General features: G+C 39.0%; 16 protein-coding genes, 2 long non-coding RNA genes and 4 pseudogenes across 20 annotated transcripts; 9 read left to right on the forward strand and 13 right to left on the reverse strand.

Annotated features, from left to right (window-relative positions):
* Positions 1-2,584: 2,584 nt before the first annotated feature.
* Positions 2,585-17,985, reverse strand: LOC111342971 (DNA excision repair protein ERCC-5). Of its 2 annotated transcripts, XM_088726793.1 has the most exons (15): positions 17,674-17,985; positions 15,612-15,787; positions 14,842-14,957; positions 13,889-13,981; positions 12,585-12,648; positions 12,351-12,485; positions 9,592-11,007; positions 9,121-9,240; positions 8,272-8,485; positions 7,746-7,814; positions 6,926-7,001; positions 6,411-6,477; positions 5,347-5,471; positions 4,628-4,712; positions 2,585-3,540 (listed from the first exon to the last, which is right to left on the reverse strand). In XM_088726793.1, exons 1-15 carry the CDS (start codon positions 17,759-17,761, stop codon positions 2,767-2,769), a joined length of 3,618 nt encoding a protein of 1,205 aa, XP_088582919.1. In that variant the 5' UTR covers positions 17,762-17,985; the 3' UTR covers positions 2,585-2,766. The 2 variants fall into 2 exon arrangements, with proteins under 2 accessions (XP_088582919.1, XP_088582920.1); XM_088726794.1 differs by lacking the exon at positions 17,674-17,985 and having other exon boundaries at positions 15,607-15,731.
* A 1,131-nt stretch (positions 17,986-19,116) lies between these two features.
* On the forward strand, positions 19,117-20,548 carry LOC111342973 (uncharacterized). The gene is made up of 2 exons (XR_002696010.2): positions 19,117-19,555; positions 20,065-20,548. It is a non-coding gene; the product is annotated as an uncharacterized LOC111342973 (long non-coding RNA).
* On the reverse strand, positions 20,367-21,838 carry LOC148726187 (uncharacterized). The gene is made up of 2 exons (XR_015989302.1): positions 21,761-21,838; positions 20,367-21,664 (listed from the first exon to the last, which is right to left on the reverse strand). It is a non-coding gene; the product is annotated as an uncharacterized LOC148726187 (long non-coding RNA).
* A 2,479-nt stretch (positions 21,839-24,317) lies between these two features.
* Positions 24,318-27,140, reverse strand: LOC148726188 (52 kDa repressor of the inhibitor of the protein kinase-like; annotated as a pseudogene).
* A 4,434-nt stretch (positions 27,141-31,574) lies between these two features.
* On the forward strand, positions 31,575-34,526 carry LOC148726189 (uncharacterized; the record flags this gene model as incomplete). The annotated part of the gene is made up of 1 exon (XM_088726795.1): positions 31,575-34,526. A coding segment is annotated over one exon (978 nt), but the record flags the coding sequence as incomplete, so codon positions are not given.
* LOC111342978 (TWiK family of potassium channels protein 7) lies at positions 33,188-42,953 on the reverse strand. The gene is made up of 6 exons (XM_022950106.2): positions 42,832-42,953; positions 39,437-40,309; positions 37,016-37,214; positions 36,673-36,865; positions 35,768-35,960; positions 33,188-34,479 (listed from the first exon to the last, which is right to left on the reverse strand). Exons 2-6 carry the CDS (start codon positions 39,731-39,733, stop codon positions 34,183-34,185), a joined length of 1,179 nt encoding a protein of 392 aa, XP_022805841.2. The 5' UTR covers positions 39,734-40,309; positions 42,832-42,953; the 3' UTR covers positions 33,188-34,182.
* A 2,671-nt stretch (positions 42,954-45,624) lies between these two features.
* LOC111342979 (uncharacterized) lies at positions 45,625-55,605 on the forward strand. Of its 2 annotated transcripts, none has more exons than XM_088726989.1 (9): positions 45,625-45,917; positions 47,273-47,394; positions 49,109-49,222; positions 49,451-49,516; positions 50,595-50,666; positions 51,282-51,432; positions 52,155-52,487; positions 53,206-53,259; positions 53,856-55,605. In XM_088726989.1, the coding sequence occupies exons 1-9, from the start codon at positions 45,782-45,784 to the stop codon at positions 54,176-54,178; spliced, it is 1,371 nt and encodes a 456-aa protein (XP_088583115.1). In that variant the 5' UTR covers positions 45,625-45,781; the 3' UTR covers positions 54,179-55,605. The 2 variants fall into 2 exon arrangements, with proteins under 2 accessions (XP_088583115.1, XP_088583116.1); XM_088726990.1 differs by having other exon boundaries at positions 45,628-45,917; positions 50,598-50,666.
* A 97-nt stretch (positions 55,606-55,702) lies between these two features.
* On the reverse strand, positions 55,703-62,809 carry LOC111342969 (uncharacterized). Its single transcript, XM_022950098.2, has 6 exons — positions 61,414-62,809; positions 60,207-60,302; positions 59,323-59,427; positions 58,678-58,905; positions 57,609-57,692; positions 55,703-57,488 (listed from the first exon to the last, which is right to left on the reverse strand). The coding sequence occupies exons 1-6, from the start codon at positions 62,547-62,549 to the stop codon at positions 57,224-57,226; spliced, it is 1,914 nt and encodes a 637-aa protein (XP_022805833.2). The 5' UTR covers positions 62,550-62,809; the 3' UTR covers positions 55,703-57,223.
* Positions 62,810-62,841: 32 nt separating this feature from the next.
* On the forward strand, positions 62,842-64,693 carry LOC111342970 (MORN repeat-containing protein 4-like). The gene has a single exon (XM_022950099.2). The coding sequence runs from the start codon at positions 63,076-63,078 to the stop codon at positions 63,535-63,537; it is 462 nt and encodes a 153-aa protein (XP_022805834.1). The 5' UTR covers positions 62,842-63,075; the 3' UTR covers positions 63,538-64,693.
* On the reverse strand, positions 63,558-69,494 carry LOC111342968 (uncharacterized). The gene is made up of 3 exons (XM_022950097.2): positions 67,745-69,494; positions 66,773-66,948; positions 63,558-66,380 (listed from the first exon to the last, which is right to left on the reverse strand). Exons 1-3 carry the CDS (start codon positions 69,402-69,404, stop codon positions 65,769-65,771), a joined length of 2,448 nt encoding a protein of 815 aa, XP_022805832.2. The 5' UTR covers positions 69,405-69,494; the 3' UTR covers positions 63,558-65,768.
* A 928-nt stretch (positions 69,495-70,422) lies between these two features.
* Positions 70,423-73,405, reverse strand: LOC111342975 (PI-PLC X domain-containing protein 3). Its single transcript, XM_022950102.2, has one exon. It carries the CDS (start codon positions 73,155-73,157, stop codon positions 72,177-72,179), a length of 981 nt encoding a protein of 326 aa, XP_022805837.2. The 5' UTR covers positions 73,158-73,405; the 3' UTR covers positions 70,423-72,176.
* An 894-nt stretch (positions 73,406-74,299) lies between these two features.
* LOC148726190 (uncharacterized) lies at positions 74,300-81,129 on the forward strand. Its single transcript, XM_088726991.1, has 5 exons — positions 74,300-74,718; positions 75,135-75,246; positions 76,555-76,594; positions 78,797-78,926; positions 79,239-81,129. Exons 1-5 carry the CDS (start codon positions 74,389-74,391, stop codon positions 79,758-79,760), a joined length of 1,134 nt encoding a protein of 377 aa, XP_088583117.1. The 5' UTR covers positions 74,300-74,388; the 3' UTR covers positions 79,761-81,129.
* A 2,600-nt stretch (positions 81,130-83,729) lies between these two features.
* On the reverse strand, positions 83,730-86,714 carry LOC148726191 (snaclec coagulation factor X-activating enzyme light chain 1-like; annotated as a pseudogene).
* Positions 86,715-89,274: 2,560 nt separating this feature from the next.
* Positions 89,275-93,359, reverse strand: LOC148726192 (C-type lectin domain family 4 member D-like). The gene is made up of 2 exons (XM_088728988.1): positions 91,706-93,359; positions 89,275-90,816 (listed from the first exon to the last, which is right to left on the reverse strand). Exons 1-2 carry the CDS (start codon positions 92,033-92,035, stop codon positions 90,400-90,402), a joined length of 747 nt encoding a protein of 248 aa, XP_088585114.1. The 5' UTR covers positions 92,036-93,359; the 3' UTR covers positions 89,275-90,399.
* A 5,171-nt stretch (positions 93,360-98,530) lies between these two features.
* On the forward strand, positions 98,531-103,100 carry LOC148726193 (uncharacterized). The gene is made up of 4 exons (XM_088729023.1): positions 98,531-99,034; positions 99,449-99,560; positions 101,336-101,466; positions 101,733-103,100. Exons 1-3 carry the CDS (start codon positions 98,705-98,707, stop codon positions 101,344-101,346), a joined length of 453 nt encoding a protein of 150 aa, XP_088585149.1. The 5' UTR covers positions 98,531-98,704; the 3' UTR covers positions 101,347-101,466; positions 101,733-103,100.
* Positions 103,101-105,641: 2,541 nt separating this feature from the next.
* Positions 105,642-113,486, reverse strand: LOC148726194 (CD209 antigen-like protein 2; annotated as a pseudogene).
* Positions 112,721-116,013, reverse strand: LOC148726195 (C-type lectin domain family 4 member D-like). Its single transcript, XM_088728711.1, has 2 exons — positions 114,909-116,013; positions 112,721-114,024 (listed from the first exon to the last, which is right to left on the reverse strand). Exons 1-2 carry the CDS (start codon positions 115,236-115,238, stop codon positions 113,608-113,610), a joined length of 747 nt encoding a protein of 248 aa, XP_088584837.1. The 5' UTR covers positions 115,239-116,013; the 3' UTR covers positions 112,721-113,607.
* A 68-nt stretch (positions 116,014-116,081) lies between these two features.
* Positions 116,082-119,727, forward strand: LOC148726196 (uncharacterized). The gene has a single exon (XM_088728589.1). The coding sequence runs from the start codon at positions 116,225-116,227 to the stop codon at positions 118,949-118,951; it is 2,727 nt and encodes a 908-aa protein (XP_088584715.1). The 5' UTR covers positions 116,082-116,224; the 3' UTR covers positions 118,952-119,727.
* LOC148726197 (uncharacterized) lies at positions 119,469-122,209 on the reverse strand. Its single transcript, XM_088728590.1, has one exon. The coding sequence runs from the start codon at positions 122,167-122,169 to the stop codon at positions 120,631-120,633; it is 1,539 nt and encodes a 512-aa protein (XP_088584716.1). The 5' UTR covers positions 122,170-122,209; the 3' UTR covers positions 119,469-120,630.
* Positions 122,210-122,798: 589 nt separating this feature from the next.
* On the forward strand, positions 122,799-123,666 carry LOC148726198 (uncharacterized). The gene is made up of 2 exons (XM_088728507.1): positions 122,799-123,028; positions 123,222-123,666. The coding sequence occupies exons 1-2, from the start codon at positions 122,799-122,801 to the stop codon at positions 123,394-123,396; spliced, it is 405 nt and encodes a 134-aa protein (XP_088584633.1). The 3' UTR covers positions 123,397-123,666.
* Positions 123,667-127,099: 3,433 nt separating this feature from the next.
* LOC111342976 (uncharacterized) lies at positions 127,100-135,567 on the forward strand. Its single transcript, XM_088728504.1, has 5 exons — positions 127,100-127,549; positions 127,975-128,086; positions 132,056-132,095; positions 133,671-133,800; positions 134,116-135,567. Exons 1-5 carry the CDS (start codon positions 127,220-127,222, stop codon positions 134,635-134,637), a joined length of 1,134 nt encoding a protein of 377 aa, XP_088584630.1. The 5' UTR covers positions 127,100-127,219; the 3' UTR covers positions 134,638-135,567.
* An 842-nt stretch (positions 135,568-136,409) lies between these two features.
* LOC148726199 (C-type lectin domain family 4 member D-like) overlaps positions 136,410-140,319 on the reverse strand; it is an 8,554-nt pseudogene continuing 4,644 nt past the window's right edge.

Below are 140,319 nucleotides of genomic sequence, written 5' to 3' on the forward strand. Positions count from 1 at the left end.
TGAAATAGAAATCTTGCTGTTATTGCATTCTTGATACGATCAATTTCACTCACTGTGAGGCTTAAGGTCTGAAAATTCAGTTTCATCTCACCTTGAACAATCTATCTTTCACAAAGTGCGATTTCAACAACCTTTACAGCCATATATACATACTAGAAGGGTAATTTCTCGCTATGACATAATAAGCTTTACCGGACCGCAATATATCTAAGAGTAATACGAGTAAAGAAAATATGTCATGCTTCCTCCACGCGGATCTGGCAAACTTCCCATCATAAGCCATTTGAGAATTTTCCTCAAAGTACACTGTCTTCATTTCAGGCTTTTTTTTTTTACGGAAACGACGATATATCACTCTAGGAAATGTCCGTAAGAGAAAAAAAATGATTGAAGTTAGAGCGAACCTTTGGCTGTTCCCTCAGATGGAGCCAGATTGTTAACTTCCACAGTTTTTGCATCGCTCAATTTTTCTTGCTTTTCGTTGAACTTCGTCCTCCTTGTTTGCAAAGGATGTTTTGCTCCAGCTTCGGGCAAAGAATGCTGCTTCTTTACGTTGGAATGAAAATGAAAACCTTCACTTTTTGGTCCGTTTTCAGACGAAGAAGGCGAAGTCGGAGACTCCGGTTCGGCGGCGCACGATCCACGGTCGGCAGAATTTGCCCGTTCATACATCCTCCTTCTTTGCGCACGGCGGATGTAGGACAACATCGTTGCTTAACGCTTCAGCAACGGAAAGACTAGACGATCTTGCTTTTGTAGCTCTGTGAAAATTGATATAATATCGTATTGCGAATAATCACAAGTTATGTTTTGGGTAGAAAGTTTGACTTTATGAATAATAATGAAGGAAAAAAGAATAAAATCCTTATATGGTCATTCTTGAGGTTATTAGTATTCAAAACACGGTCACTTGCAAGTGAAATAAATTTGCACGGACGACCTTGAATGCTTCTCTTTCTCAAAAGAGAAAAAAGCAGTTGAACGGTCACGAGAAACTTTGAATCAATACCATACGAAAGCCATAGAAACGTGACGACCACAGCGTAGAGAGAATTAAGAAACAAAGTAAAAACAAATTTAAAAATTTAAAAGTTCTCGTTCTGACACAAGTTTGCGTATTAGGGACATGTTTGCGTTCAAAAGCGATATCAAGCCACTTTTTTTTCCCCAAGGTTTTTTTTTCTCAATTCGGATAGCTCTTGGCTAGCGGCGGATGATTATAATTAATTTGAGAGCGTATAACCCATCGCTTTGAAAGCAAATGGGCTGGATAATAGTTTCCACCTGTTTTGTTCTATCAAACACGCACAAAACTTCATTTTGCAAATCGATCCACAGGGTTTTTCGATAAAAAAGTAATCGCCTAAGAAAATTTCATGTCCTGAGAATTCAAATATCTATATTTTCTTGATATGCTATGCACTTTCGTGTTTCTTCAACTGATCAAGATGCATCGCGTTTTCACGAGTGCCAACTCATCAAACCAACAAACCTTTCAAGTACTTAAAGAAAAATTTATTTTAAAGAGTTATTTAGGGTTGGAGGGTATTCGGTTTCCTTAAAACTCCATTTAGCATGAAGATTCTTCCTCATTTATCAGCTGAAAAGAGGCAGATTGCTTTATCCGTGCCACTGTAATCAATACTTTTACTTCATGTGTTTTATCAAATGAAATTTTTATCTTAGTCTGTAACTTCCAAGTTGCCAATACGAGTTGGAATTTCTTTAAAAAAGAAAACAAAGAGAACAAAAAAAAGGATAGACTGAAAATCTAAAAAATGTCGTTTAAGAACAAGTTTTCGCAAGGACATGTCTGCGAAACAAGCGAGAGCTACTTATAAGTGTGCAACAGGAAACAAGATTGAAACGATTGCTGTCTTGTCGAATTGAAAATTTGTACACGACGATGTTATTGAAGATGGGACAGTCCTTAAAATCACACACCATCGTACGTCATTTCTATGATAAAGAAAATTGCTCCCATCAAGATACAAGGAAAAATCAGTTATATTGGGCTATGACCGAAATAAAATAAAGGCAGATAGTCTATGAGAATCGATATCTAAATGTTGAGAATTAAAGCGCGTGAAAACGTAAGTTAAATTTGAATAACTTGTTATGCGACGGGGTGTGAAAGCTTTACAAAAACTGAATCGAATGTGCTCTTTTTTTAATACATTAACGCGGTTCAGTTGTCACAAGAGACATCACACAACACTGTCCGTATAAACGTTGTTGTTTTTAAGCTGGTTTCATTAAATATTGGAAGTCCGGTGTTATATATCATCTAAAAAAATGTACGATATTAGTACGCAGGCTAAAAAGCCAATGGCATTCTCTGCTGAGAATCCTACCACAGAAGAACACCTCCCGAAGAAATAACTTTTTCGCGTGTTTTCCTTTTCTTGTCACGAGTTTGTCTTAGTGAAAATTGCATAAACTACTCGACATTTTGAATTTCTCGTGCGGGACACTTGCGGAGTACATACACCACATTTTGAATTTGTTCTCTGGGTATCATGAGTCTGCTGCGGTAAAACATCGCAGTAACTAATCTGGAATTTTTTTTTTTTTGATTAATTATTTGTTTGTTTGTTTGTTTTTATTTTTGGTTAAGCAATAAATAAATTATGAAATAAATAATGCATCTCTATTTTCCTATAGCTTAATGTTTTAATAAATATATCGTTCGTGAGAGGTACATATTAAAGGTATCGGACTGTTTGTAGATTAAACATCTGCTGAAAACGAAATTGACTGCAGGGGTCATTTTCCTCGTCTAGATACCCGCCCCCTAGGCCTGACACTTGCCCTCCCCCTCCCCCGGGCAAATACGGACACGGGGTTGGGTCCGGCATAAAAGTTCTCATCAAAATCCTCGCTGTCTGTTGTGTCCGACGTAGAATCATCATCCTCGGCACTGCATCTTGCGTCGTTTTTCTTCCTGTTAGCTGCAGGACTTTGCTGTTTTCTTCTCTTTTTGTCATTTTCAGGAACTTGATCAACAAGTGTTTCTTTTTCAGTGTCAGCTGATGTCGAAGATCGACTGCGGGTTTTCCGGGGCCTTACCTTGTTCTCCTGAGAGAGTTGTTTCCTCGTTACCTGATTGGACGACTGTGCAGCAACTGACAACTTTAAATCATCATTCGCCTTCTCCCTTTCCCGCGTTTTCCCTCGACCGCGCCCACGACCTCTTTTTCTTCCCGAAGAGCGGGTTACCGCGAAGGCGCATGCGCTATCTCCATCGACATCCTTTTTCGCACGCTTGGCGTCGGCTTCGATATCATGTTTACTTGCGCTCTTCTTTGTCGAGAGGGTTCTTTTTTTATCATTTAGCTCCGGATTATGATTTGTCTTTTTACTTGAAATTTCACCCGTATGTTGTTTTTGCTTCTTGTTATTTTCCACTCTGTCCTCACCGTCGCTGCTGCCACTTGGTGGATTAAATTTCCGATTCAACACTCGTTTGATTCGTTTGCTTTTGATTGTTCTTGTTTCTTGAAACTTTACCTCGAAATAATCGCTTATTTTCATCTGGGTCTACCCAAAAAGAATCACAAATATTAATGTTACCGTGTGACGAAAAAAAGTGTATAAACAACGGTTTCTTCTATGATCTTAACCTCCAGTAAAAACAAAAACAATAACAAAAACCAAAAAGAGATAAACCAACATCAAAGAAATATCAGCTTTAACGCCATGGCTTTCAAAAAACAGTGGCCGGTTGTTCGAGAGGCTAGCGTTTATCAATGGCTAAAAGTTTCCCTTTGTGTATTTTTTTTTGCCTTCTAAAAAATAATACTTAGAGTAGGGGATTTAGCGGGGAGGAGGGGGATATTAACCCCGAGTCAACTAAACCCTCTTGTGTGTAGTACGTGACTTAACATGGAAAACGTAACGCAACGTTAATAAAAAACGTTATAAAAAAATACTTAGAGTAGGGGATTTAGCGGGGAGGAGGGGGATATTAACCCCGAGTCAACTAAACCCTCTTGTGTGTAGTACGTGACACCGCCTCCCGGTTAGCTTTACACCGCCTCCCGGTTAGCTCAATGGATAGACCGCTGGACTGTTGTGCGGGAGGTCGAGGGTTCGAGCCCCGGCCGGACCAACACTCAGGGTCTTAAAATAATTGAGAAGAATTTGCTACCTTTCTATAACATCAAGAAATGGTTAGATATTCTAGTCTTCTCGGATAGGGACGAATAAATGGAGGTCCCGTCTCCTGCAGGGTTGGGGTAGGAGACGTTAATTTCCCACACACGAGATTACTGTGTGATGGATGTCCTCCCCTGGGGTGGGATGGGTGGGATATAGGGCGCACTTAATTTGGAGCCTCGCTCTGTTGTGCGACCCTCACCACACTCTGGTGAAAGTGATTAAATGACTTAACATGGAAAACGTAACGCAACGTTAGCTAAATGTAAGAGGTAATCGCACATTCGTTACAAATCTTCATATCGACTGTCGGCAAACCTCTTGTTACTCTTCGTGACCATATTAGCACTATACCAATGTCTGCACAGCATAGCGAACCTGACAGCCACAGTTTGGAATTTTTTTTCAATTACTGGACCACAATTGATGACACATAACGATACGACTTTGAAGCTTGAGACAAACCCACCTCATTTTTGTTGATTTGTTTCAACACGGGCAGGAGAAGTTCATCTGTTCTGGCCGAAGACCAACCAAACTTGTCCGAAGCGAACGTAAGCGTGTTAAGGAATAATAAACATCTGTCGCACTCCTTTTATAGAAGGGCATTTTCGTAAGAGACTTGCTTGTGTGAACCCGTTTTACACGGCAAGTAACACTGACGCGAAATAAAATCCGTAAATGGAAAAAGCCTGATTATATATGAAAAATTTCTAATTCTACAGGCCAATGATGTTTAAATGCTTGATTGCGGGACAGTTTGAAAGTCTTAAATGTTTATAGATTGGTAGCTTAAAGGGTAAATTTTGCCATTCTGCAATTTTCTTCCGGGGTTTTGTCAAGTTTCTCTAACAGTTTACCAGTATCCATCTACACTGCGAGACGTTACCCACTCCCTCTCGGCTCTTCTCATGGGGTTTTGTCAAGTTTCTCTAACAGTTTACCAGTATCCATCTACACTGTGAGAGTAATAACTGGCTTAGCATCCCAAACCAAACTAACCCACCCTGAGAGAAAACCTAGAGACTAGCGCACTTCTGTATCTCCCATGATGACGACCTCTCCGGCCCCCCTTCCCCTCCCCTAAAAAAAAACAAAAACAAAAACAAAAAAAAAAATGAAAAAAAAAAAATGAAAAAACGGCAAAAGCTAGCTTCAAGAAAATTGCTGGTCAAAAATGGAGGATATAATCTAAGTGAATGCAGGTCTGGCTTCCCCCATTCAAATTGCTCCGTTGACTCGTCAACGACAGGATGTAAATAAGCTTCGTACACCTCCTCGGCTGGAAAATCACTCGGTAATTCCACAGATCTCTACCAGAAAAAAAAGGTAGGAAGGGGGTAAATGCAAAAAATTTTTTTGAGAAAAAGTAGCTTTGAAAGATTAGGAACAAAAACTGGAACGAAAAGAGAAGAGGAAAGAGAAGAAAAATTAAAAGAAAGAAAAAGGCAAGGAAAAGAGAAAATGTAAAGAGAAGAGAAGAAAACAAAAAGAAGAATCAAGGCATCATCCTTTCATTTCTTGCCGGATGAAATACGCTCAACGGCAATTCTTAAGGAATTTAAGTCGACAATGCCGTAAGAGAGCTACAATTGTAATGTACAGTCCATTAAGACCTTCTAACCGTTATAATTTTAAGAGTTAGTATCGTTTACTTAATTAAAGTAGTTGGAAAGTTAGTAATAAGTCGTTCTATAACACTTTCATCGGCATATAAGCATTTTCTGCTTGGGGCCTAATCAGCTTCATCAACCCGAGTTGAAATAAAGGCTGATAGTTTCGAAAGAAACTGTTTGGGGCTGCGTCAGTGGGGGTAACGAAATAATTTGGATATATCAACAAGGTTGAAATGGTAAATTGGCCACCGTAACGATTACAAAAGCTGACGTTTCGAGCGTTAGCCCTTCGTCGGAGCGTTTCGAGTTGAAATGAAGTGACTTACTTACAGTCAACTTACCCATGTCAAGGGGTAACAACGAAACACGAATGTGTTTGAAGCGTTCTGCTCAGATATTACATCCGACGGATGGAATATGGATGTATTAGCTATAAATGGCAGACAAATTTCGTGCAGGAGAACATATGAGGGCGACGTCAATTTGAAGGGAAAGGAAGATGTGAACACGACTCAGCTCCAACGATAACATGAAGGAGCCAACAGCACTGTAAGGTGTGTATCACCCTTAACGCGTGTTATTCCTTCAGATTTACCCCCAAGACTAATCTCGCTCTAGTCCGATTTAATCTCTTACCATTTTCCTCTTGACTTTGGTTTCTTGAGGATGTTTGGTGCGCTTTTTTACCTCTTCGTGCCACAATCTGCAAAAGATTCGTTCGTCCTTTCAAGAAATCTTTCTTTCACACTGGCGACATGTCACCCAATTTAACATCTCCTGAAAGTGTTTCGGAAGACTCAAGAACGTGTTTTTTTTTTTTTTTTCTCTACTTGTATTAAAATTAGGGGCACCAGCTAACCAAAGATAAATGCGTTATTGACCAAGCGTGAGGTAAAGATGTTTGGATATTGGCGGAGCTCCTTTTTGCGTTTTTTATGAACCGAGATGAAGTCGAGCTTTTAACGATCCCATCGCCGATACTGTCCAACCCTTATTAACCTCTTTGTAAGTTTGCTCCAAGCAATTTTCTTTCTTGAGCAAGACCGAAGCGGGTCATCCCGAGCGGGTGAGATGGGTAGCCAATCAGAACACAGGATTCGCTTCATATTGCCCGCGAGCACTGCCAGCGATATAATAATAGATCCACTTACTTGAACTTCTTCAGTCCCTCAAGGCCTTCGCCTGAAAATTCGTGAAGAAGTTCTATCGCTCCAACTGTTCCAACACCTGATTGAAATATACATTAAAAAATAGCTAAAATACAAATTAAACGGGGCTGTAATTCTCTATCAGTAAACCTAGAGGAAATTTCAAAAGCCAAGTAAGGATTATCACTTTAACTTCTAGATTTCATGTTACCGTGCCGTTTGTTCTACGATACAATTTCAGTACCTGCATTGATGGCAGTTTTTTTTTTCTAAAACTGATGCAGCAATCCTATATAAATATGTTTGAATTATTATTAATTATTATTATTAATAGAGAGATCAAGCGATGCGTTTACGTGAAACGGCAAACGTCAGCTTGCTCTTTCACGTTTCAATTAAAAAAAACGTGAACCTTGCAGTTTAGCTTCGCGTGAGCCCATGTCATGGTGTATTTGAAGGCGCCTTGTTTGACTTACAAGGAATAGTTTTGGCGCCCTTTTCCGGCAATTAACTTCTACTTTATGAGAGCAAACGCAAAACAGGTTACTTTCACGCAGAAACGACAGACCGCTGATGGCAAACGTGAAAAATTGGCGGGAAAAACAAGGTCACGTGGTCACCCTTGCCGTTCACGTTTCACGTGAACGCTGTGCTAAATCTCTCTAATAGATCACAGATGACGTCAAAATAGGCGCATGGGCAAGTCACGAGGTAGAGAAGGGTCGCATTTTTGCCTGTAATGCGGTGAGAACAGTAAAAATATAGGAATAAATAAATAAATAAATAAATAAATAAACATGACGTAAAATAAAGTTGAAGTTACCTGGTACCCCTTCAGTATAGTCACTTCCAGTAATGAAAGCAATGCAGATAAGACTTGAACGGTCCAGAGCTAGAACATAGGAACGGCACAAAATTAATTTCAGCACAGCACAATCAGAGGGGGATGTCCAGAAAACACAATGCAATAGACCACTTTCATAAATGGCTGCCGAATTAATATTCTTTTGTTTAAATTTAAATTTGCCATTCTGGCCTCGTTCTCCAGTACAAAATTCAAAAGATTACCTTATCTCAGGCATCGTCCACACTATGCCGGATAAATTTGAAAACGCAACTTTAGGTGCAAAAAAGGAACAAAAGTTTTCCGTCCACATATGAAAACGGATAATATGTTCTGCGTCCACACTACAGCGTTTTATCGGAGGCAAACGAGGCCAGAGGGGCTAATTTAAATTTAAACAAAAGAATATTAATCCGGCAGCCATTTATGAAAGTGGTCTATCACGAATTATGTTTGACATTCAAAGAAAATAACGCTCCATGGAAGGGAAAATGTCAATACCAACCAAGATTTCTGAGCACTGAATCACTTCCGTACATCTCGACATGCTTGTTCTGGTTAAAGATGTTCTTGTAAACCCGTCTTCCACCAAACAGAAAAATGTCGCTGTCATCTGTGATGGAACCTTCTGTTAAACCCAGTCTATCCAATGCCGCACACTGTGCCTCGGCCTCCATTGGGCTGACAAGATACGGGACACCAAACAACTGAAGAAGTTCCTGGGGGAGGGGAGGGGAGGGGAGGGGAGGGAAGACGACAAACAGTCAATGTTATATCTACTGAGGGAGTAGCGGGTAAACAAAATTTTTAACATCGGTGGCTGGTTAGTAATAAACCCTTTTCAATAAAAGCCACCACATCCAACAAAAAGCAATATGAGTAAATATGCGCCTAAGACATCCATTAGGGTATTGCTTCTCTCCCTGGATGAGGTGCTAGCCCTCCACATTTTAATTCCCTCCCTCCATCCCTGGGTCAGCATTTCTTCAGATTTTCCTGGCACACACGCTGTAATGGTTGCGTTTCTAACTCAAGAACAAAACTTAATGACCCGGCCTGGACTCGAACCCAGATCTCTCCATCCAAAGTGCACCCGTCACAAGGTTACCGGGAACTCTCGCTTAATCCAGTACTACCCAGGCTTAGACGATCAAAATATTTTCGTATAAAAACTTGATGGAAGAGCATTTTTGACTGTTCAGCGCCTCTCTCCACATTGCAGGTAAAAGGCTTCCCACGTTCGATCTAAATCAATCATTTCATCCAATACTTTGCGAAAAATAGGATGTTAAACAAACATGTTTGATCGTCAAGCCATGGTTGTAGATACCAGCATGAATGAGTCAATCCTTACTTGACATTCTGCGAACATTTCGTTGGACACGGAGGCCGCGATGCGGTTCTGTCGAGCTTGTTCCGATGCTAAAGATTTCTGTTCTGCTTCGATATCCAACCGAATGTCTTCCAGCTCTTCCTGGAAACCAAAATTAAGAGGAATATAGTAGGAGAGATGGTACAAATTGAACTCGGTCTTTGATTAAAAGTAGACAAAACATAAACATTCCCTTGAGAATACCTCAAAATTTGATCGTCTCAGGGGACCGGTCATTCTTTATGGTGTGGGAGGGGAGGGAAGGGAGGGTTGAAGGATTTTGGTTGCGTCACAATAAAAGTTACATGTGACCCCCACCACCCCTCATCATTGGCAGTTAACTGGCCGTCAATTTTCCATAGTCCTTCCTTTATTTATACTTTGTTGGCGACAACCGATCCCCCACTACTTCCCCCCTGAAAACCAGGTCTAGCATAATTTTCCTTTTCTTACCACAGTGGCACCTTGCCATTCCACAGGTAGACCAGATGGCCCTGCCACAGGTTCACCAACATCCATTTGAACTTCATTCTTCTCGACAGAATCTTGTTTTTCTTCAACTTGAGCGTCTCTGTTATTAGGATCTTGTTTCGCCACAGGGGCAGTATCTTGAACTTCGTGCTGAACATCTGGAGAAGTGGGACTTTTTCCGTCCTCGACCACTTGAGAAGTGGCATCGCCATTAAGGAAGGGTGTACTTTGAATTTCTGTTCTCTTTTCTTCCTCAGCAATATTAAAAGTAGAATCTGTAATCTTAGTTTCTTGTACGGTATCAGAAGAAGATATAGTTAAATTCTCTAGAGAACCTTCTTCGGGTTTTACGACCCTCACCTCTTCTACTGAATTTGTTTCCGATTCCGATCCACCATCAGAAACAAGCAAATTATCGACAACTTTTCTTTTGCTCTCTGTTTGGTCATCAATGATTAAAGTCGAAGGAGTGTTTGCTGTCTCTTCAAAAACGGAACACTCTGGCTGTCTTTCTGAGATGTTAAAAACTTCGACAGATTCTGGAGAGCGTTGAGCCAGTTCTTTCTCATTTATTTCAGCTACATTAAGGTCATCGCTCGAGGAGGCAATTACATCAGCAGCCGCTTTCTGACGTTTTGAGGCTTTCCATTTGCTCAATAAATCTTCCAGCTCTTTTTTCTTGTCTTTAATCTGAGTAAGTAGCTTGTTATCTTCGTCCGAATCCTCTTCAGAGATCACCAATTTAGCTTCGTGATCGCTTAAGTCATGGAGATTGTCTATTTTAGAACTTTTATAGACGCTTTTTGCGTCTCCACTTCCTGGTAAGAGATTGTCGAATGTCTGGCTTTTTTGTATTAGAGCTTCAATTTTCTTCGTGACATTTTCACCCAGGTTTGCCTCATCGTTCTCAATTCTACCTTTGATTTTTATTAAGGAGAAACTAAAAGCACCACTCTGCGCTTGACAGTTTGAGGGCGAAAGATCCGCTTCTGGAACATCCAGAAATGGCGACAAAATCTCAGAATCGCTGGAACAAAGATCAGCAATTTCAAAGCTTGGAATTTTTCGAGGGGAGACTGGGTTCGGGCGAGGGTCAGTCCAGCTCACTATTTCACCTTCCTGGTCTTCCCGAAAGAAACCACCCTCATCTGAGAAATCTGTCGTTTGCTTTTGCTCTTGTTCATTTCGCTTTATCAGAATGTAGTGTGCCGCGTCTTCTGATAAAATCTTTTGTGATTTAACGGCGCTCTCCTCCCCAACAGTTTCATCAGATACCATCCCCGCAAGTTCCCCTGAGTTTCTTTGGTTCATTTCTTTACGGAGGTCCTCTAGTCGCTGATTCATTTTACCTCGTTTTAAGACTCTTTCCAGTTGAAAACTTGAAAAGTCTGTTGCTTGCTGCAACTCAGAAATTTTCGTTTACAAATTAGCCTAGATAAGCTAAAAAAATTCAACACAAGTACAGTTTGAACGCTATATATTGAAAGGTAAAATGCAGTCCTGTCTTGGCTGAATTTTCGTGTCAAACAAGTAATTGTATGAACCCTTTCATCTGCAGAAGTGATTAACTTGTAACTTCTCCTAACACTTCTAACATTTTATCTTGCAAACAGGTAAGGGGAATAGAAAAGCCTATCAGCGTTCGTGGGGGAGGAAGATTGCGTGACGAGCCCAAAGAACGTCTGCGTAGGAGGCTAATCAGCAAGAGGCTGTTATGTAGTTATAACACCAAATTTTCTAGTCTAATTTAAAAGGAACTGTATGACGGGCCTATTGGAGAAAATCCAGCCATCTGGTTCATACCCTCTGATCTACCACGATCAATGTCGCTATGATTGCAGCCATCACTGCATTCCAAATCATAGATGCCTTTGTCAGTATTATCACCATTATCACAGAACTGTCGTTTGGCTCATTCTTCAAGTGGAAAATAGAACCGTGCATGGCTGTGCAAAGTACTAGTTGATCATAAATGACCCTTCTACACTGTAACATCAATATGCATATTCTCCATTCTACCTATATTCCACACATTTCCTTTGGTACTGACAAGCAAAATTTGTTCAACAATCAAGAGCTCTTTTAGTTGTTGATCATTTCCTTTATTCTCCTGACCTTAATGTGTGATTCAGGGGTGATATTTAGATGCTAGTCCCTATTAGGGGTTCAAAGTTGAAAATGGATTTCATCCTCACAAGGCAAAGTCTCACGACACACAAATTTTCAACAGTATTTGACATGTATAGGCAATCACATGATTTCAAGTGCAATTTGGAATAAAAAAGCATGAGTAAATTTTTTTAAAGACTAACAAAATTGCATGAGCCCGTAGGGCGAGTGCAATTTGTGGTCTTTGAAAAAATTTACAAGTGCTTATTTATTCCAAATTGCATGAGAAAAATCATGTGATTATGTATTAATAATATATGTGAAAAAATACAAGGTAGCTTATCTTAATTGTGCAGAAGAAAAGCACATGCATTACGTGCAAAAATAATTGATTCAAACTCTGCAAGTGACATTGACCTTGACATTGACCTTGACATTGACCTTGACATTGACCTTGACATTGACCTTGACATTGACCAATCATTCTGACCAATCAGAATGTCTGGTTTGTTACTTTCTTTGCACTGAATTAACCCTCTTCTGCACTGAATTTACTCTCTTCTGCACTGAATTACCTGAAAACTGCATTTATCTTAACCAATAAGAAAGATTCAAAACATGCCTTCCCTTACCCTGGGAAGAGTGTTCTTGCTCATCCATATTCTCTCAGCTTTTATATCCTTGATGAGTTCATGTTGTATCTCTGGAGGCAAAGCTTTGAAGTCTTCTGAATCAATATCGATTGCATTAGGAGCCTGAAAAGTTTCCTGACAGAAAGAATAATACAATTATTACGTTTCACAAACTTTTTTATGATTTCAAATTAATCAGAAAATTTGAATTTTGGTCCGACTAAAGGAATATACCTCCAACTGCTGCCTTTGGAACTGTTCTAAGATAGGAACGTCCATGTCTTCATCTTCTGATGAACTAGGGATGAAATCAGAACCAAAATGAACAAATGGTAAACACCACAGCATACACTATTGAGTTATGGATGCATGCAAGAGGTTGCTAAGCATGAAAGAAGCATAAGAGTAGTGCAAGTTGAGTGCTTAGCAAACCTCCCAAGTGCATCCATAACTCAATAGTGTACACTGTGGTTTTTGCCATGTTTTATAACATACTGTCATAACATTGATACATTGTAGCAAAAAAAAGTCCCCTCCAACAAACACTGAAATCCTACATGACCAGCAAAAAGAAGCATGTGGAAACTAATCTTTGCAATTGCTCATATCAGCAGTGTACACCCATGGGCAATTATAACATAACCAAAGTAAAGCGCGTGCTCTGATTGGTCACTTTAGCATCCCCATTTGCCCATGGGTGTACGCTGCTGACGTGAGCAAATGCAAAGACTATTTTTCCACGCGCCCTTGTTTTTTCTGGTCACGTAAGATTTGTTAAATAAAAGGGAACTCTTTAGCTACAATGTATCAATGTTATGTTATAAAACAAATGGTAAACACCAAAGCGTACACTATTGAGTTATGGATGCACTTGGGAGGTTTGCTAAGCACTTAAAAAGCTAGAGTCGCTCTTGGCTATTGCCTCGAGCAACTCTTACGCTTCTTTCATGCTTAGCAACCTCCCATGTGCATCCATAACTCAATAGTGTATGCTATGGTGTTTACGATTTGTTAAATAGTGGACACTAAATTGACCAATCAGAGTGCGTGCTTTACTTTGGTTTAATGTTACAATACACGGCGCTATCAGTGCAAAAGTATTTTTTGAAAGTTGCTGCTTGCCTTTTCACATTATAATAATAATTTCTTTGCATTGTTCCACAACCACAGCTAACATGGATGTTAAAAATATAAAATATTACCAAACATATGAATCAGGCTAAGAGCTTGTCTGCATGTTTGCATAGGCCTTCAAAAATATCTTGGCAAACTTAGAAACATTAAAAACAGCCACAACTCTAACATAACCGGGTTCAAAGGAATCCTCGAGTTTTTCTCAGGGTACTCCCAAAGTAATCAACCTCTAATTTCCCTGACAATGTTAACATACTAAAGAGGGGTCAGCTAATGAACACTGATAGAACATCACCTAAAGGACAGTGCATTGATACAACTGTTTAACATTAAATTCTCACAAATAGCTCAAAAGAAAATGCATAATCATCATTGGGAGAATTCACTTTCAGATCTTTGCCTACCTTTTAGCGTCTGTTATGGCACGGGATGGTAGAGGAGGAAGTTCAAACACATCAGGTTCTCTTGGACTCCTACTTCTTTCAGGGATAGCAGAACTGAAAAAAAAGATACATTACCACAACTAAAAAATGTCTCCAAACTGTTGGAAAATAAACTGTTAAGGAGAAGAATTAAAAAGCTGATGTCCAGAAATCACTTGCTTGATTACCAAACCGTTTTATTTGGTAATAAAAACCACACTTGATAACTTAAGGAAGGTATGCAAATCATCTCTCCCTTGATACAGAACTGATATAAGCTAACATTTCTCTTCATTATAAACTCAGAAAGCAGAAGGCAAAGGCAAAGTGTGTACTCAGTTAGCCTCCTTAGAATGAAGTGACAAGGAGTATCACTAACCCCCCCTGATAAGGAGAAGAATTAAAAAGCTGATGTCCTGATTGTTGAGAAATCACTTGCTCAATTACCAAGCAGTTCAATTGGTAATCAAAACAACACTTGATAAGTTTTTTTGGAAAGTAAAGAAATTCATCTCTCCCCTACAGATAAAAGCTAACATTTCTCTTCATTATAAACTCAGTGGAAGGCAGAAGGCAAAGGCAAAGTCTGAACTGAAGCCTTCTGGGCACCCAGCTAGAACAACTAGGAGTAATACTCCCTCCATCACCCCTGGATGTAACGCTAGCCCATTGTGAGGTTACCCCACCCCCCCTGCATTTCATCAGGCTTCCCTGACAGTCAGCTAGTACCCCTGTCTACTCCAGGGGGGGAGGCACTGTCAGGGAGAGTAGAGTGTTTTGCCCAAGAACACAACAAATTGGCTTGGCCCTGTCTTACACTCATAACTTTTGTCCAGGAATCCAGTGTACTGACCATTAGACAACTGCCTCGCCCACATTATAAACTCAATAAATCAAAATATCTTTAACTACCAACTGAATAGAGTGTAAAGTACCTTTTCCTCTTTGTGACAGTTTCAAGAGCTCTAGTTTTCAGATAATTTTTCATAATCTTTTCTGCAGCTCTTTTTGACTTATGAACAGCTTTAAATCTTTGTTCCTTTCTTGCTGCCTGGTGTTAAAAGACATAAACAGGTAACATTAGCAAGTAATGAGGCCAACTGATGAAACTCTTACAAGGTTTCTCTATTGCTGGCCCTTACCAAGAAGTGTGCTCTTAAGAAACTGATACCAAATAAAGCTAAAAAAATGATTTTTGATCAATTTCAGAGTTACATAGTTTAATTTAATTCAATTGCTTCGCCAACCGGCAGGGACACCGCAACAGCTTGCACCAATTACTGCAGACCCAATAAATCCACCCATCCCAACCCAGGGGAGGACATCCATCACACAGTAATCTCGTGTGTGGGAAATTAACGTCTCCTATCTCAACCCTGCAGGAGACGGGACCTCCATTTATTCGTCTCTATCCGAGAAGACTAGAATATCGAACCATTTCTTGATGTTATAGAAAGGCAGCCAATTCTTCTCAATTATTTTGAGACCCTGAGTGTTGGTCCGGCCGGGGCTCTAACCCTTGACCTCCCGCAGAACAGTCCAGCGCTCTATCCATTGAGCTAACTGGGAGGCGGTTTGCTCAATGGATAGAATATGAAATTTCAGTATAGGAAATTAAATGACACTGACAGGGAAATAGCAAGGAACACTGTTGTTTGCCTGAGAGTGGTGGAAAGAAAAGGGAGAGAAGTTGGTGATACCTTACCAGTGTCTTTTTCTTGAGATGAGGCACTCCACCATCAAATACAAAAACTGGTTTAATCCTGTAATACAACAGTTTACATAATCTACTGAACAAGCCAACAAGATGTGCATTGGGAACTGGATTTCCCTGCTTGTCTCGCATCCCTTTCACAGACTGATTCAAGATCACACTGGCATCTGATTATTCTCATGTTAAGGTATTTTTAGATTGTAACTCATTAGAAATCACTACATGTCGTAGTACTGAGAGATTACTGTCTATCACAGGGCTCTACATTAATGAGTCCTAGCCCACTAGCCACAGACTAATGAGTCCTAGCCAACTAGCAACAGACTAACGAGTCCTAGCCAACTAGCTACAGACTAACGAGTCCTACCCAACTAGCCACAGACTAGTAGAAATTCAGTTTTGGCTCGTGGTTTTCAATTTCCACTACCCAGTTTGGCTAGTATTAAACAAACTGAAATTTTTGTAACATTTAAATTGTCTCTTGCCACTTGGTTAGTAAGTTGAAAAGTTATGTTGAGCCCTGTATCACCTGCACCGCTTTGCAGTTGTCGATTATTAATGGTTTATGTTATTCTCATCAGCACCATTTATCATCATTTTGAGTTTCTACCACAGTGACTGTTCACTTAAGATCAGTTGTAATAATTTAGAGATTTAGCCAAGCCTAAAAGCGGAGCTCCCAAGTTCATAATATTAATGATAACATAAAAGATGTGAATTTGCCAAGACTCGCCTGAGACACCCCTCCCTTCATTTTGATAGTCTCCCCTATCCTACCCGTGCAATCTGAAGGCACGTACGTATGCACTTATGCTCGGTCAGTCACATGACAACCAAACGAAAAGAGGTTGACCATATTCCATGGGTATGGGGCTCTGCTCCACGAGCGCAAAGTGCATGTGAGAGCCCTGCTATCAATGTTCCCCATACTCTCCTCTCTACATTTCATTTGGTACAGACTTGGAAAATTTATTCAACAATCAAAGCTTCTCAAGTTGGCGATCACATTCTAATGATCTTAAGGAATGATTCAAAAGCAATACTGTAAGGAGGAAGTAGATGCTGGTCACTTTTAGCACTTAAAAGGTGTGAGGCGTGAGGTGTGAGGCATGAGGTGTGAGGCGTGAGGTGTGAGGCGTGAGTAGTCCAGTGGTCAGTGCGCTGGTTTTTGGGTCAGATGACCCAGGTTCAAGTCCTGGCTGGGGTTTGACTTTGTGTCCTTGAGCAAGACACTTCACTTACATTGCTTCGTCTTCTCAGATAAAACGTAAAGCCCAAGGTCCTGTCTCTTGCATCTTGCATTAGTTAATTTGGTTAGGCAGGGGACATTAAAGAAACCTCATCACGAGATTACTGTGAGGTGGTCTGGCCTGTTTACTGGGAATTGGGGAGAGGGGGCATCTGTAAAAATTTCTCCTTTGTTGATTGTAAACTATCACAGGCAGTCTGGAAAAGTCTCCCACACAGTGTTGTAAAGCGCATTAGATCATCACATGGTAAATATGCTATAGAAATTGGTAAAATTATTATTATTATCATTATTATTATTATTATTATTATTATTATTATTATTATTATAAATTAAAAGCAATAAGTGCTCACCAGTTCCTACAGACTATACAAAAGTCCAATGCCAGGGTGAAAAAACAAACAAACAAACAAAAAGCATAGCCAAAAAACAAAGAACAGAAAAAAAAAACAAAACAAAATATGAAATAAAGAATTTCTTGAACTAGAGCCAAGAAATTTACTCTTTCAATCCCACGATCTGATCGTCAATACTCCCCTCAAGTTGGTACACATTTCCTTGTAAATAAGTGACAAGAACTTTATGTTGGATCACGATGACAACTTCGACGTGATAAGTCAGAGTACTCTCATTACTTGTTTGTTGGATAATGTATGGATTTTGAAGGGAGAAGTTACATGTTAATCACTTGTTGGTTCGCTAGTGGGTTGACATAAATTCGACACTTAAAGTAGCAAAACAAAAGATCTTGCCAGCTGATTAATCAAAATAACGTAAACAACTAAATAAGGCTTAAAAGGATACCAACTCCGAGTACCTTGTTCTCTAGCGACTCCAGAGTTACAGGCCGTCCAACAGATTCTAAAAGTTTCCAAAGCCCTTTTACCCCCATAATTTAGTTGCATCAAGCGAAAATCGCTCTCTTCGACAAGCCGATATTTCAAGGCTTCAATCGTATTTTGTCATCTAAGATCACCATGACAATTTCAGGTCTTTCTGGCACTTTTAAAATTCGGTCTAGCAGCAACATCAGGCGACTAATAACGTCAAAATTTACATCGAGCTTGAATGACAATTAGTTCCATCACATCCACCATATTGAAAATTCCTGCGCATCCGGATTCGTATGATTTCCGCTGTTTGTTTGCTGGCCTTTAACCTCGCTTTCAAACTTTTTTCCAATCAGAACGAGGTAAATGACGTTTCAAGTGGGCGTCTTGGTGGGAAAATTTCGAATTTTCTAGACCTTATCAGCGTGACATTACGTGGCCACTATGAAAAGAAGTTTTTGGTTTCGTTGATGCTTTCCCCTCACAAAGTAAACAAACGTTTAGCAGAAACAAAGGAAATCAAGCACAAGATTAAATATAGGTCAAGGATAGATATCTTTCTTTTCTTTTTCGTTAAGAAAAACACAAAAAAGAGAAATTGGAATAAAGTCACAGCTGAAAAATGTTTGTTTTGTGATTCTAAAACCATAACACTTTCAAAAATATTTCGAATTTTGGATGAAGTTTTCTCGGAATGCATTATTCGACGCCAGATTCTGTAGAAAAGTGGATTGCATCCCAGGGAAAACACTGAAAGAATTTCTATCATTTTTGCCGGTACGTTCTTCTCACAACTCCCCCACCCACACTGAATAGGAAATCAAAGTTTTGATCCTGTGGTTACCTGACAACTGTGTGACTAAGATTAACGGGAAAAACCCTTTTTTGGCAAGTCATAAACTTCCTCGAAATGTTGCTCTTTCGTTAAGTACAAAATCATTTTTTAATGCTGGTTCGCTCTATGGCCTAAAAAGGGCACGATATGAGTCGAGCGATGAAACCAAATTTGACGAATATAATTCAAATATTTTGACTTCTTGATCTATGGAAGTAAGATTTTTTTTTTTAATTTATTCGGCTAAACGGCGAAAGACACGAAAATTTCTCTGAGATTGTAAACATGTATTTTACTCATGCATGACCTGTAACATGGAAATAACTTGCGTGAGCGATGGATATTTTAGATCGGTGTGCCCACGTAAAATTTGAAATACTAAAATATTATTTCAAGTGACTAGTGTTTGAAACTCTTGAAATCCAAAATTTAAAATTTTCTGTAAATGTATACCTTTCGAAGTTTTTTGTATTATTTTGAATTTAAAGCGTCTTTTTTGGTCACGGTGTACAAGGTCAAGGTTAACAGAGAGCCATACATTATCATTACCACAAAAAGAAATTCCTGCAGGTGGGATGTTAGGAGTGCGGGATTTTACGCAACAGAAGAGAATGAACGTTAATTGGAGCGAATCCCACGTTTAGTCCTCTCCAGAATAAAGGAGTTGACTTCCGGTAAGTTCGAACCGCTTTGGCGGGTGACAAAATGCCTTTTTTAGTAGCCAAGTCAAACCTGGGGGCTTATAAATATCGATAGTTTACGTGGATAGCATTCAAACACTACAAATCATCTGGGTAGCGAGACAGTCAAGAACTTCATCCGGAATCACCGAACATCAAAAGAACAGCGACCACAGGAAAAAAAAAAATGGAAAGTTTCTTGGACCCAAGAGTAGAAGAACTTCTGTCCAAAAAAACAGACACGCAGCGATTGCAAGCGATTGCGTTTTCCATCGCTTGTTTGTGTACCGGACCAACGCCATTTCAACCTCCTGATTATTTTCATATTCCCCGAAACAAAGGTATAAAAAAGTCTTAAAATTGACATCGTTTTAACTTTTACTCTTTACCCTTAGCAACAGGAATTGTGTGGTTTGTCTATGCTCATAGCTAAACAAAGGTTTGCTAAGAAAAATTTTGACAACATTTTTCACAATTATATTCCTGGAATCGAGTCAGAATTTTTTTGGCAAAAAAATTGGAGGGCGAATATTTTTAGTGTAATTAGTTGGAGTGTGTTATTGTCGTTGCCAAAAACATAAAGTTTCTTCCGCCTAATTTAAGGTGTGTGTTTTGAAATTCTACCCAAAACTCACGGGAACTGTTCACTTCGGTGTTAAGTAGCTTACTAACACTATTTTGAGAAATCATGAGCAGTACCAAATTTGGTATGCAGATTGAAGCTAGTTATGTCTCCGGAGACATGTCATGAAGCTCCCGTGTTTCGCATGTGATCTGATAATTTTGAATTCTCGTATCATTTTCCGCTTTATATAAACTCTAAATGTTTAATTTTCGTTTTTTTATCTAGCGGATACACAAGAGGAGAGCGGTGACGGGGAAAGTGATTAAATTAAAGAAAGCAAAAAGTCTGTAAAATCCGATCCTTACATCCGGTTCAGATGTTGCTCAACGACGTGCAGTGGACCGCGTGACCCGTGACTGATGCTTGACAATGATTACGGCGTGACCATTCACATTGCCTCTCCGTGACGGTCATTTCAAATCTTGCTCTGCGAAAAATTGCTTAACGGGTAAAGCGGCAAATGATAAATGTGTAATAATTTATTTCCTTGCTGGAAAATCCTGCTCTGCAAAATATTGCTTAACGGGTAAAGCAGCAAAAAACAATTTGTGCATTTATTCAAATATGTAAAAAGGTACAAATAATAATCATGTATAAATGTAAAAAGCTAGGAAAATATGTTTTTTTTTGGGGATGGGAATGCCACCTCTGTCAAACTAGACTCGAACAGACTACAAATAAAATAACAAATGAAATATCTGAAAATTCATCCGTTTTTGAAATCGATCGCGATCTTGGCACTCTTTTATCAGAGAAGCATTACATACTTGTGTATACAAAAAACCTGAACTCCCTTTTAGTGTCATCAGTGGATTGGATCATTAATAGTCGACCCGTCCGGCCTCGCTCGCGCCATCCCATAAAACACTATGGTGAAAACTGACGTGGTGACGGCCGGACGGGTTGATATGAGCCGGTCCAGAAAAGCCGTCCGGCACTACTGCCCTTGGGCCGCTTCGTTGGTCGAGCCAGACGGAAAAATATTTGGCTCTCGGTCATGAGGTGCGGACAGAGCGCATGACTTCGAGCCAAATATTTTCCCGTCCGGCCCTACTTAGTCTGGCACATACACAGTATGTGCACATATGCGCACGTATGTGCCCACGAACGTGCGTGCGTACATGTGTATGTACGTGGTTAGCGCTAACGTGCGTGCATACGTACGTGCATGCATGCGTACGTACGTGCGTGCATACCAACGTGCGTTCGTGTGTGCGTGCGTGTTAACTTGCGCGCATGCGTGGGTACGTGCCTACGTGTGTGCGTACTCCACCCATTTTTACACGTCTCCGTCCGATTCTGGGCGTCTTCGCTTGTCGTTGAGCGACTTCTTTCTTGTGTGGTGCTTCAGATGCCTCCGTCCTACTTTGAGCGCCTCTGTCCTATTTCGGGTGGGCTTGCCCCATTTGGACTCTTCCCTCCGATTTCGTCCTTCTTGAAAGCTTTGTCCAATTTTGGGTGGTGAGGTCCGGTTTCACGTCTTTTATGTTTTGACAGCAGCAGCCTAATTTCCAGTTATAACTAACCACACTCTCGAAACTAGCAACTTCTTAATTAACCTTATTGTGTTTTACTAGGAAGGAACACAACGCTGAAAAGTGTGATAACATCAAACTTAAACGAAATGAACAAACTCAACGAAGGTGAGAAACAGTGTTTTACAAATACGTCATTTCAAATTGTCGCGTTCCCGATGCCGCCGACACGTGGTGTTGTGCACCGGAGTTCGCCAGTATAACCACACTGTTGCACTTTAGACAAGTAGCAGCATCAAACTCTTTATTCACTTAAGCTGGCAGTCTTTGTACAGCACAGTCGGTAAAAACTATAGAACGGATACTTGAAGGTTGGATATGGAGAACACCGAAAGACTACGAAACTAGAAATGATAAAAATGAGGAATATTACAAGCGTAACTTACATCGGATCTTGACTCCGGGGTAGAGAACTCCTAAACTCCGTTCGGCTCCGAAATGGTTTCGATACAATGACTCCTCGCAAATGAACTACTTCCTAATAGAAGGCGAATTTAGTTCTTACACTTTGACATAGGGGAAATAGAAATGAACAGTACTTTGTGTAGCCAGCTTCGAGCGGATATTCGCTAGTCACGGAATAGAAATCAAACAAAGCGCGCTAACGAATTTAATAGAAAGTCATGGAAAGTTCCTTAGTGTCTTTGTGCTAAAAACGGAAGAGTTACATAACTAAAAAAGATTACAGTTCGTATCCGTAAACGGGACACAAATTGAAGGGTTCGCTACTCGCAGGAACATAATTACCGTCTCCTTTTATTTGGATGCCACACTAGTATCTAATATCGATTCATCTTATCCAAGAAAGGAATATATGTCACGCTCGATCTCGGAGGCAAGAGATTGAAAAAACAGACTCGCAAGATTCTACCGTAGGATATTTAACCTTGTAAACTTTGAATACTCATGTACTTCTGCAAAATGTAACCAGGGGCGTAGCCAGGAGTTTTCAAAGGAGGGGGGGGGGGGGGTCACAGAGGCTACTCCCCAGATTGTCATGTCGACCTCCACGCCGTGCATGTTTTACTTAATGTTACAGTTTTGGGATGAGCAGTGAGAGTATAGTGGGCAGGACAAGCCTACAAAGTAGCTTCTAGCCAGCACTTAAGTTCCACGAAAAAACTCTATTCTATTCTCACTGCTTTACTGTCAAAATATCTTTTAGTATAACAACAAAGTTGAAATGGTAAATCGGCCACCGTAATGATTACAAAAGCTGACGTTTCGAGCGTTAGCCCTTCGTCGGAGCGAATAGAGGAATTGTGGGTTGTGTGTGCTTTTAAAGGCAGAAAATGGAGCTACGTTATTGGTGGGTGCATGGCAACGAGAAAAACATGAATAAATTAGTGGAATGAAAAGCGTTCATTGATCCCTGTGGGATTTAGACTGCCGGTTTGAAAGATGAGCTTTAGTTCAAGATTTTTACGGCTTTCCGTGCCACCTAAGTGCAAGGAAAGACCGCAGATTGCCATATGTTGCTTAGAATGATTAGGTAAATTAAAATGTCTAGCGACTGGTTTCGATGTGTCCTTGTCATTCCTTTCCACGTCTCGAAGGTGTTCTCGGAATCGGTCACCTAGTCTTCTGCCTGTTTCGCCGATGTATATCTTTTTGCAATAAGTGCAAGTTATGCAATAGATTACATTAACGGAGGTGCACGTATCGAAGAACTGGCACATTGACTCTGATTTGTGGTGAAAATCAGAGTCATTACTACATAAACGACGAAGTCTTAGAAACTGAGAAAAAGGAATGGAATTCTTAACGTGAGATGGATGAGAAGACGAATATAACAAGTAATTATGCGAGTCTGTAGGTTTGTAATACACACTAGTGCATAAACCGTTACCTTCAATTGAAACTTTGACGTCTAAAAAGGATAAAGAGTTGTCAGAAATTTCCCAAGTATATTTCAGAGCCGGGTGAAAAGAATTGACTGCAGTTATGAATTGAGTGAGCTCCTCTCTGGTAGAGGAGGTAGCGCCGATACAGTCGTCGATGTAGCGACCGTAGAGTTCCGGTTTGGACCCGTTGTATTGGCTGAAAAATTGATGTTCGACAAAACCTACAAAAAGATTCGCATAGCTAGGTCCCATTTTGGTGCCCATGGCTACACCACTGGTTTGTTTGAAGAAGTTGTTTCCGAATGAAAAACAATTGAGTGTGAGCACTAGTTCGGCTAAGCGTAGTAGTGTTTCAGATTTAGGTTCCTTAACAGTACGTTGATCAAAAAAATGTTTAAGGGCCAGACTAGTCTTTTCAGACTAATGAGCAACCAGGCACTTTTAAATGCGCTCGTGCACGATGCAAAACGTGTCCTTTCATTCACAACACTGATAAAATATCGGGACCTAAACGATCCATTAAGATCACCGATCACTTCACGTGCACCTCCGCTAATGTAATGTATTGCATAACTTGCACTTATTGCAAAAAGATATACATCGGCGAAACAGGCAGAAGACTAGGTGACCGATTCCGAGAACGCCTTCGAGACGTGGAAAGGAATGACAAGGACACATCGAAACCAGTCGCTAGACATTTTAATTTACCTAATCATTCTAAGCAACATATGGCAATCTGCGGTCTTTCCTTGCACTTAGGTGGCACGGAAAGCCGTAAAAATCTTGAACTAAAGCTCATCTTTCAAACCGGCAGTCTAAATCCCACAGGGATCAATGAACGCTTTTCATTCCACTAATTTATTCATGTTTTTCTCGTTGCCATGCACCCACCAATAACGTAGCTCCATTTTCTGCCTTTAAAAGCACACACAACCCACAATTCCTCTATTCGCTCCGACGAAGGGCTAACGCTCGAAACGTCAGCTTTTGTAATCATTACGGTGGCCAATTTACCATTTCAATTTTGTTGATATATCCAAATTATTTCGTTACTCCCACCGACGCAGCCCCAAACAGTTTCTTTCGAAACTATCAGCCTTTATTCTTTTAGTATAAGGCGGTGTGGATGACGAGTAGAAAAAATGTTGATAATCTCATCAATGTCAATCGCTCTGCCATAGTGGATGTTCATCATCGCCAGACCTGACTGTCTCTCTGTAGTCATTGTACTTCTTAAGTACGTCTTCAGGCGTTTTAAAGTGCTAAATGACCTTTCGTACTCCGCGGAAGTAACAGGTAAAGTGCAAAGAATGCGAAGAAGGACGTTAATATTAGGAAAGAAAATAGGGTCGCATTCTCTAAACTAATGTGGCTGAGGCATTATCTGGAAGACTCGATTTGTCAGCCACTTTTGACCATTTATGACGCCAACAGACAAGCTCAACGTCAACGACATCGGGTGATACCAAATCATCTCGATAAAACTGAATTGCTGCATCAATTGTGGTGTCACTTGAACTGACCAATACTTCAGGTACCAAACACATCAGGTTGTAGACATTCATCTGAATTTCACTGAAGTACGTGTCCATTTGGACTATAAGGTGGTCCATCAGTGGAAGGCACGGTGAACATTGAAAGTACTGAACAGGTGTGGCAGCTGGAGCGTTATCATGATGCCGCTGTCTGTTGGCAATTCTTGGAAGTGCGGGCTCAACATCGACGTCTTTGCCTAGTTCAACGCTTGCTTCGTACCACCGATTGAAGTGAACCTCGATCTGCTCTCTGAAAGCTTTCAGATCTGATTTCACAGAGCTAACTTGGGTGTAAACCATATAACTGTCACTGTCGCGTTTCTGCAGTTATATGCTTAGTGGTTTCAGAACAGACAAACACTTCATAACTGTGATCATCGTTACTATGAACTGGAACTGAGTTACGGCTGCCAGAAAACCGTTCGCTTTTGTGCGCGTTTCCTGGTCTCATTTCCAGGATCCGTACTCGTCAAGGTAAACACGCTCATTTGCCATTACTTCTAATTTCTTGAAAATTGCTCTGAAAAGGCTGTTAAATACCTCGAATGCCTCGTGCCTCTCCACTCAGCGGGTGCGACAAAGACTAATTAGGGTGGTCCGGCGTGTGTTAGAGCATATGTTGTTGATAACCGCCGCTAACAGCTCGTGCCTTTTCGGTGAGAACTTGAAAAAAGAACATATTTCATTAAGTGTTCCTATCATGTTTCTTATCATTGGAATATCACAGGAACGGTACAATAGTAAGATTCAGGCAGTGTACATTACAGTGCGTATAGACTGCTTTGGGGCTCCTTTGTCTGTTAATGCTTGCGTACCTCTTGCAGCCGAGGACATACTAGATGCTCCATCATATCCTTGTCCTCTGCAATTTTTCACATCTAATGACCAGGTTTGGAGCGCCTCGAGGACGTTGTGGCCACAGCTTCACCTGTCGTCCGTGCCAAACTTACAAATCCAAGAAATTATTCAGGTATACTATAAGTTTCATCGACAAATCGATTTGATATGCAAAGCTGTTCAGTATTCGAAACGTTAGTTGTTTCATCGGCGAGAATCGTGAAGAAAGGTGCATACTCTGGAATTTCACTAATAACTTAGTTCCTCAAATACTCCATCGTTATCTCTATTATGTCATTCTGAATAGTAGCAGACGTATAAATAGCATTTCTTGCGCACTCGCGTAAGTGTTTCGCAATAATCTCATTTCCTCCTCCTGCACGGAAGTCAAGAAGTGCAAAAAAATTTCCTCGATTCTTGCTATTGTTATCCGTACTAGATTCCATATGACCACGAAGTGCAATATTTTGTTTTCCCCAAAATATTACACTTAGCTTGATACAATGCTTCTTAGGAGAGGGTCTGAATGGGGGTACTTCGTTGACACTAAACACTTATTTTTTCGGCTACATAACATTAAACAGTTAATTTTTAGCCATTTTAACACTAACATTATAAAATTCACTGTAACATTATTTTTTTGCCCATAAACAGACAAATCATGGCTAAAAGGGGAAATATCTATGTTGGGCCTATGTTTATTGTATCAAAGAGGTTTTTTGGCCAATTTCCAACAATTAGAGATTATTTCAAGACTTCCGAAGTGTGAGGAAGATATCCGAAAGCTGCCGGAGATTTCCGAAGGCTGCCGAACATATCCGAACATCGCCGAAGATGTCCAATGACTGCCGAGGATGTCCACTGAGACTGCCAAAGATGTCCACAGACTTATGACCGACGATATCTGAAGACTATACCGGAAATTTGGCTTGTATAACTCATAACAGTTTTATTCTTAAAGCGCTTTTTTAGCGAGGATACACTAACCGTGACCACTTAGAGAGAATATATCAATAACAAATCAGATTACGATATTCAAATCAAACAGCCAATGGGATAGAACATCGAAATAAACAGTAAAATTAAGTAAACGTACGGATTGTCATCCGTTGTATGAATACGTCAATATGATTGGTTAGCTTTGTGAGATGGTCCCATTTGGGGTATCTGCACTGTAAACAAAAAGAGATAAAGTTAACATAAATAAATGTTTAAATTTGACTAGCAATGAATGCAATAACAGAATATGTCTTTTACCAATAATATCGGCTACAGTACTCACAATGTATAAAAGTCAACAAAAATGACAGACATGTCACTGCATCCTGGCTAGAAACATTTAAATATATTCCATACCTGAATAGTCCTGATTTTCCTGATAGTCCCAGATGTTTCTAGAGATTAAGGCGGAAATGAGCGCGGATGGCGCGACCAAATCTGCTGAACGTTATATCTATATCATTGTCCGCATCGCTCTCCGAGTCGGCGTCGAATTCATCCTCTTGCTCGGGGAGGTCTGTCACGTCACCAACTGCGACAACTCCGAGCATGCAAAGGTCATTCTCTGTAACTTCGTCTATAGCTCGTGGAATATTTGTATCCTAGTCGACTCGTTCTTCATTGCCTGTCCCTGGATTGTCTTGAACATTCTCTTGGAATGTTACTCTAGTACACGATGACGCACTGGAATATACAGCTGACGGCAGGGCTCTCGCTTTGTCCTTTGTTGTTTCGCTTCTTACCGTCCTTTGCGTAACAGATCAATGCCTGTCAACCAATTCCTTCATGGCTGCCTCAATGTTGGGATCAACGTTACCAGCTGGAGGAGATTTCATCAAATCTACATCCCGTAACTCCGTACTGGATTTAGGCACCGATTAACAATAAGAATTCTCATGTGTGAACTACTTCGCACCCCACCTCGTTGTACTCTTTAAAGATTCCTTTGAAATTGTTCCAAAGTCTTTAGCACACTGAAGAGAATTGAAAGTCTCGGTTTTTGAAGTGGGCGACTGCATAAAGGTTCTTCACCTGAGTTGTTAGCAACATACGCAGGTCAATGTCACTAAGATACTCCTCGTTTACATTCTTAACGTTATCTCGTAGCTGTTCCATACCCCGTTCCAGAAGCACCAATAGGGACTTTAAGATTGTGGACTACGGTTGGCTATGGTGGGTGATTACCGTCATAATTCAGTTTTTGATTTTCTGACATATTATTACATTTTGCATAGTAATGAATTTTTTGTCTGTTTGAATTTTATGTTGGTTTCATCAATTTTCTGACAGAACTCAATTTTTCGTCTAATCAAATTTTCGGATAACCTAAATTTTCTGTTGATTGGAATTTTCGGTCCGTGTCAGGTTTCGGGGAACTTTTCGAATTTTCCGACTATCTACTGCGAGGATCGTGCATCATATGTAGTTTAGAATACTTCACATCTCCGATTCGTTTCTGGTGAATTTTCTGCCAGTAGTTCTAATTTTTCGGACGCATTCAATTTTCTGCTACAACTTTTTCTCCAGTTGGCCTGTTGACTACGAGAAACCAGATCGAGGTAATGTTATTGTTGATCCAAGATGGCGGATAGAGTGATGGCGCTTTCTCAAGAAGAGCTGCAATCGTTCAGATACTTGCGAGAGCTTTTACTTAATATTATTCGGGAAATTGAAGGAGGAGGGCTTGACCCAAATATAGTTGGACGCCTTTCACTTTAGGCTGGATTGGCTGCATGGTTTAATAGCTCGTCTTGTTCTAGCCTGCGAACAGGCTCCCGGCTTGGAGGAGCACAACGGCGCGAAGCAGGGGTAAGGGAACCTGCACGCGTCTTGCTAAATCGCGTTTACCTCCCACAAGAACCGCGCAGAGAACTTATCTTGTTAACTGTCAAATGTCAACCAATCAGCGCGCGCCGTAAGTCAAAATCCAAAACAGAAAACAAACAAACGAATAGGCTCCCGGCGAGCAAGCGCCATGTCTCACGGAGGCATTTTGAACAGCAACTGTTTAATAATGACACTTTGAGTTTTTTTCATCTGCAGTCCCCGTGATTGCAAGTATTGGCGTCCCTTAAAAAGATAAAACGAATAAATTCAACGTAATAAAAGTAAAGAATGACTACAGCGTCTTGGTCAGGAAATCGAGTAATGCAATCGAAAGACTCCAAAAATAAGTAAACAGGTACGACAACACAGACTTAAGCTTATCGGTGAATGACCATAGAACTTGACTCTCCTTGTTTACAAAAGGATCTGATCTGCGACAATTTCCCAAACGCCTCACGGAAAGCAACATTTGCACCGAGTTTTGCCTCACACCTGTTAACAATCATTGAACAAGTGAGTAACAATCTAGTTAGAAGTAAACCCAATAGGATTCGTCAGAAACATAATACCTTTTTCCAGTCCACATCTCAACAGCATGGGACTCATCCACTACAACTGCGGCCAATTTTCCGTCAAGAGAAGAGCAGTTATCCTTCTAAATGTCGAGGAATCGTTTCTCCATAACTGTCTCAGCCGAACCGAAGATTAGCTGAAATTTTGCGGCACGCACCTCGTCTTCCGAGATATCCTCTGTGGAAGCCGCCGGGATACCCATACTTCCGGCCTTGGCAATTTGGTCTTCAGTGATGCTTTTCAAAGGACAAATAATCAACACAGTTTGCCGCTCTTCTCCTTCAATAATAATAATAATAGTGATAATAATAATATTAATAATAATAATAATTATAATAATAATTATAATAATAATAATAATTATAATAATAATAATAATTATAATAATAATAATAATTATAATAATAATTATAATAATTATAATAATTATAATAATAATAATAATAATAATTATAATAATAATAATAATAAAAGATTTATACCGCGCCAGTATCCTACTGTTCAAAGGCGCCTACAAAAAACTCTAACATTAACACTTAAGACAGCTAATATTAATTATAAAAGGCTTTTCTAAAAAGAAAAGTTTTTAATCTACTTTTGAAAACAGACACAGACTGTGCATTTCTAATTTCACTTGGCAAAGCATTCCATAATGATGGTGCTGCTACAGAGAAGGATCTTGCGCCATATGTTTTCAAGTTATAGGATGAATCACAAATGAATCACAAATGTACGACGGTGCCAAGTTGTTAAGTGCCTTTTAGGTTATAAGTAAAATCTTAAAAATAATGCGTTGATTAACAGGAAGCCAATGAAGATTGAAAAGAACAGGCGTAATGTGATCATGCTTTTTTGTAAGTGTGACGAGGCGCGCCGCGGCATTCTGGACGTGTTGTAGCTTTTTTATAGTGTAGGCTGGTAGGCCATACAAAAGAGAATTACAGTAATCCAGCTTCGAAGATACAAACATATGAACCAGCAATTCAGTAGTGGTCGCTGAAAGATATCTCCTGATATAGCTAATATTTCGCAAATGATAAAATGAAGATTTGCAAATGTCAGTAATATGATCGTTAAAGCAAAAATGGCTATCAAACATAGTGCCGATATTCCTCGCCTTTTGCACGGAATGGATAGTCTCACCAGCAACTGAAATCTCGTGAAGGAGTGGTCTTGGAAGATGTTTAGCGGAGATCACCAATAATTCAGTTTTGTCTTTTTTTAATTTAAGGCGATTAACCATCATCCAATGATTGATTTCATTCACACAGCTCTCGATGCTAGAAACCGCTAGATCCCTATCACCCAGTACGGTTGGTTGGAAAGACAAGTAAAGCTGTGAGTCGTCAGCATAAAAGTGATAGCTCAGGTTAAATTTCTCTACGATATCTGAAAGCGGTGAAGTATAAAGCAAATACAAAATGGGTCCCAAGACAGATTCTTGTGGCACTCCACATTTAAGGTCATGTTTCGTAAAAGTACCACCATCGACGGAGACATATTGCGTGCGATTCGATAAATAAGATTGCAACCATAATAGAGGCTTTCCAGCTATGCCAAACCGTACACGTAAACGAGAGAAGAGGATGGTATGATCTTCAATCGACGCAGCAACAGCAAAGAGTTGGAAAGTAAGACTTTTGCCGTATCCTGTCGGAAGAACCGCGAGCACATCATCTTTCTTAAGTAAATAGTCCACAGCATTACGCTGTTCGGGCTTCAATTGCAGCATAAACTTCAAATTATTTGATAAATGGTCGCAAGCCTCGCGAAGAACAGCATCCCTTTTTTCCGCCATTTTAATTTTTTGTCTCTACCGGAACCGTAAACTAAGATACGTCATGAAAAATTAAATTCAACCAATCAGCGCTTTGCGTCCAAATTTTGGACGCAGACATTCGATATTCTGAGACTTGCGTGCAGGCTCCCCTTCCTGTGTCCCCACGTCTGATTGAACGGAGAGCCTGTTCGCAGGCTAGTCTTGTTCATTTGAATGGTATCGATGAACAAATTGTTAACCTAATTGGGGGTGCACGGGATTGCGTTATTGGAGGTCAAGATATTTTTGATGTTTCATCACTTGCTACTGCCTTTAGTGGGCAAGTGGACGTCCAAGATATTCAATTCCCAGAGATCAGCTTGATTTTCTGATCGGTAGATGTTTTACTGTTGTCGATATCGCAACTTTGCTAGGTATCAGTGTTCGGACTGTTGAAAGACGCTTGGTCGAGTTTGGGTTGAGTGTGAGATTAACATACTCCAACACAGACAGCGAAGAACTCGACCAGCTCATTCAAAACATCCTGACTATATTACCTCGATATGGTTTCTCGTACTCACCAGGCCAACTGGAGAAAAAGTTGTAGCAGAAAATTGAATGTGTCCGAAAATTAGAACTACTAGCAGAAAATTCACCAGAAACGAATCGGAGATGTGAAGTATAATAAATCTTCTGCCGCTGGTACACTTGTGACAATAGCAAACGTGTCATCCACGTACCTTCTGTAAAATTCAGGGAGCTTGTTGTCTTTATCTATTAACGCATCTATTAATTAATCTATCTATTGTCTTTATCTATTAACGCATTTCTCTGTTCCATCGAAGAGAAACTAGATAAAGACAACAAGCTCCCTGAATTTTACAGAAGGTACGTGGATGACACGTTTGCTATTGTCACAAGTGTACCAGCGGCAGAAGATTTATTATCAACGCTAAATAACTGCCATCCGTCCATACACTTCACCATGGAGCTAGCATCTGGAAACAAGTTACCTTTTGTCGGTATGGAAGTGCTCAAGAAAGGCTTTAAACTAGAAACTAGTGTTTATCGGAAACCAACAAACACAGGCCTATTGCTTCATCACCAGAGCCACGTCGATAAAAGGTACAAGAAATCACTACTTAAGACCATGTTGAATCGTGCATTCCGCCTGTCGTCCACATGGGAGTCCTTCAAATCTGAATGTGATCATCTAAAGATGATGTTTAGAAACCTCAAGTATCCCGACCACCTCATCAATTCCACCATCTCTCACTTTGTCACCTCAGTTAGGTCGGAAAACCCTGGAGTGCAAGCTCAATTATCCGTCAACGAAAATGCTGTTCACCGAGTGGTTTTGCCTTTTAAAGATCAAAAGTCAGCTGACGCAGTGAAAAGGCAATTATCAGATCTAAGCAACAAAATCGATCACACCCTTCATCCCGTGTTCAAGAGTCGCAAAATCTGTGAAGATCTCAGAGTACGTGAGCCTAAACCTCCTATGGTTAGCCAACAACGCGTTGTATATAATTATAAATGTGATCTGTGTGATGCAGAGTACGTCGGGTACACCAGCCGGCATTTACATCAACGTATTAATGAGCACCGTAATTCGGCCATCGGCAAACATCTAAAGAACGACCACGGCCTACAAACCATCGGCGACCTGACCAAGCATTTCAACGTACTTAAAAAGTGCACCGGGAAACTGGACTGTTTAGTTCATGAAATGCTTTTCATAAAGAAGATGAAGCCCTCTTTGAACAAACAATCGGATTCCATACGCGCGAAACTATTTATTTAATAGTTTACATTTATGAACTCAAAACGCGCAATTATTTATTTAAATATTTTAAATATTTTAAACTTTTTACGTTTGCCACCTTCGTACGGTATAAATTAACAATTCATTTTTATTCTCTTCTCACTTGAGAATGATGACATGGAGTCATCGAAACGTTGTGTGTTTTTCTCGCTAGTGTTTATTCTTAAATGTTTAACATAGTTATCATTTTTTTTCTTCTGAGAAATTGAGGTAACTGTTTTGACACGAACAGGTAACAAAGGCTCTTGAAAATACCTCCAGCAACGAAGTGTAAGTAAGTATTTTAATAGACTGCAGCGGGCCGTTTTTTCTCCGGCTTATTCCATCGTGTGGGTTAGGAGAAATATAGGACAGAAAATAAAGCGAGTTGCGTGCGCCTAATTTCTTTTCTCTGATTTGTTTAGACCGCAGGAGGGTAAAATCCGAGAAAGACTGGGAATGGTTGGAAAGCTAGAATGGCTGGTAATTCTGGGTGATATTTTTGATTGATCATAGATCACGGGGCATATGAGTTACAACACTGATTCAACAGAAAGCGACGCGTAAATGTATATAAAGCGCATGGAAAATTTCCACTTCGAGAAGTTTATTCGAAGTAGTTAGCAAAGACACAATGGCGGAAAGACCTGCTTTTAATCAGTTTACCGCTGTACATATTTTTTGTTCTCTCTTAAGATTCCCTCTCAATCAGATATTGAGGAAAAAAAAAGCTCACGAAAATCCTACCATTACATAATTATTTATTAGTTGCACACGCACTCTGTGAACAAAATAAACAAAACATTTTTACGGCAATGAATGCCCTTTTAAAATGGATACAAAAATAAATTTAGATAATTGTGTTTCTTTTCAAGAATACCAGGCTGGCTGGGGGTAATCAATGTACATTAACCATACCAAAAAAGCAAATAGGGATAGCTAGTCTTACGAGGGTACTTAGCCAGTTTAATTGCCAAAGTATGACAGCTTTGCATAATTGGACGGCATATTTTTTTTTTTTTTTTAATGCCGAGTGGCGATAGATTTTGGCTCTCGAATTTGCGTTGAAATTTCATCATCGTAAACTTTTTCTTGCTTTTGCAAAAATCAGTGGAAAGAGATATGTCCATTTCCACGAATTTACGAAAATAGCCTTTTATATAAGGCGGGAAGCTGGAAAAGCACAACTTTTCTATGATTTTCTTCCACAATAAACGACAGTGCCGAAGGAGAAGAGATCGTCGGTAAATCTCAAGTCGCTGACAGAGACAGTCCATGTGAGTGTAACCCACGTGGGACTGAAACGTGCACACGTGGGCACGTGCGCACATGGCTATATGCATCTCACGTACACACAGAAAGCTTAACAATTCGGAACAAAACTATTTTAAACTTAATTTAAGGTCTTTTCTAGTAGTTACAGGGAAGTCTTATTGCCAGAATACTGGTAAATAAACATTCCCAGATTAGCCCTGTAGAGGGGAAAACTATCAAAGAGTAAATTCAGAAAATTCAATAGCCACATCTACTTGCGTTAGGAGTTAGTTCTAGACTCAAAGAGGTTCACATACCAAAATTAACATTGAATTCTTGCGGTATACAGTTTTTCTTTGAAAAAAAAAAAGATGTTTTAGGGACTATTTTCTGTGCTCCCGTAAGTTTTTCCACCATTTGAGTCCTGTGTGGTGATTGCGCTGTCATCTCCAGACCCTCTCCTTCCTTTTTTCCCGTTGCCATTACCATTCTCCTCGTCCCCGACCCCCACGGCCGAGCCAACGAAGGAAGAATCAGACAACTCTGTGTCTTTAAGTTTCTCAATAAACGAGGCTTTCTGCATTTGATGGTGAATGTTAGATGCGATCATACTAAGCGTGATTGATAGGACTGACAGCCCGAGGAATACGAGAAAAATATTCACGAAGACGAGCTGAGAAAAGAAGATGAGAGAAATTAAAAAAAAAAAAAAAAAAAAAAGTCTTTTTATAGGATTACACAATTACTGGTGAACCAGTAGTTTCCATTGTGGTCCTTGCAAACAAATGAAACAAATGAAACAAATGAAACAAATGGTCTAAATTGAACATAACATCATTAAGAACATCATTAAGAACCCCAACCGGCCGGAGGCAAACCAGTTGGCTATTTACAAGCGTGGCCAAGGATCTGAACTCGGGGCTACCGTGAAACAGATCCAGTGGTCAAGGTGGGACTCAAACCGGGGAGCGGCGGATTACGAGTCCGACACTCTAACCACTCGGCCACACTGCCTCCTTGATTATTATTATTGTTAAGGATTGCAAAGAACGCTTTTAGATTGTGTGTCAACAATCCAAACCCACGTTATCACAACGTCCGGATGCTAAAATCACCGGTATTGCGTAGGTCTGTAACAGTCGCAAAACAAACTCTTAAAATGTGAGTATTTTCGCCGCTATATATTCCAAGTAAACGGTGAAATTAATCTTATTGGAGGTATGCATTCATTGCCACGAAAAGATTTTCCTGTTTAGTAACAGTTTTCGAAATTTGTCACTCATAGTTAAATACATTAATTCCGAACTTCTATCTGATAATAATTCTGACGTAACGCTTTTTTATCAACAGGCACAACCGCTGATCATTTCATTTTCCTGCAGAGCAGGCGCAGTTTAGGAGTGCGAGTGAAACGTAATTTCCTAGTGAAAATTAGAGCCGCCACTTTTTATTTTTACGGTTTCAAAAGAGCTGGGGAGAGAAAGAAATTTGTATCAAGGTGATGAACGACGATCAAAAGGAAAGAGGGGGGAGGGGGTAAGGCAATGAAATTACTTCTCGCTTTCCCGACCCCCTCTCCCTACCCCCCTCTCTAACTGCCAAATAGACGATCGCGAACTTGTAACGATAACTTGCCCTAATAAGACTGCACTGCAGACTAATTACTTCCGCAGGGATCAACGAACGCTTTTCATTCCACTAATTTATTCTTGTTTTTCTCGTTGCCATGTTCCCACCAATGACGTAGCTCCATTTTCTGTCTTTAAAAACACACAACTCACAATTCCTCTATTCGCTCCGACGAATGGCTAACGCTCGAAACGTCAGCTTTTGTAATCGTTACTGTGGCCAATTTACCATTTCAACTTTGTTGATATATCCAAATTATTTAATTACTTCCTTGCTTGCTTTCTTTGTTTCATGGCCGCATAAGTAGAAGTGAATAAGAATGTGCAATATACCTGCTCTTTTTGTGGCACAACGTCTCCAAACCCAATGGTAAGATACGTTATGTATTGAAAATAAAGAGATGTGCCAAAATCCCATCCCTCTATCCAACAAAACAGTCCAGCCATGAGAGTTGTGAAGAACAAAAGGATTAACAGGCCCATCCACAATGGAGCATCCACTTGACCATCATCGCCGTCTTGGACGCTGAAAGAAAAATGACAAAGGGTTGACTTTGGGTTGTATGCTAAGAATCGCAACTTGAAGGGAGCAATTATTGTCATTAAAAACAGAGGTAAACATAATGATAATAATGATGACGATGATGATGATGATGATGATGATGATGATGATGATGATGATGCAATCTCTAAATTAATTGGCTGTAATGTGCTTTTCAACACTATGCACGGGACTTCGCCAGACTGCATTGAACAATCTATAAATTTTTAATGGAAACTTTGCAGGCGCCCTTCCCAATTTAGGGTTTTGTTTGGAAACGAGGCTAACCAGTATAGGAAAGATGCAGGAGACGGGACGTACGGTTTATCTTCTTTCCAAGAAAATTAAAACGTCTAACTATCAAATTCCCTATAGCTATTTTAAGACCCTGATTGGTACGGTCTGGGGCTTGAACCCTCAACCTCGTTCCCGTGTGCGGCACTCCGGCTCTTTACAACATGAGCTAACCAGGTGTACAACAATGAGTTAACTGAGAAGTCAACGCGGGAAATCGTTAGCGCAGAACAGACGATAGACATGGTGTTGTATTTGATTGGCCGGTTGGGCGATACGAATTCTCTTAATCGTTTTTTTTTAGCATCACGAAGTGACAGAAAAAGAAAAATCGCATGATCCCTATCATTTCTGACACTCGATTGTCCTTCACCCCAAACATGATCGCGTGCAATTTACTTACGTTCGTTCGTATTCGTACGACTTGTGAACTTTCCGATACCATTTCAGAAGCCATGCGCACGCATCATTTATGTAGTCACCCAGTATTTTACCAACGATAGCGAGTAATGCTAAGGTAAGCGGTATTCCTAGTAAAGCGTAAATGACACAAATGACGCGGCCAGCCACAGTTACTGGGGACAAGTTTCCATAACCTAGAAGACATGAGTAGTGTTGAATTCAATACGTTTGCATAAAATATCTCAAAATACATGTATATTCATGGCATCCTTTGATCTAATGGGCAGCCAAATTAACTTAAAAAAATTAAAACCTGCTTTATAATGCTAATACATATTACTCACCAATCGTAGTTGTTACGGTCATACAGAAAAATACTGAATTGTAGATGTTCCATTCCTTTTTGGCCGCATCCATGCGTTGGCTGGTTATTCGAGAAAGAACATCGTCAAATTTTCCTAAATCCTTAGAAGTGAGATTTTGCACTAGACCAGGCACATTTATTCCACTGGGTAGCGACAAGTTCTGTCTTATTTCAGAGTTCTGTCAAGGCAAAAAGAACAGTACACGGTAAAATATTGTTTACGATACGTTCTTGTAAGGATGTGCGTTCAGCCTTATTGAGGACCAGTCATTATTTATTACGGGGGAGGGGAGGTCGGAGGAACTTTTGGGGAACACATGTTTTTCGTTGGGGGACGTAAGGGAGAACAGTCGTCGCCAACAGAGCATGAAAGGGGTACTACGAGGGGGGGGGGGTGTCATAAAAACATTACAGAGCCTAATGAGGAGGTCAAATCCAAAATCCCCCACCCCCCTGGGGGATAAGTGAAGACTGGCCTCTTATGACCAGATTTCCATCAGTTCAAAACAGAAAGCCAGTGCGGTGCTCCGCCGCCATAATACCACTTTTATATGGGTGTTTCGTCAATCAAACCTCAATTTCCCACCTAAGCAGCCCCATTTCACGCTTGTAAAATAGCTATGATAAACCGTGTGCTTTCAGTGGTGGAATGGTCATAAAACTATCGTTTATTGTAACGATTAACCCATTGATAATTTATGTTAGCAATAGACCCCACTCTCCATCAGTTACCTGGCCTAGTAACGCAGGATGTTGGTTAAACGCTAAAAAATTTGTTAGTCACTCGCCCAAGGCTCGTGATTTAGACTTTTCCGTGCTTGGACAAGACTCCCCGCGAGGGTTATTACGCCTTTTAATCGATAGAGGGTGTGTTTTATGGCTTAAATTTCTCTACTAGACTTTAAGACGGAATTGTTCTCCATGTACGATCTCGCTCTTGCGTAAACACGCCGCAGAAAAGGGAAATCGAGGATAAGAATTCTTAAAAAGCATAATATCCTTTACATAAAAGCCGTCGTTTCAATTAACAACAAGTTGAGGTGGAAATATGGAAATAATTTTCAATTCCCACTGTCCCTTTGTTTGAAAGCATTATTACGAGAACTCCTGGATTTCTGCTATAGAAATCTACACAAAAGGCTATACCCATTGAGGTGATCCCACAAATAATTGATTTTCAAATCAGAAATGAGTCCTAAAGGCACTAAGCTCGAGAGATGAATAAAGGAGTTTTCTTTATAGAGTTGCCGAACATCACTCGATTTTTTTTCCATGCTATGGAGGCATCTTCGCAGTATTTTCGACGATTATCGGTCGCTCGTCAAACGGGTTTTTTTAATTTAGAATGTTAAATATTGATGAATCTCTTCGTTCAAGCGCATAATCCAAATGGAAGAGAAAGTCTGTGAGTTTAAACTGATCGAGCAGACGAGGCATGTGAGAGATTTAAGTCACAGAGTTTGGGCATAGCCAGCGAGGAACGCCTTTCTCACTAGACTTCAAGAAAAATTGATAGAAAAAATAATACGAGCGTTTTCGATCAGTGTTACACTTTTGTTATTACGTCTTCCGAACCGAACGTTTACATACAAGGAGAGTAAATAAGAAATTTATCTGAGATGGCGCGCGAATGATAAAAAAAAAAGAAAAAACGCACGAGAAAAAAGCATCACATGCCTGCAGGGCCTAATTTGTATATTACAGTCTATTTTAAAGTTATGAAATTTGCGCACAAGCGGCAAAGATTTCTTCCGAACCCGATGGGAAATTGATTATCAAAATAGCGTTAATGGTTAGAATTTGCATACTTTGAAAAACCCTGGGATTTCTTTGTCATTGGGTTTGACATCGAGTTATGAATTTTAAAGTTAGGCCCTATTTTCAAGAAATTGGAGGTTTGCCAACTCAACTTTTCGTGTATTCGATCGCTTTAAATAGAGTTCTCTCGCTACGAAATATTGAAAGAGAAGAGTGTTCTACTTGATCACACTATAACGGAAGATGCTTCATCAATAATATATAAATTATGCTTTCTTCTAATGGAATTTCACGTTGAAAAAAGTTCAACTTGATGCGAACTTTCTATGCTTTTAAACGTTATCATAAACTGTAGTAAATAAATTATCCCACCAAAGTTTGATAACGTTCCAAAACATTCGTTATTTCGCTAGAGAGAAAATATATTGTGTTATGAGTTTTTGTTCAGAATTATTTGTATTAAATTATACATAACCAAGAAATTGCGAACATTAAAAATTGTGTCTAAGCCGTGGTATAGTGTCCTAGAGATTTAGAAGTCTCCGAAACGAAACTTGGCTTCGTCAAGCGCTTCAAAATTGCGCCCAAATCCGCCCGTGTTAGTTGGGCGGCATAATTGATCGCGTATTGTACTCTAACTTACCTTCAAAACATTGAAAATTTCCACCAATTCTTGGGAAGTATTTACGACAACTTTAGGTTGCCGCTCTAGAGCCATAAATAAAAGTCCTCCTAAAGTCAGGTAAGCGGCGTTCAAGAGAATCATGAACAGTGGAAAAGCGGCGCCTTTCTTCTGAATTTTCTTTTGGATCCATTTCACGCATTTCAGTGATCCCTTGATTTTAGTTTTATCAATGCTTGGGAGATTCATATTTGGCAGCATTTTCTTTCGATCTCCCTCCGAATCGTCCTCTTTGTCTTTTCCTTTGAAAAGCGGCATCTTCAACTGTGAATTCCGTGTGGGATTTGACGATAAAATACTTAGTGTGTTTTCGGCGTCCAGACGCTAAAATTACGTTAAGTAACACACAGTTCGACGAGCAGACTGTATATAGTAAACACGCGCTGTTCTTAGAACATCAAAACCACTATTAATTTTTCTGTTCCCGGGAAGTTCTGCTTCTTTCCTCTGAGAATTATCCGTGTTTTTAAGACACTTGGTTCGATCAAATCGACGTCACATGGTTGCAAGGAATAAAAAAATTTCACACTAGATAGTCGTTCGAGATTTGAAAATCATTGGAGCGAAGCTAAAAACCACAGCCCACCAGATTGTTAAAAACGCATTGGACCAAATAAAGTATTCAAAATTCTGCAGTCCTCAATCATGCTTAAACAATTACCCGGCGCCTAGCCTCTCAAGTAAGAGTTATAGTTCCTTGAAGAGAAATCCAATCAGCTGGAAAATCTTTTGGCACTTGTATTTCTAGACACTTCGCTTTCCGACTCCATTGGAACTTTTTGAAAACAAACTTCACTCTTCGGCTTTCTGTCCTTCAAGCCTACGCATGGATTCCTGCAAAGAAAAGAATAATTGCATGCGAACTGCATTTATTATGCAATGTAAACAAAAACAGTGTACAGTGTAATAACATCATGTTCCAGTCTTTAAGAAACATTTTGTTTTGTTCAGTTTAGATCGTTAAAAATTGAGCCCATACAAGGTAGAATAAACACAAACGTGAGTATTGCACCGTTCAGGAGTTGAAACAAGATCGAGAAAATTAATTTTTTTTTCAAGACCGACTGTATATTTAGAAGTAATGTGCGTATGTGAACATACTAGAAAGTGATTGTCAGTTAATTGGCACTTCATAAGTTCCATTTATTCACTTTCTTCTGTACACGAAAAAAAAAACTAACTGAAAAGTGTTTACTTGACACAACAGATATTATGGAAAGCCGTGGAGTTGTGACAAAAAATATATTTACCAGTAACGACAATGGAGACAAAGTTGCATTTTGGTGTAACATAATTGTGTACTTTGGGACCAGCCCGTACGGCCTAAAATCTTATTAAAAGATTGAAATTGAACGAAATGTTAAGTGCTTTGATCTAGTAAAATTGCACGTTGGCCTATATATACGGTTTAAATCGGTTGCCATATGCAAGCGTAATATCTTATTTTAAGTAACTTGTGTGCTTGGGTATAAAGAAGTTTAAAAATCAACGATTTACTAAAGAAACGAAGGTACTTCATAAGTCTGGATAAACTTGACAAGTATGTTTCTGCCACCAAAAATATTTCTTTCAATAGTTTGGTGTTCGGGTCCTTTCCAAAAATTTTGCTATCTACACTCAAAAGATTAACTGTGCTTTTAACTAAATTAATAAATGGAGCACGTAGACACACAAGTCGAGAGCAAACTGTGACAGATATCAGAGCTTTGTTTGCGGTTACTTACACAATTAAACGAGCTACATTTTTGGCTCTGACGAAGGGCTAACGCTCATAACGTCAGCTTTTAAACTCTTTACGGTAGCCAATTTTCATTATCAACTCAGTTGATAAAACCAAAATTATGTTTTTGGGGGATTTGCCTTTACCAGAGATCGTTTTCAACAGCAAAAAGCTCTTTTTCCATGTCAGAAAACATCATTTCCGAGCATAGACGACAGGCGGAATCAAAGAAAAAGTAATGTTCCTCAAATTTCGTTTCCAAATATTGCAGGTTGATCAGCCCCTAGCTACTAAAAGGTTTTTTTGCTTAGAGCTATATTCAAATTAATATTTTTGGTTTTGCCTGACTTCACTGTGTGATTGGTCCAGAAAATTCGCGCCACCTTCTAGACCAATCAGATTCAATTCCATATCGTGTTTTCCCGCGCTTTAATAAGTTTGTTTCTTTCCCATCGACTACTTAGCACATTGGCTCTTCGATATTTTCCTTTTCTCAGACTGTGACTACTTTAATTTTGGTTCTACAACACTCAATTTTTAGTTACTGATAGGGCTTGCATACAAAACTGACTCACTACCTTGATACGTTTTATATGTTTCTCTTGTTAAAAACATTTAATAGTCTTATTTGCATGAAACTGTTGGCCATTTTATCAGCGCGAGGTTTATTTCTGTGAGTTTTTTTTCTAATAACAGAGGTTATCCCTTATTTTAAGGATGTTATGCCTCAGGTTATTTATCACACGGTTATACGTGCCGCCACCATCTCGCATAGAGCACATGTGTGTTGTCAATTTCCAAGATTAAGAAAACACTAAAAAATGAGAATATTAGCACGTAATTACGTTTCGGTCATAGTAATGGACCGCTTTCAGAAATGGCTGCCGTATAAATATTCTTTTGTTTAAATTTAAATTAGCCCTACTGGCCTCGCTTGAGATAATGTATTCTTTTGAATTTTGTACTGGAAAACGAGGCCAGAAGGGCTAAATTGAAATTTAAACAAAAGAATATTAATCCGGCAGCCATTTATGAAAGTGATCTATTGAAGTAAGTTTAAGAAAGAAATACTACAAATCTTTTAGCATCAAGGCAGCGATACATTAAAGAAGAAGTTATTGCGATCCAAGACTCTTTGATATCCTGCGATCAGCGGGTTTGTTCAAGCTATATCTTTCCCCTAGTGTCCCAGCACAAGTAACTAGCTGCAGCTCACATGCCCCAACATGAAACGTAACGCGAAATTTAAAAGCTAAAAAAAGTAACACGTTATTTATAATTCAAGAAACTTTGAATTCAGACATCTCAGAGTTGCATCTTGCGCAAGTTCCTCTGGAAGTATTTGGTCAACTTGCGTAAAATCTCTAAATACTGAAGACCTCTTTCAATTCAATTCATTTACAACCAAAATGTGAAAATTAAAACTACAAAGTCGTAAACAAACAATACTGCACAACCGCCCTCGGTTAGCCCATGTTTTCAAGCGCCGGACCGCCGTGCAGCGTGCAGTGAGTCTAACCTTGTTATTGTTTTAGTAATACAGGCTGCCATTGAAAACAGCTTTAAAGCTGAACTAGGCTAGCTTGTCAAAATGTCGCAAATAATAAAATAAATAAAAAAATGTTAATTTTCTTACAATTTTAGACAATGTGGTGATGTTCCTCTTCAACTAAGAGTTTCGTCCGTCATTGATTTGTAATAATACTCTCTGTGGAAACTAAAATGTTAAAAAAAAAAATCACGAAAAAATTAACATCGGCAAGTAGGACGATATCATATTGAAACTTAGATAACCGATATGCACTTAAGGTTTTCCATTCAGTCTCGTTCGTTTCCGCGTGGCTTATCAATCACTGTGACCAATCGGAAGACAGGTTGGGGGCCACGTGTGGGGACCGCCTAAAGCCAGATCAATGCAGCCACATGATGGGCTCTTAACAAGCACAGCTGTACCTTCTTTTGCCCCGAGGTCGCAGTTCTAGCAGCTATTTATTCATAAAAAATGGTTTTAGTTATTTATTGTGGTGAATGTACTGGTAACGAAGTGTTTTCGTTTGTCTGACGACGTAATCACTTGAAATATAGATGGTAACTTCATTCATCTACTGTTAGTTTTGTTTAGGCGATGCGGTCGACTGTGTACCCTGGAAGCACTGACGCAATTTCGGTTGTCTTAATAGCCTGAGGGACACAAGCAGTGTTTGGGGGAGGGTTCAGGAATTCTTGTGGGGGGGGGGGGGGGAAGGAGGAAACTTTGACTCAGAAAACACGCAATTTTTTATCAACAAAAGAGCCTGAATAAACTAAGAGAGGGTAAGTAAAACAGTGTAGAGGGCCCAGACCCCCCCTGGACCATTTCCCTGGGTCCACTAGTACCATCAATAAACGATTTCGCGATGGCTTGAGTCGAGTTTTCTTCAAAAGCGGAGATGGAGACATAAAAAAATTTTTCCTTAACAAATCCTCTTTGAACAAAAAAGACTTGTCACTTTTTCAACGTGTAGACTAATACCTATTCACGCCAATACTGAAACATGCCTTAAAGCTGTTTTGTTAAGTACCGCCGGTTTAAATTTTTTTTCTTCATATAAGCTGCCTCATGCAGTAAAACCGATGTTTGTAGACTTCAAATTTAACACATTGAAAATAAAAGTTAGTGACTACTTGAAACTTATGAAAAATTCCGTTTCATCAGTTCTCTGTTTTCATTCAGCTAAGTCCGGTTTACCTAAACATGTTTTGCTAATATGCTTGGCGTGTCATCAATAAAAGTATTTTTCGGAGACGAGATTTATTGGCTAACGTCTACGACTACGCAAGAAAACTGATACCAGAACGGTAAAGGGTTTATCGAAAATTAAATTGTATTTCGGAAGGTATTCTTTTCATTGAAATGATTAGTGTTTTTGACAAGTATTCATCACCAATGTATACAGCGAAGAGAACTTTTTATCTCATGGTAATTTCACTCGCCAGCGCAAACCGTTAATTGAAATGGTGACTCTGATGTCAAACTTTTTTTTCAATCTTGAAGAGAATTAAACGAGTCGGTCCCAGTTTTTCTTTCGCTGTAGAAAGTGATTGGTAAGGCGTTGAATCATTTTAACGCTCTGTAGTGCCAAGTTTGAGTCAGCTGAGAAAATAACACGTTTTTGAAAAGCAAATTTTGCTAAGTAAACTTTCATAAAAAGATTATTCAGCGCAGCATGTTCCTTCGTTTTGTCACGAGAAATAGGGCCGAAATAAATCTAACAGAAGCTTTTTTTCGTGCTCGATGAAGTAAGCTTAACTGGCAACGTTAATTATCGTGTAAAAAGCAGATCGTGAATTATAACTTAAAAAAAAAAAACTGATATGCTTTTGTTGTGCTTTGTGGGCGTGCAGGGGACTACTGCACTAAGTTGATTATCAACTAAAATTTGTTAAGTGTAGATAAACTGTCGTCACGGCAGCGAAGGTCCAGGCTGACATTTTTAAAATGCGTTATTCCCTTGATTGGACAGAAAGTCAGCTTTTTCCGAACTTTATTTCGGCGGTTTATAAACCTTCTAAACCTTGTGCTGATAATCAGTGGAGCATTTCAATTTTTCTATGACCGCAAAAAGGGAAAATAAGCAATTTCGACTAAGAACGTTTGTTTCAGAGGTCAAACTCAAACCTTCGACTTCCAAGCAATCCCAATCTATTAACGGAACAATTTTCTTGTTTTCTACACAAAGAAAGATGAATAAAATATGTTACCTGAGCAATTCAGCGCCGCAGTAAATAAGCATTTAAAGATTCATTTTTCCGTCTTCACTCTCTGTCCTCCATGTGGGGAGTCGCTGGGGTTCTCTCACGCTAATGAGACTTCGTTCTCGTGCATTTGGATACCGAGCGCTTCCGAAGACACGAAGATAATTGCGAAATGACACGAAGGTGATCAAATCTCAACTGAGCTGAGATGTGAGATGCACAAAATGTTAAGATCAAGGTAAACATGAGAAGCTTCCCTGTTCACGAAGAGAAAAGCAAATTCAAACCAATGCGGAATAACAGATAATTCGGATCAAGAGATCATCAACTGTTCGGATATAGAATTATAATTTTGACTATTGGAAGAAACCTCCGAAAATAAATGGTGTCGTGGGGATTTTCCCCCGCTCCGCCCTATCTGTTTTTAGAGGACTACTTGCCGTCACCTATGTGATTAGTTTGAATGTTTATTTCCGGAGAACCACGTAATTTTTTTTATGTTTCCTTATCCTTTTTTCTTTAATTTCCTTATCAAAACAGGTAACACTTCTCGTTCAAATCAATCCAAATGACTTGTTTTCATGGCCTTAAAGATTACTTAAATTCTTCATTGACGCTCTTTCCTTGTCTCGGCAGGCCGCGCCATTTTACGTACAATTTTGTTACATTTATCTTTCCAGTTCCGGCCCAACCCTCAACATCACTTCCGGCAGGGCCCTGAACGCTCAATACAGAGACTGGGCTCTTACGCAGGTTCTATTTCCGTCGAACATCGCCTAAAGATCCTTCAAACAGTTTCAGAGTAGTTAAGTATATTTGCGCTCGATTGCATTGACATTCGAGGAACAGTGATGGCAAAGATCTTTCGTCGAGCTGCGAATAAGGTTATAAATTCCAGGGATGGCCACGGTTCCCTTGGTCTTCTCATCTTCGACGAAAAAGTTGTCTGCGAAAGTTTCCAAAAGCTGATCATCGCGAAAGCGAATGGTAGGTTTTTTTTTTAAATACTAGCTGTGCTCGAAAGCGCTGTTTATAAGATATTTTCTACATTGGCAAACTGACTCAGGTATTAAAGCTTGGAGAATAAGTCTGGATCGCTGTCGAAGGTTTCTCGCTTGCAAAATTTCAGCTCAAAGAGGCTTCTACTTGCTTGGAATACCTTTGTTATGATTATCATAATCAGAAGCCATGTTTTCTAGTTACGCACCGTTGAACTCTGTTGAATTCGAAGGCTCGATCAGCTGGTAAATTGGTGAATATTAAACGATCAAGCCTTCTTGAGCAACTCTCTCTCTCTCGAGTTCTCAATAGAACGTTTCAAATCAGCGATTTGCTTTGAATTCGCTCTCATGATTAATTTTCAAACTTCGATCCTATAAATGTACCGCCGGAAGGGATATTTAATTGAGGAAAATAATTATGTCATTAGTTAGCAACGGATATCTGCGTATTCAAAAAAGGAATTTCGCCATTTTTGGTACTAATAATATTGGTTGATGCGAGAGAAAATAAATATTAGAGTCCAAGGGTGGAGTGGGTGGGTTGTTCCTGATGGGGACTTCCCTAGCAGAGGATTTCTTAGTCATGAATGTACATATGTAGTTTTTCATGCATCTCTTTCACTCTCAGGGGTGCTCAAGGTCAAATTTTTGTGCAATATCAATACCTTGACATACAGACACTGTAATTTCACTAAAACAAGAGATAAGGAAACTGCAACAGTCAGGAGGAAGAATTATCAATCCCTGAAAGGGCTGGCACCTGCAGAGTGACTTTTGATTTCCATCAAAGTTCCAGTAACCATTCTCTGGGTCCCGCAAACAATTTGGCCCCTTTCTGCTGAGTAGAGCTTACCAAGGAATATTTTTTCACCTTCCGGATAACAGATATTTGTGCATCCCCCACCCTCCCCTCCCCACCTTCAGCATTTCATTAAGTTTCTCTGAAATTTCTTTGATACTCATTTATTCTCATGGGTGGAGAGGGTAGAGAGAGGTATCAGGAGAGGAGAGTGTTATTCAAGAACCCAGACCTCTTGATCAGAGCTAGTACATAAAGCACTTGGTCAGTGGATCTCCCCCTTAGCTCTAGGGTCAGCTGTAACACATGCCATAAACACTTTACCCCTTGCATCAGTATGCAAATTCTCCATACTGTTCTCTATACATTTCCTGATATTTACAAGGATAATTTGTCCAACAATCAAGACCTTCTTGAGTTAGCGATCATTTTGTTCAATTTCTCACTAAATGTTTGATTCAGGTGCAATACTGTGGTGAGAAAGTAGTTGCTCATCTCTCAAAAAAAAATATTTATTAACACACATAATGGATCTCCCACAGCATCCTTAACTATGCTAAAATGGGCCAAAAATGAGGAGAATTTAGCTCTGCAGGACGTGTTCAGCAAAGTGTTTGAAGTATCCACTATGTGGACAACAGTTATGAAGGATTTTACAGAAGAGGTATTTAAAAATATTCTTACTCCTTAATCCTTGGGAATTCTTAACCCTCTTACTCTCTAACTATCAGTGTGAATTGTATATTCTCCATCCTGTTCTCCATACAATTTGCTACCTTTCTATAATATCGAGATCGAAATGGATGGATTTTCTAGTCTTCTTGGATAAGGACAAATAAACCGTAGGTCCCATCTCCTGCAGGGTTAGGGGTAGGAGATGTTAATTTCCCACGCATGAGATAACTGTGTAATGGATGTCCTCCCCTGGGGTGGGATGGGTGGGTGTTACTCGGAGATACTAGCTCTCTGAGCTACTCTAAAATCAGAGTTTAAATAAAGTCAAATATGTCTGTATGTAATAATAATAATAATAATAATATTTATTGACTTGTATTGTGCAAATATCAATCCAGAGAAAAAAATTTTCATCTGCACATTACATTGACTCAACAAAATCCTAAAATCCTAAACATATCACCAAGCGTGGAAAGAGACTTGCATGGTGGAATGTTAAGAAGTTTGCCTTCGTTTGATCTAAGATAGTACCTACCCCCTGTGTCTTTCAGAGATACAAGATAGGAAATGTAAGTCGGAGCAAGCATATGAATGGCCTTAAAAGTTAACAATGAAATTTTAAAAACAATTAGATATGCTACGGGTAACCAGTGTAGGGCTCTCAGCAATGGTGTAATATGACAAAATTTACTTTCTTCAAATACAAGACGTGCAGCAGAGTTCTGGACTCTTTGCAGTTTTTGAATATGATACGCTGGTAAGCCGTATAAGAGGCTATTATTATGTATATAAGGAGCTGAGAAGGAGAATTTGTTTAACATTAATCAAGAGCTCCTTTAGTTGCATGGTGACTATTTCTGTTTTATAGATTTGTACAGTGTACAGGTGAGAGAACAATAGGACACGTAGTCCCCTACTAAGTTCACCCACCTAAACCAACCCCAACCCACCCATCCCACCCCAGGGGAGGACATCCATCACACAGTAATCTTGTGTGTGGGAAATTAACATCTTCTGCCCCTAACCCTGCAGGAGATGAGACCTCCATTTATTCATCCCTATGCGAGAAGACTAGAATACTTAACCATTTCTTGATGTTATAGAACGGTAGAAATTACATTCTTCTCGATTATTTCAAGACCTTTAGTGTTGGTCCGGCCAGGGCTCGAACCCTTGACCTTCCGCACAACAGGCCAGCGCTCTATCCATTAAGCTAACTGGGAGGCAGTTATTCTCGTGACCTTAATGTGTGATTCAGGGTGATTATTGTAAGGAGAAATTAAATGCTAATCACTCTTAGGTGTCTAAGGGGAAGTAATTGTTAATTTAATCGTCAATGAAATCATGAAAACAATTCTCAGAAGTTTTTGTAAGATAAATTAATCATTGTGTGATATTTGGCAACTTTTAGCTGATTCAGGTACTGTAACCTACCCTCTTATGTCTTTACACCCTAAGATCAGCAAGCATATTCTCCATACTGTTCAATACACATTTCCTAAAGTGCTTACAAGGAGAATTCATATAACAATCAAAGCTACTAAAGTTGGTGATTATTTCCTTTACTCTTGTGACCTTAATGTGTGTTTCAGGGGTGACATTTTAGGGAGAAGATGGAGCTGATCTCATGAACCATGGGAGATGACCATCATGTAGATTAATTATGGATCATGATCTAGACATTTTTAATCTTTTCATTGCAGTATCACAAATATCGTAAAAGTTTCAAGGAAGTTCTTCAGCAAGAGAAAGTTCTGGATGAATCAAGAAAGAGGGAAGCAGTTCATGTAACAAAGATGAACAAAATTCAAAAACAGGTTCAAATTTAAAATATTTCAGTCAATTACTAGCATGTATAATTATGATTTTATAGGAGTGAGGTTTATTCAAGTTTGTCATCTTAAATTTAATTTTATTACAATATTACTCTTTTTGTTTTCATTTTTAACTAGATCAAAGTGGGAACAACTTAACATAGAAACCAAAATAATTCAATTTTAATTGGTGTCAGTGGTATTTCACTTTTGTTGCTTTTTCATTTTTAGCTGGATCAAAACAAAAAGAAAAATGATAGAGCCAGACCACGAACAATATCTAATGAAGTGGTTGAGGTATGAGTGAGTTTAATTTTCTATAATCTGATATAAAACCAAATTGAACTGAAATACTAGCCCTGGAAGTTTCATAATTTATAAATTAAAAACTGGATCATTGGATAATGCAATTCAAGACTTTTTATTGGCTTAGCCATTATGGTATATCAGCCAATATACCATAATCTATAAATATGGTAAGCGTACATGTCAGCTTAAAATTAAAAGAGAGCTAAAAATTTAATAAAATTTAATAATTTAATATAATGTTTTTAATAAAACAATTACTCCACTCGCGCCTGTTGGATATGAGATGATTATAGCCAACTTGGAGCTATGCGCCTCATTGGCTATCTATCATCTCATATCCAACATGCGCTCGTGGAATAATTGTTAGATATAAACCCTCAGATATGTTTAATATGTTATCTTATATTTTTTTTGGCAAATTAAAAATATAAAAGTGTTGAGAAGAGACAAAAGTATTCATTTGGCTTCTTGACATTGATCCCTTTATTCTTATCACCTTTCTGCTTGAAACTGTTCGATTTTTCAGAAGAAAATTCCAATTTCTACCAGGCAGGGGTGTTAAAGGGCTAATGGTTTTCAAGTAAATTTCCATAGGCTTAAGACCGCCGCCCAGTTAGCCCAATGGATAGTGCGCTGGACTGTTGTGTGGGAGGTCGAGGGTTTGAGCACCTGCCAGACCAACACTCAAGGTCTTAAAATGATTGAGAACAATTTGCTACCTTTCTATAAAATCAAGAAATGGTTAGATATTCCAGTCTTCTTGAATAGGATGAATAAATGGAGGTCCCGTCTCCTGCAGGGTTATAGGGGCAGGAGACGTTAATTTCCCACACACAAGATCACTGTATGATGGATGTCCTCCCTTGGGGTGGGATGGGTGGGTTTACTGGGCCCGCTGTAACTGGCGCAAGCTGTTGCAGTGTCCCTGGCTGTCGGCGAATCTAATAAATTAAATTAAGAAGAGAGAATTTTGAATCAGATCAAGAGAGCTTGATTGTGGATACCTCTTGATTTATAATTTTGTCTGCATAATTTTGGATTCCTTTTCAATGATGATTTTTGTCAGCAGATCATTTCACAAGCTGAGCAGGAGCAGGCTGAACTTGAAGTGAAAACAACCAAGCATGAGATCTTTAAGGTTTGAATGTCTTGTTAAGAAAATTTTGCTCAGTGACAAGAGTATTACTGTGAAGGTGTACTCTGATCGTCCGGGTGAGTGTAGTCCTGAGAAGGACTGTTGTCGGTGGTAGTGACTGACGTTTCGACAACCTGTGCGGAAGTCATCATCAGAGTCAAGTGACTCTGATGATGACTTCCGCACAGGTTGTCGAAACGTCAGTCACTACCACCGACAACAGTCCTTCTCAGGACTACACTCACCCGGACGATCAGAATACACCTTCACATGTTACCCCTGGGTTCAAACCATTTACTGCAAGAGTATTACTGATAGTCAATGATTACTTGGACCTTGCTTATATTGATTTTTTTATTATCAATATGGATTCTTGTTTCTGAGGTTTTTTTCTTCCATTTTTTTAATGAAAATTTTAATGAGTCACAGCAACATGGCTTCCATTAATAACATCTTTTTTCATCAAATAAAGTACATTATGAAAGTCCTGTTGGAACTGACTTTGTTAAAAGTGACTGATCCTCAATATCTGGTAGATAATATTATGTTCTGAAGGAGTTTGATGTTTAACACAGATTAAATGACTTCGACAAAAACAATGAAAATTTCCTTTTGCAGGCTCGAAAATTAAGGGAGTCATTGAGCAAGATTTCAGATGGGCTTCACCACTGGGCTTCCAAAACAATATCTGTAGCAGAGACATACAAGAAACTTGCTGATCTCATTACTGATACTCCAACTCACCTCTCGGAAAGCAAAGTTTTTCATGGTATTTGTAGTAAATTATTGAAAAAAAAATATATGATAATTTAAATCCACACAGCAAGACATTTCTAATCAATAACATTCTTACATGGGGCTGGTCATGCACCTCTCTGAAAGTTGGAGATAACAAATGAGAAAATCAAAAGAGGGGCGCATGCCTGACATTTTGGACAGTACTAACTGGATGGATAAGGGAAAACTTTTGATAAAACACTTGTCCCTGCCATAGAATTAAATTGCTATGACAAAATTAAGTTGATGACACACCTTCCCTAAGGTGTTGGTCTGCCAACTGCAGCCAGCTGCAGCTGGGGTGCTCTTTGAAATTTTTGTCCTCTAAATTTTCAGAGATCATCCCTTATGGTGTCAATTACTGTCTTAAGATAATGGATTATTTATTGCTATGACAAAATTAAGTTGATGACACACCCTCCCTAGGGTGTTGGTCTGCCGACTGCAGCCAGCAGCAGCCAGGGTCCTCTCTGAAATTTTTGTCCTCTAAAGTTTCAGAGATCATCCATTTGGTGCCAATTACTGTCTAAAGAGAGCTGATTGTTTATTAAAAACTATCAATTATTAAATTTCTGACATGTATTAATGAAAGTAAAATAATTATGTCAGCTGTTATAACCAATTACCTTAATAACTCAGCATTATCACAATTAATGTAAAGTTCTCACTTGCAAAGTCAGTGATTATCAGTATTTCTTTTTAATTCATTCCCAGGAGCTGGGCAGTCAAGAAGCATCGTAAATGATCTTGCACGACAAATTTGTATCAATCCTGAACTTTCTGCTCAGTTGGCAGCAATGTCACAGTCTACCCGCCCTTACCTGTATGCTGTGTCTAGACCCGTGAAGCAAGACAGTGCCAAGTACCATTATGCAGAATTAAATGCTGCAACGTCAGACCAGAAGCCATCAAAAATGCAAGTGACACGACATGCACCACAACCCTTGCCTTATCAGCATCTTGTGGACCAACATGTCAGGAGGCCTTTGTCTCTGAATGACCTGAGGCCACCACCAACCTCACCCCCACCCCCTCTTCCTAAAAGTGGTAAGTGGTATGGATGTTTCACACCTTGTGGCTTCAGGGGTGGATCCAGTAATTTTTGATTGGGGGGTCCAAACTTTGGTTCAGAAATTAAGGACTGTTGGACTCTTTTAATGCAAATTACTTCTCCCCAAATCCCCCCACCCCCTCCCACCAGCCACGGTTGCACGTTATAATTCCTTGGCCGCTCACCATTTACTTGGATTCATTAAAAAGTGATATACAATCCTGTCGATGTAAGAATTTCAGTTTCAAAGTTGTGAGTGTCAGGTCTGTTAGGAGGGGGGTGCGAACCCCCAGACCCTCCCCCTGGATCCACCACTGGGCTTAAGTTTGGGGCATGTATTTTGAAAAGTACTTAATGACCAGCATCTTCAAAAGCTTGGGTGTCCTGTGTTTAGCTAAGGAGATTGATCGCTGCAGCTAGTAACTTTCAAGTTGGTTTTGTTGTAAGATAGATGTTGATTTTGCAAAAAAGGTATCAAATATACCAGAAAGACCCTATGAAATAACTTTATTCCATTGTTTGAAAAGTACTCATTTCCAAACTCTTGGTTTGGAATGGAAAGAAAAATAGTTTTGGTGATGAAGAGATCATTCTGTTAATATCAAGTAAATTAAATGCAAATTTTCTGTCCTTTTCTTCTTCTATTGGGAGTATATTAATTTTACATTTTAAGCTAAAGCCTGATCAAATTTTGTATTTGTCACTGACTTTCAGAAAGACCAGTTGTGTTTAGAACAAATTCAGCAAAGGAAAGCATAGTTAGAAAAAGTGAGTTCAAAATATGTATTTATTATTAAATTTTGTAATATTACTGACATTAACAAAATCATTTAACTTTTGAGTGTCCCAGGAAACTTTGCTACATTTTAACAACAATCACTCACAGGAATTATGTATATCTTATTAACCAAGTGCGAGGGCCATACTGGGAGAATATTGGCCCAAGGTCTTGACAGTACGGACTGAGCGCAACGAGGTCTGTACAAAAAAGACCGAGGGCCGATATTCTTCCAGTATGGTCCCAAGCAAGCTTGGTTAATAAGAGATTTATTACACGACTGAAGTTCAAAGGGACACAAGTGCGGTATCATTCCGGACCATTCGGGACAGTGAAAAAAACTTTTGAAGTTGTATTTTGTATTTGTTAACATCATCCATTAGGCTCAGTTATATCACTTATTTTATAATTACTATCTGATTAAAAAGAACCATACTTTTTATGAAGTAAAGCTTGAGTTTGAATACAGGAAAATTGAGTTCTAACTTGCTGTTGTTGCATCACAGATCTGTGTCTAATGAAGAACACTGATGAACAATCCCTGTTGTCTAAACATTGACTAACTTGTATTTACTCTCTGCTCCAGCTAAAATGAATTCCAGACAGTCAACAGGAAAAATCTGGTATGCAAGCACAAACATCTCAAGTGATTCAGATTCTGATAGTGATGGGTACACAGAACCTGTCACAGATGCTTCGTTCTTTGAAGGAAGAAACAAGATGCTTTGCAAAGTATTAAGCGACGGCGCCATTAACAAGGTGGGGTTGCACAACTATGCCAGCAGAGAAACAGGCTATGCATCAACTAGCACAAATTTTTACCATCAACTGGAAAAAGGATCCTCAGGAGAGGATGTGTTTATTGAAGAAAATGAATCTGGGAGCTATATTGATGTGATTAATAATTAGCAATTATTCCATGAGCACGCATTGGATATGAGATGATAGATAGCCAACGAGGCGCATAGCGCCGAGTTGGTTATATAATCATCTCATATCCAACAAGTGCGAGTGGAATAATTGTTTTATTAAAAAAAAATGCTCCCAAGATATTAGACAAATCTTCTTGACTTTATTTTGGAAGAAAAAACCGGATGTTTCCATGTACAGATATGAGATTATGGTATATTGGCTCATATACCATAATGGCTAAGCCAATAAAAAGTCTTAAATTGCATTATCCAATGTTCCAGGTAATAATTAACAATATTCACCAACATGGAGGTAGCTAGCGGTGGATACTTACTGCAAACTGGTGAGGTCAATATCCACCACTAGTTGATTAGTACCAACTTAAACTGTGAGTTAATATGGCACAAAAAGATGATACAAGGCTGAGCTCTAAGAAAAATTGAAGGGAGCCCAGTGCTCTGAAACTGTGAAATCCAGGGTGGTCCAGCTTATGCTTTTTTATGAAAAAACTAAGATTCCTGAGTTGCCCAAGAGCAAAGTTAAGGCACCAGGGGCCACTAGCCACTGCTAGACTACAGCCCTGTCAGATAATGTTTTAACTCGTGTATTCCTAAAACAATTACAATATTTTTGTGGGCAAATCCTGTGTTTTGCTCAGAGGTGATTGATATTTGGAGTGTGGGTAGCCAATCATAGTGTGCCCTCAATGCCATCTACTGTTGTAGTATAATTATACTAATTAAAGATGACTGTTATACATATTAGTATAATTGTAAATTTAAATTATAATTCTAATTTCAATTGTATAATAACTTTGTATTAAGACAACTGCAAGTATCATTTTCCAAATTACAAGTTTTCTGCTGTAGTCAGCAAGTTGGGAATAACAGTTTTTGTACTTCAAGATTACTTTTAATTCATTTTTTTTCCTGGAAATTGTTAAAATCCTTAATAAATTTGGTGAAAGAAAACATAACAAACATTATTCACATCACAGAGCCTTGTGTTGTTTTTTTTTGTTTTTCTCACAATCTTTGAGGTTTCATGATGGTGTGTTCTGGCTCCTGAACATGCAATTATCTTTTCCATTGGGGAAATTTTAAAATACAATTTTCTTAATGTTGAACATTAGGTCACTATTATCGTGGTAGTTGAGTTGTAATGCAGCACTGTTAATAATAATAATATTATAATTATTAATTATGCCCAGGACCCAGAGTCAGGCATAAGCAGAAAGTAGTCAGAGCATGTATTTTTTAGACAGAGAAATTTATTTTTTACCTCTTAAGTAAGTAATTTATTCACAAAGAAACTGAATTAGAAATTTAATGAGAGGTATTTGACTGCAAAGAGCTAAATTATTGCAAAATGAATAAATATTATATTACTGATTTTGGAAATAAATATTGTTTGAAAAAAGTCAACATTTTTGTTGTCATTTGTTTATGTTACAGTTATGATTGGTGGTACTTACAGTTTGCTCCCAGAAAATATAAGAACTCAAGTTCACACACACAAACACACTTTTTCACACACACATTTATTCAACCTTCTTAGAGCATAAAAAAAAAAACAACCTTTCTTACAAAGTTGAAATGGTAAATTGGTCACCGTTATGATTATAAAAGCTGACGTTTCGAGCGTTAGCCCTTCGAATTCGCTTCAATGAAGGGCTAACACTCGAAACTTCAGCTTTTATAATCGTAACGGTGGCCAATTTACCATTTCAACTTTGTTGATATATTCAAATTATTTCGTTACCCCCACCGACGCAGCCCCCAACAGTTTCTTTAGAAACTATCAGCCTTTAACTTTTTTTACAAATACATTTTAACAAACTTACCAAATTTGTTTTGTAGTTTTTGTACCTTATCCTGTCTGTCTCTGTGTACATATGATGTACGGAAGAGAAGTAAGGATTCAATTAGACAGTCACAGAGACTTTCTTGTCCTTCACTGAAAATATTGGAGAATGTTTTGCTAATATAAAAAAAAAAAGGTACTAGTGTACTTTCATATCATAAAGACAAAGAGGTTTGAGTTTTTGAAAGTACTATATACTGAAGAATTTGATGATTTTCAAGTTATCTATGAGGTTTTGGGTTATTTAAGGCAAAATTGTGGAGAAAATTAGAGCAAATCAGTTGTGATTTGAATTACATGCAATGTGAGGTTCGCTTTTATTATGAGAAGTTGACTATACACAAAATGTTGTTATAACATAACCAAGTAAAGCGAGCGCTCTGATTGGTCAATTTAGCGTCCCCCATGGGAGTGCGCTGCTGACGTGAGCAAATGCAAAGACTATTTTTCCCCATGTGATTGTTTTTTCTAGTCACGTAAGATTTGTTAAATAAAAGGGAACTCTTTAGCTACAATGTATCAATGTTACGTTATAAAACAAATGGTAAACACCACAGTGTACACTATTGAGTTATGGATGCACTTGGGAGGTATGCTAAGCACTCAACTCGCACTACTCTTATGCTTCTTTCGTGCTTAGCAACCTTCCGCGTGCATCCATAACTCAATAGTGTACGCTGTGGTGTTTACCATTTGTTAAGTGAAAGAAACAGTATGATTACTCAAGGCACAGACTATCATAGCCATAACACTCACTCCTAGGAAACTATTAGATCTGTTAGATCAAACACAAACCGGGGGTCTACTCAGATCTTTTAATAGTGCATTGACAGGCTGGAATTCCCTCCCAGAAGACATGAAATGTCTACCCTATGATGCTTTTAAAATTTCATTGCTTAAATATTTTGAATTTTAACAGGTTCCGTTAGTGTGTCAATCATCTCTTGTACATAGATTTTATTAATTTCTGTTCATGTCCTATTTTAGACATTTCGTATTTTAGTTAATTCATATTTTAGATATTTCATATTTCATATTTCAACTGTGAGTTTTTACTTATTAATTACGTGATTACTTAATTTGTACATTGTTAAGTTTGAGGGCCTCAATGAAAACTGCTATGGCGAGCTGGGCTCCCTCTTTAAATATTTTTTAAACAAATAAATAAAAATGTAGTCTTTAAGAGTCACTGGAGTCACTTGGCAGGTGCTCTTCTGATATGCTGCCATAACTCTGACTTTCTTCTTCGTCAAGAGACACTCTCTTCCCTGTGGCTGCCATAGCTTTCCTATGGTGTTTCCAAGTACTTTTCTGGAAAGCCATGATGCAATGAAGATTTCCACCTGTCTTTTTTACATTTCTTTGAAGGATTCCCTTGTGGAGTTGACGAATGTTGAGGTAGAAGGGAGCCTCATTGTTCAAATCTGTTTGAATGTCAGCCCAACTGAGACAAAGGAGATACAAGTTACCATTGACAAGAAAAACAGCATCAGCTTGCATGCTACAAAATCATAACATGCATGAAGCCATGGGATAAAAATAATTTAACACAATGGTTCTGCACCTCTTGCAGTGAATACTTGGATGTTTGCAACTTGGGTCCCCAATCAATATCCATGTTTTCACTTCGTCTTCATACAACTGTGCCCTACAGAAATTTCATGTTCAGTATTCAGCGCTAACATTTAAATTGTAATCAAGTTGTTAATTTATAAGAATACTAACAGTAGGTAAACTAATTAACAATTATTCCATGAGCGCGCATTGGATATGAGATGATAGATAGCCAACGAGGCGTGTAGCGCCTCGTTGGCTATAATCATCTCATATCCAACAAATGCGAGTGGAATAATTGTTTTATCAAAAACGCTACATTAAATTATTAAATTTTATTACATTTTTAGCTCCCTTTCAATTTTAAGCTTATGCATACGTTTACCATATCGTAGTTTATGGTATATTGGCCAATATACCATAATGGCTAAGCCAATGAAAAGTCTTGAATTGCATTATCCAATGATCCAGTTTTTAATAATGACAATTATAAAACAGGATATGCAGTCACTTGCTGGTTGATATGTTGGTTAATCTTCTAACTCCCAGAAGCGATTAAAATGTAACTTCTCCCTATAATATCCATACATGATCCAGCAAACAGGTAATGAGAATACTCAAACTTATCAGGTAAGAGTTGTTACCTTGATTGAACACCAAATTCTCGAAACCAATTTACAAGGAAATGTGTAACAGCTAGAGGGGAGAATTTACAATCAGATCTTGCTAGTGAAAGGGTTAAAGCCTGTACTTGAACCAAGTGGCTCATCCAGCCAGAGCTTGCCCATGGCTGGTCTCTGTCGCATGATGCAAATGGCTTCCCCCCCCCCACCCCCAAGATGTGGAAGTATTGCTACACCATGACATTTTCCCCACCCCCTCCCTCCTGCATTTAACCCTTTCACCCCCAAGATCTGCTTGTTAATTCTCCCCTCTAGCTGTCTGAGTATTCTTATTACCTGTTGCGGGATAATGTATGGAATCCGATATAAAGGAATGTGATCACCTTTGGGAGTTAAAGCTGGGCGTTCAGATGGCAAGAAAAAAAGATAAAATCAGCCACCTAAAGTGTACAGTACCTGTATGCATCAACAGCTTTTATGGGTGAATCCTCATATCCAATGGGACAAAAATAATGGTTATAACAATGATAAATGAAAGCCATCTGGGGGTTATGCAGGCCCTTCTTGAGCTGACGTAAGGCTTCCTCTCCACTCAGACCAATGGTGCGACTCTTCCCCTTTGGTTTATACAGAATATAGGCATCCCCATCCACTCTAAAGTGATTGCAGAGTTGTTTGAACCACCTGCATAAATTTATGTTCCTCTTTGTTAATATAGATAGAACTATAACATAAAAACTACCAAATGTGGGTAACAAATGAAAAAAAACAAAACAAAACAAAACATTTCCTAGGTGTTTTGCTATGGCCAATTTCCCCACATTTTTAGTAATGGATATGCAAAGCATAGAACAACTATTGTTAGGGCTCAAAATATGCAAACTTGTCACTCACTCAGATTTAAACATTCACAACTTATTCACAGTTTCAGGTTTAAATTACTATTGGCTAGTAAATGGAAAATATACTATTTGGTTAAGAACCATTTGATGGCCTGTTCCCTTTGAGATTTATCTTTAAGTGAGTAGCATTGAAAATGACACTTTAAAAAAAAGAAAAAAAAAAAAAAGAAGAGGTTCAGACTAAAATCTGATTTCTTACCTCATTAAAGTAGCATTTCCAGTGAATGGTCCAAACCTTATTTCTCCAAATGGTGGTTTGAATCCTAGTATGTCTAAAGCTACCTCCTGAGTAAGGGGCTGTAAACTTAAAGAAATGTGTGCATAAAGATCATTTTCAAATAAAAATTTTGAATTACATTCCATAGATCAGCTAATGAGCCAGAACACTTGTCTTGTCCTTCAATAGCTTTGCAATGCAAAACAACAACAAAATGTTTCTCTGGGATTGGAACCATTTCTGCAGTTTTAAAACTAGAGAAAAAAATTGCTGTTTTTTTACTAGATGTGGTTGTCTTGACCTAACACACAATGACATTGACAGGGTTTAAATTGACCATAAACCTAACTCTAAACCCATAATTTACACCCCTTTGCTTGTGCATTAGTATGAAATGCTATCTCAGAACATTTTAAGTATAACATTTGTGAGTAATAACATGTTTTTTCTCAGAAGAAGCACTCGTAAATCTTTTCAAGGACTAAAGATAGAACTCCCTCTATGAGCTCATGCAATTTTGGGTTTTTTGAGAAATATTATTGGGGCTTATTTATTTCAAATTGCACACAAAATCATGCAATAACCTATACCAATAAAGGCATTCTTCAGGCATGAGTTGATTGCATAAAGGAGTAGAAAATTTTAACCCTTTTAACCTGTAACAGTGACCAGCATCTAATTTCTCCTTACAATACCACCCCTGAATCACACATTGAGGTCAGGAGAATAAAGGAAATGATCACCAATCAAGGAAGCTATTGATTGTTAAATAAATTCTCCTTGTCAGCACCTCAGGAAATGTATAGAGAACAGTACAGAGAATATGCCTACTGATGTCAAGGGCCAAAAGTGGTTTAAGAACACACCTGCCTGCACCAAGAGAACTGAACAAGAAATTCCAGCAAGACACCACAGATGAAATACCACAAGACTTCTTGTATTGAGGTCGGCTCATGCAGTACCTGCCATTGTAAGGAAAACATCATCCATCTTAGACGTTACCTTTACCACTTCACTTCAAACTTCCTCGGATCTGAAAGCTGATTCTCTTGACTGATTATGACACATTTCTTTGTCGGTCAGTTTTGAGAATTTAGAGTTACATTAAACAATATTACCTCATTGATAATTCTTGTAGAGGACCTTTTAAACAGGCAGCAGTTTGTTGTAACTGGACAAAGGGAAAATGAGGCTATCTCCACCAACTACCGTACCCCTGAATCTCAGCAAATGAGTTAAAATAATCAACCTTACAAAAATGACAGAAAACTGCATGCACTCCATCAATGAAAGCTGGCTCCCAATAAATAATGTGTTCAGTGGGCCAAGTTTGAAATAAATATTGCAGGAACTAGATCAAGATTACATGGTTGGCGTAAAAATATGACTTGAAAAGAATTCAGGCCTGTGCAGGATTTGAACCCATGACCACTGCGATACCAGTGCAGTGCTCTAACAACTGACCTAACAACCCAACTGGAAGCTGGTCATTATGTTGGTTTGTATTAAACCATGTGAAGTGATAAATCAAAGACTAAGAATATAATTTATGAAAATCATATATGTGCACTGCTGTTAAAAGAATGTTGACTAATGCCTCATTAACACCTGTCCAGCAAAACTTGTTCAGTTAAAACAGGTTTAGCTTAAAAGAAATTAGCGATTGAAAACCGGAAGACTACACTTAAATTTTTTCATGTCATTGCTCAAGTTACAACCAACGTTAATTTTGTTTGTGCTAAATTTGAAGACAGCAAACATCACTTTAAGCTATTTCATTGACAAAAACAATTTCAAACTATGTTTAAAGTGTGTTTCAGCTTGGGTGTGAATGGGGTATAAATATAATTCATCATATGACCCATCCAGCACCACTCACTCAATCCGATAGAGAAGCATAGTAAAAGCTGATGCGTGTAAGGCTGGATGGGTTGATGTAAGCTGGTCCAGAAAAAGTTGTCTGGCCCCGGTGCATATGTACATGTACGGCTTTGTTGCAAAAAAAAAAAAAAGACCTCGAGTCAAATATTTCCCCTGTGGCCCTCCCTATCAGTCAATAAGTACATATTATACCATCTTCTCAGGTCTAGCACTTTTCTTCGAGCCATCATTTCTTGAGTGGCGATATCTGTAGAAGCCAAACAACCTCTCTGATGCAGTCCTTGATTATCACTGGCTATAGACCTGCCATTTTCATCACCATAATTAGCCTGTGAGTCTTCATCTCTGTTTCTTAAATACTTCTTGGGAAGTTTCTTTCTTTTCTTTGATTTGAAACAGTCTATATCAACTTGCCATGCACAAGGCAGAGGCACTTTAGATTGTTGCTGGTGCAGATTGTCGACTGCTACAGACATTGCAGGTTCAGATATGCTTTTACTTGCATACTTTCTCTGAAACAATTTTTCCTCTGAAATAAAAGGCAGCGAAAAGGTGCTGCATTCTATCATTTGGTCTTCTCCCTGAACCAATGATGGATCAGATCTATTTTTGTTACCTTCTGTCATCCATCTATCAATACTACTAACACTGCAGTCACTGTCTTTTTCATTAGCTATGCATTTTGTGTTAGTTTCTTGAGATAATCTGAAAATTTCACCAGTGTTTAAACCGCAAATGTTGCTAGATAATCCTTGACGAGCAGGCTCTGGAATCTTATCTTCATGTTGCATTGCTGAATCAGAAAAACTTTTATTTGCATACTTTCCCTGAAGCAATTTTTCTTTGGGAAGAAATGGCTGCGAAAAGGTGCTGTATTCTGGGATTTGTTTTTCCCTTTCAACCAACAACGGATCAACTCTACTAATATCAACTTCTGTCTTCCATCTATCGATGCTGTTATCAATGCAGACACTTTCTTCTTCATTAGCTACGCATTTCGAGTTAGTTTCGGAAATTTTTCTCGAAAATTCGCCTACGTTGCTAGACTTTCCTTGAAGAGCAGGCTTTGAAGTATTTCCTGAATGTCGCACATCGCTTGAAGTACACGTTGTTGTCAGTGATTGTTTAACGAAATTTTCGGAGTCGATCTCGAGTTCTTGCACAAGGTTATCGCAACAGGATGACTGTGATTGCCTCTCCATAGTTTCATAAAAGTTTTCCTCGGAATCATCGCAGCTGTCATCCGGAGAATATAAACAATTTTTCCCTCCGTTCTCCGGCAAAGTGTTGTCAAATTTGTCTTGCTTTGCACTCCAAACCAACCCCATGTTCACAACACAGCAATAGGAACGTCAAACGAAAATGCAGATCGAGTGTGCAGTCATATTTGCAACTGAAGAAAACTGCTACCAACTCAGCACGCAGGAACCTGCTAAAATCAGCAGGAGATAAACTATTTCTTCAGCATCGCTGCCAACAATTCAAGCCTATAAATTTTGAAAATTTTCCAAGTTTTCTGAAAGTGGCGCTAAAAGAGTTACCGCTGAGCATGACAGGAGCCTCTCGAAGGATTGTGGGATGTTACAGGAAATTACAAGAACGCCTGGGGTCTTCGAGTGATATGCAAATGCAATCCAAACTGATGGCTTTGATTAGATTCTATCTTATTTCTTCCCGAGTAATTTGCAGGAGGCCGTAAGGGCATTGTTATTTTGATATTTCAGCTGTTGTCTCATCACCAGGGCGCCAAATTTGTTGAGAAGCATCTGCCTTAATTTTCCTTCAGGGTAGTTTCGATTCACTATTTGCATTTCGCAATAATCAAAGTTGAGCAAGCTTAAACAACTTGTCGAGATGTCCTCTCCCAGTTCCCAAGCGATAGCCAGGCACAAATTCACGTACCCTATCGGCGACACATACGATGGGGAGTGGAATAACGATGGCAGAAAACACGGGATTGGCGATCTTACTTTAGTCGACGGAACGAAATATACTGGACAATTTCAAAACGGGTTCTGCCATGGACACGGTGTTGCAAAGTTCCCTGACGGTTCCCTGTACGAGGGCGAATTTGAAAACGGAAAATACCACGGCTTTGGAGCTTTCGCGCGCAGTGATGGGATGCGCTTTGAAGGCAGGTTTCAAAGTGGAAGAGTCGATGGCGAGGGTCGAATTACTTTCCCAGACGGTAGTCATGGAAGACCGCGACAAGAAGGCTATTTCATGGGAACTGAACTTGTAGAAAGACATCGAGTGAATGACTCAGTTCTCAAAGCACAACAGGCCGCTAAAATCGCTCGAAAGATAACGATTTGAGAAAGGAATAATTCCAAGTAACTAGTTAAAATAAGTTTTAGTTCTTTCAATTTTTCTTCTGCAGCAAAACATGTAATAGTGACAAAGTCAACTGAGGCATATTATACTCCTACTAAAGTATTTTCTCAGACGGGAAGCTCTACGTTAAATGAAAGTTTATATAAAAAAAATTGAGCAAGATTTCCGTATAACCCCATACTTCATTATGCATTCAATTCTTGGATAAAGGAAAGCAGAAGCAAAACAACAGATTTCCTTTGGGACTATGGCTTTGTTTTTGATCGGTATGGGGTTATATGGAAATCTTTCCAAAAATTGCGACAGGTCATTGAATATCGTTGCACTGCCATAAAAGTTGTTATATTTAACAATTATTCTTTGAAATCGAGTGGCTAAATATTTACTGAGCTGCAAAGCGGTGGGGTAAATATTCCTGATAGCCACTATTCGCGGAGATTGAAAAGAATAATTGTTTTAGTATATAAACATGAAGTGATCTTGACAAAATTAAAAGGAAGCCATTTAAAGGCAATTTCTGCTTCTGAAACTTCAGCAAAACGTGAGTTTACGCCCGCCATTTTGTTTTTCACATTATCCATTCACTCGGAGGTGTACATTGTTGATTAGCCCAAGATAGCAAACCAATCAGACTGCTTGAAATGCCAAGATCACTGAGTGTGTATATACTAAAATTGCATAGCTTAGAGATAAGTAATTGTGGGAACTCCACTTGCAAATGTGTGACAGACCCTCTCCCAAATGAGTAGGAATAACCAGTATCGTTTAACACCCCAACATTACTATTCTTCATACTGTTCTCTTTACAGCTTCTCAGGGTGAGGATCATTTCCTTTATTATTATTTTACTTTTTACCTTGATTGTGAAGCACCTTAGAGCTTTTGGATAGGGCAAAATACAAATTGTCATTTATTATTATTGTTAATTTATTATTATTATTATTATTATTATTATTATTATTATTATTATTATTATTATTAGGACTTTGATCTTTGATTCATCAGTGGTACTGGAAGGACACATCAGATTCCAGTCACTCTTAAGGGTTAATGGATTTGCACAGTATCATAAGGTCATTGGAATTTTCTCTCTGATTATAGCAATAAAATAAGTTGCTGACTTGTTTTGGAAATAGTATTCATGTTGCAGTTTGTCCCACAGACTTGTCAACCTTTTAACTCCCAAAATCTAATTATGATTTCTCCCCTCTAGTTGCTACTCATTTCCTTGTAAATTGGTTATGAGAATTTGGTCTTCAATCAAGGTGACAACTTCTACCTGATAAGTTTGAGTATTATTTCTTATGACCTCTTTGTGGGATCATGTATGGATATTATAGGGAAAATTTAAAAGTTAATCACTTCTGGGAGTTAAGTTACAGTGACTCATGGTTAGCACAATGGATAGAGCGCTGGACTGTTGTGCGGGAGGTCCATGGTTCGAGCCCTGGCCGGACCAACACTCAAGGTCTTAAAATAATTGAGAAGAATATGCTACCTTTCTATAACATCAAGAAATGGTTAGATATTCTAGTCTTCGCAGATAGGGACGATTAAATGGAGGTCCTGTCTCCTGCAGGGTTAGGGGGCAGGAGACATTAATTTCCCACGCACGAGATTACTGTGTGATGGATGTCCTCCCCTGGGGTGGCATGGGTGGGTTGGGGTTGGTTTAGGTGGGTGAACCTAGTAGGGGACTACGTGTCCTATTGTTCTCTCACCTGTACACTGTACAAATCTGTAAAAACTTAAAAGCTCAAAACTCTAGGTCTGGCCTATGATTATCCAATGACCTTTCTTATTGGCAGAATAAATATGACAGTCAATCCTTTTACTCTCAAGATCTGATTGATGATTCTCCCCTCTACCTTCTACAATTTCCAAGTAAATTACTTGTAAGAATTTGGTGTTGGATTAAAGCAACAACTACCCGATAAGTTTGAGTATTCTTATAACTTGGTTGCAACATAATGTATAGATAATTATTAAAGGGGGCATTTACATCAGGGCTTGACACTAATGGTAGCCCACTAGCCGCAAACTAGTAGAAATTCAGTTTTGGCTTGTGATTTTCAATTTCCACTTGTCAGTTTGGCTAGTAAACAAACTGAAATTGTCATAACATCTAAGATGTCACTTGCCACTTGGCTAGTTAGTGTTGAGTGCTGTTACATGTTGATCAATTCTGAGGGTTTAAGAATGGAACATTATCACTACAGACTATAAGTGAGAATCTTTTGCTCTATGGGCCCTCTACAATATGAGCACCTTTCCAAGTATGAAGTGCACTTAAAACAAGTGATCTGATGACGACAAGGGATGACAACACAGTTGGGTTTCTCAAGAGTGCATATAATGCAATTATCCTTTTGAAACCACATTTCTTCAATCTCTCTGGTTGCTGATTTCAATATTTCAACCATGGAGTTGTCAGTATCCTTAGAAGCCACCACAACCTTGGAGAGTTTCTCAAACTTATCAGCGAGTCTTTTTCGCAGTATATCGTTCCTGTCATTTAAAATGCTAACTTTATGAGAGTGTGCCTTTTGCTGGTTCTTCATGTCTTCTGCTGCAGCTGCTAATTTTTCCTGGTAGAAAATCTTGTCTCTTTTAAGATCAGTTATTGTGTTAGACATTTCCATATGCAAGTCTTGTAGAGATTTCTTCCATCTTTCACTGATTTCCTGCTCAACATTGACCAAGTTTACTTGTTGAAGTACCAAGTCTTTCTCCAAGGCAGAAATTTTGGACTGAAGTTTTAAAAGCTCCTGAGCATGGCTTTTATCTCTTTCAGAAAGCTGTGCACTAAGAAGATCCTTTTCTCTCTGAAATGTAAGCAAATTTTTCATTTGAAAGGTCATGTCCCAAGACTATGAACAGTCGGGCCTGGAAAGCTATTGATTTATTGGGCTCCCTGTAGCCTGCTATGCACTGACTTCACACCTGCAGGGAGTAGCAATTTGTATTTTTCCATCCATTCATGTTGGCATCCTTAGAGGCCAGTGTTGGTATTGCCTGCCAATGCATTGGTATTGTGTGGCTAGTGTGTCAGCCGACATGTTGGTACTGTGTCGATCCATGCATTGGCCCACACGGTGGGATCAGATTCTTTACTCATGTTAGAGATATTGGAAAAAGCTTTGGTAGAAAAAGCCAATTGGCTTATGTTCAGAATTTACCATCCCACAATGCAAAAGTCATCTCTTTGGGCACTAACCTGCAAAGTCTCCTCTCTCTCCTTGATCACTGATAAGTTTAGGGAAGTTTGCATGGATTGTGGAACTTCATGCAAATCTTGGCAAAATGGTAAGTTCAGTTTGCAAACCTGCATTGATAATGATGCCAACAATTTGACAAAACTTTTATTGCAGTTATACGATGGATCACTTCCAGCTGCAAGGAAAATGTGACAAAAATAAATAAATGTACAAAGAAAATAAGCAATTATTGGTCAGGAAAAGATTGAGCATGATACCATGAATTATCAATTCCGAGGTCTGAGTTATCCACCAAAGCTGAAGACTGAATTAGATCACTCAGACACAAGGTTTGATATTTATGACATTAAATATAATAAATATAAAATATAAATATGTAAATTGAAGCTCCCCCTCAGGGGATTTTCAGCCACAATGTAAACTAAGTGCTTAAAAATCCCCACTGGTAGGAGGCAGACCAGTGGGCTATTTACAGAGTGCAGCCAGGGAGTTCAACTAGGGGCGACCGAGAACAAAATTAATCCAATGAGTGGCAGGGTGGAGGACTTCAACCCAAGACACCGAATTACAAGTCCAGCACCCTAACCACTCAGCCCCGCCCCCTCCTAAAACCCTTAATTGAACAATTGTTTCATAATACATTTTTTATAATACAGTCTGCAAAAGGTAGTTGCCACTCCTAAAAACCAATTTATTTAAATATTAACTGTGCATTTATTCAAAATGCTGTGCAAGGGAAGAGGAAGACGTGACAGGGATAAGCATCGAATGCAGATGGTCATCTCCCAATCATGCTTATTAGAAACCAGGATGGCTCCTAGCAAGATCGGCCACGTAGGTGATGTCATTTGACTCTTTTTTTTTTTAAGTAATCATACACATCATAGGCTTCACTGAGTTTCTCACTCTTCACCTTGAGGGTTCAGAGCTGAACTTCTTTGCTTTCCATTCATTGACTTCTGTAAACTAACCTTGTACCAGCTCGTCTGGTTGGAGAGATAAGATCTTTGACACAATCAAAGCTTCTCTACAGAAACACTTCATTTGAAGTTTTTCACAATAGTGATCTATCTTGCCACTCAACAAAATGCGAGGGACATCATAATGACCAAGATCCTTTGAATTTACAACACTTGTAGTTCCTGAAGATTCTGAAATATCTATGGTAGCCATGCAGAATTCTGCCTTGCACAACTTCATAAGCTTTTCAACATGCCGCAGAACATCAATTTCTTCGGGAGTCAATTCTGCGAAAGGAATTATAACTGATTTCTTTGTTGAAGTATTTGACAAGACTGTCTCCAAGGGTTCCACTATACCAGAATTGTATAACACTTGCATCAAGGCCTCATTACACAGCACCAGTTTTTTATTAATTTCCCTTTTTATTTCAGTAAGTAAATCTGATGAAACTGTGTTTGGTACAGGATATGCCATAGATCCATGAACAGTGAAGAACTGTTGTGCTAGAAGTAAGGAAGACTTCTCATTAAGGTAAAAATTTGCATGACGCACATCAGAAGTTTTGTTCTCCTCCAAGAGGCGATAATAGTGTGGAATCAGATCTGGTCGTTCTTGTATTGCTTGTACCCACATACTGCTTATCTGATGATCTATGTCACTGAGATGAACGACAGCTCTTCGATCTCTGTCAATCCTGAGGTGAACGAAGTCAACTCCTGATGCTAATCCATCCTTAGACAGGTCCGACACCCAGACACCTTTGACATAAAGTTGACCTTTGTAATGATCACCTAAAAGCAAAGTTCCTGCCACAGACTTGACAGAGTCTGTAGGTGGGCTGAGAAAGAGGAACCTTGTCAAGTAGACTTCCCAGTCTTCAAGACAGAGAGGAAAGACTGCAACAGAGGTGTTTTTCTGTCCAAGGCTCGTCTCATTATTTTCATCATCATCATCATCGTCATCATCATTGCCATCATCATCGTCATTGCTTTCCTTCCACCTGTCATCAACAAATACTGTCAGAACTTCTTCATCAAATGTCTCATCATGGGATAAACCAAATCTCCACTGGTCTTTACCAGTCTTCATAGTAAGTACCCTTCCTTCCCTCACCAAAGCTAGTGCCCCAACTTTCAGTCCTTCGCCGAACTGTCCAATCACCTCCTTGTTTGAAGCTTTATTTGAGAACCCGAGGAGCAACACTTTTCTCATAAGCTCTGTATCATGGTTTATCAAAGTCAGCTTCTTTCTGGTGGGATTATAATCGATTCGCCCTAGTTCAATGTCGATAGAGCCTCTATTTTCAGCGCCTCTGACTCTGTTGTCAGTTACTGAAGAATTGAAGGTTTGATCATCAGGTCTTCGCGTTCGATTCGTCCCACTAAACTCTCGGTCATCCGAGCCCCTGTCTTCCGTTGCTTTCCTCTCTGACTTAAGGAAATCTCCAGCTGTTAAAATTGCTTTATACAAGAGAGAATCTTTTTCTTTCATATGCTGAAAGATCACTCTTGAACTCGACACGGCGTTTAATTTCTCCAGCGAGAGATACACTCCATCGTGCCAGTTTTGGACAAGTTCACGGATTCCTTCCCAAGTCTTCCATGAACGTGCATATCGAGCAGTCAAACTAAGGCTGATATATTTTTCTGACAGTGATTCTTGCGCCATCGTCACAGACTAATGACCAATTGCCAAATTTGCTGATCTCGCCGGAAACTGAAACCCACGTTCTTTATGATCACACCGGCCATGACTTAATTCGTTCCCAGGGCTACTCACAACTGGACGGGGACGATGACATCATTGCTTTGATACAAGGGTGTAAGTACAGCAGCGCGCAGGGGAGGGAGGGTGAATGTGCAAGGGTGCAAGGGTGCAAGGGAAGAGCAAAAAGGAAGGAAAGGGCCATGCTGTAAGCAGGAAATTGGGAAGTTTGAGGTTTGAAATTTTGGCTACCACAGCCACAATAGTCATGTTATGAATGTATGATTACTTGTATGTGACCTTTTGGACCACAACCAATATATATGAGGAAATTTGAACTGTGCACCCACTTCTCCCCTAAACCATCATTAACCCTGACTTGTTGACAGCAGCCTGTTGTTGGTTTAGGGGAGGGGTAGCTAGGTGTGCAGCTGCTTTTTTAGTGATTTAAGACATTGAAAGGGGTAGTTTATGGCTGCCAGACCATCTCCTGAAAGTTGAGGGTAGGGGAATGGTCTGTGTCTTGAGAAACACTGACAATGGCTGTGAAAGGACAGTGAAAATTAAGATTTCTCTCTTAATCACAAACAGTTGATGGTTAAGTGCTGATCAACATACTACTGGATTTTACAAGTCAGGGGCGGATCAGGAATTTTTGATGGGGGGGGTCCAAACTTTGGTTCAGAAAGGACTGTTGGACTCTTTTGAGGCAAATTACCTCTCCCCCACACCCCCTCCCACCAGTTGTGGTTGCACGTTATAATTCCTTGGCCACTTACCATTTACTTGGATTCATTCATTTAAAAAATCAGCCAGTTAAAAAGTGATATACGATCCTGCGGGTATAAAAATTTCAGTGTCAAAGTTGTAAGCGTCAGGTCTGATGGGGGGTCCGAACCCCCCGGACCCTCCCCCTGGATACGCCACTGCAAGTCCAGCTTCACTTTTAAGTTAAAGTTAAGGTAGATGTATGTAAACTCCATTTAGAGATGGTCAAATGATAATTTTATTTTATATATTATTTTATCGGCACATATTTTAATTGTACATCAATACGATTCCACTTGTACAATACAATTCCACTTGTACATTAATTTGTACATCAATGTCACTGATAGGGCTAAAAGAAAAAAAACCTGTTTAACATATGTTTTCACTCGAAAAAAAAAAAGGAAGTTAACGATGGAATATAAACCACAGGTATATTGCAGGGCTTTGCTGTTTAAAGAGCACTCTCCCAGGAATGTTTAAATTTGAGCCGAGGATCTGCTAATAAATAGCTAATTTGAACTTAACAAATTGCACAATTTTTTTTTCAATAAATTTTTTGAATTCTCTCTCATCAAAAACACATTCAATCAGCAAAGATAATAAGAATAACTTTCTCCAAGTGTGTTTTAAGTAACAAGTATTAGATATGCACTCTCTAAATTAAACTTGATTGGGGCATGCTCTCATAAGTGGCAATCTTCAGGACTCGACACTAACGGTAGCCCACTAGCCACAGACTAGTAATAATTCAGTTTTGGCTAGTGGTTTTGGGTTTCCACTAGCCAGTTTGGCTCGTAAATGAACTGACTTTGTCGTAGCATCTAAGATGTCACCAGCCACTTGTCTAGAACATTGAAAAGTTAGCATTGAGCCCTGATTCTCTTGGTCAGAATATCGGCCACCGAATACAATACTACTCTGATATTAAAGTGACCATTCTCAACTTTGCCTTTTAGGGTTATCTTTCCAGAATGCAAAGTCATAATTCCACTTAGCCCTCTCCCAAGATCTCATTGGCAATTATTCTCCTTACCGTCTGCTATAAAATTCTTGATATTAGTTTTGGAGAATTCAGTACTGGATCAACTAAGAATCCCCTAATTTACATTTTTCTGTATTCTCATCACTTGTCTGCTTAATATTGTATTGATAACGTGAGGAGAAATTCTGTCTTAGTCACTCATAGGAGTTTAAGGGTTAGCTGATAAACCATTCTATTTAGGTGGATCTTTCACAAGCCAAAAATACCCAAAGCTATATTTCTTCCATCTCTAGGCCAAGATATTATGTTTGATGCTGGATTTATGTCTCTATATTACAGAATGATACCTCACGGAACTAACCTAGCCTTACAAGGAGGTCAGTGTGATTTGGTTGTAGCTGTTGAACATTTCACTACTGCTGTATACCATATCCTCCATCTTTTTTACAAGCCAGTGGTATGATATTTTCACAAGAGGATCTGATCTCTCCTTACTAACACATCCTGATGAGTTCCAATGCAATCTGCCCCCCCCCCCCCCGTACCTTGTCTTTGAAACACTGAGATATTGGGGAAAGTGCAGTTATTTACAGAATCCATTTGGCCCAGATTACGGTAGTTCTAGCATATTTCTTTTGAATCATGTATCTTTAAAAAGCGTGTCTGTCAAAGCTGTAACAAAGCAGGGTTTTTAGCTTAGCATAAGGAATTACTTAGCAAGCATAATCTGCCCCAAGATCAATGTTTTTATTCTATAGACGTGAGACTCATGCCCAAGCCTGGTGTGAGCAAAGCTTAAGAATGCAATTTTAATTTGCTGACTCATTGCAGGATGCCAGGAATATTAGGGGCCATGGCTTTGGTTAAGGATGGATTTATATCCCCATTTAATCCGTTTTCTAGATAGCCCTTTTCAACAGCCTCGTCTTTGGTTATCAAAACTTCGGCTTCACTTTTATATAGTCTTTCAACATATTAGTGTTTTAGAAAAAATAATTCAGGCTGATGACAGTTGGGATAAAATCGCCAAATTCAACGAAGTCAGCGATGATAATATTAAACTTGTGACACTTCGTACCACAAAGAGCCTTTAGCCACCCAGTTACATGGCAGTTGCATCTCGAAGCCAAAACATCTTTTAAAGTGCTTGTCATGTTTTGAATCACAGTTGAAGTTTGTGGTGTGAGAATAGCTTGTGTCACTTGAAAGGCATCTTCCGAAAAACTGGACGCTTTTGACTGTTTGTTGAGAAACTCTATCAGTAGTTTCCTATCCGCAGTGTTCGGCCACGGGGAGCAGATTAAATGGGGTGGCCAGAAACAGGGGTAAGCATCGACTACGCCATAGTCGTGATAAATAATTATGACCTTTTCTTCATTCCCCCACATTTCTTGAAGAGTGACATTCGGGCCATCTGCGCCGGGAACGCGGAAAATCTCGCTGAACGATGCAAGCAGGGTATCTGCAAGTTTTTCATGGGCAGCTTGATCCATTTTGTAGAAATGATTGAAGTCTAAAATGACAATCTCTTTCGGATAATTGGCCACAAACCGGTTCACTTCGTCCAAGACTTGGTCTATCGTCCAACCATACAACCCGTGTAGCACACGTATCGTTTTCTCTTCGGCTCTGTAGGCGACTCGGAGATCCAGATAACGAATCCCTGACAAAAGCTGTTCGTAAATTGTCATTGACTGTGTGACAGACCAACTGTGGATGACAGACTTTGCTACCTTTCCAAAAATACTTCCGAGCGTTTGAATGGCAGATGACTCGTCTGGACCAATCTCCATGTTTTGATCGAGAAAAAATGTCCCCGAATCGTGAGACCCTGGGATCACTAAATCTTTCAATGGACATAGTTGTTTTTCATTTGGTAAATTCTCCATCCATTGAGAATAATCGTTGTCTTCCAGAGCCTTTATGTGAAGAACTTCAAAATCGTCGACTAAATTTTCCGCCATAATGTTTTGCTTCTTCAAGGCCACTCTGTGGGGAGGGGTAAGGAAGCAGTCGCTGTTGTGGAACTCAGTCCTCTTTCGATTTCGCTTGCTTGTACTTATTTAGTTCAAATGTCATGTATCCCGAATACCTAAAAGAGATCTCAGTAGAGTTTAATCCATGACATAGGTCCAGCGACTTTGCTAATGTCGAAAAAAGAAATCGTTGACTTTAAGTTGCTTCTCCGTGTGGACTCAATATTCACAAGAGGAAACATTACGTCAATCGAAAGCCAAATTTATAAATAGATTTTCACGTGAAGTAAAATACACGTGATCAAATAATAATTTACCATGGAAAACCGAAAATAAACTAGTGTTAATTTCACGAAACAAGCGATTTTTCGGCGTAGACTTTTTGTAGATACAAACTTTGAGAAAACCCAAATTTACAAATGGATTTTCAGGTGAAGTAAAATACACGTGACCAAATAAAATTACCATGGAAAACGATTAATAAATTAAAGTGTTAATTTCACGAAACAAGCGATTTTAAGGCGTACACTTGCTGTAGATATAAACTTTGAGAATATCGGCTTATGACAGGTGTTTTCTAATTAGGACATCACGGATAGTATGTCGTGTCGTAAAGAAACTGAAATGCTATTGGCATCCCGTTGTGATGGTTTCGTACAAATAAAAAGAGGTACAGTATGTTTCCTCTTTTAGAACTTTACTGCTAATGAAAAAGTCCTACCGGATTCATTTAAAAATGATGAACGATGGAATAGTCACTGTGGAAAAGCTGAATACTGCAATGACTTACGAAAAGAATGACGTTATATTCCAAAACTCTGAACAATACACCCACCTCTTACTGCAGTTTAATGCAGGCTTCGTTGAATATTGGTGGTTTAAAAGAACCCGCCGAGCTGAATAATTTATGCGATGCACGGATAATAGTAAAAAATTAAGGACAAATTTTACGTAGAATTGATACAGCAGAAAACCTGTATCAAAGAAGCAAGTTCTATTTTATATCAAGATAGGTGTTTAATTTCTTCAATTTTATTATTTACCTGAGACTATTTTCCATAAAATTGGTAATTGTTGTCAATATGTGTTTAAGGATTGGGAACTATATTTTTCACGGTTGTCAAACCTGTCAAATGACTTGGCCTGATCCGCGCCTTTGGGGGAAATTAATTCATAGCAAACAGGACTGACGTGGGCTAGTCTAAATTTGTGCTCAAACATGAATTTGAAAGAAGCCCTTTTCTTGATATTGCTCACAACTTTTGTTTTTGTTGCTGAAGGAAACTTAGTTCGTCGTTCATCGAATATTAAAACGATGGAGAATAAGCAGCTTTTAGGGTACGCTTTCAAACGTTTCAATTCTGCCAGTATGCTATCGTGCGGTCAAGAATGTTTGAGATCCGCGTCGTGTTCTTCCACAAACTTCAAGTTTTTCTCCAAGAAGGAGGACGAAGGAGTTTGTGAACTGAACAAACACGACATCTCCGTTGTAGATGAGAAAAACAACTTTGATGATCACGAAGGAGTAACATTTTCTATTTTCCTCAAGGTAAACAGCAGGATACTACAAGTTATTCGACATTTCGAAAGAGCAACTAGAAACACAAATTAAAGCTGAAAATTTCCTGGAAGATTCAACAAGTTAGTAGGAACGGATTGCGTTTATCGCATTGTTCAAAATTTCAAGGGACTCACAGACTTTATTTCGAAAAATGTGAAGTACTCGAAATGAAACACTTTCGCTCCTCATCTATAATGTTGACAGTATATTAAATATTAACCTCTCTTTTAAACTAATATACGTTCAATTCCTTTTTTTCCGTAATTTTCTGTCTAAATCCTTATGGTTTGTATCTTGACTTTCAACTTCTTTAACAAAGAAACTTCTCTTTCCAGTTTAAGTCTCTAACTGACAAGCAAAATAATATTCTCGGCATTTTTATTTTGCAATTTTTATTTTTTCAGGGATGTTTGTTCGCTAGCTGCCTTAACGGAGGATCATGTTTTCCCAGCAAAAAAAGCCAAACTTTTTCCTGCTTGTGCAAACTGCCTTGGACTGGTGAGAGATGCGAAACCGGTGGGTGATTACAAGCACTTTGATTTCCTCACTTGAAGAATCGAAGCAAAAACTTGAAATTAGGGATCACTTATAAGTTGCGAAATTAATTTTGATGTTTAATTAGCAATTGACAGCTTTCAGCTATTTCGATCAACCGAATTTGTTATTGGTTAAAAGTAATTAATATTGGCTTTTACAATCGTTTCCCCTCCCCTCCCTCCCCCCCCCCCCCCGCACACACCACACACACAAACAGAAATAAATCTTTAATTATCAGTCGTTTTTCTAACGGACCGCTTTAAATTGGTCATTTCCCGACGGAGTAAAAAGTCTTGAATACCAAGAAGATAAAAAATAGTAGTTTTAATAGAATTTTAATCTCACCGTAAAAAACAGTCGAACTTCAAGGAGCCGAGTCGTTTTTTAAATAAATTTATTGACAGTGTTCAAACCTAAACATTTTCTTCGACCAATTCAGGGCTTCTAAAGAAAGCCTTGGTTTCCTTTCTTTGTCAACAAAAGCGAATTCATTTTAAATAAAAAATCTGATTATAATGCTAACTGTGAAAAACTTGTCGAAAACGCTCTCATCTGAGTTTTAACTGATAGAGCCACGAATTTCAAGACCTTAGTTCTCTGCCGAGGTCAGATCTGTGTTTTGGGAGCTACCTATGTAGTTTTTGAAAGCATAAAACTCATAAATGTAGCTTAGTACGCTTAAATCTCTCCTTTTGCTTCATAAGAACGGGGAAGCTAAAGAAAAGCCGTCATCAATCAAATATCTCAGCTGAAAAAATGTTTTTAGTTGAGGACGTCGATTTGGCTTTGTGATGGTTGAATATACTGACCAATGAAACAATTATTTATTTCTATTCTTCAACAGCTCAGCTACGAAGCTGTGAAAACATTGTATGGCTGTATGCGTAGCTTCTTCAGCTTGAAGTTAATTGGCACCTGTCAATAACAAATTAAATAAGCGACGTTAAAAAAAGAACAACACTAGTAATAAAAGAAAATGGGTTTAAAAAATTGAACGACAGCTTTTGAAATAAACAGCCGCGATACTGAAAAAACTAAATCATTAAATTCATTTTGTCAGCGTGCTGAAAACTTCTGCCGTTAACTCACGATAGCAGGTAATGGGCTCCTGACGATAGCCTCAGCATAATTTTCTAAGAACTTGTGGCAGGGCCTGATGCGTAAAGTTCAACCTTGTTCCCAGGACTTTTTCCCTTAGTTGGCGGAAAAGGCCGTGGGAACGAGGTTAGCGTGAAAATGTGCTGGCTCTCTTACGATCACATACTGACAGGGTGTATTTCTTTTCAGAACTACTGACGTCTTGCAAGGAAATACATGGCAAGAAATTGTAAATAATAATTACTGAAATATCTGAAACTTTGTTTAGTAGATATACATTTAGCTACTGGCTAAACTGAGTACCGCGTAGGTATATTTAAGTGGTTATGTTTCGAACGTGATGACTCGCGGCAAAATAAAATAACTCGTGGCAAAATAAAATAATTCGCGGCAAAATAAAATAACTCGCGGCAAAATAAAATAACTCGGGGCAAAACATTGAACTCACGACAAAACAAAATTTAAAATTATTGTGAGGGTGAGCGGCTGATATCGCTCAAATACTGACTACGTATTGCGTATGACGCTGTGTATTTTAACATGGCGGATTACGAATCACCTTATATTCGTACCCTGGCCTAAAATTGTATTTCAACCAAAGCCTCTGTTTTTCGAGTCTTTTAAAATTCATTCAAGGGTCAGACACTGACTGCGCATGACACTGTGTATTTCAAAAGATGGGTTACGAAATTGTCCTTTACTGTGAGTCTAGCAAAGAAAGTGTGTTCTTGAATGACAATTTTTTGCTGTATGTGCGGTTTTTTCTTTTGCCGTGCGTCTTTTTCCTTTTGCCGTGACTCTTTTTTCTTTTGCCTCGAGGTTATTTTGTTTTGCTGCGAGGTTATTTCTTTTGCCGTGACTAGGCCTAGCCACAAGTTACCGATGAATCCCAAAAAAGTTGCCGATAAAAGTGTCTAAAATTTGCCAAAAAGTTACTACTTTTTCAAAAAGTTGCCGAAAAGTTGCTGAATTTCCAAAAAGATGGCGAAGACTTGCCAAAATTTTTCTGCTTTTGTTACCTTTTTTGGGTGTTAAAGATTAAAAATTCGCACATTGCTTCTCATCAAAACTTTATTTGTCAAAGTCCAGTGATAATATCAGAGGTTCTTTCCATTTCACCTGATCAACAAATAGTCACTGTAATTGTCCGCCATCTTGAAAAACGTGCAACGTGATACCGCTGACCTCGTGATAAGGCATCACAAAAATCAACCCATGGGGGGGGGGGGGGAACTAATTATTGTATTTTAGAATAAATTGAATAAATGTCTATCGAAAACTGACCAATGTGGCTCAAAACGCGAAGAAAGTGGCTTCAAAGAACCTCAAAAAGCCCAAAGTTGCCGAAAATTCTAAAAGTTGCCAAAATTCTAAAAAGTTGCCGAAAATCTCAAAAGTTGCCGAAAAGTTGCCGAACAACTTGTGGCTAGGCCTACCCGTGACAGTCGTGGGCCACCGTTAGTCTACACTTACTCCGCGGGGATCTGTTGTCATGATTGGTTGTTACTTTAGGTTAGAATTTCCTCGTGAAGTTATGAATTTTCCATGCACAGAATGTCAGTTTCAGGGCCATTGGCGGAAAACGAAAAACGACTTGACTTGACCTGCCATCCGTTTTCCAAATTCCATGAGAAAACGAAAAACGAAAATTGAAGTCTAATTTTGTTTTTTACAGTGCAGCGAAAAACGAAAAACAAAAAAACCAAAAAAGGAAAACGAAAAGGAAATTTGATTTTCATTTTCCTACGCAATTGAAAATCGGTTGGTACTAAGGTACACGCACTGTGTGCATCTTGCAAGTAATTTGAGAATATAACAGAACACCTGCAGAGTGCAAAAAGCACGAAAGAGATTTTCAACTTTTGTTTTGTGAATATGTCAAGATGGTAAAAAAAAACTTAGGCCCAGAAAAATATGTTTAAGAAACTAAGTTCCCTTTCATTATGATCCAATGGGTAGCGAAGTGCATGTGCTATATTTAACAATTATTCGCCGAGGGCGAGGTGAATATCGTCGAATAATCCCCGAGACGAAGTCGAGGGGATTATTCGACAATATTCACCGAACCTGAGGCGAATAATTGTTTTAGTATAATTTCAGAGCTGAACGACAGAGAAATTTCTAAAATCATAACATTTTAGTAACATTTATTAACTTTTTATTTTAACATTTTATATAAACCGCGTGGAGCAGTTTATATAGCGTCATATAAGGAACCACTCGACCAATCAGATTGCTTGAAACTCTTTGCTCAGCTCTGAAATTATACTAAATATATAAATATATATATCACAAGGTAAAACTATGTCTTAAAATTTTAGCTGCAATTCAGTTCCGATTAATATTTATCTTTTTTCTCGTTTGGGTTTACTAGCTTGTCTGTTTCATTGCTTTTTTTGTTTTGTTTGTTTGCTTGTTTATTTAAAATCAGGTCCACATTAAACAAAGCTCACTTACTGAGGGTAGAATCTGCGAAGGTTTCCGTGTACTGTCACATGACTAACCTTGACGGATGCGGTGGAGGCGGATGGACGCTGGTTATGAAAATGAATGGCACACAGGTGCGAAAATATATCTCTAGGCGACTGATCACTGAGTAAACCTGTGGGCCAATCTGTTTGTGGTCAGCCAGCCAGTAGGTTTGTCAGTCGGTCAGGCTATCTGCCCATTTATCACTTGTCTGTCTGTGTTCTTTGTCACAGTCCTTTGGCAATTCAGTCGCTTCAGTTCTGTATTACATTGATGTAATTCAGCTAATAAATTAAAGTCCTGAAGATTGTTGATATGCAAAATACTGGTGATAAATAAGGTCAACGAACAAACCAAAATTGTTAGCTTTTACCCTTTTTTTTTTTTTTTTTTTACCAATGCAGAACACTTTTCGTTACAACTCTGAACTCTGGAGCAACAATGAAACCTTTAATCTGGAAGGAGGAAAGACTGGGTTTGACTCACAAGAGGTTAAACTACCAACCTACTGGAGCACACAGTTCACCAAGATCTGCCTTGGTATGAAGATCGGACAACACATCAACTTCGCTGTTATCAATAAGCAAGCTAGCTCTCTGCACTCACTGATTGCTGATGGAAAACACCGTAACACTTCACTACATCGTGACACGTGGAAGTTGCTGATTGGTTCACAAGCTTCCTTGCAATCCAATTGCAACAAAGAAGGGTTTAACGTTGTGACCGAAAGTAACGAGACAAAGTGGCCAAAGGTGAGGATTGGTATCCTTGGTAACAATGAAGATGACTGTTTCACTTGTGATTCCAGGATTGGCTTTGGAGCGGAGTCGTCGATGGACGTAAGTGACAATTCATGTGGAAATGAAGCTTCTCGGGGTTACGGAGATACACATATCAAAGCGATGGGATACATCTTGGTACAGTAAGAAAACGGAATGGTAGCAAGCACTCAAGATTTATCGTTGACGTTTTTAAGGTCAGGCGCCAGTTCCAAGAAGAACTTTGGTCGGTAGGGTATCGGAAACATAAGAAAGGCAATGAAAAATTTGACAAAAGACATTTGTAGACGAAAAGTTTTTTCGTGTAGCTCAACTATTTTGAGAGCGGTAAGATTTGAGAAGCCATTGCCTTCAAACTCCGATCTGCAAGCTTTTGGATATATTTATTCCCAAGTTAAATGATGATTAGTTTGCCCCTCGATTGGTTGCGGATCTGTCCGTCAGCCTGCCTAGCAGCCAGTTATTTAATTGGTCGAGCTGTCAGTCAGTCAGTCAGTTGGTCGGATTGTTAGTTTGACAATCAGTCAGTTAGTAAGTTGTTTGTGCTGTCAATCAGGCATTCAGTCAGTTGTTCGGGCTTTCAATCAGTTGGTTGAACGGGCTGTCAGTCAGGCAGTCAGTCGGATGGTCGAGCTGTCGCTCAGTCAGTCAGTCAGCCAATCAGTCAGTTAGTCATTTCGTAGGTTGTCAGCGCACTCTTGTCATTAGTATTTTGGGATACATATGAAATATATAGAGGATATAACATAGCCACTTGAGGACACGAATTTTATCTTCGGGTGCTGTAAGTATCTCTTACGAGTGAGCGAAGCGAACGGGTGAGAGATATTTTCACCACTCGAAGATAAAATTGGTATCCCAAAGCGGCCATGTAATGTTCTTTTATTTATTTATTTATTTATTTATTTTATTTATTACAGTTTCTCCAAATCTAGATTAAATTAAATTACTAAATAGATGCATAAATAAATACATAGACATAAACAGAATAAATAAATAATGATGATGGAGAGGCAGCATCCAAAAGCGTCCTCGACACCATACGAGGGATGCTCTCAAGTAAGATATAATATTAAAAAACAGTTATCATAGTATAGAGTTTGATATCTAAGTATTACATTGAATCAAATCTAAAAATTCTAAGTATTACCAAGGAATGAAGTAACTTTATGTTTAAGGCTAGAAATACTAGCAGAATCCTTTATATTATTTGGAAGACTGTTCCATTCATTCACAACACGGATAAAAAAGCTATATTTAAAAATATTTGTTCTACTGTACACGCTAACTAGGTCAAGAGAATCATTCTTCCTTAAGTTATAATCTACACTACGATCTTCACAGAAAAGCAACTTATCAGAAATATCCATATCATAATGCCCATTCATTAAATTGAATAAAAAAACAACATCCCTGATGTATCTTCTATGAAATAAACTATGTGATTTTAATTTCTTTAATCTAACATCATAATCCTCATCAGATTTAAGAATAAACTTAGTTTCCCTCCTCTGAATTGCCTCTATTTTATTGATATTGCGTTCTGTATGAGGATTCCAGGTTTCACATGAATACTCGAGCAGGGGTCTGACAAGACTGCGGTATAATGTTTTCAATGTAGTGATATCTTTCAAATCTCTACATGTTCTTTTCACCAGACCAAGAATCTTATTAGCCCTAGCGCATACAGAATCTACGTGTGCGTTCCATGATAAATTGGAGCTGGTGAGAAGGCCTAAATCCCTATGTATATGTACACCGTTTAGGTAATAGTCCCAAACTAAAGGACTCTTTTTCATAGTAATTCTCATGATCTTACATTTCTTTGTGTTTATTTTCATTTTATAATCCTTACACCAATCAGCTATCTTATCCAAGTCACTCTGAAAGGACTTCATGTTCTGTTTATTTTACAGATACTGGTAAAATTTCACTTTGCAGACGCAGACAAAAATATTTTGTTTGACAGTGTATCCAATCAGCTTCTCATTTTTATAAGTTTCAAAAATTGAAAACGAGAAATTTTAGGGTTGTTTTCGGCGGAAAAACGTGCTGTGGTTACAAACAGAAATAACAACACAATTGTCTTCTTCGAAGCCATACCTCCCTTTAGTTCTAGTAAACTGTTGAATTGTAGTGAATATGATTCAGTTAATAAAGAATCATTGGAATTATGGGTTCGTGTTTAATTTGAAATAAAAAAATTGTTTCCAGACAAACAGTTTGTCGAGGGGGAAAAATTGGTGGGAAATGAAGAGTGCTAAAAGGAATTTGGCTTGGCTCTTTAAAGAAAGAATTAATGCGAATCATAGTTTTAAAAAGTTGAATAACGTGCAAACGGCTTGACCCTCCTGGTTTGCTATCATGCAGTCAGTGATAGTTAGAAATAGGTGGCGTTCTTCTACAAAATCATATTCAATTTGCCCTCTAAGAAGGACGGCAAAGTAACTTGGTAATGAACAAACACGACATTTCTGTTGTTGAGGAAATTATCAACTCTATCAATTTAAAATGTGTTACTTTTCCAATGCTGCTGAAGTCAATTCAGCTTTCTGTTTGTTTAAAAGCTGAGCTCTAATATACTCAGATCACTGAATAGAATTCTAAAATCTCTCGGTTCCTTAAGCTTCGTTCTGCTATTTTATTTACACAATTAATGTACGCTTCACTTAACCCTTTTATCAAATCCATTTATCACTCATCAGTACTCTCCAGCTCCCCAAAAAACTGGAGTGCTAACATCTTACAGCCTCAAACATCTGCCATTTTCTCATGAGAAGCTTACTGGTAGTTGCATGTTTGTTCATTTGTGTGATGACAAGTGAATTAGCAGTGTTCAAATTAAACTAAATTTTTCCTTAAACCAATCAAGGGCTTCTTCCGGATAAGATGAATTAACATGACATATCAGGCACAAAATAAAAAAGGTAGCACTTATTAAAGATGAAGCTCTGTGTCTACAAATAATATTTTCAAATGGAAGGGGTACAAAGTACGGTAGTCCTATTAACTTAAACATTTCCGTATACAAAATCAAAAAAACAAAAAAAATTTGACAAGAGTTATGTAAATAAACTTGCTGAAATTTTGAATTTCTATTTGCATGCCAATAATAAGTGAAAAGTTCCCCGAGGGACCTACAGCTTTCTATAGATACATTTAGATTGTTAACGTTGTACAATTAAGAGGCTGAGTCAGAATTAACAAATGGTAAACACCACAGCGTACACTATTGAGTTATGGATGTACTCGGGAGGTTGCTAAGCACGAAAGAAGCGTAAGAGTCGCTCGAGGCGATAGCCGAGAGCGACTCTAGCTTCTTGAGTGCTTAGCAAACCTCCCAAGTGCATCCATAACTCAGTAGTGTACGCTGTGGTGTTTACCATTTGTTTTATAACATAACATTAACACATTGTAGCTAAAGAGTTCCCTTTTATTTAGCAAATCTTACGTGACCAGAACAAAACAAGCGCGCGCGGAAAAATAGTCTGCATTTGTCACGTCAGCAGCGTACACCCATGGGCAAATGGGCGACGCTAAATTGACCAATCAGAGTGCGCGCTTTACTTTGGTTATGTTATAAAAAGATTTGTAGCCAGATCTTGACCATGTGCAGATAAAATTTATTTCTATTTTAATAGCTGTGAGATTTAAATCACGAAAAAAAAAAAACAAAATAAAAAGAGCTGAGCATTTGTTTCCTTTCTTTGTCCATAGTGGAAAATTCAATAAAATTCAACCTGATCATGATGCCACCGACGGAAAAATGTCGAAAACCCGCGCGACTTACGTTCAAGGCGAATAATTTCAAGGTCTTTTTTCTCTTAAAAAATGTCAGATTTGTGTTTTGGATCTTATCATGGGATCTCAGGTTTAAAAACATGAAATTCAACTTTTGTCCAGGAGGGGTAAATTTCTGGGGGGTATTAAAACATAATTTAGTTTTATTAAGAGTTGATAAGGTAGATTGACTACCGTGGAGATTTTCCAAAACCGACGTTTCAAGTGCGAGTTTCAGCGGACTTTTACTTCGACAACTCCATCTCACAAAGATTAACAAGCGCCCAGTCCATTTACTAGTAGATTAGAACACCGTGTATATATCTTTTTGCCTCGTGTTGACGCTTTCTACGTGGAGGCGCGGTGGCCTCATGGTTAGTGCGCTCGACTCCGGATCGAGTGGTCCGGGTTCGAACCCCGGCCGGGACATTGTGTTGTGTTCTTAGGCAAGACACTTTACTCTGACAGTGCCTCTCTTCACCCAGGTGTATAAATGGGTACCGGCAATTAAATGCTGGGGGTAACCCTGCGATGGACTGGTATCCCATCCATGGGGGAGTAGAAATACTCCTAATCGCTTCATGCTACAGAAACTGGAGTTAAGCACCGGCCTAATGGGCCACTAGGCTCGTAAACAGACTTCACCTTTACCTGACGCTTTCTACAAAAGCTAGAAAAGGTCTACATAGCGTCGAGATGGGGTCTATAGAGTCACAAAAAACCTTTCTGGCAAAGAACAAAAGGTGCATCCTGTTGGTTCTCTCGAGAAAAATTACAGATAACGTCGTTCCACTTTTCAGACGGGAGATACTTTCCGGCAAACATGTTGGCACATTTCTCCCTCTTGCTATGACTGTTCGGTTTTCCATTGGCCCATAAAGAAATCCATACGCCCATGTCTTGTACTGATTTTGAATCAGGTTGAGAATGAAACTGTTCTCATCAGCAGATCTGATTATTTGGAAGGTCTCCCCCGTGGCTCTGGCAAATCCTGCGGACCTCGGTCCAATTCTGCGTTGGGGTGTTGAGAATCAGATAACACGATTGAGAATGGAGAACCCATTTTCTCCGACAAACCTATTGTTATCAGCCGGTGGAAAATGAGATGGTTAGGTTAAAAATACTTAAGCCGATTAATTGAATATGATTTTTCGAAGTGGAGTTTAAGAGTGGTGAGGTAAATATCCATCATTAAACCGCAAAATAATCAGAAATTAAATTGTTGACGCGCGATTTTGTCTCTATGGCTGTTCGGAGGTGAATAGTACCTACTCATAGTCTGTTTCGATTGCGCTTGTAAACTGCTAGAAGCTTGCCCACCGAAATACTCAAATTTGCCACCTGAGTTTCTTGACGTTTTTATATAAACGTCAATCAGAAGCTTGATTTTACGTTGTTCACAATAATATTGCTAAGATCGTTGAGAAAACTAAAGGGAAACTTAGCTTTAAAGAATTGCTCACAATTATGAGACATATTTTTTAGGATATTCTAAAGTCTAACGATAGGCCTGCAAAGCGTTGTCAAGGAACAGGTTATGAGTTCAAATGGTTAATAAACATTAAAAGAAATTGCATAAAGTGAAGTCGTTGACCTTCATGAGTTTGATATATGTGCTCTGACCTATCATTATTTTGCCCAAAAATTGCTCAGAAAAGGAAATATTGCTCGAGGTTGCTAGAACCACAAACAGGTGCTCCAAACGCCAAAAGTTGGTCAAAAGTTATCGAGCACGATCAGAACAGGGCTATTTGCTTATCACTTCCTAATCAGCCAATCACGAGCGCAATAAGCACCTTTCACCCATGTTGTACATACTAAAAACACCTAGATCAGTACATATTTACAAATGACTGGACCACCAAATTATCACGTGCTATCGATGCAACGTGACAAGTGGACTTCCACTTCTCAGGGACCGGTCATTATTTATCACGGGGGGAGGGGGGGAAGGAAATTTTAAGAGCGTCAGAGGGCTCTGTAGTTCTCTTTTGACCCCACTCATTGGCAGTTCATTGCCAGTCAATTTTCCAGTCCCCCTCTTACTACTCTGTTGGCGGCAACTTTTCCCTCTTCTATTCCCCCTGTAATCCATGTGTCCCCCCCCCATCCTTCACCCCATCCTTCAGGCTACAAATAATGACAGGTCTCTTAGAACATGCGCAGTATAAATCTTACCTGTGAAAGCAATGTGAAAGTCGTTTCTTCCTGATCAGCAAAGTTACTTCTTTCGTTCACAACGGAAATGTCGTGCTTGTTCAGTTCACAAGTTCTTTCAATGCTTTTCTTCATGGAGGACAACTTGAAGTTGGTGGAACTACACCAGATGTTTCTCAGACATTCTTGACCGCACGATGACAAACTGGGTGAGTCAAACCGTTGCTAGCTCATGTTCATGCTCCCATAGAAACAGATACCTCCTTAAAAACTTCATAATCAAGTAACAATCTCCGAAATTATGCATACCAGTCACATGACTTATATGGATAAGTAGCGTTGTTTTCATATCTCCAGTAGCAACCGTACTCCAGCTTTTATAGCCAGTAATTGTAAGTTAACGGTCAATCGTTGAAATTACCTGATGAGTGTGGTCATTTTCGACCATACGAAACAGGGCTGTCGTAATAAAACGATGAACTACCTCTGAAGTCTTGAACCAGTTCGTAATAATTATTAATGCTCCTCTAAGAGTTGAGCGCTCTTCGAAATACATTCAAATCAAGTTCAAGAATATATATATATATATATATATATATATATATATATAGAAAGTTTAAAACATTGCGAGGATGGACAACTTCTGACGTAAAAAATATAAAAAATTTCACTAAGAAACGTTTCGGTCAGAGACCTTCAGTTATTCACAACTTTTGAAATGAAAAAAGAGCATTAAATAGGATCGAAGTGCTAATGATTACGTAATTACAGATAACGACTAATGAACTGGTGCTAATGAAAAGATAACAAAAAATCCAATTACAAAGAAAGGAATGGACAAAATACAAGAAACAAACCCTAAAAACTAAGAGATAAGAATACTAAATATGTTAATAAGAATACTAAATATTATCATATTTAGTATTCGTATCTCTTAGTTTTTAGGAATGAATAAAGGCTGATAGTTTCGAAAGAAACTGTTTGGGGCTGCGTCGGTGGGAGTAACGAAATAGTTTGGATATATCAACAAAGTTGAAATGGTAAATTGGCCACCGTAATGATTACAAAAGCTGACGTTTCGAGCGTTAGCCCTTCGTCGGAGTGACGCTCCGACGAAGGGCTAACGCTCGAAACGTCAGCTTTTGTAATCATTACGGTGACCATCTTAGTTTTTAGTTCTTGTATCCCTACAGACCTGTTTAGTGGTTGCCCACTCATCAAGGGATTTTAATGGTAGAATAATGCGATACCATCGCTTATATATTACACTAATTGCTAATTAATATATTGCTAATTATATATATTAATTGCTAATTGCTAATTTAACATTACTAATTATATTGCTAATTTAATATTACTAATAATATTGCTAATTTAATATTTACTAATATTAATTACTAATATTAATTGGCTTGTCGGGAAATGTAGTTACGTCCTTTTTTCCTCTCATAATATATATATATATATATATATATATATATATATATATATATATATATAACTAACTGCATAAACATTCCCGCCGGCATCAACAAACGACTGTCCTCCCTGTCATCTGACAAAGCATCCTTTGACCAAGCCGCACCCCCATACCAGAAAGCACTCGACGAAAGTGGATACCACTACACCCTAAAGTACGAACCAGCCAAAACAAGCAAACGGAGAAACCGACAACGCAATAACATCCTCTGGTACAACCCTCCTTTTAGCAAGAACACCAGCACCAACATCGGACACAAATTCCTCACCCTAGTAGACAAGCACTTTCCCAAAGATCACAAGCTCAGAAAAATCTTTAACCGAAACTCCATCAAAATCAGTTACAGCTGCATGAACAACACGGAACAGATAATCGACAACCATAACAAACGCATCCTAACAGCATCTATACAGTCTGATAACACCGCCGCCGCCGCCACTACCATTGATAACAACAAGACGTGGAACTGCCGACAAAAGAACACATGCCCGCTCGACGGAAACTGCCTGCAACCATCAGTAATCTACCAAGCCTCCGTTACACGCAAAGACAACAACACGACAGAAACGTACATCGGACTCACAGAGAATGACTTCAAAACAAGATACAGAAACCACACCGCATCATTCCGCCACGCTAAACACAGAAACTCTACAGAACTCAGCAAGCACATCTGGATCCTCAAAGACAACAACATCGATCACTTTATTTCCTGGCGCATTCTCTCATCGCACTCACCGTACAACAGTTCAAGTAAAAGATGTAACCTCTGCCTCAAAGAAAAATTCTTAATCATCTGCCGGCCCGAACTATCAACACTAAACAAACGTAATGAACTCGTGTCTTCTTGCCGCCACAGGAGCAAAGCCATCCTACGCAACAACTAAACTGTCAATTTCGCGCTGCATAAATTAGACTAGTTAGATCATGCAAATTATATTGTATATAAGCAATGGTAAAGTTTATTCTCATTAAATCCCCTGATGAGTGGGCGACGACGAAACAGGCTTGTAGGGATGAACTTGTAGTTTACTTGTCTTTTTCCTCTCACAATATACACTTCGCTCTACTTCTATGCATTGAGCACTGTCCAACGAGAATCAAGTCATACTTTATATATATATATATATCTAACCAATTGTTACGTTGGAATGCTATTATGCGTTATTATGTTGTTATATCTATTTAGTATACTTTCAGAGCTGAGCAAAGAGTTTCTAGCAATCTGATTGGTCGAACGGTTCCTTATATGACGCTACGTAAACCGATATACATCGGCGAAACAGGCAGAAGACTAGGTGACAGAATCCGAGAACACCTTCGTGACGTGGAAAGGAATGGCAGGGACACATCGAAACCAGTCGCTAGACATTTTAATTTACATCAGATACGATGAAAATATGAAGTTCGTATATTTTGAACTGCGGTTATAGATACGTATGATGCACGATCCTCGCAGTATATTAGAGAGCGCTATTTATGCAATAGCGAAAATCAGGCCTTTAAAAGATCAGGTCTCTACGGGATTCGAACCACTGACCTCTGCGATACTAGTGCAGCGCTCTACCAATTGAGCTAACAAGCCAACTGAGAGCAGGCCATTAAGTTGATTCGTAATAAACCCGTGATGATAAATCAGATACGATGAATATATGAAGTTCATATATTTTGAACTGCGGTTATAGATACGTATGATGCACGATCCTCGCAGTAGAGAGCGCTATTTATGCAATAGCGAAAATCAGACCTTAAAAAAAATCAGGCCTAATTAATTTATCTAATCATTCTAAGCAACATATGGCAATCTGCGGTCTTGCCTTACATTTAGGTAGCACGGAAAGCCGTAAAACTCTTGAACAAAAGCTCATCTTTCAAACCGGCAGTCTAAATCCCACAGGGAGCAACGAACGCTTTTCATTTCACTAATTTATTCGTGTTTTTCTCGTTGCCATGTTCCCACCAATAACGTAGCTCCCTTTTCTGCCTTTAAAAGCAAACACAACCCACAATTTCTCTATTCGCTCCGACGAAGGGCTAACGCTCGAAACGTCAGCTTTTGTAATCGTTACGGTGGCCAATTTACCATTTCAACTTTGTTGATATATCCAAATTATTTCGTTACCCCCACCGACGCAGCCCCAAACAGTTTCTTTAGAAACTATCAGCCTTTATTCTGTAGCATTCCTACTTTATATTCTGAGCTCCACAAGGTCTAACTCGATCGCAAAGGAACGAAAACTCCGACTTGATAATTTTGGAGGTCGGCCGCACGGACGCCATATGTTTTTAAATTTGATCATTTAGTGTGAACGCATGGAATAATACCCCTCTAGTACTCCCTAAAGCTATTAAAACATATGCGCAAACGACGGATTCTGATTGGTTTGTTGATCTCCTGACAAAAGTGGAGGTTTGGGGACAGAGTTCTGCTTAGTGGGGGAGGTAAGGGGAAAAAGCGTTTTCGCGCGAGCCAATCCCGTGGTCCAGGCGGCTACGAGCGGTTCAGGTGTCAATGTGCCGTGACATAATATATTTACACGATTAATTGCTTCTGGTTAAAATTGGATCATCCATTTAATAATATCTGCTCCCCCTATATAAGAAACTAGTCTTTGATTAAAATTAGCCAACACAAGTAAATCAACTATAAATAATCACGTAGATACATGCGCTCACAGACTGCCAATTTTTTAACTTCGCAGTAACAATTAGAAGTTACAGCGGTGTTTGGAAATCTACATACCAAATCATCAATAATAGAAAACAAACCTACAAGTTAAAACAAAAGTTAGTGGTCGCAGCAATCAAAATACAAATGAATAAAGGCTGATAGTTTCTAAAGAAACTGTTTGTTGCTGCGTCGGTGGGGGTAACGAAATAATTTGAATATTTCAACAAAGTTGAAATGGTAAATTGGCCACCGTTACGGTTATAAAAGCTGACGTTTCGAACGTTAGCCCTTCGTCGGTCGATGTCGGACGACGAAGGGCTAACGAAGGCTCCGACGAAGGGCTAACGCTCGAAACGTTAGCTTTTGTAACCGTAACAGTGGCCAATTTACCATTTCAACTTTTGTTGATATATTCAAATTATTTCGTTACCCTCACCGACGCAGCGCCAAACAGTTTCTTTAGAAACTATCAGTCTTTATCTACGAGTTAAACTTTACATTTAGAATTTGCATCATCATGATCCAAGTAAGGACAACATCTTCTCACAGAGCATGGGCCAACTAGGGTCCAGTCCATTTAACAACTACTCAGATGAAAGCGCATCTTAAAGCGTTCTTAATCACTTCATGTCGACACTTTTAACAAAAGTTACAACAGATCTACGCAACGCTAAGATGGGATTTGTTGATGAGTTGAATCAAAATAGGCCGCTCTTGCAAATAATTGAAGGGGCCGTAAGATGACTAATAAAGTTGCAGGGGACGTCATTCCATTTTCCAACTTGTGAATGCTCTCCAGCATACATCTGCACACAATCCTCATTCTGGTTTTCATAATTGTTTGGTTCTCCCTCTGCCCATAAAGAAAATCGACTTGTCAAAGGAGTATCATCAATCCAGTAAAACTCATTGTCCGGTTTTCTCTTAAGTCCAATCCATACACTCGAGCTTTGCACTGTATTGCGTATAAATTTGTTCTCATCGGCAGATTTGATTATTGGCAGATCTCCCCCGTGGCTCTTGCAAATCCTGCGGGCTTCAGTCCAATTCTGCGTTGGGGTGTCGAGGACAAGGTAACATGATCGAGAATGGAGAACCCATCCTTTTTGACAGACCTGTCGATAGCAGTAAGTGAAAATTAAAACACCCTATCAACTAGATTAGTACATATTGAGAAATGTGTGGATGATTGAATAAAGAATTTTGAACCAATAAACGTTTGATCCAAGTACGAACATCTTTACGGCTCTATTTTGTTACCCTCTCACCCGGAGACCTCAAGACTCGCGAATAGACTAAATGTGAAAAAGGACAAAGAAATATGACAATTGATGCATGCTTATCTAGAGGCGTCCTTATGATAGAGAACCGTCCAGCTTTCCCATCAAATTACGAACAACATGCGTGCATTTTAAAAATATGACAAAGTAATGTACCATCAATGCATCGTTAATAGCTGGTTTCAACTTACAACAAGGAGGGGGGGGGGATTTTGGGAGGATACACGTGGGTTGAGGCCAATTTCTCGATTTTCTTTCGCATTTCGTATGCTTCTGACACTTATTAATTTACGTGTATTCTTTTCTCGTTTTCACTCATTCATTTATTGACTATTATTTTCGCACTTTTAGTAAATACGCCGTCCCCAAAGTGCCATGTTTTTCTGGGTTCTGTTTAAACCCTTTCCGTGTAAGTGTGTTGTGTTTCCTAGATTTCCCTCAGCGTTTGGTAAGTTTCTGTCTCGTTGTAACTTTCTACTCATTTTCCCTCCTATTTAGTCGTCACCAACAGAGTTTAAAGGGCGGGGGGGGGGCTGTAGTTTAAACTGACTGTCAATAACTGCTTATTATCAGGGGGAGGGGGGAAGGGGGAGTCTAAAGAATATTACAGAGCTTAAGGGGATCATTTTTCGTGACACAAAAGTCCTTTCACCCCTCCCCCCCTCGATGGTAAATGATGACCGCTCCAAATGATAATCAGAGAACATATAATGTTGATTCTGACCTTAAGTAACAGCGAGAAAGTCGTTCCTTCGTCGTCGGAGAAATTGTTGTTTTCGTTAACAATGGACATGTCGTGCTTGTTCAGTTCACAAGTTCCATCGTCTTTCCCCTTGGAGGAAAACTTGAAGTTGGTGGAAGTGCACCAGGTGTTTCTTAGACATTGCTGACCGCACGATAACAAACTTGGTGAATCAAACCGTTTAGCAAGATATCCTTTCAACCTCTTATTTTCTAGGGTTTCAAAAAAGCCGAAATTTTGAGGGTTGCTTTCGGGGGAAAAATGTGCATTACCCAAAAGGAATAACAATACGACCGTCACCTTCGAAGCCATATCTTGTTCTGTTGCACTATGTAATGATAAATTCAGCCTGTAATAACACTTCCTGTGCTTCGCAATTAGAATAAAACATGTCGCACCATGTCATCACACCTGCAGCGCTTTTTAATGCCTGTCGAATTTTGTAATTACACCGGTAGCACTTTATTATAACACCTGAAGCATTTTGTAATACCTGTGGAACTTTGATAGTACTTTGTAACGAAAATGCTGACTCACTCTGTGATGACAAAACAAGTCACTTTGTTCTAAAATAAGCTGTCGCACTTAGTAACAACACATGCAAGTTTGAGTAAGTATCCCATAGTAGCTGTCTTTCCCGTCAATAATAATAATAATAACGATAATTATAGTAATAATCATGACAATGATAAAAATGATGGTAACAAAGAAACCAGCTGCAACATTCAAGCTTCTCATAGTATGAGAATTGTTATTGGAGACGTAGAAGTTAAATCAACTGCCTGCCTGAAATTGCTTGGAGTATCAATAGACAATGATCTCCGATTTGCTGAACATATTACTACAATCTGTAAGAAAAGCAGCCAACGTGTAGGAGTCTTAATGAGACTCAGAAACTTAATACCTACTAGCACCAAGTTGCAATTGTTTAAAGCTGCCATTCTTCCTTATTTAACTTACTCTCATCTTGTTTGGCACTTCTGTCGTGCTAGTGACAGCAGAAAACTCGAACGCATACAGGAAAGGGCACTTAGAGCCATCTATTGCGACAAAACGTCAAGTTATAACACACTATTGGGTATGGCTAATCTATGTACTTTACATAACAGAAGGTTACAGGACATGGCTACTCTCATGTACAAGGTCAAGAATAATATATGTCCTAAGTATATTGCTGACCTATTTCGGAGGTCTGATACGAAATATGCCCTACGTAGCAAAGAATTTGTTATTCCTAGATTTAATACAGCAACATATGGTAAGCACTCTATCAGATATACTGGACCTAAGTTATGGAATATTGTACCTAAGAACATTAGAGATCTGCCAACATTATCATCTTTCAAGATAAATATCCGTAAGATTGATCTAAATACTTTACTGACCGATAATTACTGTACCAACTGTATTTTATGCAGTACTTAATGTAAAAAAGTTTTTAATGTAAATTTTATCTTGTACATATTGTAAATATTTTAGCATGTTAACCAATCTTAGTATTTTTAGCTCAATTAGCATTTTAACTTTAATTAATATATGGATTTAGTCATTTTTAATTTATTTTGTAGTGTCCCCATTTAGTGGTTATGTACTGCTATTTTAGTCTGACACTTAAATAAAGGTATTCATTCATTCATTCAGCTTCAACTGGCTCTTGCAAGGAAAGCTCAGCTATTAACTGAGGCACTGTCAGTAAAAATCCGATATGATCATCAAAATCGCGGACACAGCCAAAAAATCGATTTCGCTCATACTTTCTATATTGATAGACCCTTGTACCAAAGTAACCAAAACGGGGTTAGTTTTTTTCTTATCTTTTTTTTTTTTAGAGTAATTAAATAAAAACGGTCGAGTACGGATCGAGCCAAATTTCGATATTCGAAATATCGAAATTCTGTCATATTCATGGCTTGCCAGCGTAAGTCGAAAATGATCTGTGAATTTTCCTTTGCAATAACATAATAGTTAGGGCCTTGAAAAATTCATTGATGTCATGAAAGCAGATATGTTCTCGTTATAAATATTTTATGAATTTTTTCTCGATGACACCTTGCGGCTGTTTTTCAATAGCTCATGATGGTACCCTAAAACAGCTGCCAAAACCGCTTGTCGGTACGCGAAGAAGAATCCAATAACTATATTGCAGATACAGTTTAAGGATAGACGTTCTCAGATATACTTTCAATTTTTTGGGATAGTTTTTGGTTTTGCAGTAACCCTTGTTTGAAGTTTGCTTATTTTCGAGATTTGATACAACCGCCAAATTTAAAGTGCTACTACGACGAAAATTTTTGGTTTTGTTTCCGGGTTTTTTCAACATAAATCTTTTCTATATGTTCAAAATTATGCAAATAGCGAAAAACTGGATCGATACTTGCGTACGGCGGCTGGAAATTTCCCACTGAAAAGTGCGTAGATACCGTCCGTCATTACAAAGTTCGCAAAACAATAGCCCGCGAGATCTCTTAAACCGGTCTTGCGTTTGACCACGTGATTTATCCACTGCTACGTAGAAACATCAACCAAAATATTCGCATTTGGGAAAAGCTTGTGTGTTGAGAGCCGTTTATAAGACGTTTAAGATGTCATCTCCGTCGGATTTCTCTTCCTGCACATCTGAAAGTGATCAAGAAAGTTTTATAGTTGACGAAGTGATTGGGGATTTTTCTGAATTTGCGCCGTACGACGACAGTTACGAACCTCTTGCCACCGAGGAAGTAGCCGCGGTCTACAACGAAAGAGTTCACCGCGAAGAAGAAGAGGAGCAACAGTTTCAGCGAAGATATTCGGGAGAGGTGCCGGCGAATGAATGGTATGGTATTATCATGGAATGTAGATTTATATTTTTATTTTCCAATTTCAAATACCCGTCGTAAAATCGTTGCTATGTGATTAACTGTGGTCCTGATTTTATACGGTAATTTTATTAAAGCGGTCAGACAAGTAATGGTTTTATACAGACGTATTTTTCTTTCGTTTGAAAAATTTTTCACATTATTTTGCAGGTGTTCGTGCTCGAACTGCTCTGTCAGCCTTGTGAGCTTTATGTCGATGTTTTCAAAACTAGAAATGGAAGCAAGGTGTAACCACATCTTTGCCTTAAAATGTATGCATCATTTGCAGGCAGTGAGAATAGAATTGAAATACAGACAAAAAAAAAAAAAAAAAACCCGCAAACAGTAACCGAACTTATAGAATGTAGAAATCAGACTAAGTCCATTTTTGGTCGTTTTAAAAGACTCGCGTGTAACTCAAAATTTGCTGATTTCTTGGAGGGAACTTTGAAGTACTGTCAAATCTCAAAGTAACAGCAAGGTAATATCTCAAAAAATAGAGAGCCGGATTTCTATGTAGCTTCACTTTTTCTAAATTTTACGCTTGAGTGGAAAGGTCTGGGAATTGGGGAATTGACTTCACGTTCACTCAGCGCAAATACCCAATTTTTCGCCAACGCCCGTTTTACTGTAACTATGAGAAGAAAGCGGAAAAGTATGAAAACACATGCAGCCATCATGGGGAAGTCTAAATAGTCGGAGCATTCCTTACACGAATATTGAACAACGATGCCAGAAAAAAATCATGTCACAGGTAAGTGAGGAAATAAATATTATGGTGATAAGCACAGCGCAAATACATTGTAATTTCACTCACCGATCGTCGACTCCGCTTTGATATTGTTTCAAAGGATCTTTTCCAAATAGTTGGAAACGTCCCCTTCTTCAACTTTCTTTTCATGCCTTTCATCGGAAAAGCAAGCGTAAAACAATCCCTTGTGAAATGCTCGGAGCACACAGCAAATTTTCCCACTGGCTTGAAGTCCTTCCAATGAATAGACACGAACCTTTTCCACTTTAGTCTAACGCTGCCCGAAGCAGGAGAATTATGATTAGAAATCCCCAATTCCTCGTTCTTTATATTTCCACAGTCCTGAAAAACACAACGTCTACCAGGCATACTTTCGCTTTAGTCAAAAAAGCGAAGAAAGAACCTCCAAAAACTTCCAAGAATATCTCGTCCTGAATGCGAAATTAGCCGCGTTTGTGTACCTTGTTTTGCCGTATTGATGTTTCTACGTCACATCTCGCCCCAACTCCTTCAAATACTACTCCCGGTCATTTTCTGAATCGAGTCATGATGGCGGTAGGACATTTACGAAAATTGTAGTGCAAATAAACACACTTCCAGATCATATTTCGACTCCAAACTTGGCACGGTAAGTCACTTTCACATATATTTTCGAACTATGTAATAAAAAACGAAACCCCAAATTTGATCGTAGTAGCACTTTAAGTTTCAACTAACTTGACCATCAAGAAACAATTGATCACATGTCGAAAAGTACATTTGAAGTTAAAACATGACAAGCTAAGTTACGATGATAATTTGATATATCAACAAAGTTGAAATGGTAAATTGGCCACCGTTACGGTTATAATAGCATATGAGGTAGGTTTACATTTATTCTGAGTTTTAACCCAGACATTTCATGATATAAGTTTACGGTAGTAAGACTCTTCAATATTCTCCCATACATTCCTTTATATTTCGAATAAACAACCAGACTCGTCGCTTGTCTGGGATCCCTGTGGTTTAATGACAAAGCTACCCGATATTTAATTGAACATTATAATAGTTATAGTAGTTGGGGATTTCTTCAGTATTACATATTTTATATATAGATCGGGCTAGAAGGGACGGTTAATTAATGATGAGTTATACATCATAGTAGTTATAGTAGTTTGGGATTTCTTACTGCACATTTTCGGGTTGGAAGGGATGGGCCATAAATCATAAATTGTAAAGATTACGGTTTTCGTACTTTTTATTACATGTTATAGCATATTTTTTAGTATTTAACACGTGCACGTTCTTACGAGCTTCGTCGTAAGCTCTTGTGTGTTACACGTGAATAGATATACTTACTTACTTACGCTTGTCCAGAGATCAGTATCACTGGCATGAGGAAGTTCGCTGATTTAAACCTTATCAATATTTTAAAAAGCAGGATATGTCCAAGTTTTATTCATTTAGTTATGTCTGCAAGGTTTATCTGAACGTAATCGTACGTATCTTACTCCAGAGACAGTTCTTTTCGTCTGCTTGCGTGACACTGTGAAGTGTGAATTCTGAAGCTGTCAATTTCAATTTTCCTTGAGAACTTTTCAGAAAATTGTCTCATAACATTGCGTCATTAAACAATAAACCTTTCTCAAGCATGACTTCATCGATGGTCGGGAGAATGTGGACCTGATCCAAGATCGGTAAATCAATCTTGTCAGGGACTCCCCTTCGTATCTTGTAACAAGAATATTACATGCCACATAAAAAACTGTTGAAGATTAGTGGATGTGACACGGAAATTGAGCTTATTTTAGCAAGGAATACTCTCTGATGTTTTCACAGTACCACGCTTTGCCTGTTCAAGCGTCAACAGTGTTTCAAAAACCCCCAGACACTGCAGAACAAATAATGGCCGAGCGTTTGAATGGCAGATGATTCGTCTGGACCAATCTCCATATTTTGATCGAGAAAAAATGTGCCCGAATCGTGGGACCCTGGGATCACTAAATCTTTCAATGGAAACAGTTGTTTTTCATTTGGTAAATTTTCCATCCACTGAGAATAATCGTTGTCTTCCAGAGCGTTTATGTGAAGAACTTTAAAATCGTCGACTAAATTTTCCGCCATAATGTTTTGCCTAGGCAAGGCCACTCTGTGGGGAGGGGTAAGGAAGCAGTCGCTGTTGTGGAACTCAGTCCTCTTTGGATTTCGCTTGCTTGTACTTATTTAGTCCGAATGTCATTAATCCCGAATACCTAAAAGTGATCTCAGTAGAGTTTAATCCATGACAGGTCCAGCGAATTGCTTATGTTGAAAAAAAAAATCGTTGACTTTAAGTTCCTTCTCCGTGTGGACCCAAAATTCACAAGAGAAAACATTACTTCATTCGAAAGCCAAATTTATAAATAGATATTCACGTGAAGTAAAATACACGTGATCAAATGGTAACTTACCATGGAAAACCAAATATGAATTAAAGTTATAATTTCGCGAAACAAGCGACTTTGCGGCGTAGACTTGCTGTAGATATTAACTTTGAGAATATCCAAATTCATAAATGGATTTTCACGTGAAGTAAAATACACGTGATCGAATAATAACTTACCATGGAAAACGATTAATAAATTGAAGTGTTAATTTCACGAAACAAGCGATTTTAAGGCGTTTATTTGCTTTAGATATAAACTTTGAGAATATCGGCTTATGACAGATGTTCTATAATTAGGACATCACGGATAGTAAGTCGTGTCTTAAATTGAAATTCTATTGGCATCCAGTTGTGATGGTTTTGTACAAATAAAAAGATGTAGGTTTCGTCTTTTACAACTTTATTGCTAATGAAAAAGTCCTACCGGATTCATTTAAAAATGATGAACGATGGAATAGTCACTGTGGAAGAGTGGAATACTGCAACGACGTACGAAAAGAATGACGTTACATATTCCAAAACTCTGAACAATACACCCACCTCTTAACTAATGCAGTTTAATGCAGGTTTCGTTAAATATTGATGTTATAAAAGAACCCGCCGAGCTGAATAATTTATGCGATGCGCGGATAACAGTAAAAAATTAAGGACAACTTTTACGTAGAATTGATACAGCAGAAAACCTGTATCAAAGAAGCAAGTTATATTTTATATCCCAAGTTAGGATGTGTTTAATTTCTTCAATTTTAGTATAAAAAATAGAGATTGCATACACAATTTACCTGAGGCTATTTTGCATAAAAATATATTGGTAATTGTTGACAATGTGTTTAAGGATTGGGAACTATTTTTGTTGTCAAACCTGTCAAATGACATGGCCTTATCTGTACTTTTAGGGGAATTAATTCAAAGCGAACTGAACTGACGTGCGTGGAAACTAGATCAAACTGTTGCTAAATTAGAACTGAAGTGGGCTGAATTTGTGTTCAAAAATGGATTTGAAAGAAGCCCTTTTCATGACATTGCTCACAACTTTTGTTTTTGTTGCTGAAGGAAACTTAGTTCGTCGTTCATCGTATATTAAAACGATGGAGAATAAGCAGCTTTTAGGGTACGCTTTCAAACGTTTCAATTCTGCCAGTATGCTATCGTGCGGTCAAGAATGTTTGAGATCCGCGTCGTGTTCTTCCACAAACTTCAAGTTTTTCTCCAAGAAGGAGGACGAAGGAGTTTGTGAACTGAACAAACACGACATCTCCGTTGTAGACGAGAAAAACAACTTTGATGATCACGAAGGAGTAACATTTTCTATTTTCCTCAAGGTAAACAGCAGGATACTACAAGTTATTCGACATTTCGAAAGAGCAACTAGAAACACAAATTAAAGCTGAAAATTTCCTGGAAGATTCAACAAGTTAGTAGGAACGGATTGCGTTTATCGCATTGCTCAAAATTTCAAGGGACTCACAGACTTTATTTCGAAAAATGTGAAGTACTCGAAATGAAACACTTTCGCTCCTCATCTATAATGTTGACAGTATATTAAATATTAACCTCTTTTAAACTAATATACGTTCAATTCCTTTTTTTCCGTAATTTTCTGTCTAAATCCTTATGGTTTGTATCTTGACTTTCAACTTCTTTAACAAAGAAACTTCTCTTTCCAGTTTAAGTCTCTAACTGACAAGCAAAATAATATTCTCGGCATTTTTATTTTGCAATTTTTATTTTTTCAGGGATGTTTGTTCGCTAGCTGCCTTAACGGAGGATCATGTTTTCCCAGCAAAAAAAGCCAAACTTTTTCCTGCTTGTGCAAACTGCCTTGGACTGGTGAGAGATGCAAAACCGGTGGGTGATTACAAGCACTTTGATTTCCTCACTTGAAGAATCGAAGCAAAAACTTAAAATTAGGGATCCGTTCGCCGTTCCCCGTTCGCCGTTCCCCGTTCCCCGTTCCCCGTTCGCCGTTCCCCGTTCTCCGTTCCCCGTTCCCCGTTCCCCGTTCCCCGTTCCCCGTTCTCCGTTCCCCGTTCCCCGTTCTCCGTTCCCCGTTCCCCGTTCCCCGTTCGCCGTTCGCCGTTCGCCGTTCGCCGTTCGCCGTTCGCCGTTCGCCGTTCGCCGTTCGCCGTTCGCCGTTCGCCGTTCGCCGTTCGCCGTTCGCCGTTCGCCGTTCGCCGTCCCCCGTTCCCCGTTCCCCGTTCCCCGTTAGTCGTTTTCCGTTCCCCGTTCCCCGTTCCCCGTTCCCCGTTCCTCGTTCCCCGTTCCCCGTTCCCCGTTCCCCGTTCTCCGTTTCTCGTTCTCCGTTCCCCGTTACTCGTTCCTCGTTCCTCGTTCCTCGTTTCTCGTTTTAGTAACATACCAAGAGTTGCTCAAATTGCTGTCAAACTATATATTGATGTTGTTTTTCAAGTTTTAGTAGTTTTTATCGGTCCAAGTGTTTTCGATTCGTGGCGCGACGCTCCGAGATTCATCTGAAATTTTGAGCTTCAAAAGCGGCATTTGGTCGAACTTCAGTTATTATCGATTTTCTCCAAAATAAATCGATATTCAGCCAAACGAAGTATGCTGTGCTTTGTTTCACCATAAGGCCTACCTAACTTGAGAATAGGAGCCGAATCGATCACTAATGATCTGCCCGCCGCCATTACCACGGGATCCCTGTTCATGTACGCGGACGATACGTCAATTTTCAGCATCGGAGAGTCTGCAGACGCAGCGATTGCTTCCTTGAACTGTGCTTTGCAAGAGGTCTACAGGTGGTGCCTAGAGAATCGCTTAACACCTCACCCGGCTAAGAGCGAACTCATGTTAATTAGTACACCAACCATTGTAGGACCGCTACCTCCAATATTTTTGGGTAAATCTGTTTTAGGCTATGTCAAAAAATCGCGTCTTCTTGGAATGATTGTAGATGACAAGCTTACCTGGATACCGCATATGCTAGAACTAAAGAAAAACTTTGCGAACAAAATAGACTTATTGAAGCGCTCAATTCTTGCCCAAAAATGTCCTTTTAAAGTTTTATTTAAGTGTAATATTACCTTCTGTAAAGTATGGTATTATATTATGGGGTTCGTGTACAAATTCGGATCTTCTGTACTCAATTGAGAAACTTCACTGTAGAGCAGCAAAAATTGTCTACAACTTATCCAAAGATACGGAATCTAATGTAGCTCTCGACGTTTCAGGATGGGATACGATCAATTTAGAATACAAATTTCAGATGGTTAACCTTTTTTGTAGAGCAAGTAAAGTCTACCTCAGTCTCTAATTAATAGCGTATTCATAAAACGGGAATGTAGCTATTCACTAAAGGTAAAGGTAAGGGTAAAGATCTTCATAGCTCTAAACAAGATGGTAAAAAAACTTAGGCCCAGAAAAATATGTTTAAGAAACTAAGTTCTCTTTCATTACGATCCAATGAGTAGCGAAGTGTGCTATATATATATATATATATATATATATATATATATATATATATATCACAAGGTAAGACTGTGGCTTAAAATTTTAGCTGCAATTCAGATCCGATTAATTTTTATCTTTTTTCTCGTTTGGGTTTATTTGCTTGTTTGTCTCATTGCTTGTTTGTTTTGTTTGTATGCTTGTTTATTTAAAATCAGGTCCACTTTAAAACAAAGTTCACTTACTGAGGGTAGAATCTGCGAAGGTTTCCGTGTACTGTCACATGACTAACCTTGACGCATGCGGTGGAGGCGGATGGACGCTGGTTATGAAAATGAATGGCACACAGGTGCGAAAATATATCTCTAGGCGACTGATCACTGAGTAAACCTGTGGGCCAATCTGTTTGTGGTCAGCCAGCCAGTAGGTTTGTCAGTCGGTCAGGCTATCTGTCCATTTATCACTTGTCTGTCTGTGTTCTTTGTCACAGTCCTTTGGCAATTGCAACAAAGAAGGGTTTAACGTTGTGACCGAAAGTAACGAGACAAAGTGGCCAAAGGTGAGGATTGGTATCCTTGGTAACAATGAAGATAACTGTATCTCTTGTGATTCCAGGATTGTCTTTGGAGCGGAGTCGTCGATGGACGTAAGCGACAATTCATGTGGAAATGAAGCTTTTCCGGATTACGGAGATACACATATCAAAGCGATGGGATACATCTTGGTCCAGTAAGAAAACGGAATGGCAGCAAGCACTCAAGATTTATCGTTGACGTTTTTAAGGTCAGGCGCCAGTTCCAAGAAGAACTTTGGTCGGTAGGGTATCGGAAACATAAGAAAGGCAATGAAAAATTTGACAAAAGACATTTGTAGACGAAAAGTTTTTCGTGTAGCTCAACTATTTTGAGAGCGGTAAGATTTGAGAAGCCATTGCCTTCAAACTCCGATCTGCAAGCTTTTGGATATATTTATTCCAAAGTTAAATGATGATTAGTTTGCCCCTCGATTGGTTGCGGATCTGTCCGTCAGCCTGCCTAGCAGCCAGTTATTTAATTGGTCGAGCTGTCAGTCAGTCAGTCAGTTGGTCGGATTGTTAGTTTGACAATCAGTCAGTTAGTAAGTTGTTTGTGCTGTCAATCAGGCATTCAGGCAGTTGTTCGGGCTTTCAATCAGTAGGTTGAACGGGCTGTCAGTCAGGCAGTCAGTCGGATGGTCGAGCTGTCGCTCAGTCAGTCAGCCAGCCAATCAGTCAGTTAGTCATTTCGTAGGTTGTCAGTGCACTCTTGTCATTAGTATTTTGGGATACATATGAAATATATAGAGGATATAACATAGCCACTTGGGGACACGAATTTTATCTTCGGGTGCTGTAAGTATCTCTTACGAGTGAGCGAAGCGAACGGGTGAGAGATATTTTCACCACTCGAAGATAAAATTGGTATCCCAAAGCGGCCATGTAATGTTCTTTTATTTATTTATTTATTTATTTATTTTATTTATTACAGTTTCTCCAAATCTAGATTTAATTAAATTACTAAATAGATGCATAAATAAATACATAGACATAAACATAAACAGAATAAATAAATAATGATGATGGAGAGGCAGCATCCAAAAGCGTCCTAGACACCATACGAGGGATGCTCTCAAGTAAGATATAATATTAAAAAACAGTTATCATAGTATAGAGTTTGATATCTAAGTATTACATTGAATCAAATCTAAAAATTCTAAGTATTACCAAGGAATGAAGTAACTTTATGTTTAAGGCTAGAAATACTAGCAGAATCCTTTATATTATTTGGAAGACTGTTCCATTCATTCACAACACGGATAAAAAAGCTATATTTAAAAATATTTGTTCTACTGTACATGCTGACTAGGTCAAGAGAATCATTCTTCCTTAAGTTATAATCTACACTACGATCTTTACAGAAAAGCAACTTATCAGAAATATCCATATCATAATGCCCATTCATTAAATTGAATAAAAAAACAACATCCCTGATGTATCTTCTATGAAATAAACTATGTGATTTTAATTTCTTTAATCTAACATCATAATCCTCATCAGATTTAAGAATAAACTTAGTTTCCCTCTGAATTGCCTCTATTTTATTGATATTGCGTTCTGTATGAGGATTCCAGGTTTCACATGAATACTCGAGCAGGGGTCTGACAAGACTGCGGTATAATGTTTTCAATGTAGTGATATCTTTCAAATCTCTACATGTTCTTTTCACCAGACCAAGAATCTTATTAACCCTAGCGCATACAGAATCTACGTGTGCGTTCCATGATAAATTGGAGCTGGTGAGAAGGCCTAAATCCCTATGTATATGTACACCGTTTAGGTAATAGTCCCAAACTAAAGGACTCTTTTTCATAGTAATTCTCATGATCTTACATTTCTTTGTGTTTATTTTCATTTTATAATCCTTACACCAATCAGCTATCTTATCCAAGTCACTCTGAAAGGACTTCATGTTCTGTTTATTTTACAGATACTGGTAAAATTTCACTTTGCAGACGCAGACAAAAATATTTTGTTTGACAGTGTATCCAATCAGCTTCTCATTTTTATAAGTTTCAAAAATTGAAAACGAGAAATTTTAGGGTTGTTTTCGGCGGAAAAACGTGCTGTGGTTACAAACAGAAATAACAACACAATTGTCTTCTGCGAAGCCATACCTCCCTTTAGTTCTAGTAAACTGTTGAATTGTAGTGAATATGATTCAGTTAATAAAGAATCATTGGAATTATGGGTTCGTGTTTAATTTGAAATAAAAAAGATTGTTTCCAGACAAACAGTTTGTCGAGGGGGAAAAATTGGTGGGAAATGAAGAGTGCTAAAAGGAATTTGGCTTGGCTCTTTAAAGAAAGAATTAATGCGAATCATAGTTTTAAAAAGTTGAATAACGTGCAAACGGCTTGACCCTCCTGGTTTGCTATCATGCAGTCAGTGATACTTAGAAATAGGTGGCGTTCTTCTACAAAATCATATTCAATTTGCCCTCTAAGAAGGACGGCAAAGTAACTTGGTAATGAACAAACACGACATTTCTGTTGTTGAGGAAATTATCAACTCTATCAATTTAAATTGTGTTACTTTTCCAATGCTGCTGAAGTCAATTCAGCTTTCTGTTTGTTTAAAAGCTGAGCTCTAATATACTCAGATCACTGAATAGAATTCTAAAATCTCTCGGTTCCTTAAGCTTCGTTCTGCTATTTTATTTACACAATTAATGTACGCTTCACTTAACCCTTTTATCAAATCCATTTATCACTCATCAGTACTCTCCAGCTCCCCAAAAAACTGGAGTGCTAACATTTTGCAGCCTCAAACATCTGCCATTTTCTCATGAAAAGTTCACTGGTAGTTGCATGTTTGTTCATTTGTGTGATGACAAGTGAATTAGCAGTGTTCAAATTAAACTAAATTTTTCCTTAAACCAATCAAGGGCTTCTTCCGGATAAGATGAATTAACATGACATATCAGGCACAAAATAAAAAAGGTAGCACTTATTAAAGATGAAGCTCTGTGTCTACAAATAATATTTTCAAATGGAAGGGGTACAAAGTACGGTAGTCCTATTAACTTAAACATTTCCGTATACAAAATCAAAAAAAAAAAAAACAATTTGACAAGAGTTATGTAAATAAACTTGCTGAAATTTTGAATTTCTATTTGCATGCCAATAATAAGTGAAAAGTTCCCCGAGGGACCTACAGCTTTCTATAGATACATTTAGATTGTTAACGTTGTACAATTAAGAGGCTGAGTCAGAATTAACAAATGGTAAACACCACAGCGTACACTATTGAGTTATGGATGTACTCGGGAGGTTGCTAAGCACGAAAGAAGCGTAAGAGTCGCTCGAGGCGATAGCCGAGAGCGACTCTAGCTTCTTGAGTGCTTAGCAAACCTCCCAAGTGCATCCATAACTCAGTAGTGTACGCTGCGGTGTTTACCATTTGTTTTATAACATAACATTAACACATTGTAGCTAAAGAGTTCCCTTTTATTTAACAAATCTTACGTGACCAGAACAAAACAAGCGCGCGCGGAAAAATAGTCTGCATTTGTCACGTCAGCAGCGTACACCCATGGGCAAATGGGCGACGCTAAATTGACCAATCAGAGTGCGCGCTTTACTTTGGTTATGTTATAAAAAGATTTGTAGCCAGATCTTGACCATGTGCAGATAAAATTTATTTCTATTTTAATAACTGTGAGATTTAAATCACGAAAAAAAAAAAAAAACAAAATAAAAAGAGCTGAGCATTTGTTTCCTTTCTTTGTCCATAGTGGAAAATTCAATAAAATTCAACCCGATCATGATGCCACCGACGGAAAAATGTCGAAAACCCGCGCGACTTACGTTCAAGGCGAATAATTTCAAGGTCTTTTTTCTCTTAAAAAATGTCAGATTTGTGTTTTGGATCTTATCATGGGATCTCAGGTTTAAAAACATGAAATTCAACTTTTGTCCAGGAGGGGTAAATTTCTGGGGGGTATTAAAACATAATTTAGTTTTATTAAGAGTTGATAAGGTAGATTGACTACCGTGGAGATTTTCCAAAACCGACGTTTCAAGTGCGAGTTTCAGCGGACTTTTACTTCGACAACTCCATCTCACAAAGATTAACAAGCGCCCAGTCCATTTACTAGTAGATTAGAACACACCGTGTATATATCTTTTTGCCTCGTGTTGACGCTTTCTACGTGGAGGCGCGGTGGCCTCATGGTTAGTGCGCTCGACTCCGGATCGAGTGGTCCGGGTTCGAACCCCGGCCGGGACATTGTGTTGTGTTCTTAGGCAAGACACTTTACTCTGACAGTGCCTCTCTTCACCCAGGTGTATAAATGGGTACCGGCAATTAAATGCTGGGGGTAACCCTGCGATGGACTGGTATCCCATCCATGGGGGAGTAGAAATACTCCTAATCGCTTCATGCTACAGAAACTGGAGTTAAGCACCGGCCTAATGGGCCACTAGGCTCGTAAACAGACTTCACCTTTACCTGACGCTTTCTACAAAAGCTAGAAAAGGTCTACATAGCGTCGAGATGGGGTCTATAGAGTCACAAAAAACCTTTCTGGCAAAGAACAAAAGGTGCATCCTGTTGGTTCTCTCGAGAAAAATTACAGATAACGTCGTTCCACTTTTCAGACGGGAGATACTTTCCGGCAAACATGTTGGCACATTTCTCCCTCTTGCTATGACTGTTCGGTTTTCCATTGGCCCATAAAGAAATCCATACGCCCATGTCTTGTACTGATTTTGAATCAGGTTGAGAATGAAACTGTTCTCATCAGCAGATCTGATTATTGAAAGGTCTCCCCCGTGGCTCTGGCAAATCCTGCGGACCTCGGTCCAATTCTGCGTTGGGGCGTTGAGAATCAGATAACACGATTGAGAATGGAGAACCCATTTTCTCTGACAAACCTATTGTTATCAGTCGGTGGAAAATGAGATGGTTAGGTTAAAAATACTTAAGCCGATTAATTGAATATGATTTTTCGAAGTGGAGTTTAAGAGTGGTGAGGTAAATATCCATCGTTAAACCGCAAAATAATCAGAAATTAAATTGTTGACGCGCGATTTTGTCTCTATGGCTGTTCGGAGGTGAATAGTACCTACTCATAGTCTGTTTCGATTGCGCTTGTAAACTGCTAGAAGCTTGCCCACCGAAATACTCAAATTTGCCACCTGAGTTTCTTGACGTTTTTATATAAACGTCAATCAGAAGCTTGATTTTACGTTGTTCACAATAATATTGCTAAGATCGTTGAGAAAACTAGAGGGAAACTTAGCTTTAAAGAATTGCTCACAATTATGAGACAGATTTTTTAGGATATTTTAAAGTCTAACGATAGGCCTGCAAAGCGTTGTCAAGGAACAGGTTATGAGTTCAAATGGTTAATAAACATTAAAAGAAATTGCATAAAGTGAAGTCGTTGACCTTCATGAGTTTGATGTATGTGCTCTGACCTATCATTATTTTGCCCAAAAATTGCTCAGAAAAGGAAATATTGCTCGAGGTTGCTAGAACCACAAACAGGTGCTCCAAACGCCAAAAGTTGGTCAAAAGTTATCGAGCACGATCAGAACAGGGCTACTTGCTTATCACTTCCTAATCAGCCAATCACGAGCGCAATAAGCACCTTTCACCCATGTTGTACATACTAAAAACACTTAGATCAGTACATATTTACAAATGACTGGACCACCAAATTATCACGTGCTATCGATGCAACGTGACAAGTGGACTTCCACTTCTCAGGGACCGGTCATGATTTATCACGGGGGGAGGGGGGGAAGGAAATTTTAAGAGTGTCAGAGGGCTCTGTAGTTCTCTTTTGACCCCACTCATTGGCAGTTCATTGCCAGTCAATTTTCCAGTCCCCCTCTTAATACTCTGTTGGCGGCAACTTTTCCCTCTTCTATTCCCCCTGTAATCCATGTGCCCCCCCCCCCCCGATCCTCCACCCCATCCTTCAGGCTACAAATAATGACAGGTCTCTTAGAACATGCGCAGTATAAATCTTACCTGTGAAAGCAATGTGAAAGTCGTTTCTTTCTGATCAGCAAAGTTACTTTTTTCGTTCACAACGGAAATGTCGTGCTTGTTCAGTTCACAAGTTCCTTTAATGCTTTTCTTCATGGAGGACAACTTGAAGTTGGTGGAACTACACCAGATGTTTCTCAGACATTCTTGAACGCACGATGACAAACTGGGTGAGTCAAACCGTTGCTAGCTCATGTTCATGCTCCCATAGAAACAGATACCTCCTTAAAAACTTCATAATCAAGTAACAATCTCCGAAATTATGCATACCAGTCACATGACTTATATGGATAAGTAGCGTTGTTTTCATATCTCCAGTAGCAACCGTACTCCAGCTTTTATAGCCAGTAATTGTAAGTTAACGATCAATCGTTGAAATTACCTGATGAGTGTGGTCATTTTCGACCATACGAAACAGAGCTGTCGTAATAAAACGATGAACTACCTCTGAAGTCTTGAACCAGTTCGTAATAATTATTAATGCTCCTCTAAGAGTTGAGCGCTCTTCGAAATACATTCAAATCAAATCCAAGAATATATATATATATATATAGAAAGTTTAAAACATTGCGAGGATGGAAAACTTCTGACGTAAAAAATATAAAAAATTTCAATAAGAAACGTTTCGGTCAGAGACCTTCAGTTATTCACAACTTTTGAAATGAAAAAAGAGCATTAAATAGGATCGAAGTGCTAATGATTACGTAATTACAGGTAACGACTAATGAACTGGTGCTAATGAAAAGATAACAAAAAATCCAATTACAAAGAAAGAAATGGACAAAATACAAGAAACAAACCCTAAAAACTAAGAGATAAGAATACTAAATATGTTAATAAGAATACTAAATATTAACATATTTAGTATTCTTATCTCTTAGTTTTTAGGGTTTGTTTCTTGTATCCCTAGAGACCTGTTTCGTGGTTGCCCACTCATCATGGGATTTTAATGGTAGAATAATGCGATACCATCGCTTATATAATAAACTAATTGCTAATTAACATGGTTTATGCAGTGTGAAAAGTGTCAAGTCAGTTGTTGCGTAGGAGTGCTTTGTTTCTGTGTCGGCAGGAAGAGACGAGTTCGTTACGCTTGTTGAGTGTTGATAGGTCTGGGTGGCAGATGATTAGGAATTTCTCTTTAAGGCATAGGCTGCATCGTTTGCTTGAGCTGCTGACTAACGCCACCGCCACAACCGACACCTCTACTGCAAACAACAACAAGAAATGCAACTGCCGACAGAAAAACTCATGTCCTCTAGACGGAAACTGCCTCCAACAATCTGTCATATACCAAGCTACCATTACACGTAAAGACAACAGCACGACAGATACATACATCGGGCTCACTGCAAACGACTTTAAGTCGCGCTACAACAACCACGCCTCATCATTCCGACACGCAAAACACCGCAACTCCACCGAACTCAGCAAACACATCTGGACACTTAAATACAACAACATCAATTATTTCATCACCTGGCGCATTCTATCTTCCTGCCTGCCCTACAACAGCTCAAGCAAACGATGCAACCTATGCCTTAAGGAGAAATTCTTAATCATCTGCCACCCAGACCTATCAACACTCAACAAGCGTAACGAACTCGTCTCTTCCTGCCGACACACAAACAGAGCACTCCTACGCAACAACTGACTTGACACTTTTCACACTGCATAAACCATGTTAATTAGCAATTTGTGTAATATATAAGCGATGGTATCGCATTATTCTACCATTAAAATCCCCTGATGAGTGGGCAACCACGAAACAGGTCTGTAGGGATGTATCTCTAGTTGTTTTTTTCCGACTACCACATATTATACCCGCTCTACTATTTGTATCGAGCACTGTTTCACGGACACCAAGCTTAATCTCTCTCTCTCTCTCTCTCTCTCTCTCTCTCTCTCTCTCTCTCCCTATATATATATATATATGCGCATGCTCGCTAGTTTACTCTAGTTTGAGCACTCTGGCATGGCTTAGACGAAACCACAAAGGTTGGGTTGTTTGGGGTGACCGTCTCGGTTCTCCTCCATCCTAGCATCAGCACTGCACTGATGAGACCCAGAAGGCCGAAACAGTTCTGTCTGCAGTTAGTTATATATATACATATATATACATATATATGAAATACATATATATGAACTGCGGTTATGAAACGTATATGTGCACAATCCTTCGCAGTAAAGCACTATTTAAGCAATAGTGAAAATCAGACCTGGAAAAAAATCCAGGCCTGTACGGGATTCGAACCACTGACCTCTGCGATACTAGTGCAGCGCTCTACCAATTGAGCTAACAAGCCAACTGGGAGCAGGCCATCAAATTAATTCGACATAAACTCGTAAGATGATAAATCAAACAACAAACATATGAAATACATATATATGAACTGCAGTTATGAAACGTATATGTGCACGATCCTTCGCAGTAAAGCACTATTTAAGCACTATTGACTGCGAAGGATCGTGCACATATACGTTTCATAACCGCAGTTCATATATATGTATTTCATATGTTTGTTGTTTGATTTATCATCTTACGAATTTATGTCGAATTAATTTGATGGCCTGCTCCCAGTTGGCTTGTTAGCTCAATTGGTAGAGCGCTGCACTAGTATCGCAGAGGTCATTGGTTCGAATCCCGTACAGGCCTAAATTTTTTTCAGGTCTGATTTTCACTATTGCTTAAATAGTGCTTTACTGCGAAGGATCGTACACATATACGATACATATATATGTATGATGCACGATCCTCGCAGTAGATAGCGCTATTTATGCAATAGCGAAAATCAGACCTGAAAAAAATCAGGCCTGTACGGGACTCGAACCACTGACCTCTGCGATACTAGTGCAGCGTTCTACCAATTGAGCTAACAAGCCAACTCGGAGCAGGCCGTTAAGTTGATTCGTAATAAACCCGTGAAAGTGATAAATGAGATTCCATGAATATATGAAGTTCATGTATTTTGAACTGCGGTATTAGACACGTATGATGCACGATCCTCGCAGTAGATAGCGCTATTTATACAATAGCCTGATTTTTTTCAGGTCTGATTTTCGCTATTGCATAAATAGCGCTATCTACTGCGAGGATCGTGCATCATACGTATCTAATACCGCAGTTCAAAATATATGAACTTCATATATTCATTGTATCTCATTTATCACTTTCACGGGTTTATTACGAATCAACTTAACGGCCTGCTCCGAGTTGGCTTGTTAGCTCAATTGGTAGAGCGCTGCACTAGTATCGCAGAGGTCAGTGGTTCGAGTCCCGTACAGCCCTGATTTTTTTCAGGTCTGATTTTCGCTATTGCATAAATAGCGCTATCTACTGCGAGGATCGTGCATCATACGTATCTAATACCGCAGTTCAAAATATATGAACTTCATATATTCATTGTATCTCATTTATCACTTTCACGGGTTTATTACGAATCAACTTAACGGCCTGCTCCGAGTTGGCTTGTCAGCTCAATTGGTAGAGCGCTGCACTAGTATCGCAGAGGTCAGTGGTTCGAGTCCCGTACAGGCCTGATTTTTTTTCAGGTCTGATTTTCGCTATTGCATAAATAGCGCTACCTACTGCGAGGATCGTGCATCATACGTATCTAATACCGCAGTTCAAAATATATGAACTTCATATATTCATTGTATCTCATACATATATATATAATCAATTATTACGTTGGAATGCTATTATGCGTTATTATGTTGTTATATATATTTAGTATAATTTCAGAGCTGAGCAAAGAGTTTCTAGCAATCTGATTGGTCAAACGGTTCCTTATATGACGCTACATAAACCGATATACATCGGCGAAACAGGCAGAAGACTAGGTGACCGAATCCGAGAACACCTTCGTGACGTGGAAAGGAATGGCAGGGGCACATCGAAACCCGTCGCTAGACATTTTAATTTACATCAGATACGATGAAAATATGAAGTTCATATATTTTGAACTGCGCTTATAGATACATATGATGCACGATCCTCGCAGTATATTAGAGAGCGCTTTTTATGCAATAGCGAAAATCAGACCTGAAAAAAATCAGGCCTGTACGGGATTCGAACCACTGACCTCTGCGATACTAGTGCAGCGCTCTACCAATTGAGCTAACAAGCCAACTGGGAGCAGGCCGTTAAGTTGATTCGTAATAAACCCGTGATGATAAATCAGATACGATGAATATATGAAGTTCATATATTTTGAACTGCGGTTATAGATACGTATGATGCACGATCCTCGCAGTAGAGAGCGCTATTTATGCAATAGCGAAAATCAGACCTTAAAAAAAATCAGGCCTGATTAATTTACCTAATCATTCTAAGCAACATATGGCAATCTGCGGTCTTGCCTTACACTTAGGTAGCACGGAAAGCCGTAAAACTCTTGAACAACAGCTCATCTTTCAAACCGGCAGTCTAAATCCCACGGGGAGCAACGAACGCTTTTCATTTCACTAATTTATTCGTGTTTTTCTCGTTGCCATGTTCCCACCAATAACGTAGCTCCATTTTCTGCCTTTAAAAAACACAACACAACCCACAATTCCTCTATTCGCTCCGACGAAGGGCTAACGCTCGAAACGTCAGCTTTTGTAATCGTTACGGTGGCCAATTTACCATTTCAACTTTGTTGGTATATCCAAATTATTTCGTCACCCCCCACGACGCAGCCCCAAACAGTTTCTTTAGAAACTATCAGCCTTTATTCTGTAGCATTACTACTTTATATTCTGTGCTCCACAAGGTCTAACTCGATCGCAAAGGAACGAAAACTCCGACTTGATGATTTTGGAGGTCGGCCGCACGGACGCCATATGTTTTCAAATTTGATCATTTAGTGTGAACGCATGGAATAATACCCCTCTAGTACTCCCGAAAGCTATTAAAACATATGCGCAAACGACGGATTCTGATTGGTTTGTTGATCTCCTGACGAAAGAGGAGGTTTTGGGACAGAATTCTGCTTAGTGGGGGAGGTAAGGGGAAAAAGCGTTTTCGCGCGAGCCAATCCCGTGGTCCAGGCGGCTACGAGCGGTTCAGGTGTCAATGTGCCGTGACATAATATATTTACACGATTAATTGCTTCTGGTTAAAATTGGATCATCCATTTAATAATATCTGCTCCCCCTATATAAGAAACTAGTCTTTGATTAAAATTAGCCAACACAAGTAAATCAGCTATAAATAATCACGTAGATACATGCGCTCACAGACTGCCAATTTTTTAACTTCGCAGTAACAATTAGAAGTTACAGCGGTGTTTGGAAATCTACATACCAAATCATCAATAATACAAAACAAACCTACAAGTTAAAACAAAAGTTAGTGGTCGCAGCAATCAAAATACAAATGAATAAAGGCTGATAGTTTCTAAAGAAACTGTTTGGCGCTGCGTCGGTGGGGGTAACGAAATAATTTGAATATATCAACAAAGTTGAAATGGTAAATTGGCCACCGTTACGGTTATAAAAGCTGACGTTTCGAGCGTTAGCCCTTCGTCGGACGAGGTCGGACGACGAAGGGCTAACGAAGGCTCCGACGAAGGGCTAACGCTCGAAACGTCAGCTTTTGTAACCGTAACAGTGGCCAATTTACCATTTCAACTTTTGTTGATATATTCAAATTATTTCGTTACCCCCACCGACGCAGCGCCAAACAGTTTCTTTAGAAACTATCAGTCTTTATCTACGAGACTAACTTTACCTTTAGAATTTACATCATCATGATCCAAGTAAGGACAACTTCTTCTCACAGAGCATGGGCCAACAAGGGTCAAGTCCATTTACCAACTACTCAGATGAAAGTGCATCTTAAAGCGTTCTTAATCACTTCATGTCGACACTTTTAACAAAACTTACAACAGATCTACGCAACGCTAAGATGGGATCTGTGGATGAGTTGAATCAAAATAGGCCGCTCCTGCAAATAATTGAAGGGGCCGTAAGATGACTAAAAAAGTTGCAGGGGACGTCATTCCATTTTCCAAGTTGTGAATCCTCTCCACCATACATCTGCACACAATCCTCATTCTGGTTTCCATAATTGTTTGGTTCTCCCTCTGCCCATAAAGAAAATCGACTTGTCAAAGGAGTATCATCAATCCAGTAAAACTCATTGTCCGGTTTTCTGTAAAGTCCAATCCATACACTCAAGCTTTGCACTGTATTGCGTATAAATTTGTTCTCATCGGCAGATTTGATTATTGGCAAATCTCCCCCGTGGCTCTTGCAAATCCTGCGGGCTTCAGTCCAACTCTGCGTTGGGATGTCGAGGACAAGGTAACATGATCGAGAATGGAGAACCCATCCTTTTTGACAGACCTGTCGATAGCAGTGAGTGAAAATTAAAACACCCTATCAACTAGATTAGTACATATTGAGAAATGTGTGGATGATTTAATAAAGAATTTTGAACCAAGAAACGTTTGATCCAAGCACGAACATCTTTACGGCTCTATTTTGTTACCCTCTCACCCGGAGACCTCAAGACTCGCGAATAAACTAAATGTGAAAAAGGACAAAGATATATGACAATTGATGCATGCTTATCTAGAGGTGTCCTTATAATAGAGAACCGTCCAGCTTTCCCATTAAATTACGAACAACATGCGTGCATTTTGAAAATATGACAAAGTAATGTACCATTAATGCATCGTTATAGCTGGTTTCAACTTACAACAAGGATGGGGGGATTTTGGGAGGATACACGTGGGTTGAAGCAAATTTCTCGATTTTCTCTCGCATTTCGTATCTTTCTGACACTTATTAATTTACGTGTATTCTTTTCTTGTTTTCACTCATTCATTTATTGACCATTATTTTCGCACTTTTAGTAAATACGCCGTCCCCAAAGTGCCATGTTTTTCTGGGTTCTGTTTAAACCCTTTCCGTGTAAGTGTGTTGTGTTTCCTAGATTTCCCTCAGCGTTTGGTAAGTTTCTGTCTCGTTGTAGCTTTCTATTCATTTTCCCTCCTATTTAGTCGTCACCAACAGAGTTTAAAGGGCGGGGGGGGGCTGTAGTTTAAACTGACTGTCAATAACTGCTTATTATCAGGGGGAGGGGGGAAGGGGGAGTCTAAAGAATATTACAGAGCTTAAGGGGATCATTTTTCGTGACACAAAAGTCCTTTCGCCCCTCCCCCCCTCGATGGTAAATGATGACCGTTCCAAATGATAATCAGAGAACATATAATGTTGATTCTGACCTTAAGTAACAGCGAGAAAGTCGTTCCTTCGTCGTCGGAGAAATTGTTGTTTTCGTTAACAATGGACATGTCGTGCTTGTTCAGTTCACAAGTTCCATCGTCTTTCCCCTTGGAGGAAAACTTGAAGTTGGTGGAAGTGCACCAGGTGTTTCTTAGACATTGCTGACCGCACGATAACAAACTTGGTGAATCAAACCGTTTAGCAAGATATCCTTTCAACCTCTTATTTTCTAGGGTTTCAAAAAAGCCGAAATTTTGAGGGTTGTCTTCGGGGGAAAAATGTGCATTACCCAAAAGGAATAACAATACGACCGTCACCTTCGAAGCCATATCTTGTTCTGTTGCACTATGTAATGATAAATTCAGCCTGTAATAACACTTCCTGTGCTTCGCAATTAGAATAAAACATGTCGCACCATGTCATCACACCTGCAGCGCTTTTTAATGCCTGTCGAATTTTGTAATTACACCGGTAGCACTTTATTATAACACCTGAAGCATTTTGTAATACCTGTGGAACTTTGATAGTACTTTGTAACGAAAATGCTGACTCACTCTGTGATGACAAAACAAGTCACTTTGTTCTAAAATAAGCTGTCGCACTTAGTAATAACACATGCAAGTTTGAGTAAGTATCCCATAGTAGCTGTCTTTCCCGTCAATAATAATAATAATAACGATAATAATAGTAATAATCATGACAATGATAAAAATGATGGTAACAAAGAAACCAGCTGCAACATTCAAGCTTCAACTGGCTCTTGCAAGGAAAGCTCAGCTATTAACTGAGGCACTGTCAGTAAAAATCAGATATGATCATCAAAATCGCGGACACAGCCAAAAAATCGATTTCGCTCATACTTTCTATATTGATAGACCCTTGTACCAAAGTAACCAAAACAGGGTTAGTTTTTTCTTATCTTTTTTTTTTTTAGAGTAATTAAATAAAAACGGTCGAGTACGGATCGAGCCAAATTTCGATATTCGAAATATCGAAATTCTGTCATATTCATGGCTTGCCAGCGTAAGTCGAAAATGATCTGTGAATTTTCCTTTGCAATAACATAATAGTTAGGGCCTTGAAAAATTCATTGATATCATGAAAGCAGATATGTTCTCGTTATAAATATTTTATGAACTTTTTCTCGATGACACCTTGCGGCTGTTTTTCAATTCTCGGTTTTCAGCTGACGTCATAAGTTTATGCAAATTTGGTTTCCGCCATGTTGGTGCCCATGCGAGGTGTGAAATTATATGGAAATGTATGCCATTTCTGAGCGCTCGCGTTCAAAGTCTTCAAATAATTCATCTTTCCAATGGATATTTCCCAAGAAAACGACCCAAAATCACAAGGTCAGATACCAGTGCTTTCATCCTACGCAAATAACCTCGAAAGCCACGTCCGAGAGCGCTATTTGAAGAAAATTTCTGTGGTTGGCGTAGATCCAGCGGCCATACCGAGCGAGCAGTTCAGTTCAGAATGTTTGCCTCCTATAGAAGTCTCGGACTTGCTGTCCTATTTAGTTTTGGAGACAAGCTATTACACAAACAAGCAGTTCAAGGCCTTCAAAAGTTTGGAGGCGTACAATCAGATGGTTTCTGGATTTGTTGCGTCAGTTCAAGGGAAAGAAATAGCGGGCAAGATTGTTGTTGTGGCCAAGGTGAGACATTCGCAGCGAATGAACGATCCTCTTGTGAACATTTGGATCATTGTAGAAAAGGACGGCACCATTATTTCTGCCCATTGCTTAGGCTGCAAGGCAGGACTAGCTGAATCCTGTTCCCATGTAGCGAGCGTGATGTTTTACATCGAAGCTGTGACACGGATTCAAGGAAAGCTCGCCTGTACTCAAACAAAATGCACGTGGATTTTGCCAACATATGTCAACGGAGTACCATATGCAAAGGTAAGGGACATTGACTTTTCCTCGGCAAAAAAACTCAAAAGCTCGCTTGAACAGAAAATCGAGACATCACATCAAAATACTGGCGAAGGAAGCAAAATCCTGGACGAACGGTGTGATCAAACATTTATATCTAATGCGATTCCATCAGATGGGGAAATGCAGCAGGTCTATGCCAAGCTAAACGCTTGCAAAATCAAAGCTGTAGCACTTAGCTTAATTGATCCCCATGCTGACCAATTTATTGATGAAAGCCGCACACTGCCAATCATTCCTGATTTATTTGAAACGAAAAATCTTGAGCTGGATTACCCGGAATTAATCAAAATGTGTGTTGAGGTAACATTGGGTGTTTCTGAGGAACACATCAGAAAAGTAGAAATCAGCACACGAACTCAAGCAAGTGGTTCTGGTTTTTATAGACATCGTGCTGGTAGAATTGGTGCATCTCAGTGCTTTTCAGCCTTTCACACAAACCTTGCCCAGCCCTCCCAGTCTTTGATAAAGACAGTTTGTTATCCAAGCCTCTATAAAGTCAACACTAAAGCTACGAGGTATGGGCAGAAGCACGAAGTCGATGCCATAAAGGCATATGAAGCATCCATGAAAGCTCGTCATGTGAACTTAGAAGTCAAGAAGTGCGGGTCATTCATCAACCAAGAGAATCCATTTCTTCATGTCACTCCTGACTTTCTCGTGTCATGTGACTGTTGTGGAAGTGGATGTGGGGAAGTTAAATGTCCAGTAGTCATCATTGACAGCAACTTTGATGACTATGTTCAACATAAAAATTCCTGCCTGGAAAAAGTAAATGGGAATTTACAGCTGAAACAGAGCCACAGCTACTACTATCAAGTACAGCAGCAGCTTTTCTCAGTTCCAGATCTTCAGTATGATGACTTTGTGGTGTATGCCATTGATAAGGCAAAAAACACTAACTTGTTTGTGCAGCATGTATATCCAGATGTGCAGCACTGGAACTCTGTTTTGCCTAAACTAGAAACTTTCTGGAGAATATGCATTCTCCCAGAGATTTTGGGACGGTGGTACACCCGAAGGTGCACACTACCACCTACATTACCGAGCAAGGATGCCATTTGTTTTTGCCGAAGAGAAAGAGACGAGGACAGCATTTTGTGTAGTAACAGTGACTGCCCTTATCAAAGGCTTCACCCTTCTTGTCTCTCTCTCACCTCCATTGCAATGCCAAAGACCTGGTACTGCCCTCACTGCTGCAGACTGCCTCAGTTCAAGAGGAAAGGGAATACCAGAAAATCCCCAAGACCTACTGTTGTGTCACATCAAGCAGTAATGAAACATGACAGCATTTGTATTTGCAAGGCAAAGCCTACCCCTACAGACAAGTTAGTTGAGTGCCATGGAGAAAGCTGCACAAATGGAAAATACTTCCACCTTGCTTGTCTTGGTTTGAAGCGATATCCAAACAATCACAGAACAACCTGGAAATGCCCTCCATGCAAAAAGGTCACCCCTGCCCAAGCTAATGACACCTTTATCACTTGTTCTTCTTCATCAGATTCCTCCAGTAGTGAGGATGAAAGTGATGTTGTCATTACGAAAGTCCTCCAGGGTGAAACTGGTAAGACCAGTGCATTAGCAAATCTATCGGACAACCATTTTGATTTAATTGTTAATCCTACTGGATGGCTGGACTGTGATATCATCCAACAAGCCCATGTATTATTAAAACAGGAGAATCCGACAATCGCAGGTTTTCAGCGACCGACACTTGGCCCCGTTAGAAATTTTGATGTTGTTAGTGGTGAATTCGTTCAAATTTTGCACACTGGGAACGATCATTGGGTGTGTATTAGCTCAATAGGATGTGTGCCTGGACATGTAAACCTTTTTGATAGCCTCTATCATGACTCAGTCATTATTCAAGAAGTAGAGGAACAAACAAATGATTTATTAGGGGGACGCTTGATTGCTCTTGACCCAAAGCCAGTGCAGCAACAAACAAATGGCAGTGACTGTGGGGTTTTTGCAGTTGCATTTGCTACCTGCTTGGTCTTTGGAGTAGACCCCACATATATAAATTTTGATGTTCAAGGTATGAGACCTCATTTGGCAGCATGTCTAAGAAGTGACAGAATCAGCTTGTTTCCTTCATTTTGAAAACATATGCCTATTTTTCAACATGAAAAGGAACATGGAAAATCCTCTGTAATTTTGTATAATATAATTTTGAGATATTTCAGTTTTGAATCTGTGGCTTTGAGTTAAAGCAATTCAGACAAAGCCTTCTCATAGGATATCTGGCAGCTATTGTGTGGTTCCAGAAAATATCCATACCTCCCCCATGGAAGGTTTTTTGTTTGAACCCACCCCCCTCCTCAAAATTTCTAATGACCTTCCATGGGGTGGGTATAGATATTGTCTAAAAACACACATTCCCACCTCCCTAGGATGTAGCCTACAGGCCCTTACTTGGCTGTAGCTGTGAAAATATGTGAAAAACAGAAAATATTGTAATGATGAAACTGTTAAAGCCTGCAAATTTTAAACTGAACCCCCAATTTTTACATCCTAAGTATATCCCTGGCTAAGACTATGTACACTACAATTCACAATTACATAAATTTTGCAATCTAGTCCTACCCCACTAAGGAAGAACAATAACATGTGAACTGCATATAATGAATGAATGTTTATTTATTTTTTAATTTTCATTCCTTGGCTGCCTCATTTGCTTAATGAAACTGGTGGCAACTTGACAACTAATTGTAATAATCGAGACCAGAGGCAGTTCAATAAAACTTTTGCAGTTGTAATTCAAAAGTGTATGTATTGTCTCAGAGGTTGAAAACAATAGCTATGGTTGTCAATTACACTTGTAAGAGTTTTATTGAATTGAACCCTGAATTACATTCAGACATATTAAGTTTCCCTTATTTAGTTGTTTTTTGTTTGTTTCAAAAGGCGAAATTCAAAGAAAATGTTATACCTAAACATAAAAGGGAAAGGACTTTTAAAAGGGCAGAGGTCGTTCATTTTACAGGGGAAGTAAATTCTGTTGTAAAATGAGGAAATCCAGTGGCCAAAGTGATGATATAAAAAATCTTTCATATTTCATATCCAAAATCATACCACACATTGGATCTACTGTAAATCCTCTATTAAGCCAGCCCTCTTTAGAGGAAGAAATTTATGAAACCACCCACAAAAAGATACCTTATACATGGAACTTTAGCCACACCTTTATTTTGTGATTTTGAGGTTCACAAATAATTTTCCATGACATTTAAATTTAGTGATTGTGTGAAAATTCTGTATTTTGAGTCATTTTAATGTCACATTTTTGAGTGAGAGGATCTTTGCTCTTAGCAATGTTATGCAAAAAGTCTTTGAACTAAGAAATGATTTTAAAAATTCACACATTTTCAACAGCCCAGTTGCATGAAATTGGTTTAAAAAGCTACTTATGTAGCTGAAGGTCAAATATTCAGATTTAAGTTAACGCCCACAATTTACTTTCTTTTGGACTTGCAATCTGCTTTTAATACACTCAGTAGTAATAACTTATTCTTTCTTGATTTTCATGTTGTATTCACAACACTTATCTGAGGACTGTCACTTAAATGTTGCGACTAAAAAATAAGGTGTCATGAAAATGTTATGTAATTAGATATCTTGGGAGCTTGTTTTGATCAAGTACATTTGGAAGCAAAACTTTGCAGCTTTAAATCATATCAGGATCTATGTCCTAATCTCATTCCCCTGTGTATCCCTAAAATAAATGAAAAATACACAGGTGGCTTAATGGAAGACTTAAGGTATTTAAATGTGAAGTTGATCTAATCAAATGGCACAATTGGAGGACAAAAATTAACAAGAGCTGCACAAACTCTTATCATATGATCCACCAGTGCAGTACACCTGTCAGAGTTTTCATGATTACAGATAAGGAAGTCAGTTGGCAAGGTACCTTCCAGTATTGTATACTTCCGTCTAAGTAGTCCAATGACGCGTTCAACATGAATTCTGACATTTGCAATGCCTCTGGTCTGCTCCACATCCACTGGGTCGAGCTGAGATTTACCCTTTGTGAAAGCTGGTATAACCAGTTTAGCATGTTTCAGTCCAACACTTTCAGTGATGGTGAATCCCCGGTCAGCCATCACCATGTCTCCTGGACTCAGTTTGTCTAGGAAGCCACAGTTCTCAGTTAAAAATTTATCTGAGACACGACCTCCCCAGGCTTCAGACACATATGAAATAGTTCCTTGTGGTGTTATCCCTACCAGAATTTTGATTGTATTGTGATGTTTGTAACTTGAAAAGGTCTGTGCCCTGGCTAGCAAGTTTGAAGGCCTCTCGATAAATACTTCAAAGCAGTCGATCACAACAGTTGTTTTCTTTCCGAATGCATACTGAAAGCACTGAGGCATTGTTCTCCACAGTTGATCCCTGTCTGGCCAGTACACAAAGCGAAATAACCTCGTGTCCATCGCAACAATCCAGTGGGAAAATATTCTGGAAATTGTTGACAGTGAAACAACAAACCGGTATGCAAGATCCTGCAGCGGTGCATTTAGTCTTAGTTTCATAAGAACAATGATGAATTCTTGAAATCTGTTGAGCGACTGTGTTTGCCGTGTAACATGTGAGGAGACGTGCTCGAAAACAACCATCAGTACTTCCATAGATGGTAGCCCAGTGTAAAAGCGAACTTTATCGTCAGTGTCAAAGAAATCCTTGTTTGGGGCTTGATATTTGCTTGTCTGAAACATGTAGTCAAACTCGGTAGTTTGGCACTCGGCGTCCTTAACAGTTTCTGGTTCGATTTGTTCACCTTCCCTAACTGCTATGGCCGACATATCAGAAGAAAAGGCCTCCTCGTTCCCTTCGTTTCGATTTCCCTCTTCTTCTGTCGAAGTACTTGGCTGACTAAAGTCGATCTGAGCAGCACGACGGCTGCTTTCCACAAGCTTTTGACGTTTCTCTGCCGCTTCTCGTTCTTGTCGTTCGACCGCAAGTTGCTTTCGCTTCTTTGCCCTTTCCGCTCTCTCTGCGTTTGCAACATGGTCTAACGTAGGGCGATAATTTCTCTTGCCAAGTTGCAATGTGGGCACCCAATCTACGTCGTGCTTATGCCAGGAAGGAGCTGGCTTCCCAGAAACAAAATGCTTGCCACATACCCGTTCGCTGTTTAGCACGCCTTTCGATTCCGTGTCGTCGCGACTGATCGCTTTTATCCATTTTTCTCTCCGCTCTGTAGTCAGTTCTTCTTCAAATTCTCCTTTGTTGGTTACCACTGAAGGTATTCGATAAAATCCAATCCCTTTATCTCGGTCACTTCTACTTCCACATCCAAAAACAACGCAAAGGACCATGTTAAGCTCGCTTTTCTCACTGTCATCTCTCTAAATGGGCGCGTTTGTTTGGGCACCAACATGGCGGATAGCAACCGTCGTCAAGGTAGAAGTCACGTGGGTGAAAACCAAGGATAGCTCATGATGGTACCCTAAAACAGCTGCCAAAACCACTTGTCGGTACGCGAAGAAGAATCCAATAACTATATTGCAGATACAGTTTAAGGATAGACGTTCTCAGATATACTTTCAATTTTTTGGGATAATTTTTGGTTTTGCAGTAACCCTTGTTTGAAGTTTGCTTATTTTCGAGATTTGATACAACCGCCAAATTTAAAGTGCTACTACGACGAAAATTTTTGGTTTTGTTTCCGGGTTTTTTCAACATAAATCTTTTCTATAAGTTCAAAATTATGCAAATAGCGAAAAACTGGATCGATACTTGCGTACGGCGGCTGGAAATTTCCCACTGAAAAGTGCGTAGATACCGTCCGTCATTACAAAGTTCGCAAAACAATAGCCCGCGAGATCTCTTAAACCGGTCTTGCGTTTGACCACGTGATTTATCCACTGCTACGTAGAAACATCAACCAAAATATTCGCATTTGGGAAAAGCTTGTGTGTTTAGAGCCGTTTATAAGACGTTTAAGATGTCATCTCCGTCGGATTCCTCTTCCTGCACATCTGAAAGTGATCAAGAAAGTTTTATAGTTGACGAAGTGATTGGGGATTTTTCTGAATTTGCGCCGTACGACGACAGTTACGAACCTCTTGCCACCGAGGAAGTAGCCGCGGTCTACAACGAAAGAGTTCACCGCGAAGAAGAAGAGGAGCAACAGTTTCAGCGAAGATATTCGGGACAGGTGCCAGCGAATGAATGGTATGGTATTATCATGGAATGTAGATTTATATTTTTATTTTCCAATTTCAAATACCCGTCGTAAAATCGTTGCTATGTGATTAACTGTGGTCCTGATTTTATACGGTAATTTTATTAAAGCGGTCAGACAAGTAATGGTTTTATACAGACGTATTTTTCTTTCGTTTGAAAAATTTTTCACATTATTTTGCAGGTGTTCGTGCTCGAACTGCTCTGTCAGCCTTGTGAGCTTTATGTCGATGTTTTCAAAACTAGAAATGGAAGCAAGGTGTAACCACATCTTTGCCTTAAAATGTATGCATCATTTGCAGGCAGTGAGAATAGAATTGAAATACAGACGAAAAAAAAAAAAAACCCGCAAACAGTAACCGAACTTATAGAATGTAGAAATCAGACTAAGTCCATTTTTGGTCGTTTTAAAAGACTCGCGTGTAACTCAAAATTTGCTGATTTCTTGGAGGGAACTTTGGAGTACTGTCAAATCTCAAAGTAACAGCAAGGTAATATCTCAAAAAATAGAGAGCCGGATTTCTATGTAGCTTCACTTTTTCTAAATTTTACGCTTGAGTGGAAAGGTCTGGGAATTGGGGAATTGACTTCACGTTCACTCAGCGCAAATACCCATTTTTTTCGCCAACGCCCGTTTTACTGTAACTATGAGAAGAAAGGGGAAAAGTATGAAAACACATGCAACCATCATGGGGAAGTCTAAATAGTCGGAGCATTCATTACACGAATATTGAACAACGATGCCAGAAAAAAATCATGTCACAGGTAAGTGAGGAAATAAATATTATGGTGATAAGCACAGCGCAAATACATTGTAATTTCACTCACCGATCGTCGACTCCGCTTTGATATTGTTTCAAAGGATCTTTTCCAAATAGTTGGAAACGTCCTCTTCTTCAACTTTCTTTTCATGCCTTTCATCGGAAAAGCAAGCGTAAAACAATCCCTTGTGAAATGCTCGGAGCACACAGCAAATTTTCCCACTGGCTCGAAGTCCTTCCAATGAATAGACACGAACCTTTTCCACTTTAGTCTAACGCTGCCCGAATCAGGAGAATTATGATTAGAAATCCCCAATTCATCGTTCTTTATATTTCCACAGTCCTGAAAAACACAACGTCTACCAGGCATACTTTCGCTTTAGTCAAAAAAGCGAAGAAAGAACCTCCAAAAACTTCCAAGAATATCTCGTCCTGAATGCGAAATTAGCCACGTTTGTGTACCTTGTTTTGCCGTATTGATGTTTCTACGTCACATCTCGCCCCAACTCCTTCAAATACTACTCCCGGTCATTTTCTGAATCGAGTCATGATGGCGGTAGGACATTTACGAAAATTGTAGTGCAAGTAAACACACTTCCAGATCATATTTCGACTCCAAACTTGGCACGGTAAGTCACTTTCACATATATTTTCGAAATATGTAATAAAAAACGAGACCCCAAATTTGATCATAGTAGCACTTTAAGTTTCAACTTACTTGACCATCAAGAAACAATTGATCACATGTCGAAAAGTACATTTGAAGTTAAAACATGACAAGCTAAGTTACGATAATAATTTGATATATCAACAAAGTTGAAATGGTAAATTGGCCACCGTTACGGTTATAAAAGCATATGAGGTAGGTTTACATTTATTCTGAGCTTTAACTCAGACATTTCATGATATAAGTTTACGGTAATAAGACTCTTCAATATTCTCCCATACATTCCTTTATATTTCGAATAAACAACCAGACTCGTCGCTTGTCTGGGATCCCTGTGGTTTAATGACAAAGCTACCCGATATTTAATTGAACATTATAATAGTTATAGTAGTTGGGGATTTCTGCAGTATTACATATTTTATATATAGATCGGGCTAAAAGGGACGGTTAATTAATGATGAGTTATACATCATAGTAGTTATAGTAGTTTGGGATTTCTTACTGCACATTTTCGGGTTGGAAGGGATGGGCCATAAATCATAAATTGTAAAGATTACGGTTTTCGTACTTTTTATTACATGTTATAGCATATTTTTTAGTATTTAGCACGTGCACGTTCTTACGAGCTTCGTCGTAAGCTCTTGTGTGTTACACGTGAATAGATATACTTACTTACTTACTTACTTACTTACGCTTGTCCAGAGATCAGTATCATTGGCATGAGGAAGTTCGCTGATTTAAACCTTATTAATATTTTAAAAAGCAGGATATGTCCAAGTTTTATTCATTTAGTTATGTCTGCAAGGTTTATCTGAACGTAATCGTACGTATCTTACTCCAGTGACAGTTCTTTTCGTCTGCTTGCGTGACACTGTGAAGTGTAAATTCTGAAGCTGTCAATTTCAATTTTCCCTGAGAACTTTTCAGAAAATTGTCTCATAACATTGCGTCATTAAACAATAAACCTTTCTCAAGCATGACTTGTACGTTTTCATTGATGGTCGGGAGAATGTGGACCTGATCCAAGATGGGAAAATCAATCTTGTCAGGGACTCCCCTTCGTATCCTGCAACAAGAATATTACATGCCACATAAAAAACAGTTGAAGATTATTATTGGATGTGACGCGGAAATTGAGCTTATTTTAGCAAAGAGTACTGTCTGATGTATTCGTAGTACCACGCTGTGCCTCTTCAAGCGTCACCAGTGTTTCAAAAAATCGCAGACACTGCAGAACAAATAATGGCCGAGCGTTTGAATGGCAGATGATTCGTCTGGACCGATCTCCATATTTTGATCGAGAAAAAATGTGCCCGAATCGTGGGACCCTGGGATCCCTAAATCTTTCAATGGACACAGTTGTTTTTCATTTGGTAAATTTTCCATCCATTGAGAATAATAGTTGTCTTCCAGAGCTTTTATGTGAAGAACTTTAAAATCGTCGACTAAATTTTCCGCCATAATGTTTTGCCTAGGCAAGGCCACTCTGAGGGGAGGGGTAAGGAAGCAGTCGCTGTTGTGGAACTCAGTCCTCTTTGGATTTCGCTTGCTTGTACTTCTTTAGTCCGAATGTCATGAATCCCAAATACCTAAAAGAGATCTCAGTAGAGTTTAATCCATGACATAGGTCCAGCGAATTGCTTATGTTGAAAAAAAAATCGTTGACTTTAAGTTCCTTCTCCGTGTGGACCCAAAATTCACAAGAGAAAACATTACTTCATTCGAAAGCCAAATTTATAAATAGATATTCACGTGAAGTAAAATACACGTGATCAAATGATAACTTACCATGGAAAACCAAATATGAATTAAAGTTATAATTTCGCGAAACAAGCGACTTTGCGGCGTAGACTTGCTGTAGATATTAACTTTGAGAATATCCAAATTCATAAATGGATTTTCACGTGAAGTAAAATACACGTGATCGAATAATAACTTACCATGGAAAACGATTAATAAATTGAAGTGTTAATTTCACGAAACAAGCGATTTTAAGGCGTTTATTTGCTTTAGATATAAACTTTGAGAATATCGGCTTATGACAGATGTTCTATAATTAGGACATCACGGATAGTAAGTCGTGTCTTAAATTGAAATTCTATTGGCATCCAGTTGTGATGGTTTTGTACAAATAAAAAGATGTAGGTTTCGTCTTTTACAACTTTATTGCTAATGAAAAAGTCCTACCGGATTCATTTAAAAATGATTAACGATGGAATAGTCACTGTGGAAGAGTGGAATACTGCAACGACGTACGAAAAGAATGACGTTACATATTCCAAAACTCTGAAAAATACACCCACCTCTTAACTAATGCAGTTTAATGCAGGTTTCGTTAAATATTGATGTTATAAAAGAACCCGCCGAGCTGAATAATTTATGCGATGCGCGGATAACAGTAAAAAATTAAGGACAACTTTTACGTAGAATTGATACAGCAGAAAACCTGTATCAAAGAAGCAAGTTATATTTTATATCCCAAGTTAGGATGTGTTTAATTTCTTCAATTTTATTATAAAAAATAGAGATTGCATACACAATTTACCTGAGGCTATTTTGCATAAAATTATATTGGTAATTGTTGACAATGTGTTCAAGGATTGGGAACTATTTTTGTTGTCAAACCTGTCAAATGACATGGCCTTATCTGTACTTTTAGGGAATTAATTCAAAGTGAACTGAACTGATGTGCGTGGAAACTAGATCAAACTGTTGCTAAATTAGAACTGAAGTGGGCTGAATCTGTGTTCAAAAATGGATTTGAAAGAAGCCCTTTTCATGACATTGCTCACAACTTTTGTTTTTGTTGCTGAAGGAAACTTAGTTCGTCGTTCATCGTATATTAAAACGATGGAGAATAAGCAGCTTTTAGGGTACGCTTTCAAACGTTTCAATTCTGCCAGTATGCTATCGTGTGGTCAAGAATGTTTGAGATCCGCGCCGTGTTCTTCCACAAACTTCAAGTTTTTCTCCAAGAAGGAGGACGAAGGAGTTTGTGAACTGAACAAACACGACATCTCCGTTGTAGACGAGAAAAACAACTTTGATGATCACGAAGGAGTAACATTTTCTATTTTCCTCAAGGTAAACAGCAGGATACTACAAGTTATTCGACATTTCGAAAGAGCAACTAGAAACACAAATTAAAGCTGAAAATTTCCTGGAAGATTCAACAAGTTAGTAGGAACGGATTGCGTTTATCGCATTGTTCAAAATTTCAAGGGACTCACAGACTTTATTTCGAAAAATGTGAAGTACTCGAAATGAAACACTTTCGCTCCTCATCTATAATGTTGACAGTATATTAAATATTAACCTCTCTTTTGAACTAATATACGTTCAATTTCTTTTTTTCCGTAATTGTTCTGTCTAAATTCTTATGGTTTGTATCTTGGCTTTCAATTTTTAACCAAGAAACTTCTCTTTCCAGTTGATTCCTTTTAAGTCTCCAACTGACAAGCAAAATAATATTCTCGACATTTTTATTTTGCAATTTTTATTTTTATCAGGGATGTTTCTTCGCCAGCTGCATTAACGGAGGATCATGTTTTCCCGACAAAGAAAGACAAACTTTTTCCTGCTTCTGCAAATTGCCTTGGACCGGAGACAGATGCGAAACCGGTGGGTGATTACAAGCACTTTAATTTCCTCACTTGAAGAATCGAAGCAAAAACTTAAAATTAGGGATCACTCATAAGCTGCGAAATTAATTTTGATATTTCAGCAGATGACAGCTTTCAGCTATTTCGATCAACCGAATTTGTTATTGGTAAAAACTAATTGATATTGGCTTTTACAATCGTTTCCTCTCCCCTCCCCTCCCCCCCCCCCACACACACACCACACACAGACACAAATAAATCTTTAATCATCATTCGTTTTTCTAACGGACCTCTTTAAGAGGAAATGTGGTCAAAAATGGAACATTTTCAAAATATGGTGGCAACTGCCAAAAAATCGATTCGGCTCCTATTCTCAAGTTAGGTAGGCCTAACCATCTGGTGAAACAAAGCACTGCATACTTCGTTTGGCTGAATATCGATTTATTTTGGAGAAAATCGATAATAACTGAAGTTCGACCAAATGCCGCTTTTGAAGCTCAAAATTTCAGACGAATCTCGGAGCGTCGCGCCACGAATCGAAAACACTTGGAACGATAAAAACTACTAAAACTTGAAAAACAACATCAATCATAGTTTGACAGCAATTTGAGCAATTCTTGGGATGTTACTAAAACGGAAAACCCCTGTACACCCGTTCCCCGTTCCACGTTCCCCGTTCCCCGTTCCCCGTTCCTCGTTCCCCGTTCGCCGTTCGCCGTTCCCCGTTCGCCGTTCCCCGTTCGCCGTTCCCCGTTCCCCGTTCCCTCTTCCCCGTTCCCCCTTCCCCCTTCCCCGTTCTCCGTTCCCCGTTCCCCGTTCTCCGTTCCCCGTTCCCCGTTCCCCGTTCGCCGTTCCCCGCTCCCCGTTCCCCGTTCCCCGTTCCCCGTTCGCCGTTCGCCGTTCCCCGTTCCCCGTTCCCCGTTCCCCGTTCCCCGTTCCCCGTTCACCGTTCCCCGTTCGCCGTTCGCCGTTCCCCGTTCGCCGTTCCCCGTTCCCCGTTCCCCGTTCGCCGTTCCTCGTTCTCCGTTCTCCGTTCTCCCCGTTCCCCGTTCCACGTTCCCCGTTCCTCGTTCACCGTTTCTCGTTCTCCGTTCCCCGTTACTCGTTCCTCGTTCCTCGTTCCTCGTTCCTCGTTTCTCGTTTTAGTAACATACCAAGAGTTGCTCAAATTGCTGTCAAACTATATATTGATGTTGTTTTTCAAGTTTTAGTAGTTTTTATCGGTCCAAGTGTTTTCGATTCGTGGCGCGACGCTCCGAGATTCATCTGAAATTTTGAGCTTCAAAAGCGGCATTTGGTCGAACTTCAGTTATTATCGATTTTCTCCAAAATAAATCGATATTCAGCCAAACGAAGTATGCTGCGCTTTGTTTCACCATAAGGCCTACCTAACTTGAGAATAAAAGCCGAATCGATCACTAATGATCTGCCCGCCGCCATTACCACGGGATCCCTGTTCATGTACGCGGACGATACGTCAATTTTCAGCATCGGAGAGTCTGCAGACGCAGCGATTGCTTCCTTGAATTGTGCTTTGCAAGAGGTCTACAGGTGGTGCCTAGAGAATCGCTTAACACCTCACCCGGCTAAGAGCGAACTCATGTTAATTAGTACACCAACCATTGTAGGACCGCTACCTCCAATATTTTTGGGTAAATCTGTTTTAGGCTATGTCAAAAAATCGCGTCTTCTTGGAATGATTGTAGATGACAAGCTTACCTGGATACCGCATATGCTAGAACTAAAGAAAAACTTTGCGAACAAAATAGACTTATTGAAGCGCTCAATTCTTGCCCAAAAATGTCCTTTTAAAGTTTTATTTAAGTGTAATATTACCTTCTGTAAAGTATGGTATTATATTATGGGGTTCGTGTACAAATTCGGATCTTCTGTACTCAATTGAGAAACTTCACTGTAGAGGAGAAAAAATTGTCTACAACTTATCCAAAGATACGGAATCTAATGTAGCTCTCGACGTTTCAGGATGGGATACGATCAATTTAGAATACAAATTTCAGATGGTTAACCTTTTTTGTAGAGCAAGTAAAGTCTCACTACCTCAGTCTCTAATTAATAGCGTATTCATAAAACGGGAATGTAGCTATTCACTAAAGGTAAAGGTAAAGGTAAAGATCTTTATAGCTCTAAACAACATACGTGTTTAGTTACAATTTTAAGGTTGAAATCAGACAGGCGCCTCTGGCAGCCGTGTTTACTCCGTAGCGATTTCACCTACCCACCCAACCCACCCAACCCACCCCAGGGAGGACATCCATCACACAGTAATCTCGTGCGTGGGAAATTAACGTCTCTTACCCCAACCCTGCAGGAGACGGGACCTCCATTTATTCGTCCCTATCCAAGAAAACTAGAATATCTAACCATTTCTTGATGTTAAAGAAAGGAAGCATATTCTTCTCAATTAATTTTAAGACCGTGAGATTTGGTCCGGCCGGTATTGAACTCTCGACCTCCCGCACAGCAGTCCGGCGCTCTCCCAATTGAGCTAACTAGGCGGCGGTTAAACTAAGAGACCAAGAAGCAATAACCACTCCTAGATTCAACACTAGATTGTTAAAGGACTCTTTAGCATATAGAGGTTCCGTGCTATGGAACTATGTCAACCATCGTGTCAAAAATGTAGGTATTTTCGCCCTGAAGAATCTTAGGAGGCTACTCAGGAGAAATAATCACTTCACAAGCTTTACTTTTACTAGTTTATCAGGTTCGACGGCTAGGAATAGATTAATTGAGTACAAGTACTTTTAAGTTGAGAGGAAATTGAATGTTTTATTGTATTATAGTTTCTTATTTAGTTTGAAATGTGTCTTAGTATAATCGTAAGTTGGCTAGATACTATTTTGTTAAGTACACGACCCCACAAGCTTTTTATCTTTAATTCTTATCGTGTATAAATAAAGATTCTACTACTACTACTACTATCGATTTTTTGGCTGTTGCCACCAAATGTTTGACCGTTGGTAACATTCGCTCTTAAATTGGTCATTTCCCGACGGAGTAAAAAGTCTTGAATACCAAGGAGAGAGAAAAATAGTAGTTTTAATAGAATTTTAATCTCACTGTAAAAAAAAAGTCGAACTTTATGGACCTTAGTTTTTTAAATAAATTTACTGACAGTGTTCAAACCTATATATTTCCTTCGACTAATTCAGAGCTTCGAAAGAAAGCCTTGGTTTCCTTTCTTTGTCAACAAAAGCGAATTCATTTTGAATAAAAAAATCCGATTATAATGCTAATTGTGAAAAAATTGTCGAAAACGCTTTCAACTGAGTTTCGACGAATAGAGCCACGAATTTCAAGACCTTATTTCTCTGGCGAAGTCAGATCTGTGTTTTTGGGAGTTACGTATGTAGTCTTTGAAAGCATAAAACTCCTTGTAGCGTTGTGAGCTTAAACCTTTCCTTTTGATTCATAACAACGAGGAAGCTAAAGCAAAAGCCGTCGTCAATCAAATATCTCAGCTGAAAAAATGTTTTTAGTTGAGGACGTTGATTTGGCTTTGTGACGGTTGAATATACTGACCAATGAAACATTTATTTCTATTCTTCAACAGCTCAGCAACGAAGCTGTAAAAACATTGTATGGTCGTCTGCGTAGCTTCTTCAGCTTGAAGTTAATTGGCACCTGTCAATAACAAATTACATCAGCGACGTTAAAAAAGAACAACAACACTAATGATAAAAGGAAATGGGTTAAAAAAATTGAACGACAGGTTTTGAAATAAACAGCCCTGATAAAAAGCTAAATTATTAAATTCATTTTGTCGGTGTGCTGAAAACTTCTACTGTCAACTCATGATGTTGCCTCAGCATAATTTTCTGAGAACTTGTGACAGGGCATGATGCGTAAAGTTCAACCTTCTTCCTAGGGCTTTTTCCCTTAGTTGGAAAAGGCCGTGGGAACGAGGTTAGCGTAAAGTTGTGTTGGCTCTTACGATCACATACTGACAGGGTGTATTTCTTTTCAGAACTACTGACGTCTTGCAAGGAAATACATGGCAAGAAATTGTAAATAATAATTACTGAAACATCTGAAACTTTGTCTAGTAGATATGCATTTAGCTACTGGTTAAACTGAGTACCGCGTAAGTATAGTTAAATGATTATCTTTCGAACGTGATAACTCGCGGCAAAATAAAGTAACTCGAAGCAAAACATTGAACTCAAAGCAAAACAAAATTTAAAATTCATGTAAGGGTGAGCGGCTGATATCGTTAAATACTGACTACGTCTTGCGCATGACGCTGTGTATTTTAACACGGCGGATTACGAATCACCTTGTATTCGTACCCTTGCCTAAAATTGTATTTCAACTAAAGCCTCTGTTTGTCGAGTCTTTTAAAATTTATTTGAGGGTCAGACACTGACTGCGCATGACACTGTGTATTTCAAAAGATGGGTTACGAAATTGTCGTTTACTGTGAGTCTAGCAAAGAAAGTGTGTTCTTGAATGACAATTTTTTGCTGTAAGTGCGGTTTTTTCTTTTGCCGTGAGCTATTTTCTTTGAACGTGCGTCTTTTTCCTTTTGTTGTGAGTATTTTTCTTTTGCCCCGAGGTTATTTCTTTTGCCGCGGCAGTAGTGGGACACCGTTAGTCTGCACTTATTTCGCGGGGATCTGTTGTCATGATTTGTTGTTATTTTAGGTTAGAATTCCCCCGTGAAGTAAAGAATTTTCCCACACAATGTCAGTTTAAGGGCCATTGGTGGAAAACGAAAAACGACTTGACTTGACTTGCAATCCGTTTTCCAAATTCCATGAGAAAACGAAAAATGAAAGTGGAAGTCAAATTTCGTTTTTTACAGTGCAGCGAAAAACGAAAAACAAAAAACCAAAAAAGGAAAACGAAAAAGAAATTTGATTTTCATTTTCCTACGCAATTGAAAATCGGTTGGTACTAAGGTACACCCATTGTGTACATCTTGCAAGTAATTGGAGAATATGACAGAACACTTGCAGAGTGCAAAAAGCACGAAAGAGATTTTCAACTTTTGCTTTTGAATATGTCAAGATGGTAAAAAAACTTAGGCCCAGAAAAATATGTTTAAGAAACTAAGTTCTCTTTCATTATGATCCAATGAGTAGCGAAGTGTGCTATATATATATATATATATATATATATATATATATATAACTAACATATATATATATATGTGATATATATATATATATATATATATATATATATATATAACTAACTGCAGACAGTACTGTTTCGGCCTTCTGGGCCTCATCAGTGCAGTGCTAATGCTAGGATGGGGGAGAACCGAGACGGTCACCCCAAACGACCCAACCTTTGTGGTATCGTCTAAGCCATGCCAGAGTGCTCAAACTAGAGTAAACCAGCGAGCATGCGCAATTGCAACGGCAATGACTCATCCTAGATAGAGTGCTCAATTTGGACATGAAAGCAAAGCTTTGTATGCCAAAGAGCTATATATATCACAAGGTAAGACTGTGGCTTAAAATTTTAGCTGCAATTCAGATCCGATTAATTTTTATCTTTTTTCTCGTTTGGGTTTATTTGCTTGTTTGTCTCATTGCTTGTTTGTTTTGTTTGTTTGCTTGATTATTTAAAATCAGGTCCACATTAAACAAAGCTCACTTACTGAGGGTAGAATCTGCGAAGGTTTCCGTGTACTGTCACATGACTAACCTTGACGCATGCGGTGGAGGCGGATGGACGCTGGTTATGAAAATGAATGGCACACAGGTGCGAAAATATATCTCTAGGCGACTGATCACTGAGTAAACCTGTGGGCCAATCTGTTTGTGGTCAGCCAGCCAGTAGGTTTGTCAGTCGGTCAGGCTATCTGCCCATTTATCACTTGTCTGTCTGTGTTCTTTGTCACAGTCCTTTGGCAATTCAATCGCTTCAGTTCTGTAAGCAGTCCCTTGATGTAATTCAGCTAATAAATAAAAGTCCTGAAGATTTTAGGTATGCAAAATACTGGTGATAAATAAGGTCAACGAACAAACCAAAATTGTTAGCTTTTTCCCTTTTTTTTTTCTTTTTCTACCATTGCAGAATACTTTTCGTTACAACTCTGAACTCTGGAGCAACAATGAAACCTTTAATCTGGAAGGAGGAAAGACTGGGTTTGACTCACAAGAGGTTAAACTACCAACCTACTGGAGCACACCGTTCACCAAGATCTGCCTTGGTATGAAGATCGGACAACACATCAACTTCGCTGTTATCAATAAGCAAGCTAGCTCTCTGCACTCACTGGTTGCTGATGGAAAACACCGTAACACTTCACTACATCGTGACAGGTGGAAGTTGCTGATTGGTTCACAAGCTTCCTTGCAATCCAATTGCAACAAAGAAGGGTTTAACGTTGTGACCGAAAATGAGGATAAAAAGTGGTCAAAGGTGAGGATTGGTATCCTTGGTAACAGTGAAGATGACTGTTTCACTTGTGATTCCAGGATTGGCTTTGGAGCGGAGTCGTCGAAGGACGTAAGCGACAATTCGTGTGGAAATGAAGCTTCTCGGGGTTACGGAGGTACACATATCAAAGCGATGGGATACATCTTGGTCCAGTGAGAACACGAAATAGCAGCAAGCACTCAAATAATAATAATAATAATAGTAATAATAATAATAACAATAAAGCGTTTATTCCATCATAAGATAAAACTACATATCTTATGTTACAAGGAATTCGGAAAAACTACAGCAGAAATCTACATGCACGCTATGAATTAAAAAGTATGTCATTACAATAAATGGAGGTTAAATATCAACTTATTTACAAAGGTGTTCATAAAGCGCTGTGTAATAATTTTCGGGCGTGCGCAGCCTTTTTTCTTAAGATTATGTACATATGTGTTTTAAAAAGGAATGATGTCTCTCAGGGGGTGGCAATCCGTTGATTTTAGTTTCTTCAAAATGTTTCGGTCTTGTTTGTTTAAAAGGTTCTTGATAAAAACTGGAAATGAGATAAAACGGCGTTTATGACATCGGTCTAAAAAATTTTGTACAACCGTAAGATCGGACTCAGATGCCCCATAGACTGAAAGTGCATAGCTAAAATTAGGCAAAACAATGGATATAAAAAGATGATCAATCTCTGCCTGAGAGTAATGTTCCTTTCTCAATGTTCATAGGACGTGTAAACACTTGTTTGCTTTGTCAAGCTTAGTTCTTACATGCTCATCAAATTTTTCTGCACTCTGTAAAGTTACTCCTAGTAAAACGAAGCTATCACACTGGGGAATAATATTAATTGGAGAGTAGAGTACATTATGATTTTTCTTTCTAACAACCAGCTCTTTACATTTGCAAGGGTTGCAGACCATTCTATTGTCTTTACACCATGTTAAGAACTGTCCTACTAAGTCGGCAGACGGGTCACTATTCCTAGTGATAGGCGAAAGAATAGTGGAATCATCGGCATATTTAAAAAGCACAGGGCAATTATTAAAAAAATCTCCAAATCATTCAAAAATATATTAAAAAGATACGGTACGCTTATACTACCTTGTGTGGTTCCTCTATTGACAGATTTCCACTGTCCTAAAAAATTATAACAAACAACACGTTGCTGTCTTGCATAGAGGAAACTATGATACCAATTGATAATGTACGGATTGAGAGGTAGCTGTTTCAAGATTTATCGTTGGCGTCTTTAAGGTCAGGCGCCAGTTCCAAGAAGAAATTTGGTCGGTAGGGTACCGGAAACATAAGAAAGGCAATGAAGAAATTTGACAAAAGACATTCGTAGACAAAAAGATTTTGGTATAGCTCAACTTTTGTGAGAGCAGTAAGATTTGAGAAGCCATTGCCTTCAAACTCCGGCCGCGATCTGCAAGCTCTTGGATATATTTATGACCAAGTTAAAATATGATTAGTTCACCCCTTTGGTTGGTTGATTAATCGATCAGCCTGCCAGCCAGTTATTTAGATGGTCGAGCTGTCAGTCAGTCAATTGGTCGGATTGATAGTCTGACAGTCGGTCAGTCAGCAAGTTGGTTGTGCTGTCAATCAAGCATTCACTCAGTTGGTCGGGCTTTCAATCAGCCGGTTGGACGGGCTAGCAGTCAGGCAGTCAGTCAGATGGTCGAGTTGTTACTCAATCAGTCAGTCAGCCAGCCAACAGTTAGTTAGTCATCTGGTAGGTTGTCAGCACTCTTGTCAGTAGTGTTTGGGGATACATATGAAATATATAGAGGATATTGCATGGCCGCGCTGGGATACGAGTTTCATCTTCTAGTGCTGTAAGTATCTCTCACGAGTGAGCGAAGCAAACGAGTGAAAGATACTTTCTGCACGAGGAGATAAAATTCGTATTCCCAAGCGGCCATGTAATGTTCTGTTTATTTTACAGATACAGATAAAATTTCCGCATAACGCACAACTTCGCCTGAGCGGGAAGCTTCTTGTAATTGGCTAATCATGTTAGTAACCATGACGACACCAATATCCTCACACCTGAAAGGTAAAAATAGAATCTTCACTGCGCACGCTGAAAAATATGATTTTTTTAGTAAAAAGAAAAATCCTGGTATTTCATCAGTATCTATATAATAAGTATGTATATGTATATATAGAAAAAAAACTTAGTATCTAGTAATGGGTACCCCATGTAATGTCTCTTATTCCGCAAGCAAATTCATTGGATAGAAATTCGTAATACATAGAAAAGACGTGTACCCCAAATCCTTTGGTATTAATATTGCATTCTCTGTGAAAAAAGAATCAAATATTTCTTAAATCTTATTAAGAGCTAGGACAGAAACATCATAAACTTAACCGATTTGAAAGTTGCAACATCATTATCAAAGTACTGGACTTTTTGTTTAAACAGCTTCTTCTCGGCAAAAAGGCCTACTAGCGCCTAGTTCATTTATAAGTTAGTCAGAGCGCACGGTTAGTCGTTTTTCTTTGCTCTTTGTTAACGCTCTTCACAAAGGTACAACAGATCGATCTACGCAGCGTTGAGATGCGGTCCTTGGATGGGCTAATTCAAAATAGGCCTTTTTTGGCAAAGTATAAAAGGTGCCCGATGTTGATTTTCAAGAAAAATATTACAGATCAGCAGATCTGATTACCGACAGATCTCCCCCGCGGCTCTTGCAGATCCTGCGCCGGACTTCAGTCCAATTCTGTGTTGGAGTGTCGAGAAAGGTAACATGATCGAAAGTGGAAAATCCATCTTTGACAAACCCACGGAAATCACTTAGTAAAAGATTAAACACTAAGCTGATTAGTTAATATTGATTAAATCAGTTCATTTTGAGGAATGAGTGGATAAGTGGAAAAAGGAATCTTGATCCAAGAAGCTTTTGATCTAAACATTAACATTAATCATTAACAACTTTATGGCTGTGAGTTGCCACTTCTTTCCCCTGAGACCTCAAGATTCACAAACTAACCTAAATTTGTAATTTTGATTCTAAAAGTGGATGTGCAAGCAGGTGGAGATAACATTATAACTAATAAACGATAGATTAAAAGCGTACCAATAGAAAATTTCCACTTTTCTCATTAAGTTGCACATATTAAGACTGCATTTTTTAAATATGATATTATCATATACCATCAGTGCATCGTCACGTACGATTTCAACTTGTAGGCAATAATGCAACTGTTATAAAAATCATCTACTTGTGAAAAAAAAATACTTCATGGCTGGTATGACGCGGAGTTTCGTCTCAGCCAAGAGAGACTCTCAGGTGCTGTTCGGAAGTGTTAAGTAAACTCGTCGAACATTGCGCTCAAAGTCCCGTTCATAAATTCAAGACGCTACCAGACAGGCCTTGTATTATGCAGCATTCCGAACCGCACATTCACGAGTTACAATATATCAAAATTAAAATTATAACATAACTAGCAAATTCGTGCAAACAAATTCAATTGCGCGAGCGTGCTTCAATTTTCCATTGTGCACGCTGGTGGCGTCAGCAAACAAATGCCTCGCTAAAAGAAATTTTTCTCACGAGTGACTTCAGCATTTTTCTTTAAAAAACGGGAAAAATTTCTGCAAAAAAGTTTAATTAGATATGGCAACAAGCGAACAAGCCGACGAGGATCTGGGATGTTACTAAAAGTGGTAACGGGGAACGGGGAACGGGGAACGGCTAACGGCAAACGGGGACCGGGTGTACAGCGGTAACCCACCTGAGAATTCAAAATGGCGGAGTCACGATGTTTACAAACACTGATTTTATCGCTAGGTCGCTGCTTGCAGCGAAATTAGACCACTCGCTTTTATTTAACTATTGCCCAGGCGAAGCCACGAAGCCTAGTATTCCGATGCGGGGATTCCAAGTCAACGTTTCTGCAATGGCTACCACCATTTGTTCTGACGTCTCTCTTTGTTTTTCCTTCCTGAAATCTGCATCTTTTGGCAGAGTTTGGGTATGTTAGTTGTTTGCATTGCCCAACAGCATTTTTTGCAGATAAGTGGCAAGGAGGTAATATCTTAGATTAACAGAAATGAGCTAGAAAACGTAATAACCAGCCTAGTTATCAAAATTACTACATGCAGATATCTTCTTACCTTACCGCAAAATAATATCAGGAACATATCTTTGTATCGGCCCATAAACTTCCATGTAAACAATAGAGAAATCGAACATTGACAGAACTTTTAATAACATTTAATTTAACAGGGAAACATGAGTTATGTCTCCAAGAATGTAGGTGTCTGAATTCACATTCATGCTAATGCTTACAATAATATTTACACTGCATTGATCATATTCAAGAGAAAATGATTCCCATAATGGGCGTGAAAGTCATTCAGCTGTTTGCTTTACAACATTATTGATATTGCTAGGTTGTAACGGTGAAGATATTGGAGGTGAACTTCATTACCTTGCAGTACAATTACTCTATGAATATAAGAATAAATGCCGCGAGCTTGTATTTCTGAGTTGATTGTTCAAATGTTGTGCATGAATTGTAAGATACTTACCTCTCCGAGGACTTGATTTCTATGCAACCTGCAATGTGTGCCAGACAAAAACTAAATTTATGAGGCACTCAACATTTCAAAGTAAAATCCTTCAATAAAACCTACGCTTACCGTCCATGCTTTTTGCTCCGAAGATCGCGTTCGAAGAGCGTGCTCAACACGAGTTGCCAGACCTTTTTAGTTCCCTTTACTCCGCCATTTTGAATTATCAGGCGGGTTACCGTTGTACACCCGTTCCCCGTTCCCCTTTCCCCGTTCCCCGTTCCCCGTTCCTCGTTTTAGTAACATCCTGAGGATCTGCCTACTTTTTCTTTGGGAATGGACTTTTTACCTCCTGAGAAAGAACTCAGAGAAAGGGAAAACAAAACAATCAACGGTTTCATCTCGTTTCGCAACTCATTTCATTTCCACGCTTGAATTCACCTGTCAGTTTTTGACCAATCAGAGACAAGCTCATTGAAGCATAGCGAAATACTTTTCCGAAACAAAATAAACAACGCATCGAAGCGTAGGAGAGGGAATTTCTGGCCTTTAAACATAAACTACAGCGATGAAAATGTTATATAACAATTGTTTCATACGTCAGCTGTACATTCATCGAGATACGAAGGACTCAGGAAGTTTGGAGAGCACTCAAGAAGCTAGAGTTTCTCTCGGCTACGTCTCAAGCAACTCTTACGCATTTTTCGTGTTCTCCAAACTTCCCTTGTGCTTCATATCTCGTTGAACGCACGATGACGTATGAACCAATTGTTAATTTCAAATACTTGTGAAAAAATAATTTGTGGCTGGTATGACTATATACATGTTAAGTTATCAGAGAGACACGCACATGAATCTCACCTCCAGTAACAGCTCCATAGGAATAGCATCTATTGTGTTATGCTTCGTTCTTCAAAGTCTCCCGACACATGTAAATGAGGTGGAAGGTATTCTGAAGTTGCTCTCAGCGAGAGAGTCCTTTTTTCATCGTCAGCAAAGTGGTTGTTTTCGTTAAAAATGGACATGTCGTGTTTGCTTAGTTCACAAGTTCCTTCGTCTTTCTTCGTGGAGGACAACACGAGGTTGATAGAAATAATTTGGATATATCAACAAAGTTGAAATGGTAAATTGGCCACCGTAACAACGCTCGAAACGTCAGCTTTTGTAACCGTTACGGTGGCCAATTTACCATTTCAACTTTATTGATATATCCAAATTATTTCGTTACTCCCACCGACGCAGCCCCAAACAGTTTCTTTCGATACTAACAGCCTTTATTCATCGTTGATAGAAATAAGCCAGGTATTCATTAATGCGGACTCATT

The sequence above is a fragment of the Stylophora pistillata genome, chromosome 7 (assembly GCF_964205215.1).
Source record: "Stylophora pistillata chromosome 7, jaStyPist1.2, whole genome shotgun sequence".
Lineage (NCBI taxonomy): Eukaryota > Metazoa > Cnidaria > Anthozoa > Scleractinia > Pocilloporidae > Stylophora > Stylophora pistillata.

Excerpts from the sequence above, each read along its gene's own strand:
- LOC111342971 (XM_088726793.1), bottom strand. The coding sequence starts at position 17,761 with ATGGGGGTAAAAGGGCTTTGGAAACTTTTAGAATCTGTTGGACGGCCT. Across the intron at positions 9,241-9,591 it reads AATGGCAAGGTGCCACTGTG|GAAGAGCTGGAAGACATTCG; the intron begins GTAAGAAAAGGA and ends TTTGGTTTCCAG. Across the intron at positions 5,472-6,410 it reads CCAAAGTCAAGAGGAAAATG|AGATCTGTGGAATTACCGAG; the intron begins GTAAGAGATTAA and ends TTTTTCTGGTAG.
- LOC111342978 (XM_022950106.2), bottom strand. The coding sequence starts at position 39,733 with ATGCCGCTTTTCAAAGGAAAAGACAAAGAGGACGATTCGGAGGGAGAT. Across the intron at positions 37,215-39,436 it reads AAATTTTCAATGTTTTGAAG|AACTCTGAAATAAGACAGAA; the intron begins GTAAGTTAGAGT and ends TTGCCTTGACAG. Across the intron at positions 36,866-37,015 it reads GACCGTAACAACTACGATTG|GTTATGGAAACTTGTCCCCA; the intron begins GTGAGTAATATG and ends CATGTCTTCTAG.
- LOC111342979 (XM_088726989.1), top strand. The coding sequence starts at position 45,782 with ATGGCAAAGATCTTTCGTCGAGCTGCGAATAAGGTTATAAATTCCAGG. Across the intron at positions 47,395-49,108 it reads TGAAGGATTTTACAGAAGAG|TATCACAAATATCGTAAAAG; the intron begins GTATTTAAAAAT and ends TTTTCATTGCAG. Across the intron at positions 52,488-53,205 it reads ACCCCCTCTTCCTAAAAGTG|AAAGACCAGTTGTGTTTAGA; the intron begins GTAAGTGGTATG and ends ACTGACTTTCAG.
- LOC111342969 (XM_022950098.2), bottom strand. The coding sequence starts at position 62,549 with ATGGGGTTGGTTTGGAGTGCAAAGCAAGACAAATTTGACAACACTTTG. Across the intron at positions 59,428-60,206 it reads AGTTCTCTTGGTGCAGGCAG|TTTACAGCCCCTTACTCAGG; the intron begins GTGTGTTCTTAA and ends CATTTCTTTAAG. Across the intron at positions 57,489-57,608 it reads CCAAGTATTCACTGCAAGAG|TTGGGCTGACATTCAAACAG; the intron begins GTGCAGAACCAT and ends CCTTTGTCTCAG.
- LOC111342970 (XM_022950099.2), top strand. The coding sequence starts at position 63,076 with ATGTCCTCTCCCAGTTCCCAAGCGATAGCCAGGCACAAATTCACGTAC.
- LOC111342968 (XM_022950097.2), bottom strand. The coding sequence starts at position 69,404 with ATGGCGCAAGAATCACTGTCAGAAAAATATATCAGCCTTAGTTTGACT. Across the intron at positions 66,949-67,744 it reads ACCAGACGAGCTGGTACAAG|CTGGAAGTGATCCATCGTAT; the intron begins GTTAGTTTACAG and ends TTTTCCTTGCAG. Across the intron at positions 66,381-66,772 it reads AGAGAGAGGAGACTTTGCAG|AGAGAAAAGGATCTTCTTAG; the intron begins GTTAGTGCCCAA and ends CTTACATTTCAG.
- LOC111342975 (XM_022950102.2), bottom strand. The coding sequence starts at position 73,157 with ATGGCGGAAAATTTAGTCGACGATTTTGAAGTTCTTCACATAAAGGCT.
- LOC148726190 (XM_088726991.1), top strand. The coding sequence starts at position 74,389 with ATGAATTTGAAAGAAGCCCTTTTCTTGATATTGCTCACAACTTTTGTT. Across the intron at positions 74,719-75,134 it reads CATTTTCTATTTTCCTCAAG|GGATGTTTGTTCGCTAGCTG; the intron begins GTAAACAGCAGG and ends TTATTTTTTCAG. Across the intron at positions 76,595-78,796 it reads GAAATACATGGCAAGAAATT|GTCCACATTAAACAAAGCTC; the intron begins GTAAATAATAAT and ends ATTTAAAATCAG.
- LOC148726192 (XM_088728988.1), bottom strand. The coding sequence starts at position 92,035 with ATGGCTTCGAAGGTGACGGTCGTATTGTTATTCCTTTTGGGTAATGCA. Across the intron at positions 90,817-91,705 it reads CTTTCTCGCTGTTACTTAAG|GTCTGTCAAAAAGGATGGGT; the intron begins GTCAGAATCAAC and ends TGCTATCGACAG.
- LOC148726193 (XM_088729023.1), top strand. The coding sequence starts at position 98,705 with ATGGATTTGAAAGAAGCCCTTTTCATGACATTGCTCACAACTTTTGTT. Across the intron at positions 99,035-99,448 it reads CATTTTCTATTTTCCTCAAG|GGATGTTTGTTCGCTAGCTG; the intron begins GTAAACAGCAGG and ends TTATTTTTTCAG.
- LOC148726195 (XM_088728711.1), bottom strand. The coding sequence starts at position 115,238 with ATGGCTTCGAAGGTGACGGTCGTATTGTTATTCCTTTTGGGTAATGCA. Across the intron at positions 114,025-114,908 it reads CTTTCTCGCTGTTACTTAAG|GTCTGTCAAAAAGGATGGGT; the intron begins GTCAGAATCAAC and ends TGCTATCGACAG.
- LOC148726196 (XM_088728589.1), top strand. The coding sequence starts at position 116,225 with ATGGATATTTCCCAAGAAAACGACCCAAAATCACAAGGTCAGATACCA.
- LOC148726197 (XM_088728590.1), bottom strand. The coding sequence starts at position 122,169 with ATGGTCCTTTGCGTTGTTTTTGGATGTGGAAGTAGAAGTGACCGAGAT.
- LOC148726198 (XM_088728507.1), top strand. The coding sequence starts at position 122,799 with ATGTCATCTCCGTCGGATTCCTCTTCCTGCACATCTGAAAGTGATCAA. Across the intron at positions 123,029-123,221 it reads CAGGTGCCAGCGAATGAATG|GTGTTCGTGCTCGAACTGCT; the intron begins GTATGGTATTAT and ends ATTATTTTGCAG.
- LOC111342976 (XM_088728504.1), top strand. The coding sequence starts at position 127,220 with ATGGATTTGAAAGAAGCCCTTTTCATGACATTGCTCACAACTTTTGTT. Across the intron at positions 128,087-132,055 it reads CGGAGACAGATGCGAAACCG|AACTACTGACGTCTTGCAAG; the intron begins GTGGGTGATTAC and ends ATTTCTTTTCAG. Across the intron at positions 133,801-134,115 it reads TGAAAATGAATGGCACACAG|AATACTTTTCGTTACAACTC; the intron begins GTGCGAAAATAT and ends CTACCATTGCAG.